The 123654-nt window shown below is 39.6% G+C and overlaps 2 protein-coding genes across 20 annotated transcripts; one reads left to right on the top strand and one right to left on the bottom strand.

Annotated features, from left to right (window-relative positions):
- Positions 1-13404: 13404 nt before the first annotated feature.
- Positions 13405-65289, top strand: OCIAD1 (OCIA domain containing 1). 12 transcript variants are annotated; one of them, XM_081590481.1, is made up of 12 exons: positions 13405-13540; positions 14559-14688; positions 28534-28771; positions 31141-31225; positions 43690-43752; positions 44173-44253; positions 49423-49476; positions 56040-56087; positions 56898-57033; positions 57796-57971; positions 61991-62143; positions 64762-65289. In XM_081590481.1, the coding sequence occupies exons 5-12, from the start codon at positions 43695-43697 to the stop codon at positions 64797-64799; spliced, it is 744 nt and encodes a 247-aa protein (XP_081446607.1). In that variant the 5' UTR covers positions 13405-13540; positions 14559-14688; positions 28534-28771; positions 31141-31225; positions 43690-43694; the 3' UTR covers positions 64800-65289. The 12 variants fall into 12 exon arrangements, 11 of the variants coding, with proteins under 11 accessions (XP_081446607.1, XP_081446605.1, XP_081446602.1 ...); XM_081590479.1 differs by lacking the exon at positions 14559-14688; XM_081590476.1 differs by lacking the exons at positions 13405-13540; positions 14559-14688; positions 28534-28771; positions 31141-31225 and adding an exon at positions 42018-42208.
- A 7522-nt stretch (positions 65290-72811) lies between these two features.
- OCIAD2 (OCIA domain containing 2) lies at positions 72812-84366 on the bottom strand. Of its 8 annotated transcripts, none has more exons than XM_081590437.1 (7): positions 84183-84366; positions 81749-81876; positions 78571-78667; positions 76873-76926; positions 76512-76559; positions 75221-75338; positions 72812-73983 (listed from the first exon to the last, which is right to left on the bottom strand). In XM_081590437.1, exons 2-7 carry the CDS (start codon positions 81812-81814, stop codon positions 73902-73904), a joined length of 465 nt encoding a protein of 154 aa, XP_081446563.1. In that variant the 5' UTR covers positions 81815-81876; positions 84183-84366; the 3' UTR covers positions 72812-73901. The 8 variants fall into 8 exon arrangements, with proteins under 8 accessions (XP_081446563.1, XP_081446572.1, XP_081446541.1 ...); XM_081590446.1 differs by having other exon boundaries at positions 81749-81872; XM_081590415.1 differs by having other exon boundaries at positions 84328-84366.
- Positions 84367-123654: the final 39288 nt, after the last annotated feature.

Below are 123654 nucleotides of genomic sequence, written 5' to 3'. Positions count from 1 at the left end.
AGCAACAGTTAGAACTGGACATGGAACAACAGACTGGTTCCAAATAGGAAAAGGAGTACGTCAAGGCTGTATATTGTCACCCTGCTTATTTAACATATATGCAGAGTACATCATGAGAAATGCTGGGCAGGAGGAAGCACAAGATGGAATCAAGATTGCCAGGAGAAATATCAATAACCTCAGATATGCAGATGACACCACCCTTATGGCAGAAAGTGAAGAAGAACTAAAGAGCCTCTTGAAAGTGAAAGAGAAGAGTGAAAAATTTGGCTTAAAGCCCAACATTCAGAAAACTAAGATCATGGCATCCGGTCCCATCACTTCATGGCAGATAGATGGGGAAACAGTGGAAACAATGGCTGACTTTATTTTTCTGGGCTCCAAAATCACTGCAGATGGTGACTGCAGCCATAAAATTAAAAGACGCTTACTCCTTGGAAAGAAAGATATGACCAACCTAGACAGCATATTAAAAAGCAGACACATTACTTTGCCAACAAAGGTCCGTCTAGTCAAGGCTATTGTTTTTCCAGTGGTCGTGTATGGATGTGAGAGTTGGACTATAAAGAAAGCTGAGTGCTGAAGAATTGATGCTTTTGAACTGTGGTGTTAGAGAAGACCATTGAGAGTCCCTTGGACTGCAAGGAGATCCAACCAGTCCATCCTAAAGGAGATCAGTCCTGGGTGTTCATTGGAAGGACTGATGTTGAAGCTGAAGCTCCAATACTTTGGCCACCTGATGCAAAGAGCTGACTCATTGGAAAAGACCCTGATGCTGGGAAAGATTGGGGGCAGGAGGAGAAGGGGATGACAGAGTATGAGATGGCTGGATGGCATCATCGACTCGATGGACATGGGTTTGGGTGGACTTAGGGAGTTGCTGATGAACAGGGAGGCCTGGCATGCTGTGGTTCATGGAGTCGCAAAGAGTCAGACACAACTGAGCGACTGAACTGAACTGATTCCCCCTTTGTTTATATATAAAGGTAAGCCATATCAAAGAACTACCAGTTAAGCCGGTAATTTAGTTTTCCTCAAAAAAATTATGTTACCGTGTATATTGCAAATTCTTTTCAGTTCACCATACATTCATATAGTAATTATTATGTGTTGAGTAAACAATAGGGGGAATTGATGAATGTATCTCATTCTCCAGAGAGTATAATGAATTTCCAAATTCTATCCGTAAGTGGCGCAATTTTATCCCTCACCCAGCATGTAGGTGGATACCATCTATTAATCAGTGATTTTCCATAGTAAAATTAAGAAAAAACCCAGTCACTAAAAGCTGTCCACCAAAATCTCTTTCCCCAGCCCTTTATTAGTAGTAACAAGAATAAGACAAATTAAAACAAAATCTGTTCATAGTAATTTGTTTTATAAAGAAACTTCAAAAAGTATTTCCTGGATCTCTATAGAGGAGGACATCCTATACATTCTATACTTCAATGTCTTCTTTTATAAAATGAGAACTAATATTCATTTAGAAGATCACTAAAAGATCTTCAGTTATCAGTAAAAGATTCAATTATGTTCAGTACTTACTGTTCAGTATGGTACTGAGGTAGGAAAAAAAAATGATACTAATATATTTTCTAAAAGACTTCCAGTACTCTCCTACTTAAAACCTTTTAAAGATTCTCCAAGCACATATTGAATACAGTCAAAGCATCTCAACAAAACAGGCAAGTCTCTTATAATCTGACTCCAGACTACCTCTCAGGTTTCTTCTCTGGCTACTCCTTCATTTGACACTTGAAATGGCTTCACTTTAGATATCAATGATCATGATTTTTCAAGCCTCAGTGCTTTGTGGCATGAGGTTTCCTTTGTGTAGAAGAGCCTTCCCTTCCATGCTTACCTGGTGGACTCTTCCATCTGTCCATCAAAACCTAAAAGAAGCTTTACTTGTTTTGTGAAGCCTTCTCTGATTGTACTTGCTCCCTGATTTAATTATTCTTATACCATATATACATATGTAATTTTTATTATAGGTATCACACTAAAGGGGCTTCCCTGGTAGCTCAGCTGGTAAAGAATCCACCTGTAATGAGGAAGACCCCAGTTCAATTCCTGAGTCAGGAAGATCCCCTGGAGAAGGGATAGGCTACCCACTCCAGTATTCTTGCCTGGAGAGTTCCAAGGACAGAGGAGCCTGGCAGGTTGCAGTCCATGGGGTCACAAAGAGTCAAGGCGGCTGAGTGACTAAGCACAGCACAGCACATCACACTAAAGACAGAATTTAAAATATTTCTATTTCTACCTCTTGCACTAATCTGGTTTGTTTCCAACAAGCAAAGGCCATACATACACATCTTTGCATCAGCATCATTTAGAATGCTGCCTGATATATCTGAAGGCTTTTAATAAATGCATGTCGAATTGAATGATCAAGGCTGAGACAAAAAGGTTAACCTACAATATGAAAATCTAATTAACCAGAACACTATTTTAGGAGTACTTTAATTATTTAATATTTTATTGTAAATCTATCTTATCATAGATTTACTTATATCTTATTTATTTTTGCACTTAGTCTAGATCACTGGTTCCCAGCCTTTTTTTTTCATGACCAATAAAATTTGCAAGGAATTTTTGAGAACTGATATAGGTTTAACAACTTTTTTATTTCATAAAGTAATGGTATAAAAATAAATATAAATAAATCATCTTTCTATTCTCCCCATTATTTCATAAAACAAGAATATTTTATAAACCAAAATTGGGAAGGTTACTTCATAAAACAAGAAAATCTGAAAACCAAAAGTTGGTTGGAGAGAGTTATAACTTCAGAATGAAAGCTCTTTGAATAAATTTGACATTATAAAGAACTTGTACAAACTTCCAACTGAGGCTAGAAAACTCATTGCATTTCACAGTACTTGATCCAATGCTCCTTTTCATCCATTTTAAAAGATGGCTTAGAAATTAAAATATTACTAAGATTTTCTTTTCCCTCCATAATTTTTATGAGAAAGAGGAAAAACTATTTGACTTTTTGTTAATTTTCACTCTGCCCATGAATAAATATTAGAGCATCATAACTAATAGACTTGCTAGCTTCCTGTCAGAATTTTTGTACAGAAACTCTTATTGTTTATGGGAGGCCCTTGCAAAATGCTTCCTGAATTCTTTTTTGCATCTATCAGATCTTACAGAGTTTCCCTCCTTTCATTTTGGAAACTTACCACTCTTTGAAAACCATTGTTCAGTCTTTAGAATGCTGCCCCTTTTTGTCAAAGAGTCAAACAATAAAAATTCAAGTGCTCTTTTATAAAAAATTTTACCCATATAATACACATATTTTCTGAGTTTCCAAAAATGTAGGTTAAGTGTCCAATAACCATCAATGAATATCATAGTATCTATCCTGTATCACAGTTATTGTAATGATGATACAAGCCATATTAAAGCACATGGAGAAATGTTTGTGTTAGAGTAATTCAAATATATATATTTAAATATATTTATTTATTTATATATAAAAGTGCTCTTTAAAATTGTGCAACCCAGTTGGATATAAATTATTTATGATAGGATAGCTCATAATGGCTAAAGCATCTTGTAGAATAAATCTGATGCCATGGTAAAGGTCTGGAAATACCACCTCCTAAACTGAGTCAAATAGTTGATTTCTTGTTTCATGGAATATGTGATTAATGTATCACCTTCCATTAATAAAACATTATATTCATTTTGCATTCAAATTCTATACCTATTTTAGATCACTTAGGAGCTTTATAATTGAGATATTTTATCAGTAAAATCTTAATTTTTTCCAAAATATTTTACCACTGGTATGTTAGTATTTTACCATTTTTCTTTCCCTTTATCATTACAAGGGGACTTCCATTCTAAACAGATTCCTTGTGTAAAAATGTGAATTTAAAGAAGAGATAAATTAAGGAATACTGACTTTATAAGTGAATTACTCAGAGAATTTTTAGAATATTATTCAAATGAGATCTATTTCTACTCAGAAACAACTTCTCAGAAGTAAAAGGCATAATGTAAAAAAGACACCAAGGAAATTCCCTGGATGTTCAGTGGTTAGGACTGTGCACTTTCACTGCCAAGATCCATTTTCAGTCCCTAACAGGAGAACTAAGGTCCCACAGGCCATGCAGTACAGACAAAAAAAAAAAAAAGACACCTATATTCTGTACAATCCTCTTTATCTACTCAGTCACTAAAAATATCTTTAAATTCAATAGCCAAGAGCATAAACAGTGGTTATTTTTCAGATTAGATTTTTATATTAAATTATGTAAAGGAATGAACAGTTCACCTGTCCCTGTTGGGATGGTCATCCAGTGAAATCACTTTGCAACCATCTTAAAACCTCATTAGATTTTAACATGTATTTTAAAGTTCTGCTCTGGTGAGTATGAATTTGTAACTGGAAGGGAATATGGTCACTTTATGAGAAAATAGAAAACATTTTTTAATCCATTCCCAGTTTATGAGTTGAAGGAAAATTGATGGGAAAATGTAGGCACTCTATTTAAATTCATTGCTACCACCTATCAACTTATTTTCTCATTTGGGAAAGAAATTAATAAATTATCTAGAAAATTGGGAAATTGTGGGTTGGAGGGAAACAGTTATGCCATCATACCACTGGCAAAGGAGTTTACCATATGACTAACTGCCTTGGGGGTTCTGTCTGTTGACAGAAAAGCAGAAAAAACAAAGGACAAAGGAAAGTCTCTTTAAATAATCCTTCCCACTAAACAAAATAAATAGATCACTTGTTTCAGCAACAGAAGCTAACTGTTAACAATTGAGAAAAGCCACCTGCAGGTGCTTATGAACACAAAATGCCCCAGAGCCCAAAATTACTATTGTTTAAAAGGGTTAGCAAACTTTTTCTGTAAAGGGCCAGACAGTAAATATTTTTGGCTTTGCAGGCTATATGGGCTCTGTCACAACCACTCAACTCTTCCTGTAGCACAAAAGTAGCCACAGAGAATACATAAATGAATATGCAGAGCTATGTTTCAATAAAACTTTATTTATGGACGCTGAAATGGAATTTTATTTAATTTTCATATATCAAGGTATGTCATTCTCCTTATTTTGTCCAAATCACTTGAAAATATAAAAACCATTCTTGGCTTGCAAGCCACGCAAAAAGAGGTATTGGGCCAGATCTGTCTATGGGCAGTGGTACTGATCTCTTGTCTAACATAACTCTAATTCATTTTTTAAAATTTTGAGGGGGGCTGAGTACCTAGTATGTGGATTTCCCAAGTGGCTCAGTGGTTAACAGTCTGCCTGTCAAAGGAGTTTACTGGGTGACTCAGGTTCAATCCCTGGGTCGGGAAGATGCCCGGGAGAAGGGAATGGCAACCCACTCCAGTATTCTTGCCTGGGAAATCCCATGGACAGAGGAACCTGGCAGGTTACAGTCCATGAGATCCAAAAGAGTTGGACAAGACTTATTGATGAAACAGCTGCAGCAGCAACAACCTGGTACGTGTTCGGTACTATGCTCGGCCTGCGGACTATAACAGCTAACAAGATAGGTGTAATCCCTGTCCTCATGGGGCTTATGATATAATAACCATACAAAGATATAGTTAGAAACTGTAATTAGTGGTTATGAAAGAAAAGTACAGGGTGCTCTAAACTGTGACTTGTAATCTAGACTAGGAGGTCAGAGAAGACTTCACTTTAGACTGGAAAATTAGTATGAACTGACATAGTGAAGTGCAGTGGGGTGGGGGTGGGGGAAGAAGGAAAATATTTCAGGCAGAAGGCACAGCATATAGGGAACCTTAATGGCACTGAAAAATCTGTCTGCCTGAAAAATGCGAAATGAAAGGAATTAACTTGGAGAAATAGAAGTTAAACAATGAGTTAATAAGGAGTTAAATTTGAGAAATAGGTAAAAGAGAAAGCATTCGGGACCTACTATGTCTTTCTTCAAAGTCCTAGAAAACTTTCAAAGCTTTAAGTCAAAGCCATAACATGGTCAGATTTTTATTTTTTCAAAGATCACTCATTACAGTGTGGAGAAAATTAATGAGAGGAAACCATAATGACTGCACTCGTCAAAGGTTTCTAGACCCTAGACTCCATGCCCTTGAGTCAGACGTAAGTATTTTACCTAGTAAAGTAGTAATAGCCAGTATATTCTTAATACTTTACATGTACATAGGTCCCCTACATACAAACCTTCAAGTTGCAAACTTTCAAAGATGCAAACATGTGTTTACATGTCCAATCATATAAGTTAGTTCAGGTTTCTGGCATACATTGTCACGTGTGAGCATCCTCTACAAGTGGTTGTGCTTTTGTGTACTTTACAGTACTATATAGAATACAGTACTACAGTATCTTTATTTCAAGCTAAATCTGTAAGAGGACGACTTCACTGAACTCCTTGCTGTGGAACACAGGGAGCTTATTTTTTTTTTCTGATGGTTTTCCTTTTTTTTTCTTATTAATGAAGATACGTAGGAATTGGAGGCCCAGAGAAAGGATGAAGAAAGACAAGAGGAAGAAGAAGTAACTGAAGAACAGAAGAGATTCATGATGTGGAAAATGGCAAGGGGAACTTCTTTATTTGAGGAGGAACTGTTAGTTTTTGAGGACCCTAACGTAGAACAATACACTAAGGTTGCAGTAGCTGTTCAGAATGAAGTCTAGTGCTACCATGTCATCTGTGATGAGAAAAAAAGAGCTACTACCGAGACGTCACTTGATCATCTTCATAAAATTGTAGATAGAATTGAATCCGGTAAGTAACCAGAGCCTGTGCCATCAATGTCATGCGTGAGTGAAATTGCGCTTGCCCACTGTCTCCTATTGCTGACAGTCTTTCAGCTCTACCATCTCCCACCTCTCTCCCTCCTCAGTAACTCTTCTTGCCTGTTCACTCAATGCCAGCACCTCAGCTGTTGTACTGCACTACTGTACTTTTCAAGGTACTGTACTATAAGATTTTAAATGTTTTCTTTATTTTTGTGCTTGTGTTTTATGTATTATTTGTGTGAAAAGTATTATAAACCTAAAAAAAAAAAAAAAGATCTTCACGACCCAGAGAATCATGATGGTGTGATCACTCACCTAGAGCCAGACATTCTGGAATATGAAGTCAAGTGGGCCTTAAGAAGCATCACTACGAACAAAGCTAGTGGAGGTGATGGAATTCCACTTGAGCTATTTCAAATCTTAAAAGATGATGCTATGAAAGTGCTGCACTCAATATACCAGCAAATTTGGAAAACTCAGCAGTGGCAACGGGACTGGGAAAGGTCAGTTTTCATTCCAATCCCAAAGAAAGGCAATGTCAAAGAATGCTCAAACTATCACACAATTGCACTCATCTCACATGCTAGCAAACTAATGCTCAAAATTCTCCAAGCCAGGCTTCAGCAATACGTGAACCGTGAACTTCAGGTGTTCAAGCCGGTTTTAGAAAAGGCAGAGGAACCAGAGATCAAATTGCCAACATCAAATGGATCATTGAAAAAGCAAGAGAGTTCCAGAAGAACATCTATGTTTGCTTTACTGACTATGCCAAAGCCTTTGACTGTGTGGATCACAATAAACTGTGGAAAATTCTGAAAGAGATGGGAATACCAGACCACCTGATCTGTCTCTTGAAAAACCTGTATGCAGGTGAAGAAGCAACAGTTAGAACTGGACATGGAACAACAGACTGGTTCCAAATAGGAAAAGGAGTACATCAAGGCTGTATATTGTCACCCTGCTTATTTAACTTACATGCAGAGTACATCATGAGAAACGCTGGGCTGGAGGAAGCACAAGCTGGAATCAAGATTGCCAGGAGAAATATCAATAACCTCATATATGGAGATGACACCACCTTTATGGCAGAAAGTGAGGAAGAACTAAAGAGCCTCTTGATGAAAGTGAAAGAGGAGAGTGAAAAAGTTGGCTTAAAGCTCAACATTCAGAAAACTAAGATCATGGCATCCAGTCCCAACAGTTCATGACAAATAGATGGAGAAACAGTGGAAACAGTGGCTGACTTTATTTTGGGGGGCTCCAAAATGACTGCAGATGGTGACTGCTGCCATGAAACTAAAAGACGCTTACTCCTTGGAAGGAAAATTATGACCAACCTAGATAGCATATTTAAAAACAGAGACATTACTTTGCCAGCAAAGGTCCGTCTAGTCAAGGCTATGGTTTTTCCAGTGGTCATGTATGGATGTGAGAGTTGGACTATAAAGAAAGCTGACTGCCGAAGAATTGATGCTTTTTAACTGTGGTGCTGGAAGAGACTCTTGAGAGTCCCTTGGACCGCAAGGAGATCCAACCGGTCCATCCTACAGGAGATCAGTCCTGGGTGTTCATTGGAAGGACTGATGTTGAAGCTGAAACTCCAATACTTTGGCCACATGATGTGAAGAGCTGACTCATTTGAAAAAACCATGATGCTGGGAAAGATTGAGGGCAGGAGTAGAAGGAGATGACAGAGGATGAGATGGTTGGATGGTATCACCGACTCTATGGACATGAGTTTGGGTAAACTCAGGGAGTTGGTAATGAACAAGGAGGCCTGGCGCACTGCAGTCCATGGGGTCGCAAAGAGTCAGACACGACTGAGTGACTGAACTGAACAGTACAGTACTATATAGCCAATTGTGTTAGTTGGGTACCAAGGCTAACCTCGCTGGACTTATACAAACAAGTAGCACTAACAAAGGCACTCTTGGAACAGAACTTTTTCATTTATAGGAGACTTACTGTATTAACAAAATTGAATTTCATAACTAATCTATAAGAAGGCATTATTATCATCCCTTTATGGAGGAGGAGACTTAACTATGTGCTACCTATCAATTTCTTCCCTTGGTGCAGCCCCAGCTGAGTTTAGAGAATCATGGGAAAGAATTGTAGGAGAAAGGTAAGAGTGAGGAGGAAAGAGAAGCAGAAAGAAATGAAGAAACGTGTTCCCTGGGATAGCCTTTGGTCAGACCCTAGTCTCTTCCCCAAGAGGTTGTACTGTTTACTGGGAATGAGCCCCAAATTCAGCGAGGTAACTGCCTTGGGCATCTGTGGAAACCCTTAAAAGAGTGCTCATTTGTACAAAAATATACCCAATACATCACCAACTCGATGTACATGAGTTGAGCAAGCTCCAGGAGTTGGCAATGGACAGGGAAGCCTGGCGTGCTGCAGTCCATGGGGTCACAAAAAGTTGGACACGACTGAACAACTGAACTAAACTGATACCCAATGCAATGTTTGGTACGTAGTTACATTCAAAAAGTCCTCTTTGTTTACCTAAAATTCAAATCTAACTAGGCATACTGTATTTTATCTCCCATACCTATATTAAGGAAACAAACACATTCCCTCCCATAAAACCAAGATATCAGCTGGAGAAACCTAGCTCCTTAAGATTTAAAAAATCAGCCTGCACACCTTTTACTCAGAGATATGGGATGGAGGACTATATTATTACCCTTGCCTCCAGGCTCATTCTTTCATTTGGAAGATTCACTTTTGAGCTCTTTCACTATTAAGAAGACCAACAAAGTTGGAAACATTGTGAGAGTGGCAGATATCACAGGAGAGCTGGGAGTTACAGGAAGGAGTCCCATCAAGCACAGCTTTGCAAACAGTTCAAAGTAGAATTTTATTATACTCACTTGTTGAAAGTCCTTTCAGCCAGCTACCACCTGTGGTTTTTCATGGCCCTCCACCATGATCCCTGGGTCATGCTCACTCTCTTAACATGGGTTTTTCCCTCCTCTGTCTTCTCAACAGCCTTTTAGTAGCCAAGAATTTCTTTCCTCCTATTGAGCAAATTCCCAAACAAAGCAGTTTTGACTCCTCTCTAAAGCTTTGTCACCAGCAGATGACCAAGACTTCAGGATCTCAATCACTTATTGAGGCATTCCTCCAAAACAAAGACAGTTTGACATTCTCCCTAAGAAGAATTCTGATGCCAGCATTCAAGACAATAATCACTTTTTCTTAAGTTGTTTCAATATCGTTTTTTGCCAGCATTCAGGATAAACAGGGATACCTCTGTTGGTTGCATACAGTTTGGCCCACTTTTACCAGTTACATCATCATTTTCTTGAGCAAGTTCAACTGCTTTTCACCCTTGTGACTTCATACATCAAAAATTCAGGAAAGGGGCTTCCCTGATCCAGTGATTAAGAATCAGCCTTGCAGTGCAGGGGACACTGGTTCGATCCCTGGTCTAGGAAGATCCCTCATGATGAGGGGCAAGTAAGCCCATGCACCACAACTACTGAGGCACACACGCTCTAGACCCCTTGCTCTGCAATAAGAGGAGCCACTATAATGAGAAGGCGCCATAATGAGAAGCCTGCAACTAGAGAGCAGATCCCACTCACTGCAGCTAGAGAAAGACTGTGCACAGTGATGAAGACCCAGCACAGCCAAAAATAAGTATACAAATAATTAAATAAATTACTAAAAAAAAAGTTCAGGAGAAACCCAGTGGGCAGCATCTTGGATTCTATTATAGATTCCAGAAAAACCCTTTTTTTTTCCTCCCTGTTTTGTGTTTAAATCTGATTCAAAATTAAAACTGATTACTTTTCCCAAGGTAAATAGAGAAGGCTTGATAAACATGCCACAATTTTCTGTAGCAGGAAGCATCATCTGATTAAAAACAAAAAAAGAATGAAATATACTATCCAGTAAGCTCTCAGGACAGAGTGAGAAGAATAGAGGAGACAGAAAGATATGAAAAAAAGTGGGTTCTGTAGAACCATAGCCTTTGGCTCAGGCCCTATTCCATTATCTTTTTCAAGGTTTATCTTCTAAATTTGGCTTTACTTGCCTATTTTCCAGGTGGTTCTGAGATACTGCAAAAACCACTTTAGATATACACATAACAGTAATCTTACTACCCAACTGAGATAATAATAAAAACCACAATGGTTTATAAATATATATTCCTATGAGGTCATCTATAGCAAAGTGAAATAGGGAATTGGGTCAATCAAATTGATACATTTAAAAACAGCCAGAAAGAAAAACAACAATACAGTATACTAATGCATATATATGGAATTTGAAAGATGGTAACGATAACCCTATATGCGAGTCAGAATAAGAGACACAGATGCATGGAACAATTTTATGGACTCTGAGGGAGAAGGTGAGGGTGGGACGTTCTGGGAGAATAGCATTGAAACATGTATATTATCGTATGTGAAACAGAACACCATTCCATGTTCGATGCATGAGACAAGGGCTCAGGGCCGGGGCAATGGGATGACCCAGAGGGATGGGATGGGGAGGGAGGTGGGTGGGGGGTCCAGGAAGGGGAACACATGTAAACCCATGGCTGATTCATGTCAATGTATGGCAAAAACTATTACAATATTGTAAAGTAATTAGCCCCCAACTAAAATAAATAAATTTATTTAAAAAAAAAAATAAAAAATAAAATAAAAAATAAAAACAGCTTTGCCACAATTATCTTGATATTTTGTCATCTATCTGTTAGTGTTTTTTTTGTTTGATGTATCCAAATAAAAGCATTAATGTTTTACTACTATTTTGCAAGTGTAAATTTAGCCTGAATGCTAGTGTATTAATAACTGACATAGAATATATTAATTATTAATTAAGTAGAAGACAAGTAGATAGTAATATAGTAGCCACACTGATAATATGATAACAGAGAAGCAGAGGCTCAGATTCAAGCAGCAAAACAATGTGATCGATTTTTCATTTTTTCAGGATGTTTACCACACCAGAAAATATTTATTTTCTACATATAATAAAAGTACCAATATAAGTAAATATTTTTACAAACCAACTGAAAAAAATAAAATCTTATTTCAATAAATTACTCATTTAACACAGAAAAAAAAGTCTATAATAACCAAACAATGTTGTAAATTGTCCTGCAAAGAGACATCTTACTTTTAAGAAATTATGATGTTTCCTTCAATCAATGAAGCAATGTAAATCTTACTTGTGTGGGTTTTTACCCTTCAAGAAAATTCTCAACTTACCATGTGCCAGTACTTTAGCAGGTCACATTTTCCATAAGACAAGCTTTACAAACCATATGTAGATATCTGATGGCTGTAGTGAAATCTCTTAAAAAAATTTAGTATTTTGGATCTGTTTATAGAAGTCCTGTTATGTGAACATTTTTAGTCTGTACGATGTCAGCCTGGTAATTTTCATGCAAGTAAGAACACAGTTTGTTCTGGCCTCCAAAATGGTACTGACATAAAAAGTGTCCTTCACGTTGGAGAACTTGTGACTGAAGAACCTTCAGCAAAAGCAGTAAAAATGGTGACAATAACAAGTTTGAAGTGGCAGTGCTAATGGGAGAGAGTTCTTCCTCACCAGCACAATGGAGTCAGCAGTGGTTGTCAAGTGATGGCGAGAGAAAAAGCACCTGACCTTCAAGTTCAACCTTTTCCTGACATGGAAATTCTGTCAATCTCAGAGAAGGCAATGGCAACCCACTCCAGTACTCTTGCCTGGAAAATCCCATGGACAGAAGAGCCTGGTAGGCTGCAGTCCATGGGGTCGCGAAGAGTCGGACATGACTGAGCAACTTCACTTTCACTTTTCACTTTCATGCATTGGAGAAGGAAATGGCAATCCACTCCAGTGTTCTTGCCTGGAGAATTCCAGGGACGGTGGAGCCTGGTGGGCTGCCGTCTATGGGGTCGCACAGAGCCGGACACGACTGAAGCCACTTAGCAGAGAATCCAGGTTATTGTTTTTAATAGCAATCCCATTATAGACCCCATCGTATTTTTCTAGCACCATCTCCCACTTTTCTCCAATGTTTGGATCAAATTGGTCTATACGCTATTCCCCAGATTCCATCATTACCCTTGCCTACATCACAGAGAAAGGTCTCAGAAGAGCAGGGTCCAAGAAGGTAAACAAAAAAATCAAGAGATTTAATATTTAATCCTGAAGGCATTGGGGCTTCCCTGGTAGCTCAGTCAGTAAAGAATCCATCTGCAATGCAGGAGACTGGGTTTGATTCCTGTATAAGGAGGATCCCCAGGAGAAGAAAGTGGCAACCCACTCTAGTATTCTTGCCTGGAAAATCCCATGGACAGAGGAAGCTGGCAGGCTACAGTCCATAGGATCACAAGAGTCAGACATGACTTAGCAACTAAACCACCATGAAGGAATTGAGAGCAGCTGAGCTAGAGAAGCCTGGCTGTAGCCCCAATAAATGACCCTACGAAACCTACAGTTGAATCTGAAGAGGGTGAAAATGAGACAGACAATAGAATGGTTAAGTCCTCTCAGGTTATTCAATACCCGTGAGCAGACAAGTCAAGTGGGCCACAGACTACTGTCAGTGTTTGGAGACCGCATTGAGATGTCTTTAAGGAATTTGGAAATGAGAGGATTCTAAAAGTCATTCTGGAGTTCTCTGGAAAACCAACACATAATGAATCAGAGAGGAGAAATCCAAAGTCACCATGAAAAGAATGGCTCCCACAAGACTTGTCTGAAGAGGATAAAATATGCCATCATACCTAAAAAAGACAAGAGTCCATCAGAATGGGGATGGTTATCCATGAAGGTAGGCAAATAGGAGAGTCAAAGAAAACTGAAAGCAGGCTTCATCCAAGCCCCTATAGAGAGAGGACACAAGAATTGACTCATTGGAAAAGACCCTGATTCTGGGAAAGATTGAAGGCAGGAGGAGAAGGGGACAACATAGGATGAGATGGTTGGATGGCATCACCGACTCTATGGACATGAGTTTGAGCAAGCTCCAGGAATTGGTGATGGACAGGGAGGCCTGGCATCCTGCAGTCCGTGGTGTCTCAAAGAGGCGGACACGACTGAGCGACTGAACTGAACTGAACCACGACTGAAGAAGTTGATTTGTCAATCCTAGTGGTAGGAACACTATTATTACAGGTGTTCTACATGTCTTAACTTACTGACATCTTACAAATACCATGTAGTGCTGTAATGGTCAAGGTTCTTTTGTTGCAAATGGCAGAAACAACCCTAATTAGCTTAAGCAAGAAGAGGAGCTTTATGAGAGAACACAGGGATGTCTCCAGAAAAGGTAAAGCCACTGAGCTTCGGAAGGACTTGGAAGAGGGAGCTAGCAGGCAGTGCCCCAGGCGCTGTCTCTGGGGCCTATGGCCCCTGGTTTCTTCTTTTCTTAGCAAAGTCTATTCATTCCCTTCTGCCTTTCTCTGCAGGCCAGCCTCAACTAGCTCTGGCAGCACACGGATAGGCAGTCCCTGACCCCAAGTTCACATTATTTCATTCAAGAAAATAGAGCAAGGACTTCCCTGGTGATCCAGTGGCTAAGACTCTGCACTCCCAGTGCGGGGGGCCCAGGTTCAATCCCTGGTCAGGGAACAGGATCCCCCCCCCCATAAGCTGCAACTAAAGATCCAACATGCTGCAGTGAAGATCCTACATGTCCCAACTAAGACTCAGTGCAGCCAAATTAAAAAAAGAGAGAGAGAGAGCAGACTGGATACAATCTCTGGGTCTAAATTACAAGTTTATGAGAGAAAGAATCTGATTAGCCATATCTCAATAAAGAGTCCTCTTATTCATTTCTCTATGCACAGTGGTACAAGATCATACCGTAAAACATGGATATGAGAGGCCCATGTATATGAAGGGATGGAGGGAGGGAAGATGGCTATTCTTAGAGGAAGTCAACCAGTGTGAAAATATCTCAAAATACATCTTCTGCAGGTAAGAACCATTATTATCTCCACCTTACAGATGAAGAAATTAAGGTGTTCACAGCTTTAGTAACTTGCCCAAGGTCACAGAGCTAGTCAATGGTAGACCCAGAATCTGAAGTCAAGTCTGAGTCCTAATCACTATATTGTAATGTGTCCCCAATTCCTGTTCACCAAGTAACCTTCTTATTTGATATAGCATCTTATGAGGTTCTACCTGCAGACATGTATGATTATACAGACTTCATATATTCCAATTCTTATGATGATTATAGTTCTCATTATAAACTAATAAATTGACATTCTAGTTGTTGTTGTTGTTCAGTCACTAAGTTGTGTCTGACTCTTTGCAACACCATGGACTGCAGCATGCCAGGCTTCCCTGTCCTTCACCATCTCCCAGAGTTTGCTCAAATTCATGTCCAGACTTTCCGGTTCTTACATCATTATTTTGAGTTTAGGTAATGTTAGGCCAGTCCTAAGAAATGAATGGATTCTTTGTATGTTGACAATATTGGTTTTTAGAGCCTGTAAGACTAAGGCTGAGTCCTCAACTATGATGGCTGTAAATCTCACCATTCAGGTAATTCATGTTCCTAGGAAAATTCTTATTGTTGCTGTTGCTTAGTCACTCAGTTGTGTCTGACCCTTTGCCACCCCGTGCACTATAGCCCGTTAGGCTCTAATTGGAGGATAATTGCTTTACAGCAATTGTGTTGGTTGGTTTCTGCCATACAACAACGTGAATCAGTCATAACTATGTAACTATAAAGAAAGTAAGAAAGTGAAGTTGCTCAGTCGTGTCCGACTCTTTGCAACCCCATGGACTATAGCCTACCAGGCTCCTCCGTCCATAGGATTTTCCATGCAAGAGTACTGGAGTGGGTTTCCATATATAACTCTCTCTCTCTCTATATATATATATATATATATCCCCTCTTTGAGCCTCCCTCCCACACCACCCCATGCCACCCCTCTGGGTTGTCACAGAGTTCCAGGCTGGGCTCCCTGTGTTATAGAGCAGCTTCCCAATAGTTATTTATTTTACACATGGTAGTTTATATATTGGAGAAGGAAATGGCAATCCACTCCAGTATTCTTGCCTGGGAAATTCCATGCACAGAGGACCCTGGAGGGCTGCAGTCCATGAGGTTGCAAAGAGTCAGACATGCCTTAGCAACTGAGCACTGTGTATATATGTCAATGCTACTTTCTCAATTCATTTCACCCTCTCCTTCCCCTGCTGTGTCCAAAGTCTGTTCTATATGTGTGCATCATCCATTACTTCCCTGCAGATAGGTTTATTGGTACCATTTTTCTAGATTCCATACGTATGTATCACAGGCTTCCTTGGTGGCTCAGCAGTAAAGAATCCACCTGCCAAACAGGAGATGCAGGTTTGATCCCTGGGTTGGGAAGATCCTCTGGAGCAGGAAATGGCAACCCACTCCAGCATTCTTGCCTGGGAAATCCCATGGACAGAGGAACCTGGCAGGCTACAGTCCATAGGGTCGCAAAGAGTTAGACATGACTGAGCTACTAAACCACCACCATGTGTTATTATACTATTGGAGTAGGAAACAGCAACCAACTTCAATATTCTTGCCTAGAAAATCCCATGGATAGCAGACCCTGGCGGACTATAGTCCATAGGGTTGCAAAGAATCAGACATGACTGAGCAACTAAGCACACATACAATATACAATAATTGTTTTTCTCTTTCTGACTTACTCACTCTGTAACAGGCTCTAGGTTCATCCATCTCACTACAACTGACTCAAATTCATTCCTTTTTATGGCTGAGTAACATTCCATTGTATATATGTACCATATCTTCTTTATCCATTCATCTGTCAATGGACATCTGTGTTGCTTCCAGGTCCTAGCTATTGTAAATAGTGCTGCAGTGAACACTGGGGTGTGGGTTTGTGTGTGTGTGTGCGTATGCTCAGTCACTCAGTCATGTCTGACCCTTTGTCACCCCATGGACTGTTTATTCCTAGTTTTCAAGGAATCTCCATAGCGGCTGTATCAATTTACATTCCCACCAACAGTGCAGGATGGTTCCCTTTTCTCCACATCCTCTCCAGCATTTACTGTTAAGAAAATTCTTAAGGGACCACTGCTGGCTTTTCTGTCATGACAACTCTTTTCTTACCACATGAAACATTTTGAATTCTACAAAGATCAGGTCTTTTCCCCTATTAGACCCTAATAACAACAAAATGCTTGGTTCCTGTTTGCAAACTGAGTAATTTTATTTTCCATTCATCCATGCGTTCTATAATTATTATTAATGCCAGTTATATGCCAAGCAATATGCCAGTGAAGAACATAAGCACTGACTTTGCCATTAAGTTGCTTGGAGTATAGACTAGCTTAGTATTTGAGACAAGTAAAACAGATTTTGAAAGGAGAATAAGAATGAAGGAAAAAGAGAAGAAAGCAGAAAAGAGATGTGTGGGCCTTTTCCCACAGGAGAGGTAAAGTAAGAGAAAGAAGGAAAGAAGAATCCTGAGTTGATTCAAATATAACCCAGAGATAGATGATTTCTTGAGTGCTTGTTAATCATGAAAGTAATGTCTTCCATCTCACATCCCAGTGGAAAAAAGAAGTACATTGTAACGTAAATAACCCAAATCAAGCAGTCTTGGCTAAAGAGCAACTTTTGCATCTGCAATTGCCAAAGTACTGAATGATTATAAGCTTTCTGACATGCCTGTGGGGTTCACTGCTCATCAACAACCAATCCACAAATATATACAAGATGTAATTTGATTCAACTGATAGATCCATCTGAATTTCAACATGTTTAATTAACCAGAACTCTGTTAAGTTGTTGTCTACCCTAAAAGCGAGATTCTCTATAGCTGTATTTTCCCCCATGATAGAAACGAGTTTGGCACATTCAAAGAAGAGGAGGGAGTCCAACTTGCTAAATCAAAGTGAAGGAAAGAGAGGTTGGCCAGGTCATGAGGGCCTTGTAAACATGGGTAAAGACTGGGTTTGTATTCCAAATGCAATGGGAAACCACTGTAGGGCTTTACTCTGATGAATGACAAGATCGAATTTACCAATTAAAGAAGATACTTCTGGATTACATATAAAGTATGTGTTTTGTGAGGACAAGAATTGAACCAGAGAGACTTGTTAGAAGAATATTGCAAAAGACTGGAGGAGAGATTTTAAATTGATGCTTTTGAACTGTGGTGTTGGAGAAGACTCTTGAGAGTACCTTGGAATGCAAGAGATCAAACCAGTCAATCCTAAAGGAAATCAGTCCTGAATATTCATTGGAAAGACAAATGCTAAAGCTGAAGCTCCAATATTTTGGCCACCTGATGTGAAGAACTGACCCATTGGAAAAGACCTTGATGCTGGGAAAGATGCCTCCTGAAGGCAGGAGGAGAAGGGCACAACAGAGGATGAGGTGGTTGGATGGCATCACCGACTTGATGGACATGAGTTTGAGCAAGCTCTGGGAGTTGGTGATGGGCAGGGAAGCCTGGCTTCTGGCCCAGTCCATGGGGTCACAAAGAGTTGGACACGACTGAGCAACTGAACTGAACTGAGACTTTAAAAGGAGAATAAGAATGAATGGAAAAGAGAAGAATGCAGAAAAGAGATGTGTGGGCCTTTTCCCACATGGGAGAGGAAGAAAGAGGAAGAAGAAAAGAAGAGTCTTGTTAGCCTGGACTTGAGCGGTAACAATGAAGGTGGTGAAATTTCACTGAATTCTGAATATATTATGATGATAGAGCTGACAGTACTTGCTGATGGATTAAATATGAGGGAATTTAGAAAGGAGTCTAGAATGACTTTCAGATCAATGGTGCCAAATACTCACTCAGAAGAGGAACACAGGGCAAAGGAGCAGTTTTGGGGAAGGAAGTTAGGAGTTGAAGTTGGAAATAGCAGGTAGTCATCCAAGTCACACAAAGGGAGTCATCAAGTAGGAGCTGGGCTCTGAGTCTGGAGCACATGGAAAGAGATAAATTGGAAGGCTTCAGTATATAGATGATATGTAAGGCTGTGGGACTAAAGCATCTAGAAAATGAGCATAAATAAGCATAAGTAAACAAAGGCAAACAACTCAGCCCTGATGTGCTCCAATATTTAATAGTCTTGCAAACAGGGGTCAATGAAGCAGGAGAAGCAGGAGAGAGATGGGATCTGGAAGCCAAGTGAAGAAATGTTTAAGTGGGGAATGATCACCAGTTCAAATGCTAGTAAGAGGCCAAGCAGGTAAGAACTGAGACATGAGTTCTGGATTTGGCAAGACAGAGGTTATTATTTGATCGTGACAAGTATAAATTCTGCAAATAGAGTTGAGTTGAAAATATGAGGTGACAAAATGGAGACATTAATAATAGACTTCTTGTAACAGGCTATTGCAGTAAAGGGGCTTCCCAGGTGGTACCAGTGGTAAAGAAGCTCCCTGCTAATGCAGGAGACATAGAAACACAGGTTTGATCTCTGGGTCAGGAAGATCCTCTGGAGAAGGGAATGGCAACCCATTCCAGTATTCTTGCCTGGAAAATTCCATGGACAGAGGAGTCTGGCGGGTTACAGTCCATAGGGTTGCAAAGAGTCAGACAAGACTGAAGCAACTTAGCACGCATGCAGGCGTTATAGTAAAAAGGAGTAGGAAAGTGTGATATTAATTTAGAGGAGCAAGGACACTAGAGAGAATTTATATCCTGCTTGTATATTAATGGGAGTGATCTATAGTAGAAGGAAAAATTGTGGATGCAAGAAAGGGAAGAAATGTTGCTGGACTGAAATTGTTGATGGGTCAAAAGCACAGGATCAGGTGTATACATGGAAATGTTGGCTTCAGATGGGAGCACTGATTGTTATTCAGGATAACAGAAGGGAAGGTGAAATATTTAGGTACAGATGCTGGCAGGCTGATAGATTTAGTGAAGAAAAAAATGAGATGGTTTTCTTCCAATTCCTTCTATTTTCTCAGTCAAATCAGAAGAGTAGTCATTATTTAAGACCGAGAAGTGAGCTGGGGGGATGTTTAAGGTTTGAAGGTAGAGGGAAAGCTGTGAAATACTTACCTAGGAGAGTTGAATTGACCAGGGAAATGTAGCAAGACTACTGAACAGAGAAAGGCTGACTTGAAATTTATGGTTAAAATTTTTCTTGATGTAAGAGCAGTCAACATGGCTGCATACTCTTCTCAAGCCATGTTCAATGGCTCGTTGATGACGTAAAGTAGATAAAGAATTCTCTATAATATGGGGTTGGGTTTTTCTAGTGAGTAAGATGGAAAATGAGAAGGGTGTGGTAGTTGTGGTATATGCAATGGAGTGATTGGTTCCAGTAAGCCACAAAAACAGAAAAGACAGCAACACAGAAGGAAAAATAGACAGTGAAGAAGTGGTAGGCTACTAGTTGGCTGCCCCAAAAAGGTTGATTGGGCATGGTAGTGATGGTAGAGATAGAAAGTTGAGAGATGATTGATCAGAAGAGTAAACAGAATACTGAAAATCAAGATTTCTAGAGGTGATATAGTAATATGGTAGGAAGTTCTTCAAGGCATATGACCATGATAGCATTTTGCTGAAATGCAGTGGAGGAACATAATATTGGAAGTGAGAAGACTGAGGAACTCAGAGGCTAGGGTGTTTACATGGATAATTTTTATAAATGCTGACATCACCCAACACAGGATTGTAGAGTAGTGCTGGAGAGGAAGACAGAAAACCAGAATCTGAAATCTTCATTGAAGAAGGAAAAGTTAGCAAGAGGATGGTAGACAATTCAATAAAGAGAGATGGTGGTCTGAGAGCACGTACTTCAAAGAAGTACAAAGCTGAGTTGGTTGTTGTCATTGTTGCTTAGGGAGGAAAAACAATAAGGATAACTAAAAGTAGCATTGAGAATCAAGGGCATCACCTTAGGGTCCTCTGCAAGTGGGGTATAGGAGGATACACGACTACCGCTTGAGACAACTGAGTAGATATGTCTTCAAAGCCAAGCTTCAGTTAAGGAAAGAGGTCCTATAAATTGCAAGACACACAGTGGAAGGGTATGGCTAATTGGAGAATGTGAGCGACTGATTCAGATCAGTGGATATACTAAACTCTATGAACGATAATGAATGACCCAGGAGCTTACACTTCTGTTTGTGCTGCTGAAATATAGCAGGCATTTGACAATAATGAGATTAATTCTGATGGTCACTTAAGAGAAGGTACTGATCTTCACTGTAGTCTGTGCTTTGGGCCTGATTTCTTGGCACTCTGTAGGAGAGAGACTGGTGGTATCATGATCGTTGTGAAGTGGCAGCCTTGTAAGATGTGTGGCCTTGCTTTCAATCCTGCTGAACATAGTGTGACAGTGGGGAGAGGACTGATTTTACAAAAGTCAAATGAATGCTCATGGTCTTGCTTGAATCCTCTGAGTCTTTCAAAAGATGTATTCCATTAAGTCACCAGGAACACATTTCCTTAGAAAATTCCTTCTTTCAGTGTCCAGAGGCATATGCTTTGACTCCCAGGCACCTTAATCAATGGCATAATGAGTTCTACTGTAGCCTGCTTATCCTACAAATCCTCCAGTATTGAGATGAAAAAGCATCCATCAAGGAATGGCATCGGCTTTTCCTAAATTACACCAGTGAAAATTGATGTGAAGATGGAATGACTCTGTCCCAAAAGACTTAAATCAAGTCATGAAAAAAAAGAGGCTCATAACTGATGTTCATAGAACTCCTTAAATTTCATGATAAAAAATTAGCATATATGAAAATAATAACTGTTTAAATTATATTCTTTTCAACCGTTGTGATCTTACTTCCCAGCATACTTCAAACACACATTAACAGTCACCTTTTGTCTGGATATAGTTTAAAACTACAAAAAGCTTAGTGCTACATAAATTAGAAACACTTTAAAAAACAAAAAAAGACAGAAAATCTACAGGTGTTTATTCAGCAATGAACTATGCTGGATGAATGGTAGGAGGACTTGAGTTCAAAGAGCTGAAACACATCTCAACAAGCAAAAAGCTATTAAAAGAGCCTGACTAATAACCTTTCACCCCTACCCAACACCTCTTAACATAAATTCATGACACAGAATTTCGTCTGAAACAATGGGCGTTTTGTTTTAAAATTTCAAGCCCAAGGTGTTACTGCTTACTACTGGAGTCTGGAATGCCCAGATGGTTGGGCTTGACAACTGATTCAACATGTCTGAGTCTTGTCAGGACACAACACAAGGTGCAGATGGTCAGAGCAGACAGTCACATTTAAAAGACACTGTTGTTACAATGATTTAGAATAGGTCTTCATGAAAGCTGCATTTAAAAGTATAGTGGGGAGGTAGATGAAAAACAAGATTTGATTAAAAGGACTTGAACTAGAAAGGTTCCATAAAAGTTTAAAACAGGTAACTCTTGCATGCTCAAGCATTTTCCTTTTTACAATTTCACCTATGCAATTACTCCCCTTAAAAAAAGCTTTTTCTCCAGAATTTTTTTCCTCCTCAAGTCCTTTCCCAAAGCTGCTGCCAAAATCAACTTCCTCTGTTGCCATTATGACAATGTCACTCCCATCCTAAAACTCCCTTTAATGGCCTTTGCTGGTCTCCCTGTGAGTGGCAGGCTTTTGGCCCTGCCCTGATGACAAACACACTATTTCTGCCCATATTTATTTAAGGCTCCTACCTATTTTTACAATACTTTGACCACCTTATGCGAAGAGTTGACTCATTGGAAAAGAACCTGATGCTGGGAAGGATTAGGAGCAGGAGGAGAAAGGGACGACAGAGGATGAGATGGCTGGATGGCATCACCGACTCAATGGACATGAGTTTGGGTAAACTCTGGGAGTTGGTGATGGACAGGGAGGCATGGCATTCTGCGATTCATGGGGTCGCAAAGAGTCGGACACGACTGAGCGACTGAACTAACTAACTAACCTATTTTTACAAATCCACATGTCATTTTCCTCTCCACATAGGTTGATTATCTTTCAGTTTCTGAACTTAATGTTCATTAGTATTTGGATTGTAAACATTTTACTCAGTTTTGCTCAATAAGAGTTCCTCATTTTACCTCAAGCTTCCCATTCACTCCACCCCAACAACACATACACACTGAAAATCTCTAAAGCTATTTGCCTTATTCAAATTTCTCCTGAAATTTGATCATTTTTGTAAAAACTACACAAGTAAGCATCCACACTGAAAATTTTGGCCCTATGTAAATCAAACAACACCAAAAACAAAGTACTCTTAAAAGATGAAAATTATGTGGAATTTCCCTAAGAGGCAAAAAGATTTTTCAGAATGAGTCACAGGAAAAATTATCTAATATTTTTATCATGGGTAACTTCTAGGAAAAAGTTCTCCAGATTCTGAAATAGCACCAATGCTATGTCCTTTTTAATCCTTCATCCTTTTCTTTTTTTTTTTTAAACCTAAAAGACCTGAATTCAAGTCCCCAGCTCGGTTATTTTTTGCAACTTTTGTTATTTTTGTCATTTAATCTCTCCAAGCCTCAGCTTCTTGTTTGTAAAGCGGAAATAACCATATCTATATGAGCTTTTCCGAGGATTCAGTAGCATTTGTAAAAATGCTTTGTGAAGTAAAAAGTGCTACACAAATACAAGGTATTACTATTACTTCCTTCAAATGTTCCCTTTTGACTGAGAACTTTCCCAGGATTTCCCCTTTCCCATGCATTTTTAATCGGGAGACAAACCTGGTAGTGTAATCATAAACTTATCTTCTAAATGGGAAACCGTGTTAAATCTTTCAGAGATATAGAATATTGTTGTCAATAATATCTTCTATAACTATTGGATTTTATAGGAAATCAGAGATACTGATGTCATTTTCATTATTATAACTTTTTAAATACAGAAAGTATATAAAAGAAAATGAAATTTATTAGTAACCTCACCACCCAGCAACACAACTATTAAAAGTTGTGGGGTTTTCTTTCTTATCTTTTCCTAATGCATATGTATAACCTTATGGAATATTTGTACATACCTGTGCTGTGCTAAGTCATTTCAGTCATGTCTGACTCTTTTGCGACCCCATGAACTGTAGCCTGCCAGGCTCCTCTGTCCACGGGATTTCCCAGGCAAGAATACTGGAGTGGGTTGCCATTTTCTTCTCCAGGGGATCTTCCCCACTCAGGGATTGAATCCACAGCTTTTGTCTCCTGCATTGGCAGATGGATTCTTTACCACTACAGCCACCTGGGAAGCCCCTTTGTACATGCCAGAAGCTTTATATGAATTATCTAATTTATTCTTCACAACTACCTTGTGAGGCAGATACTATGAGCCTCTGCTACCTTTCACAGAGGAAGAATCAGTTCAAAGAGATTAACTTGCTGAAAGTTACATACAGGGGGGCTGCCTAGGGATGCTGAAGTCCCTACCATGGAGCACTCCATTATTTCGTGTACAACACTGCAATCCTACTGTGCCTGCCACTTTCCTCACTTGTGAAATAGTGGCTATTTTACTATGTCATTATATATTAGTTAGAAGCATGGTTTTTAATAATCTTTGTAGTTTGGATGAGTCATGATTTATTTAATTAGCCCCTTATTGTGGGATACTTAAATTTATTTCCAATTTTTCACTAAGCATTCTCTTGTTTAATAATATTCAAATATATGCTCAATATCTAAAACTTTTTAAAAATTTTATTTATTTATTTGTGGGTTTTCTGTGCTGCACAGGTTTTTCTCTAGTTGCCGTGAGTGGGGGCTACTCTTCGTTGCAGTGCTTGGGCTTCTCATTGCGGTGGCTTCTTTTTCTATGGAGCACAGGCTCTGGGGCACATGGGCTTCAGTAGCTGTGGTCCCCTGGGATCCAGAGCACAGACTCAGTAGTTGTGATGCATGGGCTTAGTTGTTCCGTGGCATGTGGGATCTTCCCAGATCAGGGATCGAACCCGTGTCTCCTGTATTAGCAGGTGGATTCTTTACCACCGGAAGCCCTAAAACTTTTTTTTTAAATAAGGAAATAAATATATCATAAAGAAAGTAAAAATCTTCTGTGTATCCTTCTCCAAAGAGAAATTCTACCCCTACCTCTTTCTCTCTCTTTTTTTTTTTTGAGTTCATCATTTCCAACAGTTTTGTATATATTTTTGCAGGACTGTTTTTCCTATTTTAATTTCATTTAATTTTCTGACCAAAAAAAGAAATAGAATCATTCTATATATGATTTGCACTTTGCTTTTTTTGCTTTGCAGAATTTCATGGAAATCTTTTCATGTCAGTTCATGTGTTTATCAGGACTCTTTCTATGGCAAGAATTACACACCAGTTCAAACCAAATTAGATTAAAAGGGATTGCTTTTTTGCATACATAATTGGGAAGTCCAGAGGTAGATCTGTATCTCATGTGTAGCTGGGTCCAAGTCCTTTAAAGATAGCATCAAGAAACCCTCTCTCTCTCCCACTCCGGTCTCTGCCTTCCACTGCAATGGCTTCCTTCCCAGGCAGACACCAGCAGCTTATTAAGCCCCGTGAAAGGAGTGTGTGTCCTTCCCAACACTTACAGCCAAATTCCCAGGATGGACAGTCATCAGCGCAGCTTGTGTCCTGGGTCCACAGCTAGAATTGAGAGGCAGAATCAACCTCAGCCTCACACACTAACTGAAAATGGGTAACGCTTGGTTTCACAAAGGAAAATCAGGGCACTGCTACCAAAAGAAGGAAGGAAGGAGGCTGGGCAGATACAACAATAAATACTTGCTAGTGGCTTCCCAGGTAGTGCTTGTGGCAAAGAATCTGCCTGCCAGTGCAGGAGATGCAAGAGACATGGGTTTGATCCCTGGGTAGGGAAGATCCCGTGGAGAAGGAAATGGCTACCCACTCCAGTATTCTTGCCTGGAGAATTACGTGGACAGAGAAGCCTGGTCGGTTACAGCCCATCAGGTTGCAAAGAGTCAGACACAGCTGAGTGACCAAGAACACACACACACACGATATGTATAGATTTGTCTTACAATGGGTAATAGCTTATTTTTTAACTTGGTGTTTGGATCATAATTTGTTCCATAACTAATCTACAGATAAACAGTTCAGCTATTCTTACCAAACAGTCTAAATGGATATATTTTGTACTTACATTGTCTGATTTAAGTTTTAAGCATCTTTAGCACTCAACTGATTTCATATTTGTTACATAATATATTACAGCCATCTTATTAATTTGGCAATATTTCACATGGAAATAAACACACCCCATGTTATGGACTGATTTGTGTACTTGTGTACCCTCCAAAATATGTGGTGGAAGCCCTGACCCCCAGTGCCTCAGAATGTGACCTGATTTGGACATAGGGTCTTTACAGAGGTAATTGGGCTTCCCTGGTGGCTCAGACAGTAAAGAATCTGCCTGCAATGTGGGAGACCTGGGTTCAGTCCGTGGGTCAGGAAGATCCCCTGGAGAAGGAAACAGCTACCCACTCTAGTATTCTTGCCTGAAGAATTCCACAGACTGAGGAGTCTGAAGGGTGACATTCCATGGGCTTGCAAAGAGTTGGACATGACTGAGAGACTAACACACACAGAGGTAATCAAGTTAACATGACCCTAACCCAGCCGGTCTGGTGTCCTTATAGAAATGAGAAATGTGGACACAGAGACAGACACACAGAGGGAGAGACCATGTGGAGACCCAGGGAGAGGACAGCCATGAGACTGGAGTGACACAGGCACAAGCCAAGGAACACCAGGCATTGCCAGCAACACCAGAACGTTCAAGAGGCAAGAGAGAATTCTCTAGAGCCATCAGAGAAATCATGCACTGCCACTGACAGGCTTCTCAAGCTGAAACAGTAAATTTCTGATTTTAAACCACCCAATTCTTGTTTCTTTGATATGCTATCCTTAGGACACTAAGACATGGTACTTACCTTCCCTGAAGGACTCTAAAGTGTCAGTAAAATGCAATAAAAACAACAATGAGATCATTATTTCATGCCTAAAAGATAGTAAAAATTAGAAGGCTGGGCAATGCCAAGGGTTGGTTGGGATGTGGGGATGTGTATATAGGAAGTCTCATGCACTGCTACGGGAAGCACAGGTGAGGGATCTGTTCTGGAGAGCAAGCTAACAGGGCTTAGCCCAATAAAAAATATGCCTGGTCATTCTCCTCCTAGGTACTTAGGTTCTAGAGACTTCTCAAAAAGGTCCATGAAGGTATGTGTTTAAGGAGGTTTGTGTATTATGACTTGTGGTGGTCACAGGTTTGAAGCAGACTGTGTGGCCATACGTGGGTAGTAGGTGCAAAGGGGAAATGTGGCAAATACACACCCAGGACTACTTACTATGCCGTCATTAGAAATAACAGGCTACCAGCCATAAAAAGGAACGCATTTGAGTCAGTTCTGATGAGGTGGATGAGCCTAGAACCTATTATACAGAGTGAAGTAAGTCAGAAAGAGAAAGATAACTATCGTATTCTAACACATATATACGGAATCTAGAAGAATGGTACTGAAGAACTTATTTACAGGACAGCAATGGAGAAACAGACATAGAGAACAGACTTATGGACATGGGGAGAGGGGAGGAGAGGGTGAGATGTACGGAAAGAGTAACATGGAAACTTACATTACCATATAAAATAGATGGTCAAAGGGAATTTGCTGTATGCCTCAGGAAACTCAAACAGGGGCTCTGTATCAACCTAGAGGGGTGGGATGGGGAGGGAGATGGGAGGGAGGTTCAAAAGGGAGGGGATATATGCATACCTATGGCTGATTCACTTTTCAGTTTGACAGAAAATAAAATTCTTTAAAGCAATTATCCTTCAATAAAAAATAAATTTAAAAAAAAGAAGAAATAACAGGTTACATACATACAATCCCTAGCAGCATGGATGAACTTTAGACACATAGTCCTCAATACGAAAATAACAATAAAACAAATTATGTAAATGTGAAATACAAACCCATATGTGCACCCAAGGTTGAGACACCACTGCTTGAATACACCAAAGCAGAAAACCAGGAAACAGTACTGTATCAGAAGCCAAAAGAAAGATAACTTCAGGTAGGGAATGATTTACAACACCAAATGCTGCAGAGATTTTAAGATGTGAAAAGAATCCAAATAATTTAGCAACTAGAAGGCCATTATTAACTCTTGGGGAAGAGCTTCAGAGGAGAATTGGGGGTAAAAAACAGTAGTAGCTTGAGGAATGAATTGGAAGCAAGATGCTGGAGATGTGGAAGCTAGACAGCTTTTTCCAGGAAAACACATAATCATCCATTTGAAAGACAACCCTGACATCAAGCTGTAATTTTACATGATAGGGACGGTGGTGGATTTAAAACATGTCCATACTCCATGCTTCCACTACAGGCAGCATGGGTTCAACCCCTGGTTGGGGAACTAAGATCCTGCAAGCCATGTGGTGCAACCAAAAAATAAACTAAAATAATGCATTGATATGTCCTTAAAGCCTTTGATGTGCTGTGCTGTTCTGTGCTTAGCCGCTCAGTTGTGTCCGACTCTTTGCAACCCCATGGACTGTAGCCCCCCAGGCTCCTCTGTCCATGGGGATTCTCTAGGCAAGAATACTGGAGTGGGTAGCCTATCCCTTCTTCAGGGGATCTTCCCAACCCAGGAATTGAACTGGGGTCTTCTGCATTGCAGGTGGATTCTTAACCGGCTGAGCTATCAGGAAAGCCCAAAGCTTTCGATACTTCTCCCTGAAAAAGCTAGAGTTCAATTTCCCCTCCTCTTAGTGCTTTACTGGACTTACTTGCTTCTAACAACTACATACAGAGGAAGTAGTGGTGATGGCTTCAGATACTAGGTCATAAAAGGCATTGCCACTTCCTCCTCTTTCTCTCTTAGATAATCGCTCTGCAGAAGCAGCTGCCTGGTCACGAGGACACTCAAGCAGCACTATGGAGAAAAACTGAGGCCCTTGCCAGTAACCAGGAGAGTAAGCTGCCTTGGAAATGTTGAATTCCAGCTCCAGGCAAAGCCTTCAGATGACTACACCAGACTACACCTTGACCAAAGCCTTATGAAAGACCCTGAGCCAGAACCACAGCAAACCCACCCCCCAAACTCCTGAACCACAAAAATTGTGAGACAATAGATATCTATTGTTTTAAGTTGCTAAACTTAAAAATAATTTGTTACATAACAATGGATAGCTAATACATACACTATACAGATGGTGGACAATTTGAATTTTTGTATGGCTAATATGGGTTTCCCAGGTGGCTCTAGTGGTAAAGAACCCGCCTGCCAATGCAGGTGACGGAAGAGATGTGGGTTTGATCCCTGGGTCGGGAAGATTGCCTGGAGAAGGAAATGGCTACCCACTCCAGTATCCTTGCCTGGAAAATCCCATGGACAGAGGAACCTGGAAGGCTATAGTCCATGGGATCACAAAGAGTTGGACACGACTGAAGCAACTTAACACACACACGGCAAATACTCTGACTTACTTCAGATAGATCTGGAAAAATACATGTCACATAAGATTTATCAGAACTCTCCCTTTCTCTTTTTAAAGTTTGTCTATGTATCCATGTATGTTTAGTTTGCAGTTATTTAGGAGAAATTACATCATTTAAATTTTAGTAGTGAGCAATTTAATTTTTTTATTGCATGGGTATGTGGATTTATACATTTTATGCTGGTTTTATAAATTAATGATCTCTAGAAAAGATGATGTCCCTGTTTTTTAAAACTAGAACCATGTGCATTTTATTCATTCACAGTTTCATGTCTGGCTTTCACATTTGTCAGTTAAACTTGGGAAAACATAATCAATTTTTATTGCTTTCATTAGAACATTTTCTTCATCAGCTTTGGGAATGGATTTTATACTTTGTTGGTTTTCAACCTTTCTCTAAATTGCCTTTATAATTTTCTTTATCTTCACTCAGAAAGACTCTTTAGATTTAGAATATGTTTTAAAAAATCATTTCAAGTTGTGGCTTTTTTTAAAATTAGACCACAGATACTCAGGATTAGATTGATTTGACTGATCTCACTTTTTAGTAGACGGTCCAGTATCATCACTCCCTCCACCCCACCCCACCCCACCCCCATTCTTAAAATTAATTTCTGTAACTTTTAATGCCCCACCCCCAGTGTCTTTCATGTCCAGATCCCGCACCCGAAAATTCCACTTGAATTAGTTTGGGGCAGGACCTGGACTCATTCCTTTTATAAATCTGACTAAGTGATTCTAATAGGTAACCAACTTGAGACCCAGCGGTGTGGTAGACCCTTGCTATTCAAAGACGATCTTAAGATAAGCAGACCTGGCTTCACCTGAGAGTGGTTTGTTGCACAAACAGAATCTCAGTTTCCATCTCAGACTCGTTCAAGCAGAATCTGTTTTTTAATAAGTCTCCAGGTCATTTGTAAGGACTTTAAAATTAAGAGCACTGGCTAGATTCAAATCCTCCCTCTATGACTTACTAGCTATGTGACACTGAATAACTCAACTTCTCCGTGCCTCAAATCCCTCATTTACGAAGCAAGAATAGTAATAGTACCTATGACCTATAGGGTTGTTTTGAGAATTTCACACGATATTGCACTAAAATATTTAGAACAGTGCCTGCCTTATAATAGTGAGGGCACAACAAATGTTAGGTATTATTTATAGTGGTTACCTCTTCTTGCTTCTTCTTTCAAGTAATACTTCTTGGACTCTTAACCATCATTTAAACCACTGGCTCCTGGTTGCTTCTTTGCAAGCTGCAGGCTAGCTAGAGCAGCATCAACTGAGTGCTTTCAAAAATCTAGAAATCCCTCAGTCCCATCTCTGAAGATTCTGATTCAGTCAGTTTGCGGACTGAAAACAAATTCCAGAGAATCTGTGTTTTTAAATCCTCCTGGGGTGATCTGATGCTCAAAGTCCTCAGACTGGGAATCAGTGCTTGGCATGCTGGTATTGCCCAGCATTCACCTTACCCATTCACTACTGTAACATCAGCTCCACTGATGGCCTGACAGCTCTAGCTTAGGCCTTTTCCTTGGCTCCAGATCGACATACCTAATTGACCATGACAGCCCTCCACTTGGGTATCCTGTAGATACTGTAAAATCCTCACATTCAGAATTCATCCCAACAATCAAAATGCCCCCCTCCAATAGAAAGTCCTTTGACACATGAGGCCCCTGACTCTCTGTCAGCCAGTGGTTCCAGAATCCTGTCCTCTTTCCCTTTAACTGTCCTCCTCAGTAACAATGTCCTTTTGATTATACATCTTCATTATTCCTGAAATCTGTTCTCCTGTCTTTGTTAGCACTTCAACCATATTAGTTCAGGCTTTCATCTTTTCTTTTTTGGAATAAAATAGCCTTAATTGATGTAGCTGTTCTTCTTGTCTTTTTTTTTTTAAGATTTTTTTTGATGTGGACCATTTTTAAAGTCTTTATTGACTGTTACAATATTGCTTCTGTTTCATGTTTTGGTTTTTTCACCTTGAGGCATGTGGGATCTTAACTCCCCCACCAGGGATAGAACCTGCACCCCCTTCAAAGGAAGGCAAAATCTTAACCCCTGGACCACCAGGTAAGTCCCCTCCTTGCCTTTAATTTAATCTGTTAACTACACAGCTGATAGTGATTTTTCTGAAATTCAAATCTGATCCTGTGTTCATTCCCTTGTTTCAAATCCATCTATGCCTTCCCTATTGCCGTTAGGATAAAATAGGAAGTCCTTTCTATAACATATGAGGCCCCTCATGGTATGGTCTCTATGACTCTGAACACTTTCTCTCTACTACTTCTTCTCTGCTATGACTAATATGATTATTTTGGAGATGTTCAAAGCAACCCACACTCTCACCTGTAGGTGCATACGCTGCACTTTACTCTTTGAGCACCCTTTCTTTTGTTCTTTCTTTAGCTAACTCATTTGTCTCTCAAAATCACCTCTTGCAAAAACCTTGTTCCCTATGATGCTATAGGATCCCCTTAGCTACAATAGTAACTGCATTATGAACTGTACACATAAGTAGTTAAGCATTTGGATTCCAGAGTCAGAGTGTATAGATCTGAGTCCTGGTATCACTAGTTACAGCTCTATGACACTAACCTACTTAGTCTCTGTGCTTTGGTCACTTTGTTTGTAAAAGTATTATTTTAATAAGTCATCTCCTATTTTGTCTTGAGAATTAAATGATATGACACATAAAATTCTTAGAACACTGCCTGACACAAAGTAAGTGCTTAACAGCTATCAGTTATTATTATTATCTCCATTGATGAACTTAGCTTTTTAACAGCAGAGGCTGTGTTTATGTTTGACTTTGTTTATGTCTTGTTTTGTTTTTTTAACCTCTGTGCTCTTTATCCGGTCCCTCCCATATCATATATACTCATTAATGACTATAAATCTTTTATTCAATCTGTCTTTTAACAAATATTAGTTGAGCACTTATGTCAGGCACTATTCTAAGCACAAGGGACACATCAGTGAAAAAATTAAAATTCTGCCCACATAGTGCTTACCTGGAGACAGAAAGGCATAAGTAAAACATGTCAGGTGGCAGTAGACAGGGAATCAGAGAGGGAATGGGAAATGCTAGTGACAGACAAGTGATGCTGATGGGAGAGAAGGAAGAGAAGCATTTCATTTTTTAAATAGGATGATCAAGAAAGGTTCATTGAGAAGATGCAGGCTCAGCAAAGATCTTAAGTAGATGAGAGGTTGATATCCTAGGGCACTCAGATATCCCATTCAGAGGAGGAAACAATTACATAGTCCCCAAGATGAGTATCTGCTTTGCATATTTGAGAAAATGCAAAAGCAGTGTTGCTGTAGTGTAGTTAGAAGGGGAAGGGCAGCAGAATATGAGGTCAGGAGTTCTCTGATGGCCTAGAGGTTAGGATTCTAGGCTTTTACTGCCAAATTCAAGCTGTATTTGGGGAATTGAGATCCTGCAAGCCACAAGGTATGGCCCCCCTCAAAAAAAAAAAAAAGGTCAGAAGGGAAGCAAAGAAAGACTGCAAGGTCTTATTAGCCATCATAAGGACTTTGTCATTTATTGGAGAACATTGGGAAGCCATTGGAGGGTTCTGAGAAGAGGAGTGAGTATCTGACTTGGATTTTAACAAGATCAGTGTGGCTGCTATGTTAAGAGTAAACTGAGACAAGGCAGAGAGAGCAGTTAGGGGACTTGAGCAATAATTTAGGCAAGAGATGATGACATGGACCAGAGTAGTAGCAGTGGGTCTAGTGAAAAGGAATCAGATTATGGTGATATGACTGGAAGAGAGAGCCAAAAGGATTTACCATGTGAGTGTATGTAGGGTGTGAGACAAAAAAGGAGTCAAGGACAGGATGCCTCCAACGATGTTAGCCCAATTAGAAAGAGGAATTGCCTCCAAGTGAAATGGGGAAGATTGAAAATAAGAGGTTAATTTTTTTCTGTTGTGGAGTTGGAGATCATAAATTTGGTTTGGGATGTGCAAAGTCTGTGATGCCTATTAAGTATAGAGAGAGACAGGTATATGAGTCTGGAGTTCCAGAAGAAGGGTCTGTACTGGAAAACTAAATTTGGGAGTTATCAGGGCACAAATGTTATTTAAACCTCAAAATTGTATGAGATTAACAATAAAGTGTCCGCAGAGATGTCCAAACTCTAAATCCAAGGGCACCCCAAAATTTAGAAGACAGAGAGGAGGAGGAATCAGCAAAAAAACACTGGCCAGTAAGATTTTAAGAAGAATGGAAAAGTGGGAAATTTTAGAATCAAGTGAAGAAAATGTTTAAATAAGGAATGATCAATTGTGTCAAATGCTTTTCCTGGAATAGGTCAAGTAATACAAGAATTGAGAATTGAAAAATCAGAATAGTAACATGCAGGTCATGGGGACTTTTTACAAGGGCCTTTGTAAGTGGAAGAGTAAAGGAAAAAACATGCTTGAAACTGGGAGAAGAGGAGTTGAATTTAGGAAGTACAGAAATTCTTTCAAGTTTTTACATAAAAGAGCAAATAAATAGGATGTGGGTTCAAGGGAAGTTTGGGGGGGCAGTTATTGTTGTTAAAGGTATGAGAATTATAGCTTGTTTATAAGCTGGTGGGAATATTCCAACAGTAAAGGGAAGTCAATGATGTGGGAGAGAGTGAGAAGAACTGCTGAAAGGATGACTTGGAGTAGATTAGAGAAAATGAGATCCACCTTACAAGTGTAGGATGGGTCTTGGACAAAATCACAGGCAAAAGATGCACAGTAACAGGAGGAAAGACAGACTATATGGGCACAGATGCAGGTAGGCTGGCAGATGTGATAAGAGCCTGAGATTTCTCACTGCATCTCTTAAAGGTCCTTTAAAGAAATATCAGAACATATATTCTGTTACATATATAAATGACTTTTCATTTAACTATTTTAAAAGAGCCTAGTATGCATGATATTGTTGATAGAAACATAGAGGGACACAATCTTTTCTAGCATGAATTAGTACTGTGGGTGAAATAGGTAAACAAACAATGTGGTAGTGAAAGTATTATCAAAAAGGCATTTGAAAATACTACAGGAGCTAAGACTGAGAAAAGCATTGAACAAAATTTTCAGAATATATAAGCATGCAGCCAGGACTAATTTCCTAAGGTTTAATATTCTGGGTCAGTAAACTTGCAAAATTCTGTGTTTTAACATTATAAGAATGTGAAAGTTCTCATTTCCTGCATAGATGGAAAAGTAAATACTTGTATTTGCTTTTTGGCCAATTTGAGGTTGATACAGTGAAACTGGTCTGACACTGTTAATACTTTACATTTCTAGACCTCAAACTTGCTTCCGTATCAGAAACTCCTTGGCTCTTGAATCAAAGTTTTAAAAATATTTTTTTTTTCATGTAATATTTTTTCTTAAAAGAATTCATGAGTAATTATTTAAATATTTACAGTTGGCCTGAATCTTAAGCATTTTATGGGAGTTAATTACATATAAATATATATACATATATATATATATATTTCAACTTTAAAAGAAGTTTAAGGCCCACTCTCCTAGGAGTTACTACGATGAAGTGAATTATTCCCTTTATGGTTCTAATCTTACAAGAAAATAACTTCAAAGCTGAAATTTCTGAGTGGAACCCAGATTCAAAACTTCAAAATCAGCTACATGCAGCTGCATTCTGGCTCCCCTAATCCATCTAACAGCTTTTAGTGGGTTCTATAAGTGACATTAGAAAAGGCACAGCAGATGTGCAAGATGGCTTCTGAAATCTAAAGTAAGACAGATGGTTCTCTGGTTGATTGACAGCATGAGGAGCTCTACGGCAAGGGTCACTTCCTGTCAAGGTTTGCCCCTCCCAACCCCCCACTCCTGCTTCTGCCTGCAAAAGGAAGGGTCATACAAGAAAGAAAAGCAGGGATGGCTATTCAGAATGTCTTTGTTTAAAAATATTCATTGTAGTGAAAAGATTTTCTATAAAAGAAAAAATCACCTAGATATGGAAAAAATTCTCCTTTTTTAACCTTTGACAAAGAATTGACTCTCTGTAGAGTTACAACAAAGTAGATTCATGTTTGAACACAATACTCAGGAGACTGGAAGTAGAGATGAAAGAACAAAGAACTAATATAGTTGGAATTTATAAGCATTGGTTAGTACTACTGTTTAGTACTACCAAACACCATTGGTTAGTACTAGACTATTTCACCACTGGAAGTCCCATATTGCCCTTAAAAATAAACTTTTTTTAAATTTTAACTATTTATGATTGGTAACCAGGAATTAATAGTCTAGGCTACATCACCTGTATGCTTATCCCTCTCTTTTTTTTTTTTTCAAATTCCTTTCAAGTACTTCAAATTTTTAAGTAAAAACAAACTCATATTCATTGCATATAAACTAAATGCTGGGCCCTTTACTAGGCGCTTTCTGATAATTTAATATGATTTGGGATCTCAGTAATACTAACTGACCCTTTCCTCTTAGGTTCACATTAATACAGAAACTTGGGCCCCTGATTTTATTGATATTCTTCTTCATCTCTTCTGCTGTTAGAGGGAAGTATAGTGTTAGTGGCTCAGTTGTATCGGATTCTTTGTGACCCCATGGAGTGCAGCCCCCAGGCTACTCTGTCCATGAAATTCTCCAGGCAAGAATACTGGAGTGGGTTGTCATTCCCTTCACCAGGGGATCTTCCAGACCCAGGGATTGAACCTGGGTCTTCCACTCCGTAGGCAGATTATTTACCATCAGGGAAGCCCCTGGTGTCAGAGGGAAAACAAACACAAAATACACCCAGGAATATATGTCCATGCCTAAGTTCAGATGCATGCTAAGACTCCAAGATTTCTACCTTCCACCCAGCTCTTGAAGACATTTATACAGTGGCAGATGCAAGGTCTCTCCATAGAAGAGACTGAGGAACAGTGACCTGTTTGCAAGGAAGAGGTGGGGATAAATTGTCTTGAAACTTCCTTTGTCTAAAATTATGCTTCTTTAAAGCAAGCTGCCAAAGTACCAGTGAATTCACATCCCGCTGGGAAGCCTGCTTTTTGGAGGGTCTTCAAAAAGTGCTGCACATTGATGAAAGTCTGAAGACTATAGTGGATCCTATACACAGATACATTTAGACTTTACTCCCGAGGCTCATGAAGTAAACTGGGTTCTGACCATATGGACAGCAACCTCCCAGCTACCTCTTTCCATCCTCAAACAATTCTAGAAGCAACGAATAGCTGACTAAGTGACACAGAAGAATGAATAAGTGATCTGGAAGATAGAATAATGGAAACCACTGAGTCGGAAGAGCATACAGAAAGACAAATAAAAAAAAAAAAGAAAGCAACGTATGAGATCTATCAGATAATATAGGTGCTCAACACTGCTAACTATTAGAGAAATGCAAATCAAAACCACAGTGAGGTATCATATCACACCAGTCAGAATGGTCACCATCAAAAAATCTACAAATAACAAATGCTGAAGAGGGTGTAGAGAAAATAAAACCTCTCTTACACTATAGGTCAGTGTATTGGTCAGTCAGCAAAAACAAGACCAGGAGCTGACTATGGCTCAGATCATGAACTCCTTATTGCCAAATTCAGACTTAAATTGAAGAAAGCAGGGAAAACCACTAGATCTTTCAGGTATGACCTAAATCAAATCCCTAATGATTATACAGTGCAAGTGAGAAATAGATTTAAGGGACTAGATCTGATAGACAGGGTGTCTGATGAACTATGGACGGAAGTTCGTGACATTGTACAGGAGACAGGTATCAAGACCATCCCCAACAAAAAGAAATGCAAAAAAGCAAAATGGCTGTCTGAGGAGGCCTTACAAATAGCTGTGAAAAGAAGAGAAGTGAAAGGCAAAGAAGAAAAGGAAAGATATACCCAGTTGAATGCAGAGTTCCAAAGAATAGCAAGGAGAGATAAGAAAGCCTTTCTCAGTGATCAGTGCAAAGAAATAGAGGAGAACAGCAGAATGGAAAGAATCGAGATCTCTTCAAGAAAATTAGAGATACCAAGGGAACATTTCATGCAAAGATGGGCTTGATAAAGGACAGAAATGGTATGGACCTAACAGAAGCAGAAGATATTAAGAAGAGGTGGCAAGAATACACAGAACTGTACAAAAAGGATCCTCATGACCCAGATAATCACAATGGTGTGATCACTCACCTGGAGCCAGACATCCTGGAATGTGAAGTCAAGTGGACCTTAGGAAGCATCATTACAAACAAAGCTAGTGGAGGTGATGGAATTCCACTTGAGCTCTTTCAAATCCTGAAAGATGATGCTGTGAAAGTGCTGCACTCAATATACCAGCAAATTTGGAAAACTCAGCAGTGGCCACAGGACTGGAAAATGTCCGTTTTCATTCCAATCCCAAAGAAAGGCTATGCCAAAGAATGTTCAAACTACCGCACAATTGCACTCATCTGACACTCTAGCAAAGTAATGCTCAAAATTCTCCAAGCCAGGCTTCAACAGTACATGAACTGTCAACTTCCAGATGTTCAAGCTGGTTTTAGAAAAGGCAGAGGATCCAGAGATCAAATTGCCAACATCTGATGGATCACCAAAAAAGCAAGAGAGTTCCAGAAGAACATCTATGTTTGCTTTATTGACTATGCCAAAGCCTTTGACTGTGTGGATCACAATAAACTGTGGAAAATTCTGAAAGAGATGGGACTACCAGACCACCTGACCTGCCTCTTGAGAAATCTGTATGCAGGTCAGAAAGCAACAGTTAGAACTGGACATGAAACAACACACTGGTTCCAAATAGGAAAAGAAGTATGTCAAGGCTGTATATTGTCACCCTGCTTATTTAACTTATATGCAGAGTACATTGTGAGAAATGCTGGGCTGGATGAAGCACAAGCTGGAATCAAGATTGCCGGGAGAAATATCAATAACCTCAGATATGCAGATGACACCACCCTTATAGCAGAAAGTGAAAAAGAACTAAAGAGCCTCTTGATGAAAGTGAAAGAGGAGAGTGAAAAAGCTGGCTTAAAGCTCAACATTCAGAAAGCAAAGATGATGGCATCCAGTCCCATCACTTCATGGCATCCAGTCCCATCACTTCATGGCAAATAGATGGAGAAACAGTGGAAGACTTTATTTTGGGGGGCTCCAAAATCACTGCAGATGGTGACTGCAGCCATGAAATTAAAAGATGCTTGCTCCTTGGAAGGAAAGTTATGACCAACCTAGACAGCTTATTAAAAAGCAGAGACACTACTTTGCTGACAAAGGTCCATCTAGTCAAGGCTATGGTTTTTCCAGTAGTCATGTATAGATGTGAGACTTGGACTATAAAGAAAGCTGAGTGCCGAAGAATTGATGCTTTTGAACTGTGGTGTTGGAAGAGACTCTTCAGAGTCCCTTAGACTGCAAGGAGATCCAACCAGTCCATCCTAAAGGAAATCAGTCCTGAATGTTCATTGGAAGGACTGATGTTGAAGCTGAAACTCCAATACTTTGGCCACCTGATGCGAACAGCTGACTCATCGGAAAAGACCCTGATGCTGGGAAAGATTGAAGGCAGGAGATGGGGACAACAGAGGATGAGATGGCTGGATGGCATCACCGACTCAATGGACAGGAGTTTGAGTAGACTCCAGGAGTTGGTGATGGACAGGGAGGCCTGGCATGCTGCAGTCCGTGGGGTCGCAAAGAGTCGGATGTGACTGAGTGACTGAACTGAACACTGTTGGTGGGAATTTAAATTGGTGCAGCCTCCATAAAAAACAGTATGAAGATTCATTTAAAAAAAAAAAAATTAAGCATATGATCCAGGAATCCCACTCTTGCGTAAATATGAAGAAAAGACAAAAACTCTAATTCAAAAACACGTATACACTCTAATGTTCATGGCAGCACTAATTATAATAACCAAAACATGGAAACAACCCAAGTGCCCATCAACAAATTGACTTAAGAATATTGCATACATATACAATGGAATATTACCCAGTCATAAAAAAGAATGAAAATATTGCCATTTGCAGCAACATGGATGGACCTAGAGAATATCATATTTAGTGAGTAAGTCAGAGAAAGACTGACTGATACCAAATACTATACGGTATCACTTCCATGTGAATCTAAAAATATTACAAATAAGTCTATATACAAGACGAAAACAAACTCACAGATATAGAAAACTAGCTTAGGGTTACCAAAGGGGAAAGGGAGTACAAGGGATAAATTTGGAGTATGAGATAAACGGACACAAACTACTGTACATAAAATAGATAACGAGAATTTTCTGTACAGTACAGAGAACTATATTCAATATCTTGTAATAACCTATTGTGGATTAAAAAATGTTGCCTGTCATATTGAGAATAATGTGGCCATCAAGCCACCGGCTACTACCACAGCCCACAACCATAAGCCTAAGGGAACTGAAGATGGAGACAAAAGGGCTGCTGGATGCCAAGCCCTCAGCCACTGCAGCCATCCCCAGTGGTGTACAATGAGGGGACTCGGGATGAGAAAGGACAGGACATTGGCTCTAGATAGCTAAGGTGCATGTTAAGGAAATGATCTCAATGACTCTTGCATCTTTCTATACATAGAAAAATACTAAAATCATTAACTTGAGATGTCTGGTATTCTTTAACCAACAGTAATCTTCTGATGTTCCGACTACCTGGTTTTTGTTGCAAAACTCCTATATTGTATATCCTGGCTCCTCCCTGAACTTTTTGGAGCAGTCCCTTAGAGCTATCTGAGAGGCTGTCTCCTGGGCTTGATGTCCTCAGCAGGTCCACCGACTAAAATATAATTCTCAACTTTTACGCTGTACATTTTTTTTCAGTCGATATTATAATGGAAAATAATCTGAAAAAAATAGTATATATAACTATATAAGTCACTTTGCTGTACATTGAAACTGGCATAGTATTGTAAATCAACTATATTTCAATAATTTAAAAAAAGAGAGAGAAGTCAAAAGGTGAATCGACTTTCAGTAAGTCTTTGGCGTCTACCCAATCTATGTTTAAATTCTTAGATTGTTGCATTACCAATGGACTCATTAACCTCTAAATGACAGAAGAGAAAATGCCAATTTACCTTGAATGTTTAGAATTTTATCATCTTTTCCCACAGAAAGAGTACCATACCCTTTCTTCAATAGAAATCCAAGTTTTCAGTTAACTTGATTGCTGAGAAATATGTGGGCAACAGAAAATACACTCATCAATATCTATCATGTGCCAAGTGTTAGGCCTGGCTCAATAAATATAAAGAATATGGTAAAATTATGTTCTGTACTCTTACAATTTATTCAGAAAGCAAAGAGCAGATTGTGTTTTAACGTTAAGCTCACTCAGTGTGTCTTCTAATTTTCCTATTTTTGTTTCTTCTTTTATAAAAATGCACTCAAATTCACTTAAGAATTTCATACTATGTGCTAATCATTTTTGACACCAGACAGGCTCCTACCATTATGGATATTTCCTCTTAGTGAGGTGTTGGAGAGAGGCAAGGAGAGAGAGAGAGAGCAGAGAATAGACAAATAATTGTTTAGGTCATGATGAATGGTATGAAAATAATAAATAGAGTAACATGGAGAGTGACTGGGGAGCTATTTTAATTGTGTGATCATGGAAGGTTTCTTTGATATGATGACATCAGGTGCAATCACAAACAAGAAGTCATGTGATCATCTGGAGGAACAATGTTATTGAAAAAGTAACAGTAGTTGTAAAAGAAGGACCAATGATTGCAAAGGCCCCAAACCCAGAACCAGACTACCATGTTCTAGGAGCAAGATGAATATTGATTTTTAATACTGATGACCTTAAGGATAGATTTGGGAGTATAACGATTTATAAGCCAAGTTCTCAGTCTGAGAGAAGCTCTGCAATAGTGACAGAAATGAGCAAAAAGATCACAACAGTGGCAGAACAATATTATAGTGACAGAATTTTGCACAAAGAGGTACTAAGGAGTTATTAATCCTCAGGGTGTATTTCAGGGACGTCTTTGCAAAGGATAATGTAAAAGCAGGAGTTTGAACTATCAATAGTGTTGACAAGGCAGGAAGGATGACTGTGTCAGGGGCAAAGCATACAGGGAACTGTGAGTGCAAAGGAGTTTCTTACAGTGAACACTAGAATAGAAGAAAGTGAGGCTCAAGAGGACCGAGGCCAAGCCATGAAAGGGCCCGATATTCTGTGCATGGTATCAAAGGCTCTAAGGAATGAACCACAGGATTGAATTTTAGATGGATCACCACAGACTGTCTCCCAAATATGTCTGTGGGAGAATAAAATGGAGGCAGTGAAAAAAGATGGAATGCGGATAGTCACAGTTGGGCTCAGTAAGAAATAAAAGCGATCTGAGAGGCTTTCAGGAGTTAAACGGACAGGGCTGACTGTTCACTTCTTAATCACCAGTAACTTTCAGTAGCTGGCTCTCAATAAATATTTGTATAGTGAAATGAATGAACAGTGGTTGAAAAGTCATGAGCCCCGCCCTCAAACTTCCATTACTAGAGAACTTGGAAGGCTTAAGCCTCGTTTAAGTGCGTCGTTTCAAACCCAACAACCCTATGAAGTAGGTCGTATTTCCATTTTTCAGCAGAGAAGAGAGCTGGAATGTACCTTGCCTGAGGTTTCTAGAACTAGTCAGAAGTTAGGCTCAAAAGTATCAGCCAAGTGCACGTTTAATAATTATATTTGCTACTACTTAGCCTAGAGGCCCAAAGGAAGAAATGCACTATGTAAAGCCTAAAAGCAGAGAAAGCTAAGTAGCCAACTCTCAACAGAGGATAAAACGGGGTTCCAGAACGTTCCTGTTTGCTAGTCACTGGAAGATTACAGCGGTGCGTCACAGCAGCCTAAACCTTAGCCTCCTCCCGCGGGATGCAGGGAGGAGGTGGGCGGGGCTCGGGTCCGCAGCGGTGGAACGTGAGCTCGTGAGCGCCGCGGCCGGCGGTGGAGGGGAATGCTGCAGGAACAAGCCAAGGCGGACAACGCAGACAGACGCAGGAGTTCGCGTCCATTCTGAGGCTGCTCGCCTGCAGGCTCCGCAGGGAGGTCTTGACGTCATTTCCTTCCGTAGGTCACCACTGCTTCCGGGTCGCGGTCATTTTGAGTCCGTATCTGGGTGACTTCTTGGCGGTCGTGTTGTTGACCGCTCCCCACCCCCAACCCCACTGCAGTCCCGCTCGCCTCCCGCCTTCCCCTCCCCCCTCCACCATACTCGAGTCCCCTCCGGGCCTTCTGTCCCTGGTCGACCGGGCTCGCCGCGCCACCGCCCGCTGCCGTCGTCGTCGGGAGGTGGGTGAAATGACGCAGAAAGCCCCGTTCCGCCCCCCACCTACCCACTCACCATCTCTGTGCGGCCGGCCGCTCCCCTGCGCTTTCCGCCATTTTTCCCTCCTGCGAGGGTGGGCCGATCGCGCTTTGGGCCTCGGGCTCCTGGGTGCCGGTGACCAGGGCTGGTGAGGGAGCGTGTCTGGGGGTGTGCATGGGAGAAATTGGTACTGACGGATGTGTGTAGGTGTTGGAGGTGGGAGACGCAGTTGGTGGGGGATGGGGTGCAGGAATCGACGGTTGTTTTATTCTTTGGGAGCAGGAGATTAAAATGGTTTTGTTAAAAGGAGTTTTGTCAAACCTGACTCTTTCTAGGTAGGATGCTGTTGTGAGAAGAGGATTTCAGTGTTTTCTTTTACGGTTGTTTTAGAATACACGTAGTTTATTAAGGAACCTCCATCCATCCATGCGTTGATTTACTCTATTCTTTCCTTAGTCCAGAGTTTGACATGAATTAATAGAAGGCCCTCAGTGACAACTTACTGAATAAGATGAGAATAAAGACTATCCTATGTGAACATTGTGTAAAATAGGTAGTTGTCTAATCTGTTGATCTCTTAAATCCGGAGGCATGTGTTAAAAATAATAAAGTGCATGTTTTTGAAATGCTATGCATTTTGTGTATCTCGTTTATTTTTCTAGGTCTCCATTTGGGGAGGGAGGAAAGAGGATACAGAATGTGCTGTTAGCTTCCCACCACAGGGAGAACAAAATGACGTCCTTGTTATTTCAGTTTTTTTTTTTTGGAAGTACTGCTTTGTAGAAGAGATTGTATGTTTCCTGGTGATTATTTCATTTTTTAAAATTGTAAGCCCAGAAATGACTTGGGATTTCCTTCTCTATTTTGGTGAATTATCTTAATCGTTGGGCATATGTTTTGGAGAGGATCCTAACACAGGATAATGTGAAATAAACCAGCTTCAGAAGGAAAAATAAGTCTTTTTAAAAAATCGATAACCTTTTGTATCTTGATATAACCAGCTGATAAATAATTGTAAAGTATCTATTCTTCTTCAATTACAGGACCTAACGAATCGTTCTAAAATAGTAATAGGTTTGTGACTTTTTTAGGCAACTTTTCAAGTACTCTAGATGTAGTTGTGTTTTGTAAATGTTTGTTGACTGGTTGCAATGTAGACTAGTAATTTTGCTACATTATATCTTGATTTATTTTGGCCAGTTGCAGTCATTTCTAATGCTTTTCATAAATGTTTTTGGTGCAGGAAAGATGAATGGGAGGGCTGATTTTCGAGAGCCAAATGCGGAAGTTCCAAGACCAATTCCCCGTAACTATCAGTTAAATTATTTATAATTGAAAGCACTTTTTATGTAGAGAAATTTTCATTGCCTTGAATAACAGTAGCCCCTGGGCTGGCTTCATGGCTGTGTGACCTTTGCAGTTGCACATGGACACATTAATGGTCTACTCTTGGCATCGTTAAATTCTTAGTAATTTGAACAAAGGGTCCCAAATTTTAATTTTGCACTAGACCCAGCCCATTTTGTAGCCAATCTTGACTACATAGTTGGTAGAATACTGGCACTAACTTTATATTTGAAGTCAAAGTTTGTTAAAAGTTTACAATCCACTTATTCCATTACTTTATTTAAAAAAAATTATGTTTTGTTAATGTTTAAGGTAATTTTTTAGACTTAGTTTTTCTTCGTGGATGTTTAACATTTTACTGATTTTCCTTGGTAAAAAGACATAGGGGCTGATTACATTCCAACCGAGGAAGAAAGAAGAGTCTTTGCAGAGTGCAATGATGAAAGCTTCTGGTTCAGATGTAAGTTAAATTTTCTTAGGAACAAAATGTGATGTTTAATATCTGAAATTATAATGACTTCACATAGAAAGAATGGGCAGCTTTTTGACTTTGGCATGGTTATTGCTAAAAGAGGTTGGTTAAGGAAATAAAGTTGTGCACATTTTATTTAAGCATTTAAAATTGAAATATAATTTATGTATGATGTTAGTTTCAAGTGTCCTCCATAGTCATTTGACCTTTGTATACGTCATGAAATGATCAGAATTGTATGCATTTTAAAGTAATAATTTCTTTTTTCAAGATCGTGAAGTATTTTTGTTGACAATAGTAATAGCATTTACTGAGTGTACATGGGTTATATAAAAATAACACAATAAGGTTGATAACTATTACCCTCACTTTACGGATGAAGAAATTGAGGTTTAGAGATGTTAAAGATACTATCTGGTGTTCCGCAGCTGGTAAGCAGTGGTGTCTGGAGTTGAAGCCATGTCTCTCTGAAAGAGTTCATGATTCTACCCCTTAAACTTTTAACTGCTGTAGGATAAAAATTGGTTAGTTTCTGTTTTATTGATGTGAGGTGTTATTACACTACAGCTCTTGATTTCTGACTAGAGATCTTATACATAAAGATTTTATTTTTCAAGTACAGTGAATGGTGAAAACAACACAAAACATAATTTTCTTTTGAATAGAACCATGTTTCTTCAAGAAGTCACTGCAGTCCTTTCAGATAAGGTAATTCTAGCAAAAAAAAAAATAAGGTGGGATTTTAAAAAAGGAGGGGGTGACAAGTAATTTAAAAAGATGTACATTTTCATCAGTCAGCTTGGTATTTGTGCATATAGTGTGTAAGGTGCTATGCTTGGAATATGTTTTATGAGACAGTCTTTATCCTGAAGTAGTTTTATGATGTACTTGAGACAAAACTAACTCATGAGACACCTTGAGAAAGACTAAGTGCATAACAGCAATAGGATTAAAAAGATAAATTAGTTGGAATTGATTTAGCTATATAAAAGGCTTTATTAAACAAATGAAACTTAACCAGTAGAACTTCAGGTAAATGAAGTATGGTGGGGGAGCATTTAAATGAACAAAATAGTGTACAAAGGCAGACTCTCTAATAACTTGCTCTCTTCTGGAGCCTTGAGTCTGAAGGAATTGGAGCAGAGGTCTTTTGTTGGGGGTGGAAAATAAATATAATACCAAGGAGTTAAAGGTTTGATTTATTACCTATTAAGTGTTCTTGGGGGCTTTCCAGGAGGTGCTAGTGGTAAAGAACCTGCCTGCCAATGCAGGAGACATAAGAGCTTTTAAGTCACTTCAGTCGTGTCCAACTCTGTGCGACCCCACAGACGGCAGCCCACCAGGCACCCCGTCCCTGGGATTCTCCAGGCAAGAACACTGGAGTGGGTTGCCATTTCCTTCTCCAACGCATGAAAGGGAAAAGTGAAAGTGAAGTCGCTCAGTCGTGTCCGACCCTTAGCGAACCCGTGGACTGCAGCCTACCAGGCTCCTCTGTCCATAGGATTTTCCAGGCAAGAGTACTGGAGTGGGTTGCCATTTCCTTCTCCGGGAGACATAAGAGACGCAGGTTCAGTTTCCAGGTTGGCAAGATCCCTTGGAGGAGGACATGGTGACCCACTCCAGTATTCTTGCCTGGAGAATCCCATGGACAGAGGAGCCTGGCGGGCTACAGTCCATAGGATTGCAAAGAGTCAGACATGACTGAAGCAACTTAGTACATGCCTGTGAGTTCTTGGGCCAAGGGGATGATATGTTATTTTTTTAAAGGAACATTATTAGTTAGCAGTGTGCAGAATGGGTTAGAAGGATAAGAACGTGTACAACTAGTTACGTCTGCACAAACATACAGGTAATGTAACAAGCTACGTGCTAGGGTTAGTTTAATGTATATTATATGTTACAGCAGTTCTCAATCTCTGCAATTGCTGAGAAAGTGTATGAATTCATATTTGTTTCATGCATGTTTTCTAGGTTTTGTGAATGATGTTTCATACATCTGTATTGGTTTTCTAATAAAACAGTATATGATTTGTGTAAGAGAGAGCATAGACTCTGAGACCTGTCTGGATTCAAGTTACAGCTCCAACATATATTAGCTGTGAGATTTTGGAGAAGTTCCTGATCTCCGTATGCCTCAGTTTCCTTCTCTGTTAAGTGGGGATAATAATAACCTGTACATGGGATTGTTAAGGAGATTAATTCAGTTTAACTTATTATATGTTAAGCTGTTTTATGAATGGCTGTCAGTGCTGTTGTGATGAATGAAAAGTTTCAATTGAAAATGATTATGAGTTTAGAGAAGTATTTTGCTAGTGTAAGAAAAGAGTTAAAGGAATTTTAGGGGTTCTTGTGTTGAACATGATTGAGATCATGGTTGTAATACAAAATAGCATTTGGTCAGCAGTTTTACTGATTCGCCTGAAGCAACATTTAGTAGACTCGGGAGTGGAAGTCAAGGAGTGCGGTGGCAAAAGACCACTGACCTGGGAGTTAGAAGACTTGGGTTTTGATCCAAATTCCACAACAAACCATCTGGGTTGCTTTGAGCAAATGACTTGTTCTTTACTCTGACTAGAATGAAGACTAGATAATCTCTGAAGTCTCTTAAATTTTCCATTCTCTTTTTCTGTAACAATGCATGAGTTGCAAAGAGACCTTAGTTCTACTCGGTTACTCTCTATAGCACGAAAAGAAGTTAGAAGATTTATGGAAAGATACGGTGGTGAATGGCAGAACTAGTACTAGAATCTCATTAACCAGACTGTTGCTCTTTACATTATGCCATCTTGGCCTAAGAAGAAAGCAAAATGGGGAAATTGTCCTTTGTAGAGATGGCCAACTAACTCATTGCCTTTTATCCTTAATGATTCTTCAGTGCTTCAAGTTGCAATTCTTGAACCAAGCTGAAGGAGAAAAGTGATTGCAAATTGTACTGATGCTGTAATTTTAAAGGAGTATCCTTTGAAAAACCTTAAGTAATATATGAAGGCATTCTAACCAACCAACGTTAGATCATTTTTCCAGCAGAGGTAAAATCCATTAGTAAGTAATAGAGCAAGGATTTAAGCCTTAGAGTTTCTGCAGATTGTGTCTGATGGCAAAGCTAATGCCCTATTCCAGCATTATGGACTTTAATTACAAATATTTTAATAATTCAAATGCTTAATGACTTTGGTTCTTAAATTGCCCATATATAGTCTAGACCATAGTTGAGCAAGCTATAGCCTAAGGGCCAAATGTGTTTTTGTATGGCTGGGAGCTAAGGGTGACTTTCACATTTTTGAATAGTTGAAAAAAATCAAAAGAATTTTTCATTACACATGAAATTTAGCTGGAATTCCTATTTTTGCATCCATAAAGTTTTATTAGAACATAGGTGTGTTCATTTGTTTATATATTGTCTCAGTGCTTTTGCTTTAAAATTAGTTGGGGCAAAGACTGTGTGGCAGACAATACCTAAAGTATTTACCATGTTACTCTTTACAGACCATTACCCAACCCCTAGTCAGGAACTTCTGGAGAAGGCAATGGCACCCCACTCCAGTACTCTTGCTTGGAAAATCCCATGGACAGCAGAGCCTGGTGGGCTGCAGTCCATGGGGTCGCTGAGAGTCGGACATGACTGAGCGACTTCACTTTCATTTTTCACTTTCACGCATTGGTGAAGGAAATGGCAACCCACTCTAGTGTTCTTGCCTGGAGAATCCCAGGGACAACGGAGCCTGGTGGACTTCCATCTATAGGGTTGCACAGAGTCGGCCACGACTGAAGCGACTTAGCAGCAGCAGCAGCAGCAGTCAGGAACTCCAGTCTCCAGTGCAGCAGCCATGTGTAGCTATTTCAATGTAAAATAGTTTACAGCAGAAGGGATACAAAGGAAAATCAGCAAAGGTAAAGGAGTGGGTGAAATCCAGAGACAAAGCTTCTACGAGTCCTCTCCCAGTGGAGTCACACATGGAATGTACTAAATTTCTCCAGTTGCATGTTGTAGTAACACATTAGAGACTTAGCACCCACAGTTTTTGTTGGGATCTGGTCACATAGGCTCCCTCAGCCTAGCAGGTAATAAAATTCCAGACTCCCTGAAGGAAAGGAAGTGTTTGGTATGAACAGTATTTGTGCAAGTAGTTTGGGCATAGTGAGCCACTTATCATCCAGGTAAAGTTTTATATAAGTTTACCTGTCAACCTCCCAGATGTAAGGGAAGGACCAACCTTGAAAGCAGGCCTTTGTAAGGAAAGCAGTCTCAGGGCTGCCGTGTTAAATCTTTCCTGCACACTACCTAACTGGAAAAGAGATATAGACTTAACATCGAAATTTTTTTGGGCAGTTTGGGTATGGAAGACTGGTTACATAAATTATGAGCCCCTTTGAGATTATGAGAGTTTTGAATTTTTCACTCGGCATTAATATGCATATGTATGTCAGTCACATTTTCATTTAGTTTTACAGAATTCCCTGGTTTAAGAGAAAGCATTGGTGTTTAAAATACATGCTTTCTAATTGTACCAATTACCATATGATTTTGGGCAAGTAATGTATCTTGTGTATTGGTTCACTCTGTAATACAGAACTTAAAAACTTGATATCTGATATCAGAATTAATTGGAATCTGGAATCTGCCATTGTAGTGGCTGTATGATCTTGAACAATTTACTTAATGTCTCTAAGCTTCAGTTTCCTTATCTTTAAAAGGGTAATAGTAATATCTAGCTTATAAAGATGTGGTAAAATTAAATGAGATAATGTGCTGAAAGCACTTAGCATGGTACATGGAATTTTGCAGTTTGTAATATATGTCTTGCCTACCTCATCATTAATTTTTTTCCCCCTTCAACTTCAGAGGTAACTTTTGGTCACTATTACTTTGTTGTTTTAATTGATGATATTAGTGAATGGCTTTTTTAGAGCCTAAATCTGGGTGGTTCTGAAATTATGTTGTTTAATAATCTGTTGTGTTTTCTTAAATTTAAAATGCTTTTTATGTTTCCTGACTATATATAGCACAGCTTTTAAAAGTGGAGAAATCTCTTTTAAAGATCTTAATTGCAATGTACTTCTAGCTGGTTTTACTGATATACATCTATTTATCCTAATGAACTCAGACAAAATCTTTTCCTTTTATTGATGTTGACAAATTCTCTTTTCCCCCTATAGCTGTACCTTTGGCTGCAACAAGTATGTTGATTACTCAGGGATTGATTAGTAAAGGTAAATATTTTAAACTTTGAATTTGTTTAGTGCTTTGGATATTATGTTTTATGTTCTGTTTTTCTCATCTTTAGATAAGGGACATATGGTAACGTATCATATTAAAAATTATCATTAAAAAATTTCTACATCAGAAGAGTTATATCTCCATGAATCCGGATTCAAATATCAAATTTGTGAATTTGATGTCCTCCTGCACTGTAGTGTATTAACACTATAAGAACAAGAAAGTAATTAAAAGCCAGTGGTGGTTTACAGGAAGGTAGAGAAATAAACCTGGTTTAGGTAGACCATCCACATAACTCATCACCTAGGAGCTTGTTAGAAATGCATATTCACGGGCCCCATCCCAGGCCTACTGAATCAAGAGTCTGAGTTAAGTCTCCAGCTGAATCTTGTGTACTGCTTAAAAGACTGAATTCTCTACCTAGCTTCCTAAACCAGCTTTGTCTTATAATGGGGGAGTGGAGGTTCTTCCTTGTCCAAATTCTGTTGGTTTAAATAGTGAAGCTGGCAATCTCTCAGTGACCAGAGCAAAAACAAAATACATAGATATTCTGTTAGCTATTAGCAAAATAAATGAAAATTTTGAATTATAGTAAAATATGCTACTTGGAAAGAACAGTTGAGTTTAGGTTAGGTATTAAATGTATCAGTCTCTACATCTTTAAATTTATTTGTGTAAGCAGTAGAAATATTCATTACATTTATTTTGTGAACTGTCTTCTTGGAATTAGAAGGTGTTCCAGAAAAGGGTAGTCAACAAGCTCCTTCTAAAATGTTACTATGATAGGAACATACAGCCTTTTCATATTAGCAGTATGAAATACTTAGTAGTATTGACACAGCTAGTTGAGAAAAGTAGTTTTGGAGGGAAATGGGAGGAGTTTTTGAGGTAAAATTTTGCTTTTATTTCAAGAATTTCCAAAGAACCTCACTAGACAGGAACTTTTAAAAAGCAAATGAGTCAAGATACATATACTCTTACTTGCCTTTCAGAGTTGTTTTATAGACTAAGGTTGTTTCTATAACGTGAAACAGACATTTTAGTCTCATTAAGTTTAAGGAAAAACTGAGCAATAGAGAAATTATAGTGTCTATTATTATACTACCCATTTTATTTATCTGAGTTCTGTCAGTCATTTAACTAATGATTGGAGCTAGACGGGATGGGGTGAGTTATAGAAAAGAAGAATTAATAACTGCTGGTGGTTCATGTAAGGAAAACAGTGAATACAAAGTCGAAGCAAATAGAGAATATAATTAAATATTAAATAAGCTGTTAAGTTTTGTGGTAGAGACTCCAAGAGCTGTAGGTTTTTAAAGAAGAAAGATCTTTGTAGGGCTACTGTAATGAAGGTTTTGAAGATGGGTAGGATTTAAATTAAAGGAGATGTAAGAGTATCTCAGGAAGGAGGGACCTGGTTATCAGAATGATAACAATGACAGTTGAGGGGGACAGTCAGGAGACTGACATGGCTAGAGTGGCAAAATCATGCAGGGAAGAATGAAAATGTATAGCTAAAGTAGAACCAAGAGAAATAGTAATTTTGAAAAGATTACAAAGAAAGCAAAATTGTGGAACTTTTGGGCTTACTTAAAGTAGGAGACTGGACAGCTTGAAGGTAAGGCAGAAGTGGTAATGGTTGAGAGGATCAGATTGCACCTGCTCACTTAGACCTATGTCTTCAACAATAAAATGACACCATTGCTTGGTTTTTGCCTGTTTGGGAATGCCTTGTAGCTAATTATACATATAACCAAACCACAGACAGAAATTCCCTTTTTGTAGTTGAACACACATCTTCATAGGATGGTTCTTACATAGTTACAACTGAGAATCTTAGGACCTAGTGCTGAAATGACGGATTATTTTTGCAGCCAAAATCATCTTGGACTTCTGGTTACCATTTGGTGATTATTTGACTTGAAATTAATGGTGATTTATGCCTCTGGTTTTATTTGCAGAAGTCATACCATGAGCAACAACCATCTTCAACATCTTTCTCTGTAATTTTTCATAGTGACTGGGCTTGGAGCTTTTCAGTGAAATTTAGTAATCCATTTTTTAAAGAGGATGAATTGTTGAAAATGACTTAACCTAATTTGTAGAATAACATTTTCTATTGAGCACGTCACGTCACCTTTATACCTTTGTCAGAGTTTTGTTGTTGGGATTTTGATACTTTGAGTAAAAAATACAGAAAAGGATAGCGAGTGAAATGTCACCCATATACTTATCTCCCAGAATTCAGAACTTTTATTATTGTTGGAATTGTATTGGGGTCTTGTTTTTGGAGGATGAGGTATTCTAATGAAAAAGTTAATCTCAAAAGAAATATTGAGAGAGACTTTAGAAGAGGAATTCGAATCCAGCAAAACATTTTGCATTTAATCAAAATGCCTAACATTTTGTGTATGATTTTATCCATGTATAGGATTTTATCCACAGTGTGTCATACTCGATACAGTCTCAGCTGCTCCTGCTCTGTTCATTCTTTTAAATCAAAACATTTAAATACGCTCAGATCATTTCTAACTTCAGAACATAAAAAAGAAAAAATCTTCTTTTTTATCCTTTTACAGTTGCTCCTAGTTGTCTTAAATTTGAAGCCCGACTTCATGAATGAGCACTTCACTTTTTCTTTTGACCTACTGCAGTGTATGTCAGATATAATCTGACATGTACTAAAATGTACCGGTACAACCTTTTTGTTCCTTGAATTTGATAGACAGGTTTTCTTCATGACCATTATGCAAGTTTAACCAGTCCTTCTTAAAATATTCTCTTCTCTTGGCTTCAATTATAGCACATTCTTCTGTTTTTTTCTCCTATTGCAGGCAGCTTCTCCATTTTTTCATGTTTTTTGAATGTCTGATATGCACTATATATTGTTTTGGGTATGTAGCATTGAAGACAAAAACCCACAACCTCTTGGTGCTTACATTCTAGTGTGGGGTTTTTTCCGTCACTGTGTTCTTTAGAGTTTTACTTTGCCTTTGAAATTTTAGTCTATGTACTATCCGGCAATGATGGGAAGTTTAGTGACCATTTATTGCTCTAAATCCTCATAATTGTCTCGAGCCTAGGTAATCTGCTCCAGAACCATGTTCTGCATATCTCCACATGAATGGTCCTTCTACAGGCTCCTCAAATTGAACTCAAATTCAGTCCCAAACTGAATTCACTTTTCCATAAATTAATTCCTCCATTCCCCCCGAGTCTGAATGGCATCACCCTCTAGCCAGGATACAGACATTTTTCATTTCTATTCCTTACCTGCTTTGTCCAACAAATGTCCATTCTGTAGTCCAGCTCTTAAGTATTTCTGTAAGCTGTCTACTTTCATCTGCACTCCCATTGTAATTCATGTACCATTTGTTGGTAAGAATTTTACATTAGTCTCAGTAATTGTATTTGTCTCCATTCTTGCTACTTCCCTTTAGAATATGGACTTTTTTTTTGGCAACTGACAGGGGGCATAGTGCATGCAGTAGACACTAAAATACAAGAATAATTCGTTTTATTGTGCCTCACAGATATTTTTGTTTTTTTTACAAATTGAAATTTTGTGACAAGCTGCATAGAACAAGTCTTATCAATATATCATTTTTCTGAAAGTGTCTGTTCACTTCTGTGTCTCTGTGTCATATTTTGGTAATTCTTGCAATAATTCAAACTTTTTCATTTTATTTGGCATAGTGATCTGTAATTAATGCTCTTTGGTATTGCTGTTACAAAGATTACAGCTTGCTGAAGGCTATATGCCTTCAGCATACAGATGATGGTTAGCATTTTTAAGCGCAGAGTATTTTTTTAAATTAAGATATGTACATTGTTTTTTAGATATAATACTATTGCACATTCAATAGACTACAACATAGTGTAAACATGAATTTTAATATGCAGTGAGAAACCAGTAAATTTATGTGATTTGCTTTATTACAGTGGTCTGGAACTGAACCTGCAGTTATCTCCAATCTGTGTCCATATTTGAGTGGATGAATAGCAACCATTGCACTATATTCTGTTTGTTTTCATTTGCTCTGTAGACTAAAGCTCTGTGAGGTTAAAGAGAGTGTCTCTTTACTGTTATATTCCTACTTCCTAGAATGTAGTGCCTGTGTGTTATAAGTGGTCTATAGCTATTTGGTGACAGAATAAAGAAACAATGTTTTTGTGTAAATGTAGATACTGTTAGCTGCTGCTGCTAAGTCACTTCAGTCGTGTCTGACTCTGTGCAACCCCATAGATGGCAGCCCACCAGGCTCTGCCATCCCTGGGATTCTCCAGGCAAGAACACTGGAGTGGGTTGCCATTTTCTTCTCCAATGCATGAAAGTGAAAAGTGAAAGGGAAGTCGCTCAGTCATGTCTGACTCTTCGCGACCCAATGGACTGCAGCCTACCAGGCTCCTCCATCCATGGGATTTTCCAGGCAAGAGTACTGGAGTGGGTTGCCATTGCCTTCTCTGAGATATTGTTCGAGTCCTCCCTTTTCTCATCATCTCAGTTCATTTTATATAAAATTAAATGGCAAAATTACATACACATGATACAATCTTTTGTGTACCTTCTTTCAACATTGTGATTCATCCAATATAATGCCAAAACTGGCTTGTATGAGCTCCAGAGGGCTAATTGTTAAAAATTTTAGGAACTTGGCAAACCAGTTTTTAAAGCATTGGTAGCTTGAAATTGGTCATAGGGCAAGTATTTACACCACAGAAATCAACTAACATTACAAATCAGAGCCTTTTATTTGGAGAGCTTGTTTACCAGCATGTCATTGGATTCATTCACGTTGTTGCACGTAGTTGTAAGTTATATATTCTCATTGCATGTAGTTTTTTGCTGTGTGAATATATCAGCAGTCTGTCCATCCTTTTGTACATTGATGATTGTGTAGTTTCCAGTTTTGACATTACAAATGGTTCTGCCATGAACTCCACGTCTCTTGGTAGACGTTTTGCTTGGTCATAGATTATGTCCAGGTACAGTTTTAGTAGATACTTTCTAAACTTTCCAAGCTGTTTAGACCAATTTACACGCCTACTACCAGTTTGTTAATTTGTTTGTGTCATTATCACCAACACATGCTACTTTTGTATCTTTTGAATTTTAGCCGTTGTCAGTGAACATGATAGTGATTGCGTTGTAGTTTTAATTTGCATGTTCCTCATGATTAATGAAGTTGATCTCGTGTGTGTTTATCAGATCTCTTCTTATAAGAACGGCTTTCTGTGGTCTCTTCAGGATATTTATCTGTTATAAGGACATGAATAATCTCTTGTGCTTATTCTGTAAGCTTTGTTGTATTTATTTATCTTGCCACACTTCTTAGTTCACTGACCAGGGATTGAACTCAGGCCCTTGGCAGTGAAAGCCCAGAGTCTTAACCACTGGGATGCTAGGGAATTCCCTGTTTTGTCTTTCATACTTTTATTTTCAAGTCATCTCAAATTACTTTTGAACATTATATGCAGTAGGATCAAGGTACCTGTTTCCCCTGTACGGATTCGTGGTTGGCCCAGCACTATATTTTGGAGACTAGTCTTTGTTCACTACAATGCAGTGTTGTTGCCTCTGTTATAAATCAAGTGACTATATGTGTGGGTCTGTTTCTGGATTTTTCTGTATTTGATCAGTTTATGTGTTCTTGTACTTGTAAAACATTATCTTAATTAGTATGGCTTCATCATAGATCTTGATATCTGGTGATAGCTAGTTCTCCATGGTGGTGTTCTTCAATATTGCCTTGGTTTTTCTTGACCCTTTGTGTTCCCACATGAATATTAGAATAAGCTTTTCAGTTTGGGGAAAAAACTTTCTTTGCTTTTAATTGGGATTGCATTGAATTTATAGATGTTTATGAGGAATTACCATCTTCGCAATATTTAATCTTTGAATTCATGAACATGGTGTGTTTCTCCATTTACTTAGCTTTCATTTCCCTCAGTAAATTTTGTAGTTTTCAGAATCTTTCTTGTTTTTTATTAGATTTGTTTTTGGGTCTTTGATGGTTTTTGGTGCTGTAGTAGTATTCTTTTTAAATTATTGGGTTTTTTTGTTTGTTTGTTCCTGATACATAGAGATATGTATTTTTTGTGTATTTTTGTATATTGACCTTGTATCAAGTGATCTTGCTGAATTCATCCATTCTAATAGATTAGAATCTTTTGATTTCTTCATATTTCTCTTAATGTTGAATTCTCTTTTGAATAGCTTCAGGCTACTTTGGTATTCTGGAAAGAACTAATGCTGTCAGGTAGTATATAAAGGTAGTCTGTACTAATTTTTCCTTATGTTGCTCAGAGCCACTAAGAAATAGATGTATCTTGCTTTATACTGCACTGCTAAACTTACAACTACTTTTATCTCACATTATAAAAGACCAGCAGAAGTATATGACTCGCAGAATTTTCTTTGTATTTTTGACCATAATTTCTGTACCATTCTTATACTCTTAGCATAAACTTCTTTCCTCTCAATAAAAAATAAAAAACATCTTAATTATGTAAATGTAACAGTGTTGCTCAGAAATATTTACTGTTTTATCTTTAGGAATCCTTTCAAGTCATCCCAAATATGGTTCCATTCCTAAACTTATATGTAAGTATGAACAATACTAATTCTCGCAGCTTTTTTGCCTAAGTAAAATAAATAGCTTTTACAAATGTTTTATCTTACTAATAACAGTTATTTGGTTATTTGTTTTGATAAATCATTGTGTTTAAGTTTTAAATGAACTGCTTGGGCATTTTATTGTTAGCATTAAAAACCACCATGAGTTAGTTGAAAGAGGTATTTTTTGCTGTTTTTATAATGTCTAAAACCATTAGTTTTAAATTATTTTGTAAAGATATAATATTTGAAAATAAGTTATCTTGGTCTATGAGGAAAGAAAGTTCAGCTATTCTGATTAATCAAAGAGTATTTGAAAATTAAGTGTAATTTTTTTAAAAACCCTAATTTACAATTGGTAAATAAACATAACAGCATTTATAAGTATAGCTTCTTTACATTTTATGATATGGTTAATAAAAAAAATAGTAAATTGCCCTGAAAGAGAGTGTCTGAAGCTTTTTTATGAATCTTTCCAGGGTATTCTGTCTTCTGTATTGGAAAGACACAACAGTAGCCATGCTTAGGTAGTACTTCATAATTTATTATTTTAAGGGATTTGTTTCACATAATTTTTAACTTACTTGAGTTTGTGAAATTGAATTATATCCACCGAATCTTTCTGTGAACTCTGAATGCAACTCAGTGTCGTACTTTTACCAGTATTTCAGGAAATCTCAGTTTTTCCACACCAGAGACATATGTAGAACTACATTTTTTTGAAGTGTTCTTTTAGAAAAGATTTTTGTCTATAAAGAGGCACATTGAGTTACACTTCTTGTTTATTTTTACAAATAGTTGCTTGCATTATGGGATACTTTGCTGGAAAGCTTTCTTATGTGAAAACTTGCCAGGAGAAGTTCAAGAATCTTGAGAATTCCCCTCTTGGAGAAGCTTTACGATCAGGACAGGCACGACGATCTTCACCAACTGGGTAGGCCATTCAGATCTTTATAAAGACTTTCATTTAGCTAAAAAAAAAAACCTATAACTAGATACTGATGTAGTTGAGTGCATGAAACATTGCCTCACTGAAGGACCACTGGAAACTTTTGGCAAACTCGTTTGGTTACTATACTCTTATTTTTTTAATTGCCAAATATTATCAGTCTCATCTCTTGACAGATTTCAACTTTTTCATCTTTCTGTTGTTTAAAATTGTAGGAAAATTGTGTAAGTATAGATAAGTGAATCTGTCTGTCTTGAGAGGTAGATAAATAATAAGGTAATTAAGTAGATTCAGTAGATAAATTGTCCTGTCACAAATGGCAAGCAACAGAAACCCCATGAGAACTACTGTTATTTATATTTGCTTCAGCAAAATGGTGTTTATATGGTCTACTCCCTGTGAAAGTAACTTCCCAGTTAATGTGAGAAATGGACGTATTTTCTGATCTGAGGTACTTTTTCTTTAAGAACTTTAAACACATTAAAAGGATCTCTGAAGCAACAATAGAAAATTGGATATGTATTTTCTCTTCTCTGTATTAAGATTGACAATTTTTTAGTTGTATAAGTGGATCAGAACATGTTTTTGTGGCAGAAACAGACTTTATTTTACTGTTTTAAATAACTATACTAAAATTATATGATTCCTTTAGAAAATGACTTAAGTTTTTGTGTCTTAACACACTTCTTTAAATAAGGCATAGACAGTAACCTGTGTTTCTTTATACAATATGATTTTATTTTATAGGCACTATTCTCAGAGGTCAAAATATGACTCAAATGTGAGTGGTCATTCATCTTTTGCAACATCCCCAGCAGCAGACAACTTAGAAAAAGAGATGCTTCCTCATTATGAGCCAATTCCATTCAGTGCTTCTTTGAATGAATCTGCTCCAACTGGTATTTCTGATCATATTGCCCAAGGTAGAAACTTCTCTTGAAATGAATTTCAGCTTTCATGGTCCAACGTATGTATAAACTTTATTTGATGACCTTTTCTGCTGGATATCACCTCTGTGTTCTACCATAAGCCTAAACTCAGCACATTTGTTTGCTCATCTGTTCATTTGAATTCATTCTTCATTCATTCAACATTTTTTAAGGTCCAGTAGGTATCAGGTACTCTGCTAGGTATGGAAGTAAAGATGAATAAGAGCTGGCTGTTTGCCCTGAGAAATTCTCTCAGTCTGCTGGAAGATATAGAAAAATAAGAATAAATTATTAATATGCTCCATTAATTGAAAATACTAACAATGTTTAATGAAATAGCAAAGACGAAATGATAAATTGTGCTTGAAAGAGTCTTTAAAAGGTTTCATTTATTACTGTGGTCTTAAAGGCTCTCTTAGCTTCTTTGTAATGTGAGAAAAATTACCTGCTTTACAAAACTGTTGTCAAGTGAGAAAATCCTTGTGAAAGTGCTTTGTGAAGTTTGTGTGAATATTAGCTTTGAAGATGACGTGATGTGAGCGAAACAACATCAGCTTTGGATTAAGGCCTGCATATGAGTCGTGATTGACATTTGCTAGCTATGTGTCTTTAGATAAGTAATTTGTGGTGCATTCAGTTTCTTGATCTCTTGAATTGAGATGATAATACCTCTCTTAAAGAACTTTGGGAATGAAATGAACTAATGAGAGGTAATGATTGAAAAGTATTAATAATAGACTGTCAACAAATGTTAGCTAGCTTGCTTCCTTCCTTGCTTTCTTCAGTCTAATTTGCCATGAAAAATGAATTGGAAACAAAGTGTAAATTTATAATTCCTTACCTAAAATCCAAAACTTTTTAAACAGATTTTTAAATAATTAGTGATAAAAATGTGACCTGAACTCAAACTGATTTCAGCTGGATAGAACTATATTAATAATCTTTATTTATCTTAATATTTTTTCTAGATTTTGTTTTAGGAATGTTGTGTTTGCTTATTCATCACTACTTCAATGGACATTAAGTAATAAGGGATATATACGGTAATGTTTTTTCTAAAATCTAAAACTCTGAATTTTGAAGCATTTCTGACTCCCAAGGGTTTGGAGAAGGGATTGTGGACCTCATAGAGTACTTGAAAACACGTGCTTTGAAATAAATATAATAAGCCAGTACCTATGGGGAGCAAACAAAGTTAAAGGGACATTCAGGCCTTCGTTTCTTTTCAGACAGAAGAGATTTTATTCTCTATGTATGAATAGGTTAAAAGGAGGGAAGGTATAGAATGGAAAGAGAGGTGTTTAATTATAGATCAAGTAAGATTCCAGATGGTGCAGAAAGGGTTCTAGGTTGGTCAGGATATAAAATAGCCATTTGCTATATGTGGCTGTTAAATTCATTAAAATTAAGGCAGATTGAAAATTCAGTCCTCAGTTGCTTTGGTAGCATTTCAGTTGCTCAGTAGCCACATGTGCTACTGGCTACTGTGTTGGACTGTGTAGAGAACATTCTCAGCATTATAGAAAATTGTATTGGACAGTGCTGTCTTAGAGCAAGAGCCAGTGGCAGAGGGGTGGGGGTGAGTATTAACTTTGCAAAAGAGACAGGAGAAAGGGAAGTTAAAGAGTTAAGATAACTGAAGAGATTCTTAAGTCTTATTTTTTTACTGCAGTGTACAACATGTGGAATTTTAGTTCCCTGACCAGGGATCAAACCCATGTGCTGTACTGGACCATCAGGAAAGTTTTAAAGTCTTGTAATTCTCACCCCCTCCCCCTTAGTGGTTGGACATGGGACACCTGATTAGTGAGAAAGGAAAAGAGGTCAACAGCATAGGAGAGAATGGTTAAAGTCATTATTTTACCTCCAAAGTCAGCTGTCTCACAGTATCTCCCATTTCTGCAGTCTCCCAAATTCAAATCTATTCTACTTCTGTTCTAGCCATGCACCAAGTCTTCCCTTGCTATGTCTTGCATCCTTCCTTGCATTTGCATTAGAAAATTTCATTCCATGTTACATAATTTCTTTGCCAGTAAAAACAGACAAAACGCCCTTTGGTATCTGCCTACAGACTACAGCAAGGACCAAACTTTCATGTATTTTAAGTCCTCCACTGTAGCCATCCATCCATCCATGCTCTGCTGTCTTACCCTCTGCCCCTAAGTCAAGATTGCCACTTTAGTTCCCCACGTGAGCCCACAGTGGCCTCCTTTGCTTTCCTGCAGTCTTCCCTTACCAGGGCATCCTCCCCTTTTGTTTAAGTCCTATTTGTCCTCTGCTTTCTCTTACCAGAAATTGAAAGTTATTAATCTCTCAGAGTAGAAAGCATTCTTTGATAGCTGTTATGAGACTTATTGTAGTTTATTACAGTTGGATTTAAATCAGTGCTTTTTTACATTTTCCTGTTCCTTCCAGCTCTTCACTGTAAGTCTTGCTCCCTACACAATACAAGATATTTTCATTTGGCTTTTACAAGTGAAAAAAAGTATCCTTAATTTTATGTCTGATTCATGTTTTCATTATTCATCACAGAATTTCAGAACAATTGAAATGTTTTTCTTTTTGATAAGAAAATGTATTAGACCTGGAAGGAACTTTAGTGAACATCATTTAGTTCAAACTTCCATATTTCACAGTTGAGAAAACCAAGACTCAAAGAAGCTTAGTAATTTGCCCAAGGACATTAATTAAATGTTGTCAGAGTGGGAATGAGAACCTAAGGTTCCTAACTACTCATCTAGTATAAGCTGTCTCCTTCAGAATTTAAAAAATATCATTTATGGTGAAAGGAAATGAATTCAATAACTTACTACAAATGAAATGCAAGGTGCTTTTAAATGTACTATGGTTTTAATATTTTTCTTTAAGCAAGAAAAATTTGGTTTTTATCCATGGTGTATAATATTAGAACTAATTAGAAATTTAAATCCTCTGCTTTGTATCAGTGCAAGTATACTTTATGGTAAAAGATTGTAGTTGAATATATTCAATGAATAGTTATGTTGCTTTGAAAAATGTGAGTATTCGCTGGGGCCTTACTATTGACTTTCAAAATAGTACCATTTATAAAAACTTTTAAAACAATTATTTTAATTCATATGGTTATAGTATTAAAATGATACACCTAATTTCTATGTCTCATTAAAAACCTCTGAAAAATATTATTTTGCGAGTGGTTTGTTAGACTTTATAAGTTAAATAGTTCACTGAATGTTGTGTTAGCATTAATTTTTTAAAAATGTTATCTGGCTTTGCTTTCTGACTATATATTTTATAAACTATATTGAATATTTAGTCCTGTCACCTAACCATTTCCTTATTTTTATATCAGTATTTGACTCTTTGATAAAATGTTCTCATACTTTGACTTTCTTTGGGAGAGAGAGAGAATAAATGCTGGTTCCCCAGGTAAAAGTTAATACTTTTTTCTGCCTCAGTATTGCATCCATTAGACCTGAATCAAAATGATGCTTCCTGTGGTTAAAGACTATGTTTTATACCTTTCAGTAGCTATTTTCAAGTATTATTGAAATACAAGAAAAGATAAATTTTTTTTTAATTGCTGGAGTTGTTTGTATATATATAGACTCTGGATACAGTAACATTTAACTATGGAAATATTTACTAAATCTACACCATGTCTAGTTTTGTTCAATTGTCGCTAGTAGAATATATTTCTCTTTAATTATATAAACTGTATGAATAACCTCCCAGTTTAGAGCAACACTAGCATTTTAATGAGTGAATTGTGCTGATATATATCATATTCTTCTGGCCATGGGTAGTTCAAAAAAATGTATTTTTAACTTTAGAAATAAAAGCTTGAAAGTGTAAGAGGAAGTAAATTTTGGTTTTATAATTACCTTGGGGAAAATATAGAACCTTTGGAATGATGGTAATAATTTGATCCTTCACTTTAATTTTTTTGTAGGTAAGGAACATTTGTAAACTTTAGTTGCTTTGGATTTATTCAAATCCTTTTATCACCATTTATTAACTGTTTGTTGTTTTAGGACCTGATCCCAACATTGAAGAAAGTCCTAAAAGAAAAAATATTACATATGAGGAATTAAGGAATAAGAACAGAGAGTCATATGAAGTTACTTTAACACATAAGACTGACCCCTCAGTCAGGCCTATGCAGGAAAGAATGCCAAAAAAAGAAGGTATGATAGTCTAGTCTGAATCACTTTACTCTTTAGGATTGGAAACTGCAGCACTAGTTTAATTAAACTAACGTGTGATTTAATGCCTCAAGCAATTAACCAAAATAACATTTTTTTAAGATGGTAACTACTTAATAGTTATCAGTTCTTCCTTTTTTAAAGTGTTCCAAAAGCCATTTTGTGTTAGAAAATAATGGAGTCCAAATAGTATAACTTAAAACAGTAAGACTAAATTTTTAATGTAGAAATTATACAAACATTTGATTGTTTTCCCTTATGAGAAGCCACCTTGGGAATTGATACCATTTTTTTAAATGATGTATCTATTGCATAAAACCAGATTAGATTGATAATGCCACTTTTGGCAGAATCACAGAATCCTGATTGAGTAATAAAATGATGGTCTTGTATGTCTATGAAATTGAAAGTTACATGCTTACGAGCTAGCTTTTAGGGCATTTCCAAATAGGGAGTTTGGCTTATAACAGTACTTTGTGCGTAGTTGCTCAGTTGTGTCCGACTCTTTGTGACTCCATGTACTGTAGCTCACCAGGCTCCCAGGACGAATACTGGAGTGGGTTGCCATTTCCTCCTCCAGTGGATCTTCCTGACCCAGGGACTGAACCCATATCTCTTACATTAGCAGGTGAATTCTTTACCACTGAGCTGCCAGGGAAGCGCCTTAACGGTACTTCACTCTATAATTAATTATTACATACAGATTTTTAAAATCATGATTTAAGCCTTTTTGGAGCAGCTGCACATAACCCGGAGTAAATTTTCTGACACCAGAGATTTGTCAGTAACAAGAGGACATTTTGAATAGGGCTTTGTAGCTGTTTCAGTATAAAATTTTGCAATATCTTTCTTGAGAAATATTAGAGGATGTTTCGTGTTTCAAGGTTTTCTATGTACTACTTTAAAAATTGAAGGAACAAAAAGATCCTTTGTACCTTCTTGAGAGTATGCCACAGAGATGCAAAAATACATAAAATAATCCTTCGTATTTTTTATTATGATCATTTCTTTAGAGCTAGTTTTATTTCTAATTGGTAGTAATTGTTTCATTTAGAATTCTATTTTATAACAGTGATCCACCTCTGTCATATTATTGATATTCTTTACAGCTTTAAAATAGATTTGTAATCAGCAATACTTGTTAATGTTTGTCATAAAAAATTTTAACATAAGCCTTATATATTTAGTAGTTATTACTCTGTAATATGTGAAGATTCACTGGTACTCTGATCTGCTAATTAATTTGAGAATTTAGACTGTAAGCTCCATGAGGGCAGGCGGTAGTATTCTTCTCATTTTTGTAATCTGCTCTACTGTATGTCTGCATAGCATAGTGCCATCATCTGATATGTCAGAAATGTGTTTTGGTTGGGCCTTCTAGTACTAAAAACTAAGAAAAGATAACATGGTAGATGAGTGATATTTGCTGGATTTGGACATTTGTGCTTTTGGCTGTGAACAGTTTTGAAGTTCTGTTTTGTGATACGGTGATGTGAACTGTTTTTCTTTGTAAAAAGAAAGCTTTTTTTTTTTCTGCGCTTTATATAATTTAAAGAAAAAAGTTATGAAACAGTTTGTGATTTCTATTCTAGAACCTAGACAGAATTTTAACAGTACAATGTAGATTCACTAGGTCAGGAAGTGTCATTTAAAAATTCTCAGCTTTTGTTTATGTAGATTATATTCATTATTACTTTAGTTAGAAATTATGGCAGAAATTTTAAACATCTAAGCATATTTTCAGTTAGCTATCAGCAGTGATGTCCCCACACATCATGTAGCTCCGTGAAAACTGCCTTCTAACATAAGGGAAGAAGAGCAAGGGGAAAAGCAAAATAGCGTGTTAGTATAATAATGAAATAATTTTGACTTTAAAGACTTGACTGAAAAAGTCTTGGGGAAAGGGAATCCCCTTATACTTTAATAACTGCTTCTTTACATTGTTATGAATACTTAGGTCTTCTGAAGAGTTATAATTCACAGATGATGGCTGTATAGAAGAGAGGCTAAAAAGTAAGAGTAGAGAAGATAGAAGAACATGTTTCAAAATATAATTTCACATAAAATGCAAAAATACTGGAAAGCATTTCCTCCTTGTACTAGTATTAATCTCCTGAGAGAGATTAATCAAATCTGAGGTTTCTGTGAAAAACAGCATTCAAATATTCGTTATTGTTTTATTTTTCATTTACTGGTAAATATTGTACATCCTGTAATGTATACCATGCTTAGTTTAGATGGTAAAGTTGTAAAGGTACCCAGCTTTGGACCTAAATAGACCTGTGTTCATGTTTCAGTTCTGCCTATTTTATTAGGCTTGTACCTTGGGCAAGTTACTAATCTGTTTTCCTTAGAATGGGGATTATATCTACTTTATCAGGTTGTTTTAGAGATCAAATACTTATGTAAAGGTCTTGATACCATATTTATGTCCAATTTCCAGTTCACAAAAGTCTAGCCAGCCCCTTTTTATAATTTGACTCTCATGTGCATTTATTTAAATGAGAAACATAATTTAAGTCATACTAATAGCAAACATAAAATGGTGCCTTTCACTTATTACTATTTGGAATCATCAATTATTTGTGCTTTTTTCCTAGTCAAAGTAAACAAATATGGAGATACTTGGGATGAGTGAAAAATTGCATCATTGGACCTACTGAAGGAGTTTCAGTATCCAGCTTCATCTAGGTGGTCATGAACATCTGCATGCTTTGAGCTCAGCAGCAGTCTTCATAAACACATTTAAAACTAGAACCTGGGTTTTTGTGGTTTGGCTTATTAAGATGATGTTTTAAAAACTCAGACTTTAATATTAATATTGTGTGAACGTAGTCATTTGGGGAACTCTGAATGATGGTATTATACCATGATTATACATAGTTTGTGAAATTGTTTTATGTTACAGGGCAAGGATACCCTGTTACAAAACTTTCAAGAGAATGTAATGCTTTACAATCACTGCATCTGGAAATAAGTGATACCTGCATGTTGAATTGGGGGGGGCGGGGGGAGCAAGCATATTTTTAAGTGTTAAAACTTTACATCAAAATTATTAAAACTCCTTTCTCCAGTGTTTGCTGTATTCTCTTAGTGTTTATGGTAAATAAAATATAAAGGAACATGTATCTTTGATTTTATGGTCTTATTGTTTCTAGTCTGCATGTGTGCTAAATTGCTTCAATCGTGTCCGACTCTGCAATCCTACAGACTGTAGCCTGCCAGGCTCCTCTGTCCATGGGATTCTCCAGGCAAGAGTACTGGAGTCGATTGCCCTCTTCTTAAGTACAGTCATAAGTAAGAGTTTTGTAGGGATAGGAAATAAAGTCATCTATATGAATATTTAATTATGATACAAAAAATGTGACTCAAAGCAACATACAGTGAATAGCCTAATGACCTAAAAAAGCAGTGTTTGAGAAATTTGCAAATTCCCGGGGAATAAAAATTTGGTATACTGTATTTTATTCATTATTGACCTAATATTTGTTTCTGGTTCAGGTGAATGGAAAGTGAAATTGTGGTCTCCTCTAAATTATATTTAATTGTATTACATTTCCACCAGAAACAGTATTTCAGTTAGTTACTGCTGCAAATCATTGCCAAACTTTGTGGCCCAAAACAGCAACAATTCATTGTCTCAGTTTTTCTGTGTCAGAATTTAAGGAAGGATTCAGCTGAGTAATTGGCTCTGGGTCTCTGAGGTTTGCAGTCAGGTGCTGGCTGAAATGGAAACAGCAGGCAGCTAGGCTGGGGCCTGGCCAGGCTTCTCTTAGCTTCAGGACCTTGCTGTGCCTCTCTTTGGGTGAGGGTGGGCTCCTCACGGCATGTTGTGCTCAAGGCCGTTAGACTGTTTACCTGATCATTAGGGCTCTAGCGTGAGTGCAGCAAGCGTTTCAGAAACTTGCCTTTTTTTCTGACCTTACCTCAGAAGTCATGAAGCATTTTTTGTAAACCTGTCTCAAGGCAGGAGCATAAACTCCACACCTAGTCACATTTTTTAAAAAAAGAGACATGGGATGGAAGATGCTGAGCTCTCTTCAACCCCTCATTTGACCACAGTAATTCACACCATTCTCACATGCAAAATAAAATACTTCTTCCGGAACTCCATTGTGACAGCTCAGGGTCTAGAAGCTCATTGTCTAATCAAGTCCAGGTGTGGATGAGGTAAAGGTCCTTAAGTATCATTCCTCAGTCTGAATACCTATGAACTTAGAAGTAATCTTCCCTGTTTGTCCCAAATTCTTGCTGCTTTAGACTTGCCTTTTTAAAGGGGGAATGAGAATGAGAGGCATACAGCAGTCACTTAACTGGCACTTAAACCCAGCCAGTCTTGTGTTGCTTTGACTAGGATTTAGGCATAACCCCTGGGGCTCTTGGTCTTGCCCTCTGAGTCATCCTTTCCCACAGAGGTAGCACCTGATTGCCATGGAGTAGTGCTCTCAACCTGCCTCTTTCCCATAGGAGTTAGGGATTCCAAGGTCTCTCTGTTTATATTATACCTATCCAAGCTGACAGAATTTTTTAAACTTGTGGAGCTCTTAGGTCCACTCGATTACACAAAAGCCCCTGTAAGTCTATTAGAAATAGTCTCTTCTGTGTTGGGCTCCCTGTGAGGCTAATGAACAACCTCCCTGAAATTCTTGGAAGCCTTGAGCAGGGTCTTCAAAATTACCCCTTTAAGACTTGTAGAAGGCCATTTGTGTCTGAAATGTTCTGAGGCACTGTCCTCTTTCTCAGATCTGAAATGAAATCTTACTGCCCTTCTCTGAATTTGACCTTTGCCTGGAAGCTATTTCTGTATATGAGAACCCTTTCCTGGTTTAAAAGACTTCTGAGCCTTTATGTTTTCTCCAAATCACATTTGTTCTTCATGTAAGGTTTCTCTCTCATTTTACTTACACAGCTAGAAAAATCCAGGTGGCATCTTCAGCACTGACCTGAAATAACAAGATCAAGTTTATTAGGTATAGATATTTTTATTTTCCATTTTACCACAGGTAGCAGTTTTGCTAAACTCTACTACACAATCTTCCTTTGTGGCTCAGCCGGTAAAGAAGCCGCCTGCAATGCAGGAGCCTGGGTTTGATCCCTTCCCAGTTTGGGAAGATCCCCTGGAGAAGGGAAGGGCTACCCACTCCAGTATTCTGGCCTAGAGAATTCCATGGACTATATATAGTCCATGGGGTCACAAAGAGTTGGACACGACTGAGCGCCTTTCACTACACAGGGTCTCTTCCAGCTTCCAATAACATTTTCCTTTATTCCCTATAATTCCTCCTTTTCAGCCTCCTCTCTAGGCTTCTGTTAACGTCCTCATCCATGCCCTGTAGGTTTTCATGAAAACCTCCTCAAGGTCCTGCCGGTATCCATCCGCCACTTGTTTCCCAAACCAGTGCCACATGTTTTAGGTTTTTATGGCAGCTCCTTACTTCCAGCTACCCAGTTTCTGTATTAGAGTTTGATAAGAAAAGTAGAATTGTTCTAAATGATAGAGATTTACTATAGGAATTAGATCTTAGGAAATTGTGAAACTGATAAATCAGTCTATTTATTGTGTCTGCAACTAGTATTAGGCATGTTCTTACAGTCACAATAGAGACCTAAGTAGAAACAGGTCACTCTAGGCCTAAATTTGGAACTGTCATACCTTCATTTCTGCCTCATATTTTTCCTAAAGCAAGTCATATGGACAAGCCCAAGGTCAAGAGATAGGTAAGTACATCCCACTAACAGTGGGAGAGAAATACAAAATTATATGACAAAAAGCTTGCATGTAAAGAGAGAAGGAATTGGCTTACTCAAGGGTCTTCACTGTCACTCCCAATGCAGGGGACCCAGGTTCAATCCCTGGTCAGGGAACCAGAGCTCACATGCTGCAACTAAGAGTTTGCTTGCAGCAACTAAAGGATCCTGTGTGCCCCAAGTAAGACCCAGTGCACCCAAATAAATGAATCGTTAAAAGAACTGGGCCAGTAATACAATCACAAGGGGAGCAGAAGTGACCAGTCCTGCCCCTGGCATTCTAAAGGCATTTAGCTTGTATCTATCTCACACAGACATTACATCATATTGTATTATAGCTATGTATTTAAATATCTTACCTCCTGCACTAATTTCTTTGAAAGCAGGGATTATTTATATATGTATGTATCCCTGTTTCTTCAAACACATTGCTTTGTGTATTGAAGGTCCTGAAAAATATTTGTGGAGTTAGTTAATGGATGAAGCCATTTCTGGACTTCCAAATCATAAGCTCTGGTTTTCAAAACTTTGTTCAGGAAGCTTCCTTTTTTTTTCACCCCCCTATTTTTTTGGCCATATTGTGTGACACACAGAATTTTAGCTCTCTGACCAGGGATCGAACCCATGCCCCCTGCAGTGGAATCGTGACATCTTAACCACTGGACCACCAGGGAAGCCCCGGGGAGCTTCCTTCTTGATATTTCTTCCCTCACCATCATTAATTTCTACCTCCCAGGTTCCTTCTCTTGTCACCTCCCCATTTCCATCCTCATTCTTGCCCCAGCCACTTCTAGAGATGAGAGAATCTAATAAAGTATTTTATAATACAAATTTTTCAAGACAGTCCTCCAGTCAACAAAGATTTTTTAGACAATTACCAGGAATATTACACAATAATAAAGCAAAGGGCCAAATTGGTTTTCAGTGCAGGTGACACAAAACTTTAATCACAAATTTTGGATTGAAAAGGACAGATAGTTGAGTCTGAAAATAGCTCCATGAAATTGAAAAGAGAGAAGTATATAATGAGTTATACTGAAGTTCGGAATGACCAGCTGCGTAAGCATAAAATAGTCAGATGAGACTTGAAGGCAGATCATATGAAAAAGCCTAGCATGGGCCAAAGGCGTGACACAATCATACAGGTTTGGGCTACAGCAGTAGTTAGTTGTTATTGTCAGAGCTAACATCCATTTGTTACCGAATTAGGTCATAAGAATCCCACTTGGTCTCTAGCCCAGCAGAGGCCCTTGCCTCAGTGAGGCACGTTCTTTTTCCACTGGGGTTCATGCAGTCAAAAATGAGTTCAAAGCTGAGATTGAAGCTTTATTCAATGGCTAGAGAATGGAGACATGGGAACTTAGTTCATAAATCAACTTCTTACGTAGGGGATGATTGAGGCAAGATTTTAGGGAAAGTTTAATGAGGAGGAGGCATATGCATTGCTTTTCTGAAAAGAGGCAGAGTTCTTCCTGGTGCCACCTCTTTTTTTGCCCCTGTGTGGTCCTCTGGCATCTGGGTCAGAAGCAAGTTGAACCACCATGGTGCAGAAGGGCGGTGATCTTACCCTGATTGGTTGGTGGTGAGGTAATAAGGAGTTGACATCATCAATCTTCTGGTTCCAACAGTTTGAGGTCTATGTGTTTTGTGGGCAGCATACAGTTAACTTCTCCCACATGGTAGGAGTTTTAGTATCTGCAAAACAGCCCAAAGGACATGACTCAGAGTATTAGCTACAGACTTTGACGAGGAACTAAAAGTCCTTGACTTTAATGGCACAACTATTATTTCGTGTGTGCGCAAGTGAAGAATATGCTAGTGTATAATATGCCAATGGTCCAGCTTCACACAACTACACATTCTGGTGCCAGACTTTGAAGCCTCTGGATTAATCACTGAAATCTCTACAACTCTAAATGTCTATGAAATCAGATTTTATAGTTTGGATTTGAGTGCAGAATTCCAAAGTGAAAATGTTTTCTGTTGATTAGCAAATTGCATTGTTGAATAGTAAGAAAATTACCTACATGACATTTTCATTACTTAATTAAGTCATTCCAGATAAGTATCATTACTATCACAATGTTAAAAGAAAATAGGAAAATCATTCTGATAGCATAGGAAGAGAAAATCTTTGCTTAAATGAGAATTTAGAAAACACATTAGCATTGTATACAGTATATCATTATATATAGTTATAGGTAGATAACATACAATATATATTGAAAATTCTGGAAATTATCATCTACTTTGGTAAATGAATTAGACATAGATCTCCTTGCAGTCCAAGAGACTCTCAAGAGTCTTCTCCAACACCACAGTTCAAAACCATCAATTCTTTGGCACTCAGATTTCTGCATAGTCCAACTCTCACATCCATACATGACTACTGGAAAAACCATAGCTTTGACTAGACGGACCTTCGTCAGCAAAGTAATGTCTCTTCTTTTTAATAAGCTGTCTAGGTTGGTCATAACTTTCCTTTCAAGGAGAAAGTGTCTTTTAATTTCATGGCTGCAGTAACAATTTGCAGTGATTTTGGAGCCCCCTAAAATAAAGTCATCCACTGTTTCTCCATCTATTTGCCATGAAGTGATGGGACCAGATGCCATGATCTTAGTTTTCTGAACGTTGAGCTTTAAGCCAACTTTTTCACTCTCCTCTTTCACTTTCATCAAGAGGCTCTTTAGTTCTTCTTCACTTTCTGCCATAAGGGTGGTGTCATCTGCATATCTGAGGTTATTGATATTTCTCCCAGCAATCTTGATTCCAGCTTGTGCTTCATCCAGCCCAGCGTTTCTCATGATGTACTCTGCATATAAGTTAAATAAGCAGGGTGACAATATACAGCCTTGATGTACTCCTTTCCCGATTTGGAACCAGTATGTTGTTCCATGTCCAGTTCTAACTGTTGCTTCCTGACCTGCATAAGATTTCTCAGGAGACAGGTCAGGTGGTCTGGTATTTCCATCTCTTTAAGGATTTTCCACAGTTTGTTGTGATCCACACAGTCAAAGGCTTTGGCATAGTCAATAAAGCAGAAATAGATGTTTTTCTGGAACTCTTTTGCTTTTTTGATGATCCAGCAGATGTTGACAATTTGATCTCTGGTTCCTCTACCTTTTCTAAAACCAGCTTGAACACCTGGAATTTCATGGTTAATGTACTGTTGAAGCCTGGCTTGGAGAATTTTGAGCATTACTTTACTAGCGTATGAGATGAGTGCAATTGTGTGGTAGTTTGAGCATTCTTTGGCATTGCTTTTCTTTGGGATTGAAATGAAAACTGACCTTTTCCAGTCCTGTGGCCACTGCTGAGTTTTCCAAATTTGCTGGCATATTGAGTGCAGCACTTTCACAGCATCTCTTTTAGGATTTGAGATAGCTCAACTAGAATTCCATCACCTCCACTAGCTTTGTTTGTAGTGATGCTTCCTAAGGCCCACTTGACTTAGCATTCCAGAATGTCTGGCTCTAGGTGAGTGATCACACCATCATGATTATCTGTGTTGTGGAGATCTTTTTTGTACAGTTCTTCTGTGTATTCTTGCCACTGCTTCTTAATATCTCCTGCTTCTGTTATGTCCATACCATTTCTGTCCTTTATTGTGCCTATCTTTGCGTGAAATATTCCCCTGGTATCTCTAATTTTCTTGAAGAGATCTCTAGTCTTTCCCATTGTATTGTTTTCCTCTATTTCTTTGCAGTATCTAAACATTACATTTTAAATTCCAAAAACCAAATGTGAGAATTTTCTATTTTCTTCACTCTTGAACATCAGTCCAATAAGGAATAAGGAAAGTTTTGCCAAGGAATTTGGTTAGACATCCAATGTTTACCATGTAGTCTCTTCAGTTCTTTCTTTTATGCAAGTTTATGTACAATTTTATCTTGTTCTTTGCCAAGGTTTTTTTTCTTTTAATCACAAAACTGCTGCTTCTAAAAACTTATGACCACCTTGGTGGTGAGTGTTAATAACTGCTAAATGCTAACAGACAAATCCTGTTCCTTTAACATCTCTTCCTGCAAAAACAGAGCCACCCTGAGACACCTGTTTCCTAATAAACACAACAGGTAATGCAACAAAATATTCAAGATTTCTTGGCTGACCTTCGAGGTTTTTTTCCCTGATTTTCTTTCACACTAAGATCGCTGTGATAAACTGTTTCAATAAGAAACTTATCCACTTAGGAAAATCAGAGAGCCCAGACCATAAACCCAATTGGAATCAGAAAGACTATGAAGATGTCAGCAATAAGCATAATGTTCCCTTTCAACAATAATAGATTCATCCTTCCCCTCTACCCCAAGATGGGTTTTCACATTGACTTTGTTGCGCTTAACAATGTGAAAATACTCTGATCCCTGGGAATTCATTTTCTGGAACAGAAAATAAATGTGCCCAATTCTGAATTTCTGCCAACAGCTGAGATAACACAGAGTCACCAGTTGCTAGTTGTCAGAACCAGGAGTTAAACTGTACCCAAGAACCTAGGATACTGGCTCTACATTCTGATTTACACAAAAAAGAATTTTATCGACAGGAAAAAAACCCCAGGATATGTAATATAAAAGTGTGTGGGTGTTAGTTGCTCAGTTGTGTCTGACTCTTCATAACCCCGTGGACTGTAGCCCAACAGTCTCCTCTGCCCATGGGATTCTCCAGGCAAGAAAACTGGAGTGGGTTGCCATCTCCTTCTGCAGGGGATCTTCCCTACCCCAGGACCAAACCCAAGTCTCCTGCATTGCAGGCAGATTCTTTACTATATGAGCCATAAGAGAAGTCCACAATATAAAAAGAGACATGGTCAAAATCACTCCATTTCATACACTTGATATCCATGTAAAAATAAAAACTTCTAAATATTTTTGATGTAGAAAATAAATATATATCAAGCATGAATTTTTTTCTCTTTGAATTTTTTTACTTTTAAGCATTAACTTTCAATGAGGTTTTCCTTTTTACCTCCATGATACAGTTTTCAAGACGAATTAAGTAAAACATAAAGTGTACATATACACACCCTCATTAAATGAATGGTGACACATATATAAAGCACTTTCCTGAGAAAGTACAAAGATGCAGAAGTTTTCATGTAGGGCTCAGACAACCTAACAAAGACAAAAGGTCCCCAGTGGAAGAGTTTGTCTTCATGAAAAAAAACCTGGCATGAGAACAGGAATGCAACTCTTGGGGTTGGATTGGCTCCCTCTGAGCTCCCTTAAAACCCCGAAGTTTATCAGTCTTTGAATTAATTCTTCCAGTGATTCTTCCCAGAAATATGCAAACTGTTCCAGAGGGACATTTGGAGAAGTTGTGTTTATTCTTTTAAGCCACCAGCAGCATATAAAAGAGCCCCAGTTCTCGAGAACTGACCACGAGCTAAGCAAGTAACCTAAAACAACCAGCTTTTCCAAAACTTCACCATACCGGGCAGACATAAAATCACTAAGGTCACTAAAAGGACAGCTGATTTATATTGTGATGCTTTCAAATGAAATATTTTTCATTAAGTTAAAAAAGCTTGGCTCCTACATTTTAGAAACCACTTCCCACAGACACAGTCTTTCTTGTATTTCTGTATTTCTATCTCCATACACATTGGTTTTCTTTGGGCATGATTTCCCAAGTTTCTCAGAATTCATTCCTGTTCTCTATCAGAGATCTTAAAACCCCGAACAAAAGCAAGAGTGAAATAGGGGTGAATGGGGGTGAATCAGAGAAGACTTCAAATTCTTTCATTTAGCTGTAAGGAAATAAGAGTGCAATGCAATGTTATTTGGTGTATGAATGCTCCCAACGTGTTCTTCAACAGCAGAAAATATGGAATGCTCAATTCAATTGAGAATTAACAGGAAAGCATTTCAATAGAGCAAGAGAATCACAATGTTGCTGTTCCACAATAAGTAAGTTATTTTAAAGTACACTTGACATTTTAAAGGTGTACAAATTCAGATGCTTTTAGAAACTTCAGTGCCCACAGACACAGAGTTTAGGAAGTTGAAGGCTGTGAACTTCTCTCCTGACTTAATCCATGCTTTGTTTTGCATTCCTCACAGGTAAGCAGGCAGTGCCTAAAACAGAAGCAAAAATGTTGGTTTGTACTTTGACACTGGAAGCTCTAGTTGGAACACAACGTTATTTAGAGATTTAAAAAAAAATTTAATTGATATATAGCTCATTTACAATGTTGGGTTAGTTTCTACTGTATGCAAAGTGATTCAGTTCTCCATATACATATGTTTATATATATATTATTTTCTATTATGGTTTATTACAGGATATTGAATATAGTTCCCTGGGTTATACAGTAAGACCTTGTTGTTTATCTATTTTATATATAGTAGTTGTGCATCTGTTAATCCAAAACTCCCAATTTATTCTCACCCCCTTTCCCCTTTGGTAACTATAAGATTGTTTTCTATGTTTTGAGTCTGTTTCTGTTTTGTAAATAAATTCATTTACATCATATTTTAGATTATTTAGAAGTATTTTCTAAGCTAAAGTTTTCAAGCTTGTTTTTTCTCAGGAATAATCGGAGTTGTTTCTTGGTTTCAGACTCCTGGAATTTCATCCATTAGAAGGCCAATAATGATCTTCCTGTCCAATGTTGTTGTCAGTATGTTGTGCTGCCTTTCAACAAGTATGGGGTGTTCAGAGTAAGGTGTCCCCAACAGCAGTCCTATAGTACCATGGTAGAAATAGCTATCATTCACTGAGCACTCACTGAGTGTCATAAGCAATCATTTCTATTCCTTATAACATCCCCTAAAAAAATTCTGATCGCCATTTTATACAGATGAGAAAACTGAAGATTTGAGAGTTTAAGAAACATGTCCAAGGTCACACAACTTAGTAAGTAAACAGTTAGAACTGCTTTTGAACCCAGCGACTGTAACAGCAGAGGTAATGCGTCTAACTCCAGAGTCCTACTGCTTGTATCCCTCATGAGCATCACAACTTATATTAATAGTAAAGGCTCTGAGAAGTCCTGCAATTGAGAGTCCTGGTTAAACTTGTGTAATCTTGTGACGGTAGAAGCTGTGTCGGCTGATCAAGGCATTCGTTAGACACTTGTACAATGCCTTGAACATAGTAGGTACTTAATAAATGTTTGCTGAGCAAAGAAAATAGGTTACTCAGTTAAATCATAATTATTAATGAAGTTGAATAGCAACAACCCAAACTTTGAATTTTTTTCAACATATCAATGTTAAAAACTATTTTAATATTACAAATAGTTGAATGACCTTTCACTTACTTTTTAATAGTTACCTTTATTAAAATCCCTTAACCAAACAGAGTACAAACCTGTTATGCCCTGGACCGAAACCAGCTCCACGCAGCTGACCTTCAAAGGAATGGAATTTACTTTGGCACACTCCTATATACGATGCTTTTCCAAGGCCAAATCCTAAGATACCAGCAACTGTAAAAGCAGGTTAGGAAAGATAAACAATTGAAATATTTGAAATATTTGGAATCTCCTCCATTGTCTGCTAGAACTTTATTAACAGCAATAATTCTTATATCAAAAGTACCTTACTAAATCAATGAACAAAAACTCTGGGAATGAAGCTCTCTATTAAAGAGCAGGATTGGGAACTAGAGACTTTTTGATCTCCTCAGTTTTGAACTGGAGGTAGGAGGGCCAAGTTACAGCAAGCCAAGGGGATGCTCTGACATGGCAGCCAGAAGGTGGCCCAACTGGCAGACAAGTTTGTGAAGTCACCCAGGAAGGGAGAGGTGGGACTTGAGTTGTGGCTTTGGGTAGCCTCCAAATCACTAGGTAGGAGACCCCTTAATTCTCTGTATGGATGGAGTATGGGGAGCCACATTATCTTGCAGGCAGGGGAGGGAGATCATGAGGCAGGACCATGGAAGACATTTCTAACCTGCTATTCCTGCCGGGAATGAGGTTTTGGATGGTACACCAGAATGCACCTTCTGTGGACATAAAAGGTCTCTGCATAACCAATGCAAGAAGGTAAAAGCCTAAGTGTATGGTAAATGTATATTAGAAAATGGGCTTCCCTGGTGGTTCAGCGGTAAAGAATCTGCCTGCCGATGCAGGAGACTCAGGTTCAATCCCTGAGTTATGAAGATCCCCTGGAGGAGGAAATGGCAACCCACTCCAGTATTCTTGCCTGGAGAATCCCATGGACAGATGAGCCTGGTGGACTATAGTCCATGGAGTCGCAAAAAAGTCAGACATGATTTAGCAACTAAACAATGTTATCAGAAAGCCCTGATTTAAAAAAAACTATTCATTTATCATGTCTATTATAGAAACTATCTGGAAAAGATTGGCCAAAATAAAAAATGAAAATCCCTTGTGGAGCTATTGTTCAGAGGCTCTGCTTGCAATGTCCTCTTGTGTCTCCTGCCAGGCCCTCCTAGGCCACGCTTTAGAGGACTAAGGTGAAGTCCTTACTGCTCAGTTTTCTGTCAGAAATTGTCGAATGAACTAAAAAACTGCAATGTGGCAAAAAATGGAGACTAGTGTTTCAGAGAGGTTGACCTGGACATTCCTATCTCCAGTTACTATAAACATTTCCTTTTTATAAAAATGAACCTTTGTTTTTTAACTTCTATGACTTACGTGCAACTTTAGGCAATGAACCAAATCTTGGATTCGCTGCTAAATAACCTGGGAAGTAATGTATAAAGACATTATTATTTCATTTTATAACATTTAAATTCATTAAGGATAAAGAAGTCTTAATTTCACCTGCAAATTTAATTTCCCTTTGCCATGTAACCTAACACAGTCACTCATTCCAGGGACTAGGATATCTATGGGAAAGAAGTATGGGGACATAGACTAGAAACAGTCTAAAGCCTGCATAAATAAATCCTTCAACCAAAACAGAAATGCCAAGTATTGTACCAAAACCTGCCAGGAGGACCACAGAAAACCGGATTCTCTTAAGTTAAAACATTTACCAAATACCGACTCTTACCATGATGGACCAGCCCTTGGGTGACAAGCATGCTTACAAGAGAAAAAGGCAGAGCTGTAAAACAAAAAAGCCCTTCAGTATTGGTATTTTGAAATCTAGCACCTCCCCTAGAAGTCAGGGAGAATTACTCTGCTTTTTTCTTCTTACTTTGGCAGTGAGATCTTAGTCATTTGTTATCTTACTTATTTGACAAATATTAAGCACTACATGGAAAATTTTCTTGGGGTCTGCCCCAGGCACTCAACCTAATGCACAGCATTAACATAACAAAATCTAGACTCCCTGCGATTCCATCTCCAACACCCGTCATGCATCGACTCTCATCACTACATACAACACAGGCATCTTCGTGTGTGTGTGCACTGAGCTGGGGAATTCGGGAGTTGCTGTTAGCTGTATATTTGGAAAATTTCAATCCTGCATAAAAGTTAAAAAAAAAAAAGACAATAAACTGCACAACCTGTTTAGGATAGTGCCCTGCTGTTGTCTTTTAAAGCCATTTTGTTGCACGATTTGGATATATTTTCTGAAAATTACTACATTTGCAGTAAACGTGGGCAATGTTTAGAGATGATTTTTAAAAACAGGCATGTTAGTCTGGCAAAAGGAGTTTCTAGTCAAAATGTGTCAAATCACTTCCCAAAGCAGGGAGAAGTGAAATATATATATATATATATATTATATAATTGATAATATATATTAACGTATATATTAGGGTTATTATATAATATATATGTTGTTATATATATATACTATTTGATTTGGCTTAGTTGCTAGCTCTTCCTAGTAACCAAGACAAATCAAATAGCAACCAGCTTTTCCACTCAGATCTATCTACCTAATGGTAGGCAAATGGGTCATACTGTAATGTTAAACCACTAGGGGCTTAATTCAATTACTTACTCATGGGTTATCAGAAAATCATTTCTAGCAGCATAATCAATAATTAGTACTTGATAGCAAATATCAACTTCTAAGCAGTGTTATTTCCAAAATAACTGATACTGGATTTGAATGATTTAAGAAATCAAAATGAGTATTTTAAAGTAAAATTATCTCTATGCCAGCAATATTGGGACTATATCTACAGGCTCTAGTATGACATTTTCAAATGACAAGTCATTTTTAAAATTAGATGGGACTTTAATGTACTGCCTGAATTCACACCCTTGTCTTATATAAAGCAGGTCCAGAAAGAGAAAGAGACTTGGCAGAAAAGGTTATTTCAAGACACTGTAAGGGAAGTATTAACAGAATGCTCCCACTCTTCACTCATTCCACAAATATTTAACTGGTTCACATATTTTTATATGTGAAGCACTGCACTTGGCTCTGGGAGGGAGCAATGAACCTGAACTTGATGATGGTTAGAGTCCAGTGGAATTGTGGAAGGTCAACTCTTTCAAGAAACTCTAAGTTAACACTCTTGGTTCACTTTCTAGGTCACATGAAGGAAAGTGTTAGGGGTGAATCTCTTTTTGCTAAGGAGGGTAAACAGCTCCTAAATCAGATATTGCCCCTGCCCTTAAAAAGGTCTCAATATGGATTTAAATTCCAAACAGCCTCAGATACCAATGTTCTTCCTGGAATTATGCAAAGTTCCTGCTCAAAAAAAAAAAAATCGTTACCATAATTCTAATGTTATATTAGGCAGCAAATACAGTGTTAACAACGATTAAGAGGGGTGCGATTGATTACCTCTCTTCCAGAAACTTTCTTCTTGACATTCCCGGATAATCTTTGAAATCTCTGATCTGTGGATGTGCAGTTTTGATTTTGGACAAAACAGCAGACTCTGCAAGGGAAGTTACACGATGAGTTGACTGAAATCATCAGAAAAGCATCTGTTCTATTTTCCCTCGAGGAGGGCAAGGAGGTCTTTTCCTTCTGGTCTCACAGCGTGTGTGCCTTAGATCCCGGCTGCCAGCACTGAGCAATGGCTGGTTTCAGCCAGTGCTTTGCAGATGTAAGCACTGGGTGGACTTGAGCAAGAAAAGAATGTTTTTGAGAAGCAAACAGTGATTCACGGTCTAGCGAGCATGAAGCAGATATCTGGCCAGAATGCATTACCGCTGCGGCCACATTTTCTTTTTTAAATATTTATTTAACTAGGCTGTACCAGTTCTTACTTGTGGCATGTAGTCTCTAGTTCCCTGACCAGGGACTGAACCCTGGCCCTCTGCATTGGAAGCTCAGAGTCTTAGCCATTGGACCACCAGGGAAGTCCCCACATTTTTTTCTTACTTCTAGCCTCTGCATGCAGTCACTTCCCCTGCAATGCTCCTCACTCCCTGGGTTGTAATCTTTTGTTGTTCATGACTCATTAATTTTTTATTGTGGTAAAATACCCATAATGGTTACCATTTTAACCATTTTACTTAAAATTTTTTTCATCCTCTGGTATACTTTGTTTTTTAAAAACTTCTATATTGAAGTATAGTTGGTTTACAAAAATGTGTTTAACCATTTTAAAGTATACATTAAATGGCATTAAGTTATATCTATAATATTGTGCACCCATATCTATCTAGTTCCAGAACTTTTACATCACCCTCAAAGGAAATTCCACACCCATCCAGGAGTCTCTCCTCATTCCCTAATCACCTAGCAATCATTAACCTGCCTTTTGGATCTGCCTATTTTGGATATTTTGTACAAACAATATCATACAGCATGTGACCCTGTGTGGCTAGCTTCTTTTCCTTTGTGTAATGTTTCAAAGTTTCATCCACGTTGTAACATGTATCTGTATTTCATTTCTTTTTATGGTTCAGTAATGTTCCAGTGTATGCACATAACACATTCTGTTTATCCATTCATCCACTGATGGATATCTGGACTGTTTCCACTGTTGGGCTATTGTGAATAATGCTGCTGTGAACACTCTTGTACAAGTTTTTGTTTTCAGCTCTGCTGGGCCATGTTGTAACTCTGTATTTAATTTATTGGGGAACTGCCAAACTGTTTTCCACAGGAGCTGCACCATTTTCTAATCCCACCAACAATGTGTCAGGTTTTTGGCTTTTCTATATCCTTGTCAACACTTGTTATTTTCTGTTTTCTTTCTTTCCTTTCCTTTTTTTTGTTGACTGCACCATGCAATTTGTGGGATCTTAGTTCCCCTACCAGGGGTTGAACCTGAGTATTTCTTTTTTAAAATTAGCACATTAAATGCTTTAAATATAAATTATTTAGTTTATTTAAACTAAAAAACTAAATTGTTTCTGTTTTTGATTGTGGTCATTCTAGTGGTTGTGAAATGGTGGTTGTGATTTGCATTTTCCTAATGACTAATGACATTAAGCATTTTTTCATCTGATTTTTGGCCATGTGTGTATCTTCTTTGGAGAAATACCTATGCAAGCCCTTTGCTCATTTTTTAATTAGGTTGTCTTTCTGCTGTTGAGTTGTAAGAGCTCTTTATATATTATGGATACTAAACCCTTATCAGATATATAGTTCACAAATAATTTTTCCCATTCTGTGGGTGATTCATTTGTTTTTTAGAAACAAACCTTATTGAAATTTTTCCTTAAATCACACTTATATTTCCTTGTTTGTGAATTACTTATGTAGGTCCTTCGCCCTTTATCTCTTGGAATTTTAGTGATTTTCTTGTTGAGGTGCAGCTCTATGGCTTTTGAAGTTCACCTGTTGATTTTGCAAATGTTCTTTTTGGGCTTTCTGTAGTAGATGTCAGTGTGAATGGTGATTACCATTTCTCAAACACTTGCCCCTGGGCCAGGCACTGTGCCAAGCACTTTACATGCATGATGGTGAGGTAGAGGGACCCTGTGGTGCCGATGCCTTCAGAGCTCTACCTACCACCCAAGCAGGCAACTCCTCTCTTCTTCCTCTACAGGTCCTCACAGCGCAGCACGCAGAAGCAGTGGTCAGGGTGAGCCACAGCAACCAGAGAAGGAGCTGCTCTTATGCTCCACTTACGTTAGCTCAGCAAACACTCCTCCTTACCCCAGTGTAAATATTTCTTCTTTGTTCTAGCTGTGGCTGTAGCAGAAATAAGAATCTCTCTCCTTCCCCTGCCCTAAACACACACACATGCAGGGTCAGGGAACTCGACTATCACAGCTGCTCTGAGTCCTGCAGTCAAGATTGAAGTACCAGCAGAGAGTGTCCCCAGGGAGCGCTGGTGAGCCTTTCCTGTAGAGTCATAAATGTTTTATGGCTCTCCATTTCACAGAGGCAACTTGGGTGTCTAAATTCTTTTCCTTGTGACATGATATCATTTGTCTATTTGCCTCTCCTAAACTTTGCTCTTCAATATAATCTCCATAACCCATTTTTAGCTTGAAAAGTTGACCCCAGAACACATGAACGCTATTTACCCATCACAATACCTTCTCTTTTCTCGATTAATGTGTCCCCGAGACACACAATCTTCATTCTCAACAAAGCTGAAAAACTGTGCCCCAGTTAACACTTGGGTTCTCAATCTAATGACTAATTTAGTAGTTAAGGGCTCTGCCATCTCGAACAATAACAACTGTCAGCAGCATGTCCTTAGTATGATTAGCCTTGGTAACAGAAATGTAAAAAACATGTATCATGTAGCATTCTGTTAGATTCAATAGTTTTGCTCTGCTAAAGGAAATCTCTTCAGTAACCAACAACCTATAGAAGAGTTAGTTAAATTGAATTCTAAACAGGGAAGAGTAAAGAAAGGATTTTGTAAATAAAAGTCTCCTTTTCAAGACAGCCAGAAACACACTTTCTTTCTCCATTCTATTTTCCTTGAGCCTGTCCTACAATGTGCCAGGCAGAGAAAAGTAAGACAATTAATCAAGGATGAGGTTTAAGGGGAAGTCCTGTATGATATTCCTATTCAGATGGTAGACTTCAAATTATAAATACATACCTGCTTGCTTGGTGGTGGCAAATGGGGACCTTTTTCTTGGTTTTCATGTGTGGACACTGAAGCCATGATGACCTTGTCTTTGCTTCTCTTCCAGTTGAGTGGACTCAGCTTCCTTGTTGACCCGCTATCTAAGGAAAGGAGAAGAGAGTCACCGTGCAATGACTGAACATTTATGTCAACCATAAAAACACCCTTAGGATCAACTCCCCTATTTGGAAAACTTACTTTCATTTTGTCATTAATCTTAACTTCCAACCACCTGCAAACTCACTTTCTAATGCTCTTTCCCCAGCAATACACACACACACACACACACACACATTAACAGACTGATGGTGACAGATCAGAGGTGGAGTGGAGTGAGATGTCAAAGAAGGCACAGTGAGATGTTTTACAACCTACTGTGTTAGTCACTTGGTCGTGTCTGATTCTTTGTGACCCCATGGACTGTGTAGCCCGCCAGGCTCCTTTTCTGTCCAGGGAATTCTCCAAGCAAGAATACTGGAGTGGGTAGCCATTCCGTTCTTTAGAGGATCTTCCCAACCCAGGGATCCAACCCAGGTCTCCCATGTTGCAGGCAGATTCCTTACCATCTGAGCCACCAGGGAAGCCCTTAAGACTTACAAACTACCCTGAAAAAATTTAAATTCATTACAAGGTCATTAGCTTACACAAGTATTTACTGAGTGTCTATTATGTGGCAGACCAAAGGATACAAAAGAAGACAAATCAGTACTAAAGTAACTCACAGTCTACAGGGAAGACAGGCAGTTATACAACATGTAGAAGTCCTAGAGGTAGGCACAGGGTGCTGAGGAAGGAGAGGAAGGAAGGCCTGTTCTCTCTGGTCAGGTCTGAAGACACCAAAGACTAAGACTCTTGAGCTTTCAAGACGGCCTGTGGAGAGTGGATGGACTCCAGGGGCAAGGAGACCAGATTGGAAAGTGCTATCACAGTCTAGGGAATGAAGTGAAGAGGCCTGAACCAAGACCCTTGTGGGAAGGCTAGAGATGATAATTTTGCATCTGAAAATGTTGGATTTGGGTGCCTGGGGGGAGCATACATTGGAATTAGCCATTAGGGATTAGAATATTTGAGGATTTGGGTCTAGAGTTACAGATTAAGAGTAGGCTGGAAAGATCAGTTTAGAAGTTGCCATCTAGGAGATGACAGGCAAAGTAGGAGACAGGAATAAAATTGTGTAAGACTAGTACTGGAGAATGTGAATATCGACGCCAAGGGAATACCAACAGGAGGAAAAACAACAACAACAGGCCAAGGAGAAGACTGAGAAAGAAGAGCTGATACAAAGAGGAAAGTGAGGAAGAAATGAATCATCAGTATCACGTGGCTCAGAAAAGTGTTTGGCAACAATGGGCATAGTCCAGGTGGACCATGAACCCTACCCAACCTCCTGCCCCGTCAACGGGCCACTGTCCTCTGCAGGTCCGGACTCCATGACAACCACTGACTTCCATGCGAAATGAACATATTTTTATACACAATTCAGTTTCCTGCTAAGCTGCCAGGAATAAGGGGATCCGTACTTGACCAAGTTTCACTTTCGGTGCTTGATGTTATTGTAGAGGGAGTATGATGCCCTAGGGTGGAAAGTCTTGGAATCAGGAAGACCTGAGTTCAGATCCTGACTACTTGTTAGCCTGGCTTTGGGTTAAGTAACTTGAAGCGTCTGTGCTGCAGCTTCTCAACCGCCAAGTGCGGGTGATGGACCTTGAGGGGCTAGTACAAGGGTGAGGGGTGAGGTCCACAAGTCAGCAGCTCCACACCCAGCACACAGTGAGTGTGTGAGCAGTAAAGGGCAGCTGTCAGAACTCTGAGCACCCTATTTCTTGAGGACTTGCAGGAAGTCTTTGCTGACATAAGGCCAAATTAGATTATCTTTGCCTAGTTAGGCCATTGCCTCAAATCCGGAAGCAAAAACACTACAACTGGGCTTTGGTGGTCAAGTCCCCTCACACCCACTTAGTCTTCAGTCCACATCTAAGCTGGGTTTCTCAGGGTCTTGCCTTAAGGTGCAGCCCCCACCCTATGACCAGATCTAGTTTGGGGTCCCTCTGCTTCTTTAGTTGTTGGGGGTGGGGTGGCAGAAGTCCTGACAGGTGGGCAGTGGGAGGGAGGCGATCGGCAGGATAGGGGGATGAGGGAGTGTGATCGGACACAGCCAGGGCGGGTCCCTGCACTTTCAGGGCAGGGAGTTGCTGGGGGTGGGGGGGAGGACGGGATCAGCTTGCAGGAAATTGCTGCCATCCGGGGTCGCATCCGGAGCCGGGCCAGAGGGGTGGGGGTGTAAGGGGCGATTCTAGGCTAAGTACCACCGTCCTGAGGACCCCAGAAGTCATGTGGTCAAAGAAGGCTACCCTCTCTCGCTATCGCACCCGCTGTCACCTGCCCCCACCTCCCCAAGAGGACACACCCGCGGGGCTGAGGATCGCTCGCAGGCCGCGTCTCCCTCGCGCGCCCAGCCAAGCTCTTCACCCTGTGCGGCCGTGGCTGCAGCTCCGATGCTCCGGCTTCCCCGGTGCCCGCGCCCGCCCCTGGCAACCCCCCGGAGCTCTTACCGTGGTCCCCTGGCAGCGCTCGCTTCCAGGACCTCGCCTGTGCTCTGGGGCCTCCCTCCGCCTCTTTCTTCCTCTCGCTCCGCCCCCGCGGCGCCCCGCCCCTCGCTTCCTCGCGTGAGTCATTCAACAAGTGCACCCCATCCCCCGCCTCGCAGTCCCTTTCTCTGTTGGTGGCCTCACACCCACACACAACTGCCCCGGCTGAAACCCGGCTCCTGTTGGAATCTCCGACTCCGCCCCCAAGTCTTGTCCAGACACCCGGTAGATTCTACTGAATACTTCCTCGATTGCCTTTCAAATAACTCCTTTCCTCCCAACAAAAACCAGCGACAGCCATTTATTGAACACCCTCCTTGGACCGGGCGGCGACTTCCACTTACCTGCAGGCTTGTCTTGTCTTTTCTTTTTTTGCAGTGTAATTTACATAACATTATATTAATTTTAGGAGCACAACATAATAATTCAATATTTGTGTACGCTGCAAAATGATCAGGCAGTAAATCTAGTTAACATCCCTCACTATTTGTAGTTACCAAAAAAAGTTACCCCACCCCTCCACTTGGATGAGGATTTTTAAAATCTACTCTTTTAGCAACTTTCAAATGTGCAATATATACATACATATATATATATATATATAGTATTATTAACTATAGTTGCCATGCTGTGCATTACATCCCCATGACTTATTCTATAACTGGAATTTTCCACCTTTGACGCCCTTCATCCATTTTGCCTATCCCTATGCAATCTTTTCTACACCTCTTTAGGGTGAATACTGTTATCTGCATTTTTAGACCAGGCAACAGGTTTTGCAAGGCCACACTGGTTGTTTAGTCTCTCAGTGATGTCTGACTCTTTGCCACCCATGCACTGAAGCACACCAGGCTTCCTTGTCCTTCACCATCTCCCAGAGCTTGCTCAAACTCGTGTCCATTGAGTTGGTGATGCCATCCAACCATCTCATCCTCTGTTGTCCCCTTCTCCTCCTGCCTTCAATCTTTCCCAGCATCAGGGGCTTTTCCAATGAGTTGGCTCTTCGTATCAGGTGGCCAAAGTATTGGAGTTTCAGCTTCAGCATCAGTCCTTCCAATGAATATTCAGGACTGATTTCCTTTAGGATGGACTAGTTGGATCTCCTTGCAGTCTAAGGGACTCTGAAGAGTCTCTTCCAACACCACAGTTCAAAAGCATCAATTCTTCGGCACTCAGCTTTCTTTATGGTCCAACTCTCACATCCATACATGACTACTGGAAAAACCATAGCTTTGACCATACAAACCTTTGTCGGTAAAGTATTTAAGTAAAAAGTAAAAGATACCTTTTTACCACCTGTGTCACTCTCCCCAACCTCAGCTACGATTCCTCCCTGGAACATGCCACTGGGACTCAGGGAACGTCTCGAGTTGGAAGAGAGGCTGTGGATCACATGGAAGGGCCTTATCATTTCACATCTTTTCCGACTGTCCTAATCAGTCTCTATACCTCTGGCTTCTTGCGAGCCCCTCCGCCATCCACTGGCCTTCCTTCTGTTCCTCGAGTTCACCCAGCTCTTAGCACCTGAGTGAGGCCTGGCATGGAGCTTCCCCCTGCCTGGACTCCTCTCCCCATCAGACTTGTGCTGGCTTTTTCCTTCCCATTCTTCTCTAACTCTTCCTCAGGGGGACCTGCCTACCCCATGCAGCCTAAAGTGGGTCTCCCTTTTCCTTGTTCAAAGCACTTATTATGCGTTATCATGAACACTCCTGTTAGTGTGCTTACTCCTTTAAAACTTGTTTCCCCTGCCTCAGTGTCCTCTTCATGAGATATGGAACAAGATGGTATTATTTTGCCCACCACTGTATACTTAGCATCTCATATTTGGAAGGGCCCAGTGGAGAGCTGCTGAATGAATGAATGAACCAATGAGTCTGAGTTCAAAGGCTGACTGTTTGGGAGAATCTGTGTTCCTCCCAGTACACCCCCAGACCACTGTTCCTCCATGTGATTCACTCCTTTCTTTTCACTCCCACTTGCCCCCTCTAAATGAAAGGAGATACAATTCTGTTGCTAATTTTGCTTTGTGTTGCAGGAAGTCAGAAATAACTCTATTTCGTGGTCTAAAAGAAAGCTTTCTAATCAGTTTTGTGATAAAATTGAATAGCCCTATGTTACACTGAAGTTTATCTACCAACAAATATGCTACAGGCATTTGACCTTTTAACATCTTGCTACAATAGAGTCTATGTCCCTACCCTCATTTCTACTTTCCACCAGAATGTTCTACTTAATTGCCTGAAATAACTAGAAGTTATCCATCAGATAGTAAAGATTCCACCTGCAATGTGGGAGACCTGGGTTTGATCCCTGGGTTGGAAAGATCCCCTGGAGGAGGGCATGGCAGCCCACTCCAGTATTATTGCCTGGAGAATCCCCATGGACAGAGGAGCCTGGCAGGCTGCAGTTCATGGGGTCACAAATAGTTGGACACAAAGCGCAGCACCCATATGCCATGGGCATGGATTATATAAATTCATTACTTGGTACTGGTTGGACAAATGTGAGGTGCCTCTGTATTGCTCTAGGTACTTTCAGAGATAAAAGAGAAAAGACATGGGTCCTTTCCACAAAAGACAGATCACTTCCCAAAGAATTAGGATAAAATACAATATCCACGGCCCTGCTTCTGTTGCTGCTGCTAAGTCGCTTCAGTCATGTCCCACTCTTAGCGACCCCATGGACTGCATCCTACCTGGCTCCTCCGTCCATGGGATTTTCCAGGCAAGAGTACTGAAGTGGGTTGCCATTGCCTTCTCCAATTTTTTTTTAAAAATTTATTGTAATATAGTTAATTTGCAGTGTGTTAGTTTTGGGTTTTTTAAAAAAAATTCTATTGAAATATAGTTGATTTACAGTGTTGTGAACAGAGCCTTTCTTAGGTCATGCCTCAGTAGCCTCCGGGGCCTCAGGATCACGATGGCAAAGTTGATTATCGCTGGCTAATGCTATGGAGACTGTGGCTGATTTAGAAAGTGCAAAAACATTCATAGCAGGCTGCAGCTTGAACAATTTCCATAGCTATGTGCTGTCCCCAGGAAAGATCCCAATTCATTAGCAGGACCCTACAGGATTCAGCCCCTGCCTGTCTTTTCAGCACAGTGATCTTAGGCCCTTCAGGGGTCCTACAGAGAGGCTGAGGTTCTCCCTTCTCATGCTTCATGCTTTTGCATATGCTGGGACTTCAGCTTCTGCATTCTCCACCCCTCCTTCACCCTTTTTTTTTAGATTGAATTATAGCTGATGTGCAGTATTATACAGGTGTACAAAATAGTGAGTCAGAATTTTTAAAGGTTATACTCCACTTATGGTTATTATAAAATATTGGCTCTACTTCCTGTGTTGTACAATGTATCTTTGTAGCTTATTTAATGCATAGTAGTTTGTGCCTCTTAATTCCATCTCCCCTTCCCTCTCCCCACTGGTTAACCACTAGTTTGTTCTCTACAACTGAATCTATCTTTTTGTTACATTCACTAGTTCGTTGTATTTTTTTAGATTCACAAATAAATGATATCATACAATATCTGTCTTTCTGTGTCGGACTTATTTCACTTAGCACGATGTCCTCAAAGTCCACACGTGTTGCAAATGGCAGAATTTTGTTGTTTTTTTTTTTTTATGGCCGAGTAATATTCCATTGTATATATACCACATCTTCTTTATCCATTCATATTAATGAATGCTTAAGTTGCTTTCATATATTGGCAATTATAAATAATGCTGCTATGAACATTGGGTACATGTGTCTTTTGGAATTAGTGTTTTTTGGGGTTTTTTGGATATATACCCAGGAGTGGAATTGCTGGGTCATATGGTAGTTGTATTTTTAGTTTTTTGAGAAAACTCCATACTGTTTCTCACAGTGGCTGCACCAATTTACATTCCCACTGTGTATGAGGGTTCCGTTTTCTCTACCTCCTTGCCAACATTCATTATTTGTGTTCTTTTTTATGATAGCCATTCTGACGGGTGTGAGGTGATAGCTCATTGTGGTTTTTAACTTGAATTTCTTTGATCATGTAAAGCATCTTTTCAAGTGCCTATTCTCCATCTTCATGCCCTCTTTGGAAAAAAATCTCTGTTTGGGTCTTCTGCCCATTTTTTACTGTTCTTGATCACTTCTTCTTGACAGCTTGGCAAGACTCAAGCTTGCTTTCCCAATTCCTGGGTTCCCATTGCACTTTGCAGTGGATACCTATTATGTATATGTGTGTGCATATATATGTATATGTATTACGCACTTATGTGTATACAAGTTTAACATTTATAACTAACATGTATTAAACACTACGTGCCAGGTGCTCTTCTGATCTCTCTTCACCTTTTAACCATCCGCACAGCAGTCACCTGACAGAGATGCTAGTAACTTAGGAAGTGACAGGACCAGAATTGGAACCCAGGACTGAGAGTCATGCATTTCAGAACTGTTCCTCAGCTGTCATCACACTATGTTACAACCACTGATGTCGTTCATAGTCACTTCTCTTGACTTTATTCCTTGAGGGCAGGGACTGATCTTGCTCAGTAAATGGAATACAGTATGAACTCAAGAATGAGTAAATGAGTTTAATGAGGCATGGAATTAAAAAAATGAATAATACCTTGTCCTTTATTTCAAGGGACTCACAGTCTCTTTTTCTCCTTTTTTCCTTCCCCAAATGATTGCAGGGCCTTTTAAAAAACCTGAGAAATTGGTATTATTATTCCAGCCTTACATGTAAGAAAAATGAAGCCAAGAGATGTTAAGTAACATGGCCAAGGTCATAGCTGGGAATAGGCACAGCCAAGATTCAAACCATAGTGGCTTGGCTCCAGACTCATGCTCTGAACCTCTAGAATAAGTATGTGTCCACTAGCCTCAGTGGGCAGAAAAGACACAAAAACGGATGCAAATCTAGAGACAGGTATGGAAGCTTAGGCAGTGAGGGAGGGAGAAGGACCCTGATGAGCACTTTGGAGCAGCCTGCCATGAGACTGACTGAAGAGCAGGCCCTAGTTGGGAGGGCAGGGTAGGGGACGCATAGAAAACAAAATGCTGGTGGGCATCTCTATTAGTGTTCCAGGGAGCTCTGGGCTCACTCACAACTGTCTCTTCCCTGCTGGGTAAAAGGGGCTCTAACTGGGATCTGGTGGGGAAGTTTCCTCGTGTGTGTGTGTGTGTGTGTGTGTCTGTGTGTATGTGGAGGGGGTGGGGTGTGTGGTGGGGATGGGGGGGTTGGGCATCTTGAATGACCTTGGAGTGGCCAGAGCAGCCCTCACCCTCCGGCCTTCCTTTTTCTTGTCCCAGCTCCCCACTTGCCAGCTGCCGACTTCTGTGAATCACAAGATCTCGTTGAGTCACTCATTCCCTCTCTGAGGAATAAATAATGTCAAGTCTCACAAAAGCCGAGCAGTCAGGTTTACAGAAGGCATCATGCAAAGGTGGAGCACGGGTCGGGCACGGCTGTTAGGATAAGGCTTGTTGCCAGGCTCTCAGCTTGAGATTTTGGGCCATCAACCCAGAGCCCCGGCTGTTTTAGCTTTGTTTAGATTTGATGCTCAGGCTGCCAGACTCAGCAAGAAGCAAAGTCAGACCCAAGGATCATAATTTTGGTCCAAATGGGGAAAATCTGAAATATGAAGATGAGTGTACATCAATTTGGTTGTCTCTCCAGTCGTCCTGAGACAGGCCTATCCTTTATTTGGCTCATGAATGCCCATGATTGACATCCTGAAAGTTAATTTAGTACTTTAATATTCCAGAGCTGCTTCCCACAGCCTATAATGTGCAGAGCCCTTTGAATGCAAAACCCAGAATGCTCCTGCTGTAGCAGAGAGAATGTGCAGTCAGGCAGAGGACAATAATATCTTGTGGCAGATATTTTGACCTCTCTCCAAGGGGGCGCTGCCATCTTTGTGTCTTGGTGTCTGATATGAGCCTCTCTCTAGAAGGGCCTCCCAATCTGGCTGGAGTAGGGGTAGCAGTGTTGTGTGGGTGTGTGTTAGTCACTCAGTCATGTCCGATGCTTTGCGACTCCATGGACGGTAGCCCACCAGGCTCCTCTGTCCATGGAATTCTCTAGGCAAGAATACTGGAGTGGGTTGCCATTCCCTTCTCCAGGCGATCTTCCCAACCCAGGGATCAAACCCAGGTCTCCTACATTGCAGGCAGATTCAGAAAAGCAATTTGATTTTATGGTGAAAAATTCAACAGGGTATAAATATAAGAACGGATTTTGCTCCTTGCAGGGCATAATTCTACTTCAGAAGAGAGGCTAATTAATGAAAATCTAATTTATAGAAGTTTGGGAAAAGTTTCGAAAAAATAGACTTTCTTTTTTAGAGCAGTTTTAGATTCACAGCAAAATGGAAGGAAGGTACAAAGATCTCTCCCCACCTCCACTCCTGTACATCTTTCCCATTATCAACCTCCCCCAAAAGACTGGTGTGTTGGTTGTAATGGGTGAACCTATGTTGACACATTATTATCACCCAGAGTTCAGAGCCTAGGAATTTAGTACTTGGACTCGAGCTAGATTGCCTGGATTCAGCTATAGCCCCACTGTATGCCTATAGACTATAGTTATATTAATATAAATAATGGCTTGGCACGGTATCTGGCACACAGGTAGGGCAAGCAGTTTGTGTTCATGCCCATCTCCTTCAGAAAAACCCGCCCTAGCCTCTCATGCAGTGATCCTTCCTGTGTGCTATACTTGAATGACCTCTTTATTTGCCTCTAAGATGTGAGATCCCTGGAGGCAGGGACTGTCTTTCTCACCTTCATGTCTGTGGCTGTAAAACCACCTTAAGGTATTAATTTCTGTTTCATACTTGTTCAGCAGCTTGAGCAAATAGTGGGACTTCCCCATAGCAAGAAAATCCTCAAGGGTGGCCTTAACTCTGTGGCCCAAATTTTGGCTCCCTGTCCACCAATGCCAAATAGAAATACGGAGACAGAGTTTAGAGGAAATAGAAAAGAGGAGCTTTATTATTTTTGCCAGGCAAAAGAGAAACGCAGCAGGCTAGTGCCTCAAGAACTGTGTCCCTCCTTCTTGAGAATAGGGAGAGGTTTAATATCCTCTTGAAATAATATCCTCTTGCTCTTTTTTTTCTCTTGCAGAGTTTCAAAACGGCCACAGCTGGCATCAGACAACTCAGTAACTGGGTCTTGTGTTCTGAAGTTATCCGCCTGTGACCTTCTTTTTTGAGATGCAGAATGCTACAAGAGTGCAGGGGGAAAAGAAAGCCAGGTGCACGGTGTAATTTATGGGTCAGAGAGTAATATGCTTTGTGAAGGACAAGTCCAGCTACAAGTGTTTGTTAGTAGTTACAGCTAAAGAATAACCAAGATTGTGTAATTCTTGTGGGCCAAACTTGATGCCTGTTTGACCGGTATGTGCCAAAGGCTGTTCACTCCTTTTCTGTTTTTGCTGTGACTCCTCCAGTTTTGTTGATGTCTTTTGCATCAGAAGTATAAAGGGAGAGTTCATTTAAAAAAGCATGAACCAGGCATCTAGAACATCATTCCTTTGTAAAATTTTGTTGTAGGAAAAAAGAGCGCTAGCTGAGAGAGGAAGAAGTGGACTGATCCTAGAGGGAAGATTTTGAGTTTCTGGAGGGACTGGAGAGGAAACAAACGTGCGGAACCTGGAGGAGTGGAGGCCAACACTTCTCTCCCTCTTTCTAGATCTGGTCTGTCAAAGGACCTCATGGAAAAAGAGCTCCAGTGTGCCCCGAGAAGGGAGGCTCATTGAACATTAAGTTTCCCTGCCTTCATAAGTTGTGGTGCTGGGCTGGGGCCACCGATTTCAAGGGATCATGTGGATTTTGACATTGACCATCTCCACGGTGCCACAGGGGATCAGAGGACCGTCTAAAATGCTCTGGGTTGTGCCAGAGTCCCAGAGCCCTACTCTTGACCCTAGGAGAAGGGTACCTCCCCTCTCTGCCCCCATCAAATTCACAAGTTTGAATTTCCTGAGTGGCGGGGCGCACCTAACAATTGTAATTTTATCTAGAGACATAAGAACGTGGCTTTCTGAACCCTGGTGAAATGAACTAAAATTCACACATGCAAGGTGTGCATGATCCTTGCCAGAGCAGGCCTGAGTGTGTTTGGTAGGTGGATGATGCAGGAAGCATCTTGAAATGGATCCAGTCTGTTTGAATAATACTATAGAAACAGTAGTTTTTGTTTACCAGCTTTGAATAAAGATTTTCCAGGGCAATTTCCTGAGCTTTTAAAGCACATTCAAATAAGTTGTCTTCCAAGAAAGATTCAAAAGACTTTCGTGACTGCAAGTAAGCAACAAGTTGAGTTTATAACTCTCAGTCTTATATTTGTTGGTTGCCCAGGCAGCTAAGCCTGGCTGCTTAACACTTGGACCCTGGAAAGATTGGAGTCTCCAGTCAGAACTTGTATCACAAAGCCCCACCTAATATGGTAAAGTTTGTTAAGCAAAACACCCAAATCCTACTTTGTATACTGCCCTTCATTTCACAAAGCTGCCTTGTACCTACATTTCCTGGTCTTTGTTAGAATGAAAGTTGTTAAGGCTGTTCTACTCTCACTTACTTGCAGTCATTCACCCAAGAATTACACAAACGAATTAAATCTAAAGATAATCCAAAAAAAAAAAAGTTCCCTTAGTCTTAGTGTCTGCTCATTCCCCTCTTCAGTCTTCAGAAACTTCTTTCTAGGTTGCTCTAATAACCTGCAGACTTGATTTATTTTCTTGCCCTTCTAAGTATCAGAAGAGTATCTACAAGAAAGAAAATAAATGGAAAAGTAGGAACAGGCTAAACAGTATGACAAAGCATTCAGGCAAATGTTGAAAGGTGAGATATTCCAGTGGACAACTGCTTTGGATTCTCAGCAAGTCAGCACCATAGAAACCAAGGATGTTATAAAGGAAAAGAAATTGGGACCCAACCACAAGTGCAGCCTGTGGTCCTAGATTAGATTCTAGTTTGAACAGTTTTGAACATCTGTTGGGAGAATAATTGTGGAAATTGGAATAAGACTTGGGTCATAAATGATATTAAAGCTCATTAAGTTTTAATATTAGGATTAATATTGTGGCTTGTTGGGAGTAAAAAGAATTCATTTTGGTTTCATAGGATGTCCTTATATTGGTGACTTGCATACTGAAGTATTTAGGGGTGAAATGCCGTGATGTCCAGCATAAAAAAATAATGTGAATATAAAACAATAAAATCTGGAAGAACTGAGTTATAGCTCACATTAGATCTTCCTTACATGATCCAATTAACTTGAAAGTCTGCTTTACTGTACATGAGTACAGATATGGTACACAAATACCTAGGTAGGGAAAGTACATGGAATCTGGGGTATGTTTTGCATTTAGTAAGTGTGTGAATTTGGATGTTTCTATCTGTGCCTGCTTCCCAGCTATAATATAGATGTAGTATTAGTGAATCTATTGCAGAAGGTAATTATGAGGTTAAATGAGTTGGTATACATAAGCTCATTAAAATAGTTCCTGGCACAAAGTGAACTGCTACATAAGTGTTAGTTATTATTATTATTATTGTTTTTGTTATTAAGGAGTATGATCCTAGAAGATGCTGTGTTGGCAAAAACTGGTAGAATCAGCACAGCTTCTTGAAATTTTTGGTATGCTTTTAGTAGCTGTGGGAGGCCTATATTCCTAGGAACCCATCTCTGAGTTCTTCCTTACAGCATATTAAGAAATGTCCCAACCATTGTTTTAGGGATTGGTGAACAGTGGTGAGACCTAAAAACATTTTTTTTTTCCTCACTGGTTATAATAAGGCTTTGGAGTTAGTGTCCTATTAAAAAATCCCAAGTTTTAAGTGTAATTAAATAATAGGTAAGCAAAGATATTACTAGAAGTAGAATTTTCTGACAAGAATACTTCTTTATTAGAGATGCTAGAATTAAAATTCATCTTTTCTTTAAAAAAAAAATTGGTGAAAATAACATGTGATGATTATCTTTATGTGTCAACTTGACTAGCCGTGGATGCCCACACTAAAAGTGGACTTCCTTGGTGGTCCAGTGGTTGAGAATCTGCCTGCCAATGCAGGGGACCTGGGTTCAATCCCTCATCTGGAAATATTCCGTATGCCATGAGGCAACTAAGCCCGCGTGCCACAACTACTGAGCCGCCACTCTAGAGCCGGTGATCTGCAACCAGAGAAAGCCCTGAGCAGCGACGAAGACCCAGAGCAGCCAAAAATAAACAAATAAAAATGAAAAAGAAATTTCTGGTTGTGTCAATTATCTGATCCAGGATGTTTGTGGATGAGACTAGCATTTGAATCGGTGGACTCAGTAAATTGTCCTCCACAATGAGGAGGGGCATTATCCAATCGGTTGAAGGCCTGAACAGAACAAAAAGGTGGAGGAAGGTCTAACTCGCTCTGTTTTTTGCTGCCTCACTGATAGAGCTGGGACACCTCATCTCATTCTCTCTGAACCTTGGATTGAAATTTATAGCATCAGCCCCTCTGATTCTCAGGCCCTTGACCCAGCTTTCCTGTGTCTCCAGCTTGCAGATGCAGACCATGGGTCTTTTCAGCCTACATAATTCCTTAGGCCAATTCCTCATAACCTCTGTCTCTTTCTCCTAACCAGTAGGATATACATTTGTTTGTTGTTTAGTCACTAAGTCGTATCTGACTCTTTGCGACCCCATGGACTGTAGCCCTCCAGGCTCCTCTATCCTTGGGATGACCCAGGCAAGAATACTGGAGTGGGTTGCTGTTTCCTCCTCTAGGGGATCTTCTCAACCCAGGGATTGAACCCATGTTTCCTGCATTGGGAGGCAGATTCTTTACCACTGAGCCAACTAGGAAGCCAGGAGATGTTTATCTATACGTATGTATCTGTATCTAACACACAATATAGGATGCCTTTATAAATATATCCCTTCAAGCAAATCTGACACATGATGATTTAAGACTACAGTTGGTCTCTGTCATTAACAGAATAGAAAAACAATAAATATGATTTTGTAACTATATTTTCAGATTTTTAGTTTAGATAAATGCTGTCCCTCAATTAACACTCCAAATGGCTTTAGTTTTCAGTGTTTCATGTCAATTTTGGCCCTTTAGTACAGCTTAATAACTTTTTAGTATCTTTCATCTAATATAAACAGAGCTTTTGAACTTTAGGGACTGTGAGGGACTTTGCAAAGTGTTCCAACAGCACATTTATCTTAGGTTTCAGAGTAAGCTGATATCTCAAGATTAAATGGATGTGTATCAGAGAAAGTCCTAAAGGGCTAGGTTAAAGTTTACAATTATGAGACATTATGAAAATCATTTATTTGATAAGGTCTGCACTATCAAACTTACAGCCTCAGAAATGAGAACATTGTTATGATGTTACTATATCACAGTTTCGTAAAAGCAAAAAACTTTATTTGAAATATACACATGAATAATTTAACATCTCCTGACACTGAATGACAAATACCTTGCTAACATACTTCACATGAGATATCTCATAACTTATCACAACACTCAAGGACCTTTCATGCCTGTTTCCCTTGAGATAACTGCTTTGCTGACAGGTTAAAAACTGGATTGAAATTTAGAATCAATTATTTATTCTTCATCCAACCAATATTTATTGAGTGCTTACTAGGTGTCAGGCCCAGTTCTAGGTTCTGGATATACACAGGTGAATAAAGCATCAAAATTCCTGCTTTGAGAATTGGAAACACAATTCTCTGGAGTCTAGCAGTTAGAATTGAAAACTACTTCTTCCATGGTTAGGTGGCATTCTAGCCTGGCTTTTTATAAGTTTAACTCTACAAGATGAGTTATTTTTCCTGATGGATAAAGGTCCCCAAATGCATCCTAAGTCTACAAAGAGTGAAAATCTGGACTAAAGCTAACTCCTTGAGAAAAACAAATAAACAAAAACCAAAAATAAAAAAACGCTCTTTGACATAGCTACTTCCTTAAAAAATAAAAAACCAACACACACACTCATACAAGTTTCTCTGTATCTTTTCAAATCATCACCCATTGTAGACATACTTTGTGAACATAAGGCAATACCCTATACAATTCAGGATTGCCTAGCCAGTGGACTATTTTTCTCTGTTACAGATACCTGATTGCAATAATTTTCATGTAGTACAAAAAAAAAAAAAAGAAAAAAGAAACCTCAGTGTGTTTCTATAATACAGTGACCTGAATTTGCTGGGAGAGACTGTAGTTCATCAGGTAAGGTTTTTGCTCCCTTAGCAACCAAATTGCCCTCATGCTGCAAACTATAACAACCTCTGCAGTCGCCTGACTTACTTGGGGAACCCAAAGTGCACACCGAAGCACCTGAATCTCTGAACACCAAGGCCCATATGTACATCTAACGTATAATTCATGGCTCAAGGTTGCTGTCTGTTATGTTACATGGGCAAGGAGTCTCAATAAGACATTTTAAAATAGTGACATTTCCCTATAGACAGCTTCTGCACCTATCTAAACTTTCTATAATTTAAAATAGAGCACAAGCTTTTCATATTGAAAAGTACTGGGATAAGCAAATAATGGGATGCCTTCAGCAGTAATCATGAGCATATAAAATTTTAAAATCATCATCGTTATACTATACAGTTATAATGATGAACACATTCTTCACTTCTATTTTCAAATAGGATGATTTATGATCTTTATATCTGAGTCCTATTTTACAGCCTTAATACATAAATATTATATTAAAGGAAGTGAAAAAATCTTGAAATAAGATTTTCCTCTCCTCCAGGTTTCTGAAGATAGCACTCATTCCTTTTACCATTTGTTGAGAAAAAGCTCATATAATTCATAGTAATGTCGGATTTTTGAATAACAATGCCCAGGAGGTTTGAGCTGTGCATGAAAATTTAAAACAGACGACCTTAGGATACTGGAGTTTATATTCATATTAAACACCTACCTAGTTCTCCTGAATTTTATGAAAGTAAAAAGCAAAATCTTCCTGAACAGAGTCTCAGGTAACCACAGCGCCATGCACAGGAATAGATGGGAAATTTCAGTGCGAAGTATCACGTCATGAAAAGGACAGTGAGGGGTGAGGCCATCATTTTACATCATTTAGTGTAAATGATTGCTGTCTTCACCTTGAACACCTCATCTTACTGCTGTCTCATAATCTTGACTGTGAAATAGACCTGTATATTATGTTCTTGTTTCTTATTATTGGGAGGGGGGTTTCTCTTTCTTCTCCTTGGCACTAGGGACAATTTGATGATAAGTCATTGGATAAAGACTTTGGACTAAGAAAGAGAACAGAGAGTCTCACTCTGTCTCTAGGGGACCTGCATACATTTTTGTTATAGGACAAAACATCCCACCTTCTGGGCTTCAGTTTCATAATCTGTAAAAAGGAGAGTACTGGACTAGATGATCTCTGAAGTTTCACTTTTGGCTGCAAAATTCTATGATTTAATCTAGTTTCAGCTATGGGAACTAAGAAGCAAAATGTTAGCTGTAAGAGGCTAATGGTTACATACTCTGTTTCACCAAATTCATGAAGCAAAAACGTAATCCAAATTCCTCCAAGAGTCATCCAATTGCCCATGGGCGGTACTGTGGCAAGGTCAATATCGTTCCCCACTCAATGTTTCCTTTTATTGAAGGGAAATCCATCGTGAGGCACTCCTGGCATCTCTCTGCTCTATCCTCACTCTGCTCTTGGGGAGATACAGCAATTTGTCTAATAGGTGAATTTAGAAGGAGAATGAGGACAGAGTTGCTAGCCATTCCCTCTGGACTCCTCTTGGGAGCTGGTGTCCCTGCAGAGAATGCGTGTCCTGCTCTGTTCCTTCATGCTATCAGTTTAGAGGACCAAGGCCCTACCTGGGGGATTCTGTAGTCACTATGGTTAAGCTTGTCTAGTTCAGGGGTCTAGCATTACGAAAACACTTGGCTTTAGGTCAAAGCCACATTCTGCAGTATCAGCCTTCTTAGTAGCAAGCCTGATATTTTGGTTTCCTTGTGTCTTATTATTGAAATATATTTCTAAAATAGTTCAGAACTTGGATGAGTCAGACAGGACTGAGCGACTAACACTTTCACTTTAAGTCCCAATGAGAGTACGAGATGGTCATAACAGATGACTTTGGCCATGAGCTTTCCACTTAGACTCATGCAGGTCTTCTCCCAGCCTTGATTGTCTCTGTTATGGTCTTAATGGCATGATTGCAAATTCTGGCATTCGACATGCCGGAGATCATTATTTTAGCCAACAATTACACAGCTACATGGCACTCACAGTTCTCAAATGGAAGCCAAATACTTAAACAATCACCACATGACTTAAATACATTGCATTAAATTTATTACAGAACTGAATTGAGATGGGAAAGAAGAAGCATTTATTACATGATATGGATGTTGGCTGAAATTTGAATAATCAATCTACCCTTATTACAATTTGTTTCCCCCTTGAATCCAAAAAGAAGGGCTTGAAGTCTCAGAAACTATGTAGTTTAATAAATACTTGAGGGCCTAGTATGATGCCTGGACTTCTTTAGGTGCTAAGGGATACAGCAGTGGACTGAATACACAAAAGTGTGTGTCCTCAAGGAGCTTGTATTTTAGTAGGAGGAGACACACAATAACCAAAGTAAACAAGTAAACAAAGGAAATAATCAAATCATGCAAATAAATGCAATACAGAGGCACAGTGTCTGGAGTCAAACAACCTGGGGTCAGAACTCCATCACTTACAAGCCATATGACCTTCATCTCCATGTGCCTCAGTTTCCTCATCTGTAAAATGGCTTTAATAAAACTTTGGAAGGTTTTATCATGAACCAATGCCCAAGAACTGCAAGTGGGCCATGTGACTGAAGAGGAAAGTGCAGTAGAGAAGGGTCGTGGATTGGGACTCCTTTAAGTGAAATTCACTCAGTTGTGTCTGACTCTGACCCCATGGACTGTACAGTCCATGGAATTCTCCAGGCCAGAATACTGGAGTGGGTAACCATTCCCTTCTCCAGGGGATCTTCCCAACCCAGGGATCGAACCCAGGTCTCGCACACTGCAGGTGGATTCTTTACCAGCTGACCCACCAGGGAAGCCCCTGGGGTTCCTTTAAAGAAGAGCCTAAAATGGAAATTCAGGTGCCTATGATTTATTAAGGATGTGCGCTCAGGAAAAAGGTAGAGAGAAAAGCAGAAGAGAGCAGATGAAGGAGCTAAGCAAGGACGAGGCCTCAGCTGGTGTGGACTGGCCCTTGGGGAGCTCTGGAGCGTGATTGCAGTACAGAGTGATCCCCCCTCGAGACCAGTGGACTGGCCTTTTATACCCTCAAATCAGTGAGTCATTGGCAGTGGGCCACCAGGAGAGATAGTTTCTCAGTACCTTTGTGCTGCTATTACAAAAACCACAGACTGTGTAGTTTATAAACAACAGAAATTTATTTGTCACAGTGTGGAGGCTGGAAGTCTGATATCAAAATACCAGTATGATGGGGTGAGGGCTCTCCTCTGGGTTGCAGACTTGTCCTAGTATTGTCACTGGTAGAAGGGGCTAGGGAGCTCTTCAGGGTTTTCTTTTATAAGCGCACTCATCCCATTCATGTTGGCTCCACTGTGATAAACTAATCACCTCTCCAAGGACCCACCATTGCATTTCAGGTTAAGATCTCAACATAGGAAGTTTAGGTGGACACAAACACACAGACCATAGCACTCAGCTAAAATCAAGGTGTCAGCAGAGCTATATGCCTTTCTGGAGGCTCCAGGAAAAGGCTGAGAAGAAGAGCTGCAGGGGGCACCTTACTGCCTCACCTCCACATCCTCTGTGATCCAGGTCTGCTCCAAACCATAGTATCCCCCACATAAAGCAGCAGCCTTGCAGGGAGATGGCCCCACGTCCTCAGAGGCAGCACCAGGCAGCCCACGAGAGAAATGTGATCTTTAAGAGGCAGAAATGAAGCAGCAGCCATTTGAAGGTTGGTGGAGGGAGTTAGGGACAGTTGCCAAGGTGCTGGTGAGTTTTAGTCCAGCTCTTCTTCCCAAATGCTGGCCCTATTGACCAGCAGTTACCCTAGACCCGTCAGGAAATGTTTTGCTATGAGTTCATTGTGGTGGAAGCCAAAAGAGCCAACAAAGACCTCCTTCCTGACACCACTCCATTAGTCTTTCCCACCATTGATTTCACCTAGCATCAAATTTGTCCACCTGGACCAGGTACTTTTCTCTGGTGCTTCTGGACCTCTTCTCCCTCAACTCCCCCCAGAATTGTGCAACATCTAATTCCATAATAAACAATCTCTCCCGTAATACTCACAGTGGTATTGCTTCTCTGACTGGACTTTACTATTATAGAAGGGAAAGATAATTAACTTTTCCTTATCACATTTCTAGGGGCGTTTTATCATTTTATCACAGCTTTCTGGATGTCTGTCCTTGAACATAATGAATATATATCAGTATAATCAATGAGACATTGAATATAATGTCTTTGAATGTCTGATAGGGGAGGCACAGAAGAACTCTTTTCAGGAGAACCTTAATCTATAAAGAGATCTTTGTCGGTGAGACAAACAGAAACTGGTGGCTAGAAAGACAGCAGGAAGATAAATGATTCACTCTCCTATCTTGCAGAGAACTGAAAATCTCCCATCTCCAGAGCTGTTACCTCCCAGTTTCTTCTCCTTGTTCTTGGCTTGAGTCTTTCTATCTCATCACACAGCATGATGCTGAAGAGAGGCCAGCAGGACTTAATTCAGTCACGAAATTGCTAAATTTACTCATTCATAATCTCCTAGTGTAATGAGAAGTGTGTTGGCCTGAGGCTCAGAGGATCTGGTTTCTAGTCCTAGTTGCCAAGAACCCTCTAACTGGGGATCGGGGGAAGTCATCCAGACCCTCTGGGCTTCAGTGTTTTTGTAAGATGTTTTATAATAGACAAGTTAATTGAATGGATTATGGATCTTCTGCTACACACCTAAATTCATTGTTCTTGTAAAAGTCTTTGTAGAAACTTGCATTTTAGCTTTTTACGTTAGAGTCCTACAAAGTCCAGTGCATGCCTCCCAGAAGCGATATAATAATAAAAACATGGATTGACATAGCACCCTCACTGATCCCGAGGTTGGAAGGTGTTGTGTCATTGTGGGATCACACACAGGGAGCCATCCTGAGAAAAGAGTGGGCTTTCCAGAACTCAGAGGGATTGATGGAGCTTTCCTCACTCTTTTATTTGGTTTCAGCACAGTATGACATATTTATGTATTCCCAGATGCATTATCACTACTGTTTTTAGATAATATTTACCATTTCTAATGGCATTAACTCTCATAAAATAGATACATGACTTAAAAAGATTTCCTGCAAAGAAACCATGAAGTATAAACAAGAACATGAGTGCAAGCAAATAAACAACATAAATGGCGAAACGGGCACTTTTACTCCTAGAACAAAATCCTTGCTATTCACATGAAAAGGTAAAAATAATGAGGATCAAATCAGATCTGATGTGGATGAACCTAGAGTCTGTCATACAGAGTGAAATTAGTCAGAAAGAGAAAAAATATCAAATATTAATGCATATATAAGGATTCTAGAGACATGGTACTGATGAACTTATTTACAGGGCAGAATAGAGCCGCAGTTGTAGAGAACAGAACTTTGGACGCAGCGGAGAAAGGAGAGCGTGGGATGAATTGGGAGAGTAGGATTGACACATTACCTTGTGTAAAATAGATAGCTAGTAGGAACCTGCTGCATAGCACATGGAGCTCAACCTTGTGCTCTGTGATAACCTAGAGGGGTGGGATGGGGGAAACGGTGGGAAGGAGGCTATATATACATGGACATACAGCTGATTCATGCTATTGTACAGCAGAAACTAATGCAACATTGTAAAGCAATTATATTCCAATTAAAAAAATAAAATAATAAAAAATTAAAAAAAATCATATCTGAAAAAAACTCTGACAAAAATATTCAAAATTATTAAGAAACTGCTTTACAATTTTAATTTACAATCTATTGATTTATATTTACTATCATTAATGAGGATCCTCTACTTAAGGGCATATTGTGTCTTGAAATATTAACTAATGTAGTATAATGCCATGTGATTATCAAGGCATTTAAAAATAGTATTTATTTTATCTTGATATCATCTTTTCATTTTCTTTTTTGCAGCACTTGTTATAATGCTTGTAATAGCTGCGTAGATATACATACATATTGGAAGCATGTATGAAAACATATTACTGATTAGAGAGACATGACCCAAAAGCTGCAGATGACTGATTTGGGCTGAAGCTGACATGTCCATCTGTCTATCTGATTTATTAAGAAGAGATGTGTGTGTGGGGGGCGGGCAGCCAGGATTCTGCACTTCAAGATGGCAAGACACTTACCACTCTACTTTTTATGACTTATGACATAGTCATAAGGATTAAGGTAAGGATTATACTTTAGAAATTCACATAAATGTTTTCATTTCAATTGTCAGGACCCTACCCTCAACCTCAAACTTCTAGAAAAAAACAGGACTATGTTTAGTAATCTTTCAATGAGCTGTTTCTCTTTTACTTTCACCTGGATCAACATCTACGTAAACCAACATTGTTACCCTGTTAGTTTTGGGAAACAAAGGGAATCTGTGAAAATTTTTCAGATTCAGCAAAGAATTTTGTTAGGGATTTGAATGTGTATAATATACATTTTTAGGTTTACTTTACAGACCTAAAGTTACTTTTATTTAAGAACAAAAACAATACAGTATTTTAAAGTGTACCTTCTGCAGAAAATATCATATTTAATACTTTAAATTACTTTTAACAACTGACAAAAGATTGATCTCCAAAACATGCAAGAAGCTCATGCAGCTCAATACCAGAAAAACAAACAACCCAATCATAAAACAGGCAGATCTAAATAGACATTTCTCCAAAGAAGGCATACAGTTGGCTAATAAATACATGAAAAGATGCTCAACATCTCTCATTATTAAAGAAATGCAAATCAAAACTACAGTGAGGTGGCTCAGTGGTAAAGAATCCATCTACTGATTCAGGAGAGGCAGGTTTGATTCCTGATCCAGAAAAGATCCCACATACTGCAGAGAAGCTAACCCATGTGCCACAACTACTGAGCCTGTGCCCTGGAGCCTGTGCTCCACAGTAAAAGAAGCCACAACAATGGGAAACCTTCACACTGCAGCTAGAGAGTAGTCCCTGCTCACTACAACTGGAGAAAAACCCAAAGCAGCATTGAAGACCTGGCACAGCCAAAAACAAAAACACTATGATGAGGTATTACCTTATATTGGTCAGAATGACTATCATCAACAATTCTACACACAATAAATCTTAGAGAGGGTGTGGAGAAAGGGAAATCCTTTTGCACTGTTGGTGGGAATATAAATTGACACAGACACCATGGAGAACAGTATGGAGAGTCCTTAAAAAACTAAGAATAAAACTATCCTATGACCCAGCAGTCCCTCTACTGGGCATATACCCTGAGGAACCTATAATTGAAAAAGTCACATGTACCCCAGTGTTCATTGCAGCACTGTTTACAACAGCTAGGATATGTAAGCAACCTAGATGTCCATTGACAGACGAATGGATAAAGAAGTTGTGGTACATATATGTAATGGAATATTACTCACTCATAAAAAGGAATGCATTTGAGGAATGCATTCAGTTCTAATGACATAGGTGAACATAGAGCCTATTATACAGAGAGAGGTAAGTCGGAAAGAGAAAAACAAATATTGCATATTAACTCATATATATGGAATCTAGAAGGATGGTACTGGTGAGCCTATTTGCAGGGCACCAATGGAGATGCAGAGAACAGATTTGTGGACACAGTTGGGGAAGGAAAGGGTGGGATGAATTGGGAGTAGCATTGAAACATATACTTTACCATATGTAAAACAGATAGCCAGTGGGAATTTGCTGTAAGACACAGGGAGCTCAAACCTGGTGCTCTGTGACAACCTAGAGGGGTAGAATGGTGTGGGAGGTGATTCTTTGGCTGTTTCATGTTGATGCATGGCAGAATTCAAGATGAAAGAAGTAAAAGCGTTAGTCACTCAGTCATGTCTGACTCTTTGTGACCCCGTGGTCGCATGAGCCCCCCTGCCAGGCTCCTCTGTCCATGGGATTCTTCAGGCAAGAATACTGGAGTGGGTTGCCATTTCCTTCTCCAGGGGATCTTCCTAACCCAGGAATTGAACCTGGGTCTTCTGCATTGGAGACAGATTCTTTACCATCTGAGCCACCAGGAAGCCCCCAAAACCACGTAAAGCAATTACCCTCCAATTAAAAATAAAATAAACAACTCTAAGTTATTTTTCAGAATATAGCCTGAGACAGAAAAGAAACAGGGTATAAATGTGGACTACATTGTGCATCAGTAACAGTCCCCTATATCTTAGTGACTCAATGCCGTGAAAGTCTAGTTTTCACTCATATTACATGTCTAATGCGGTTTGGTAGGTGGGGCTCTGCTCACTGAAACCTCTCAGAACTGTAGTAGACAGAATTCAGTTCAGTTCAGTCGCTCAGTCGTGACCGACCCTTTGCGACCCCATGAATCGCAGCACACCAGGCCGTAGACAGAATAAGGGGTCCTAAAGATGGAGAAGACTCTTGAGAGTGCCTTGGACTGCAAGGAGATCCAACCAGTCCATCCTAAAGGAGATCAGTCCTGGGTGTTCATTGGAAGGACTGATGTTGAAGCTGAAACTCCAATACTCTGGCCACCTGATGCGAAGAGCTGACTCATTGGAAAAGACCCTGATGCTGGGAAAGATTGAGGGCAGGAGAAGAAGGGGACGACAGGGGATGAGATGGTTGGATGGCGTCACCGACTCAATGGACATGAGTTTGGGTGGACTCCGGGAGTTGGTGATGGACAGGGAGGCCTGGCGTGCTGCGGTTCATGAGGTCGCAAAGAATTGGACACGACTGAGTGACTGAACTGAACTGAACTGAAAGATGTCAATGTCCTAAAACCTAGAGTCTGTGAATATATTACCTTACATAGCAAAAGATGCATTGCTGATGCGTTTAAGGTAAGGAATTGAGATGGGAGGATGTTCTTGGACAATTATTATTATTAAAATGGTCCTTTTAAGAGGGAGGAGAGCAGGTCAAAGGCGGTAGTAGTGGGAGATGTGACCATGGAAGGAGGAGGTTGGAGTGATGTGAGGGAGGGTCACAAGCAGAGTGCAGGCAGCCTCCAGACACTTTAATAAAAAGCAAGGAAATGGATTCTTCCCTGAAGCCTCTAGAAGGAATCAGCTCTGTCGAGCCTGGTAAAATTGATTTTGGACTCTGAACTTCAAAATTATAAGACAATAAGTTTGTATTGTTTTAAGACACTTAATTTGTGGTAATTTGTTATAGAAGCAAGAAGAATGAATACAGAGACCTATGTTCAATTCTGACTAATGCATTTATGGTCCCTAAGGCAGAAAACGGAGAAGAGGTGAATGATGTGCCTGTTCCTAAAGCTTCAACCAGAAGCAGCACACACTGCTTCTACTTATGTTTCATTGGACAATGCAAGTCACATGGTCACACTTGCTCTCAAAGGAGGTGGGGCAAACAATGCCACTATTTGCCTGCAAGTGGGAGCCAGTGGGTTTGTGAACAGCTCTAGGGACTGACAAACAGGAAGAGCAGAACTAAAGAGAATAGGACTCAGAACAGTGAAAATATGACTTATCCCAGGAAAACTGATGCACACAATCAGGAATTTAAAATAAATAAATAAATCCACCAGTTCAAAATTTCTCACCCATAGACTTGGAGTAGGCACTGGCAAGTGGTAGCAGGGCTTCTCTGACAGCTCAGTCGGTAAAGAATCCGCCTGCAATGCAGGAGACCCTGGTTCCATCCCTGGGTTGGGAAGATCCCCTGGAGAAGGGATAGGTTACCCACTCTAGTATTCTGGCCTGGAGAATTCCATGGACTGTATAGTCCATGGGGTCACAAAGAGTCAGATACGACTGAGCGACTTTCGCTTTTTGTTCTGGTGAGTGAGGCAGTGACTACAAAGACTTCATCCAGAATCCCAGCAATGGGCATACTTGACTTCTCCTGGAATCCATGTAGCTAGAAGAGACGGCCCTGCCTTGACAAGAGGAGACAGGACCCTGAGCATCAGTGTCCGTAGACTCAAACTGCCTTAGACCAGCTGGAGATTCCAGGTCCCTTGGTAGCTGGTTTCCAACTGGGTTTGGCCAGTGGAAAACACTGGTAGGGAATTGGCTGGTGGGAGGAGCCAGGGTGTTTCTCCCTCTGCCTTTCACCTTGAGTGGATGCAGGGACTGTATCTCTTCTCATCTACTGCTTTTGCTGGTTCAGCTTGTTTTCAAGTTCCAGCTTCTGCCAAGTGACCCCAAGTCGTGAATTCTGGTAACTATCTCCTCCTTTTGTCCCTCTAGCCTGGGGATGGGAATAAACATACTTTTCCTGATCTGTGAGTTTCCTGACTGTTTCTTCAAGCCTCTTACATCATCTGTGTAAACAATTCCCTAAAATAAAATTCCACTTTATTTCTGGTTTCCTGGTTGGACCCTGATTGAAACACCGAGTAACCCAGAATCTGACAAGCCCCCTCCCCACTCAGGCAACTCTGGTTAAGGGAAGGTCCTTGTGGTCCTAAGCAGTAGGTGAGGAAGAACTAGTGAAAATGACACAGGTCCACAGGATTCAAGGCAGAGTGGCAATGCTGGGTTGTGCAGAAACAAATATGAGGGCAGGCAGGATCAGCTTTGGAAAAAAATTGGGCGTGGGAGTCAGGCCTTAATTGAAGTCTTTGTTATAGGCAACACTTACTATGACTGAGGCAATTATGAAATATGGATAGTCCAATGAGAGGAACCAGGAAAGTGAAAGCTCAGGAAGATGCCAGTGCATGTGTGTGTGGGCATGTGTGTAAATGAATTACAGAAACTTACCTGAAATAATGGCTCCAATTCAGTGGTTGCTAGTCAACTATTCTCAATTATTTGGGAGTCTAAAGATATATAGGTGATAAGCTTGCTTGTGTTTTTTGAGGACAATGAAGAAGAGAACAGAATCTTTTTAAAAATAATTTAACTTATTTATTTTTGACTGTGCTGAGTCCTTGTTGCTGCATGGGCTTTTCTCTAGTGGTGGTGAGCAGGGGCTACTCTTCAGCTTCATTGCACAGGCTTCCCATTGTGGTGGCTTCACTTACGGAGCATGGACTCTAGGACGTGCAGACTTCAGTAGTTGCAGCACACAGATTCAGGAGTTGTGGCTCCCAGGCTCCAGAGTACAGGCTCAGTAGTTGTGGCACACAGGCTTAGTTGCTCTGCAGCCTGTGGGGTCTTCCTGGATTAGGGATCAAACCTGAGTCTCCTGCTTTGGCAGGTGGATTCTTTACCACTGACCCACCGGGTAATCCCCCATAGTATCTTGCAAAGACCAAATGTCCAAAGCTGGTGAGCCGTCTAAACCAGTGGTTCTCAACTAGAAGCAATTTTGTCCTTTTTTGTCCCCCAGGAATGCTTGGCAATGCCTGAACAGTTTTGATTGCCACAAATGGAAATCAGTGCTGCTAACACCTAGTGGGGTGGAGGCCAGCTAACCACCCTGTGGTGCATAGAACAGCTCTTAAATTCCCAACCAGTTCCCAACAGCCCCCCAGAATCATCCAATCTAAAAAGTCAATAGAGCTGCTGTGGAGAAACCTGGTATAAACACATATGGAAAGTCAGTAGTCAGCACACATTCCATATAAAAAAGCGTATACAAAATGTGCTGTCCCAAGAGTGAAGCCTGATGATAATGCTGAAATTCCATGAGGACAGATTCCAAACTGAAATAGAAGCTGCTGGCACCACATAGACCCCTCATTTGTCATCCCATAGCTGGGATTTAGCCACCTCTGCAAAGAGACAATAAATCATCAGTGTGGGTGGTATGTGTACAACATTGCCAGCCTGTGGATATTTAATCAGTATCCCTAAATGTTTTAGCCAGAATACAGGCCATTGTTTCTTCAGGGTGATTCATTTCTGTATGATACAAGAGATGGATATATAAGCGTGACAATGTGGTTCAAGTATATGGAGTTCAATGGAAGATGTTGTGAACTAAACCAGGACAAGGAGACATAGCTGACATTTTGAAGGCAGGTTTTCTCCACAGGGTCCTGCTAGCCTAAATGTCACATCCTCCCAACTTGAAACTTTTCTTTCCTATCTTGTTATTTCTCAGGTGGTTCAGTGGTCAAGAATCTGCCTGCCAATACAGGAGATGTAAGGTCCATCCCCAGGTTGGGAAGTTCCCCTGGAGAAGGAAATGGCAACCCACTCCACTATTCCTGCCTGGGAAATCCCATGGACAGAGGACCTGGCAGGCTAAATTCATGGGGTGGCAAAGAGTCGGATATGACTTAGCGACTAAACAACAATGTTCCTGTTATCTATATGTTAGATTCAGAGAAGATTTCTGACTGGCCCTACTTGGATCACTGCCCACTCCTGGATCACTCGTTGTGTCCAGGGAAATAGATACCATGGTTGGCCAAGTCTGTGTCATGGATTCACCCCTATCATCAGGAGTGAGGTTACACTTCCAAGGAGTAGAGGTATTTGGCCCAGGGTACTGTCTCCAAGGTAACCTGCACAGCCAGGGAAGAAAACCCACACAGGTCGGCTCCTTCCAGCAGTCAGGTACCAGCTGATACAATCACGAAGGGTCAGGACTAGAGAAAGCATAGTCATGTGATCCAGGAAAGTGACTCTAATTTCCTTCTCCACTAACAAACATGGGTCTGTCTGCAAGGGTCAGACTCTGTTTTCACCCTGAGGTTTCAAAATATCTATAAATTTATCTCCTCTGGTGGCTGAACTACCAATGAGCTGTTCATGTCTTACCAAATGCTTACATGCAGGGCCGTCTGTCAGAGTACCATCCCAAGTTACGAAGAATAAAGAAAATGCAGCTTTTCTAGAGCAGTGCTGTTTGAGTAAAAATTCTGGGAAAAGCACTTTGAGAACTGACTGTATTTCTAAAGATTTCTCAGTAATGACCATTTCTCCCAGCATGAGCAAGAACAGAGATTTGTACTTCAGAATAAAAAGATTATGTGTCCCAGAAACATGGAATTTTAGACTTTTTATTAGTCTTCCTCTGCAGTTGGCACATGAAAGAGGAAAAACACAAACACCATTAAAGAGAGAGTTTATACATAAATTGTGAGGTATAAGAGCTTTCTCTTGCAGCTGAGTAAATTTTTGGAGTGTTGACTCGTTTACATGAAATGAAATGTACAATTAAATTATAGCTTGATAAGTTTATTTACCCAAGGAGGATCTTAACTTTCAGGTTTTTGTTTTTTCACTGTTAACTTACTAATAAGGTTGATATACCGTATTTGTGTAGTTATGTTGAATATACAAAATTTATTTCTCCTTTTATCATTCTACTTCAAAAGAAGAAAGCAAATATACAAAGAAATGCATACAATGATCTTAATTAACTGGGAAAGAGTCAAGAGGGGATATTAATTTATAGGAATTATCTAGAACTTTTCATTGCATTACTTGCAACTGGGATTGATTTCTCCTCCTAAGGAAACATTTCCCTTTTTTCTTCTCAACCAAAGACTTAAGATGATTAAATGAGATGACATATGTTCAGTATTGGCGTAGAGCAAGTTTTCAATAAATGTGGCTTCTCTTTTCAGCTCCTTCCAATAACTAATCATCAAGCCTGATGATTTAGCAGAACAAGTAGTTCTCAAATTTCACAGTATATTGGGATCATCCCAGAAACTTGTGAAATATTCCACCCCCTGGTGCCCACTTTGGAATCACAGGATCTGAATTTCCAGCCCCATATCTAACAAGCTCTGATGGACACCAAGTATCATAAACTTTAAGTCGGAGCCTACAGCAACTTCTGGGTTTGTTTCTTTGGCTCCCGAAAATTGAATGAATTTCGTATTCATTTTAAACAGAAATCTGGAGCTAGAAAGGAACCTAGTATTTATTCCAGCTCCTTCTATTACAGTTGGAACTGAATCCCAGAGACACTAAATGATTTGCCCCATGGGGACACCCAGTCAATTGTTAGGTGTGGTGTGTTTGTCCCTGGGCCCCACCCCACACCAGGGCTGACTTTGAGCATTAAGTCCTTTTTGGCTTCATGTGCTGACTTTGGGATCAGATTTACCCACTTCTGCTGCTAATACATAGACAGCTCCATCCTGAATGCGTCATACAGATTCTGTGCTTTGTACTTTGTACAAAAATAGCTTCCCAATTCTAATGGCTGGCTATTTCTCACTTTTATTACCTGATATAATTACCTCTTGCCCAGTCTTCTACGTGGTGATGTGATTCATGACTGTTATTAGCAGCAGGCCTGAATGCACTTTGAAAGGAACATTATGACCAAATATCATCGATCAAATACCATATAATCCCATTTGATTATTTTAGTGTCTCAGGAGGGTGAGAGATTTAGGGAGATAAATTTGGAAAGGACTGTTGCTTTTTTACAGCTTTAAGTCAAGTTGGCTTTGGAGAGTATAACATTGTTCCATGTTTCAAATTTAAGGGCAGAATTTTTAAGTGCCCACCCACCTACTTTAGAATTGCATGATATGACATTGAATGAAAGATCATCATAATGATTTATGGTGATGTTTTTGAAGTTCTAGTTCTAAAATTGAGTGAATAACTCAAGATTAGGTATATTTAGTATCTCTCTCTCTCTCTCTCAGATATCTGAATCGATCTGTTCTAACTGTAACTCAAGGGCTTCCCTGGTGGCTCAGACAGTAAAGAAGCCACCTGCAATGCAGGAGACTCAGGTTTGATCCCTGGCTTGGGAAGATCCCCTGGAGAAGGGAATGGCAATCCATTCCAGTATTCTTGCCTGGAGAATCTCATGGACAGAGGAGCCTGGTGGGCTACAGTCCATGGGGTTGCAACGAGTCGGATACGACTGAAATGACTTAGCATGCATGCACCTGTAACTCAAATTATTGTTACTAGAAATTAGTCCTCAGGCTGTGCCTTAGTGATTTTTGAACCATTCCCAAGATGTACTTCATGTTTTCCCATTTGTTCTTCCAGCTGTGGCCTTGTCTGTGGCTGACCCCCATGGGATTCTTCCCTGTTGGCCAGAGTCTTCCACTGCTAATTGATTCTATTTCCACCATTGTGCATGGGTGAAGGGGCACTGCCTACACTTCTGTCTCTTCATTCCCTATACCTCTGTTTTATGGATAGTTTCCTGAAGGTTTGATAATAATGAAAAGGAGTAACAGGGACTTCCCTTGTGGTCCAGTGGCTAAGACTCCATGTTCCCAAAGCAGGGGGCCCAGGTTTGATCCCTGCTTGGGAAACTAGATCCCACAGGCCTCAACTAAGGGTCTGTATATCACAGCTAAGACCCTGTGCAGCCAAATAGATAAATTTTTTTTTTTTTTCCTTTATTTTTTTTTTTTTTAATAAATTTATTTATTTTAGTTGGGGGCTAATTACTTTACAATATTGTAATAGTTTTTGCCATACATTGACATGAATCAGCCATGGGTTTACATGTGTTCCCCTTCCCGGACCCCCCACCCACCTCCCTCCCCATCCCATCCTTCTGGATCATCCCATTGCCCCGACCCTGAGCCCTTGTCACATGCATCGAACATGGAATGGTGCTCTGTTTCACATACGACAATACACATGTCTCAATGCCATTCTCCCAGAACGTCCCACCCTCACCTTCTCCCTCAGAGTCCATAAAAATTGTTCCATGCATCTGTGTCTCTTATTCTGTCTCGCATATAGGGTTATCGTTACCATCTTTCAAATTCCATATATATGCATTAGTATACTGTATTGTTGTTTTTCTTTCTGGCTTACTTCACTCTGTATAATGGGCTCCAGTTTCATCCATCTCAGTAGAACCGATTCAAATGTATTTTTTTTAATGGCTGAGTAATATTCCATTGTGTATATGTACCACAGCTTCCTTATCCATTCGTCTGCTGATGGACATCTAGGTTGCTTCCATGTCCTGGCTATTGTAAACAGTGCTGCGATGAACATTGGGGTACACGCGTCTCTTTCAATTCTGGTTTCCTCGGTGTATATGCCCAGCAGTGGGATTGCTGGGTCATATGGCAGTTCTATTCCCAGTTTTTTAAGGAATCTCCACACTGTTCTCCATAGTGGCTGTACTAGTTTGCATTCCCACCAACAGTGTAAGAGGGTTCCCTTTTCTCCACACCCTCTCCAGCATTTATTGCTTGTAGACTTTTGGATAGCAGCCATTCTGACTGGTGTGAAATGATACCTCATTGTGGTTTTGATTTGCATTTCTCTAATAATGAGTGATGTTGAGCATCTTTTCATGTGTTTGTTAGCCATCTGTATGTCTTCTTTGGAGAAATGTCTGTTTAGTTCTTTGGCCCATTTTTTGATTGGGTCGTTTATTTTTCGGGAATTCAGCTGCAGAAGTTGCTTGTATATTTTTGAGATTAATTGTTTGTCTGTTGCTTCATTTGCTATTATTTTCTCCCATTCTGAAGGCTGTCTTTTCACCTTGTTTATAGTTTCCTTTGTTGTGCAAAAGCTTTTAATTTTAATTAGGTCCCATTTGTTTATTTTTGCTTTTATTTCCAATATTCTGGGAGGTGGGTCATGGAGGATCCTGCTGTGATTTATGTCGGAGAGTGTTTTGCCTATGTTTTCCTCTAGGAGTTTTATTGTTTCTGGTCTTACGTTTAGATCTTTAATCCATTTTGAGTTTATTTTTGTGTACGGTGTTAGGAAGTGTTCTAGTTTCATTCTTTTACAAGTGGTTGACCAGTTTTCCCAGCACCACTTGTTAAAGAGATTGTCTTTTCTCCATTGTATATTCTTGCCTCCTTTGTCGAAGATAAGGTGTCCATATGTGCGTGGGTTTATCTCTGGGCTTTCTACTTTGTTCCATTGATCTATATTTCTATCTTTGTGCCAATACCATACTGTCTTGATGACTGTGGCTTTGTAGTAGAGCCTGAAGTCAGGCAGGTTGATTCCTCCAGTTCCATTCTTCTTCCTCAAGATTGCTTTGGCTATTCGAGGTTTCTTATATTTCCATACAAATTGTGAGATGATTTGTTCTAGTTCTGTGAAAAATACCATTGGTAGCTTGATAGGGATTGCATTGAATCTGTAGATTGCTTTGGGTAGAATACTCATTTTCACTATATTAATTCTTCCAATCCATGAACACGGTATATTTCTCCATCTGTTTGTGTCCTCTTTGATTTCTTTCATCAGTGTTTTATAGTTTTCTATATATAAGTCTTTTGTTTCTTTAGGTAGATATATTCCTAAGTATTTTATTCTTTTTGATGCAATGGTGAATGGTATTGTTTCCTTAATTTCTCTTTCTGTTTTCTCATTATTGGAGTATAGGAATGCAAGGGATTTCTGTGTGTTAATTTTATATCCTGCAACTTTACTATATTCATTGATCAACTCTAGTAATTTTCTAGTAGTGTCTTTAGGGTTTTCTATGTAGAAGATCATGTCATCTGCAAACAGTGAGAGTTTTACTTCTTCTTTTCCTATCTGTATTCCTTTTATTTCTTTTTCAGCTCTGATTGCTGTGGCCAAAACTTCCAAAACTATGTTGAATAGTAGTGGTGAAAGTGGGCATCCTTGCCTTGTTCCTGACTTTAGGGGAAATGCTTTCAATTTTTCACCATTGAGGATAATGTTTGCTGTGGGTTTGTCATATATAGCTTTTATTATGTTGAGATATGTTCCTTCTATTCCTGCTTTCTGGAGGGTTTTAATCATAAATGGATGCTGAATTTTGTCAAAGGCTTTTTCTGCATCTATTGAGATAACCATATGGTTTTTTTCTTTCAATTTGTTAATGTGGTGTATTACATTGATTGATTTGCGGATGTTAAAAAAACCTTGCATTCCTGGGATAAAGCCCACTTGGTCATGATGTATGATCTTTTTAATATGATGTTGGATTCTGTTTGCTAGAATTTTATTAAGGATTTTTGCATCTATGTTCATCAGTGATATTGGCCTGTAGTTTTCCTTTTTTGTGACATCTTTGTCTGGTTTTGGAATTAGGGTGATGGTGGCCTCATAGAATGAGTTTGGAAGTTTACCATCTTCTGCAATTTTCTGGAAGAGTTTGAGTAGGATAGGTGTTAGCTCTTCTCTAAATTTTTGGTAGAATTCCGCTGTGAAGCCGTCTGGTCCTGGGCTTTTGTTTGCTGGAAGATTTCTGATTACAGTTTCGATTTCCGTGCTTGTGATGGGTCTGTTAAGATCTTCTATTTCTTCCTGGTTCAGTTTTGGAAAGTTATACTTTTCTAAGAATTTGTCCATTTCTTCCAAGTTGTCCATTTTATTGGCATATAGCTGTTGGTAGTAGTCTCTTATGATCCTTTGTATTTCTGTGGAGTCTGTTGTGATCTCTCCATTTTCATTTCTAATTTTGTTGATCTGATTCTTCTCCCTTTGTTTCTTGATGAGTCTGGCTAATGGCTTATCAATTTTGTTTATCTTCTCGAAAAACCAGCTTTTAGTTTTGTTGATTTTTGCTATGGTCTCTTTTGTTTCTTTTGCATTTATTTCTGCCCTAATTTTTAAGATTTCTTTCCTTCTACTGACCCTGGGGTTTTTCATTTCTTCCTTCTCTAGTTGCTTTAGGTGTAGAGTTAGTTGATTTATTTGATTTTTTTCTTGTTTCTTGAGGTACGCCTGTATTGCTATGAACCTTCCCCTTAGTATTGCTTTTACAGTGTCCCATAGGTTTTGGGTTGTTGTGTTTTCATTTTCATTCGTTTCTATGCATAATTTTATTTCTTTCTTGATTTCTTCTGTGATTTGTTGGTTATTCAGAAGCGTGTTGTTTAGCCTCCATATGTTGGAACTTTTAATAGTTTTTTTCCTGTAATTGAGGTCTAATCTTACTGCATTGTGGTCAGAGAAGATGGCTGGGATGATTTCAATTTTTTTGAATTTACCAAGGCTAGATTTATGGCCCAGGATGTGATCTATCCTGGAGAAAGTTCCATGTGCACTTGAGAAAAAGGTAAAATTGATTGTTTTGGGGTGGAAACTCCTGTAAATATCAATTAAATCTAATTTGTCTATTGTTTCATTTAAAGTTTGTGTTTCCTTGTTAATTTTCTGTTTAGTTGATCTATCCATATGCGTGAGTGGAGTATTAAAGTCTCCCACTATTATTGTGTTATTGTTAATTTCCCCTTTCATACTTGTTAGTATTTGCCTTATATATTGTGGTGCTCCTATGTTGGGTGCATATATATTTATGATTGTTACGTCTTCTTCTTGAATTGATCCTTTGATCTTTATGTAGTGTCCTTCTTTGTCCCTTTTCACATCCTTTATTTTAAAGTCTATTTTATCTGAAATGAGTATTGCGACTCCTGCTTTCTTTTGGTCTCCGTTTGCATGGAATATGTTTTTCCATCCTTTCACTTTCAGCCTGTGTGTGTCCCTAGTTTTGAGGTGGGTCTCTTGTAGACAGCATATATAGGGGTCTTGTTTTTGTATCCCAAATAGATAAATTTTAAAAATAATTACTAAAAAAAGAGGACTTCCCTGATGGTCCAGTGGTTGAGAATCCACCTGCCAATGCAGGATACCTGGATTAAATCCCTGGTCAGGGAAGATTCCACATGTTGCAGGGCAACTAAGCCCAGTGCACCACAACTAGTGAAGCCCAAACTGTAGAGCTCGTGCCACCACAATGAAGGGAAGCCTGAGCATTGCAACTAGAGAATGTCTCCCACTTGCTGCAGCTAGAGAAAGCCCGCATGCAGCAATAAAGACCTAGGACAGCCAAAAATTAATTAATTAATTAATTAAAAAAGAGAGAGAGAGGGGTACAATACCTCCAGAGAAAAGCCAAATCAGCACTCCAGTTCTCTAAAAAGTCTAAACCCCTACTAACCCCAGATCTCGCTTTACCAGGCTGTGACCACTCACTTCCTGTTGGAAAGTTCTAAATGTTTCAGGGTTTGTGTCATTTGTCCCCCATGCCTAGAAAGAAAAACGAAAGAGGTCCTGGGAATCTGAATGACTGTGATTTGGAGTATGCAAGGCCAGCTTTCACATGGCACACTAGGACACTAGGATCATCCTTCTTGGAAGAGCCATCAGGCCAGGACTGCCCCTCATATTTGAGGGCCCCAGGGCAAACACAAGCCTGCATACCCGCAGGTCCAAATCTTCGAAGTCCTTGTGCCCAACATGACCACAGCACTCCCCAAAGACTGTCCTTACAACCTGGAGGCTGAAGGAGCCACACCCTCCCCCTGCCAACCAGCAGCAGCCCAGCTCTGACCAAGAGGCCAGCATAGACGGGCCAGGGCAGATTGGGGGTCTGGGGTCAGACTCCAGTGAACCCACCTGCCTGACCCAGGGACAGGGACTGACCTGGGCCCAGCTGCCGGGGGAGTTCTCAGCTCTCAGTGCCTCTACCAATAAAGCAGAAGGATTCTCTTGTGGAATTGCTTTGGAAAATCCTACAGACCAGCTGCGCTGCCCACCCCCTTGTAGACTCACACTTTACATTGTAGTACATAGTAAAGGTTCGGAAGGATCATGTGAAAAGAAACTCTGCTTAATTTCATTTAACCCAATGATTCCCAAATGGAGCTCTTCTGGGGGACCCTTAAGCCTTATTCATATCCCAGAGTTCTCCAGCACACCCAGGGCTGCTTTTTTGGGAAGGATTTTTGGACCTCAGATGCAGAGGACCAAGTGAATCTCGCTCTTCAGTCTGAAGCCCAGGATTGCTCCTGGGTCATGACAGACCCTGCTCTTGTTCACTCCTTCATTTATCCAGAGCTCATTATCATCAGTAAGCATGGTGCTTTAGGGCTCACAATACTTTTTAGGGGCCCATGAAAATGTTTTAATTTCTTTTAAATCAGAAATAAAAATGTGCTTTCAGGTCAAAGACGATGTTTCCGTATGTAATATTAATACATCCACCTTTATTCCAACAGTTGTAAAATGTGACTTTTTAATATAGTTTAGATTGATAAAATGATTCAGGAATGCAAAAGGGCTGAGGACCTCCGGAAATCAGAATGTAGCCCTGCATTTCTGCGTTCTTTTTGTCTTATATCCTAATCCTAGTGTCCCCAACAAGCAATGCTTTTAATGTGCATATTTCTATTTGAATGTTTTTGAAAACATGTATTGTTGCTTTGTGCAATGTATTTTTCATTTACACCATATTGTATTCTTCTGTGTCCTGCAGTTTTCACTGAGCACCATGTTTTTATGATTAACCCATGCTGCTCTAAGGATGTCTAAGTCTATATCATTGCTTCTACCTGCTGTGTAATACTCTGTAGTACATCTGCATGTCTCACCAGTTCACTCTCCCAGTGAGGTAGGCCCAGGACTCCAACTCCACCTCCACACTGCAGCGACCACCATGTCCATATACATTCCCCTCATGGTCCTGGGTGGGAATGTCCCCAGTATGCTGAGCAGTTACTTTCGGAGTCAGAGGGCACATGCATACTTAATTTGGCAAAGTTATACCAAAACGCTCTCAGGAAAAAATGTTGCTTTCATATTTTTCCTTTTTTGTGAGCTGGTTATGACAAGGTTTGTTATCCATTACGTTAGCTTCATGAAATAAATTGAGTAGTTCTTTTCTTATTTTCTGGAGCAATTGCATTGGAATTCATCGTTCGTTGGCAGTGTTAAAACATGGGCAGTATGACTGCTTGATGTTAAAGCCCACTTATAAAGGCAATTGTCTGAAAAAGTTTTCAATTTCTTCCTTGGCTATGGGTTCTAATAAATTTAAGGGCTCTCGGTCTGATGTTGGCACCTAGGCAGGATAACTAGGTCCATGTGACACCACGATGGGTTTTTCTGTTATTGATGACTTTGTAACTTGGTGTAACACCTGATTTGTGCACAGTGGATGCTTAGTAACACTATTGATGGGTTTGCAGTCCTTTACTTCCCACTGCTGAGCAGGATTTCATTCTCTGTATGTCGCATAAGTCTGCCCTGATCATGGAATTGGCTTTTTTTTTTTCATGATCTCAAAGTTTTACATTTAAGTTGACAGTGACGTCATGTAGCTTTTGGTGTAAGGTTTTCCCTCTTGAGGAAAAAGCCAAGGCTGGCAATCGATGACTTATAAATCATATGAATTGTTCTGTTACCCAGAGAATATTTTTTTCCTTAACATTAAACATTCCAAAATTGCACTTGTATCACAAAACAGGCCTTTCCTGAATCCTCAGAAACAACTGGCCTGGTGAGTGTGTCCCCCCTTCCTCTCTAATTACTGCTGTTCAGATTCGTATGTTTTAAAAAGGGAAGCTACCAGTAAAAATGATTTGAGTGCATTTCATTTCTCTAGTTCACTCAGCAAGTTACATTATACAGATATCCTCCATTTTAAATAAACCTGCTACTCTTCCGACATTAAAATTTATAGAATTATACCAAAGGAGGCTCACGTGTTTCCTAAAGAGCTTTCTCTTGGATCTATCAAGAAATGACCCCCCACCCACTCAGGAAATACACCACTAATTTTGTTAGTCATCGAGAGAATAAGATTTACTCTTCTGATATTAATATAACTTATTTTGCTGGAATACAACTATTATATAAAAGATATTACGATTAGATTCTAGGATCCAAAGTGAATCAGGGGCCACATTTTCTTCCTTTTTCTGACATTTTCCCAAAAGTAACCTAAAATCTCATAGGCTTAAAAAATTTTTTCCAGAAGAAAAATCTCTGAAAGCAAAAAGTCTACACTGAAAGCAACAGTGTAGACTTCATATCATTAATTCTGGAAAGAAAAGCACAAAGTCCATTTTCTAATCTTAATTTATTGCACTTGAGTATCTTGTGCTGACTTCTGGGATCAGTGGGAGTTCAGTGGTTTAGTCCATTAATTGATTTTACAAGCATTTACTTTATGTCAAGTATACAGTGGTGAACCCTGGTGGTTCAGATGGTAAAGAATCTGCCTGCAATGCAGGATACATGAGTTTGATCTCTGGGTCAGGAAGATCCCCTAGAGAAAGAAATGGCTACCCACTCTAGTATTCTTGTCTGGAGAATCCCATGGACAGAGGAACCTGGTGGGCTACAGTCCAGTTCAGTTCAGTCGCTCAGTCGTGTCCGACTCTCTGCGACCCCAAAATTAGTGGTGTATTTCCTGAGTGGGTGGCTACAGTCCATTGGGTCACAAAGAGTCAGACATGACTGAAGCGACTTAGCATGGATACACACAGCAGTGAACAGCTACAACCAAAAAAAACAGGCCCTGCCTTCCTCAAACTTACATTCTAATGGAAGAAATAGAGAGCAAAGTAACAAAGTTGGCTATAATTCTCTGGGGTTGCTGTGTAGAGTGGAATGTATTAGAGGGGCGTGGGGGTGAGGCGTGGCAGTGACAGCAGTGGTGGCTTGGTTGATAGCAGTAGCAGTGGAGATGCAAACAAAAGGACAGATTGGGGATAAGATCTGAAATAGAGCTACAGATCTCCAGCATACCCTATGTAAGGCGACCTTGGTCTGACTTCCTGGAAGCAGACCGAGATGGAGATTTGGGAGTAGGAGTAGCTTGAGGAGTGTTCTCAGAATGCCTGTGATGGAGTGAGGGAAGCAGGAGGGACCAATCAGAGAAGTTGAACTGTGCCTCCAACAGAGGCCTCCTCAGCTGATCTCAGAGGGAGGGCTGAAGCTGGGCTGGCCCTTCTGATACATCCCAAATTGAAGTGAGGACGGGGTGGGTATTTGTTCTTCTCAAGGACCAGTCACTGGAAATGGGCTGCTCAAGAAGCGTGCACCTGGGCCAGGCAGCCCACTTCTGAACTTCCTGGAGAGGGACTCAACTGGGAGCTGTCAAGAACCAGCTTTCGGCAGTTAGGCACCTAGGTCCTAATTGGGGAATCTGGCGGCGCATCACACCATCCACTAGAGAATATGTGTCTCTGGCTCCGTAAGACGTAGGTAAGATGCTGTGTTCTAACTCAGGCTGATGATGAAATGCTAATATCTAATTTTTAAATTCTCAAATTCAAATGAGCATCAGAATCATCTGAGAAGTAAAGTACTGATTCCTGAACCCAATCCCCCCAATCAGAGGTTTGTTGTGTGACCAGAGATTCTTCAGTTTTAATGAGTATTTTAAGTTATTCTGATGTAAGAGTTCACTCTTCACACTGTGGGGAAAAGATATCTTGCATTAGGTACAATTCTAAGACGCTGCTGAGATATCCTGTCACTGGTGGAAACACCCTGCATAATTTCAGGATTGTGAATTGGTACATTTTGCTCTTGTGATTGGGCTTCCCAGATCCCTGGGAGGAGGGCATGGCAACCCACTCCAGTATTCTTGCCTGGAGAATCCCATGGACAGAGGAGCTGACAAGTTAAAGTCCATCGGGTCACAAAGAGTTGGACACAACTGAAACCACTTAGCACGCACACCCTCTTGTGATTAGATTGTATCATGTGGCACAGTGGATCTTAAGGAAGGGAGATTATCCAGGTGGGCCTGACCTAATTACTTGAACTTTTTGAAATCAGGGAGTCTAGCCACGTCACCTACAGAACGGTGAGATAATTAAGAGGTATTGTTTTAAGCCTCTGAATTTGTGGTATTTGTTATGCAGTAAAAGAAAATGAATTCACAAATGATTGTATTAAGCATATCCTGGAGACACTACAGAGAAGAAATAGACTTGATCTGCTAGTAGTCGGTCTAAGTGAGAGCATGGCAAGAAAGGAAGTGCCTTCTTAGATTCTTCCTAGTTAAATGGAGACGGTATGCCCACCCTGCCTTTCTCAGGGGATTGCCTGGAGTGGGGGAGTCCAAATCAAGTATAAACATAACAGAGAAGAACTGAACCATAACTACAATATGAGCTCTAGGGCTTTTATAAGATTCTTTATAGGGATTCTTCCTAATCGAATATACGGATTTTTGAATGAAAAATTTCTTGTGTACCCTAAAGATACATAGAAAGTACTTCCTCTGAGTTTGAAACAAATGATAGACCGCCAACTGCCTGCTGGCTTGCCTGCCAAGTGCCAACGAACGATGGAACCCAGGTGAGCAGAGATTTGGGGTGCATTCCTCTTCCTTGCACATTGCAGGGCTGGGTCAAGACTCTGTTAATGGGCGAATAGGGGTGGGCAACAGAGAGTGGCATTAATCAGGATCTAGCCAGGAAAACAGAAGCCACGTTGGCTATTATAACAGAGGGAGTATAACATACAGGATAGGTATTGGAGGGCTGAAGGGGCAAAAAGGAACACTGGTGAAGGAACACTGGTGCAAACAGATAATAACTACAGGAAGTACTGACCACCACTTGGAACTGTGGGGAGGAAAGGAAGAGGCTAGGATTAGCAAAACCTAGAAATTTAGAGGAGGGGCCTCTTGGAGTGGCAGGCAGATCTTTGAGAAAAAAGCTCAGCAGGTGCTGGCACCACTGAAAGGGTTAAGTGAGGCTGGTTCTGAGCATGTTGAAAAAGCTGGAGTCTGGGACAGCTACTGCTGCTGGGGCAAATGCCCACTGCTGGGCTCACAGTCTCTCTAGGACCCTCTGTGGACAGAACCCAGGAGGGGAGCAAGCAGGTAAAAGGAAAGGCTTGTGTGAAGAGTCCAGCCATAGCATCACAAAGCAGATTATGAAACGATGGGTTTAGAGCTGAGAAACAATACCTTAATCACCAGCATAGGTGGTTTCCAGTGGGGCCAGAGAAGTCTGATCTCATTTGAAGGACTCAAGACAGTGATTGGGGATGGGAGTAGTGGGAGAGAGCTGACTTGTTATCAACTTCTCCTTTGCCCTAATAAAAGATCCCAAATCCATGATGCCTGAAAGGGACAGCTTTCTCACAATAGAAACCCTGGGATGGAGAGAGGGATGAGATGGGTGGGCAGCAGGCTAGAGGGTACCTGTCAGGGATGTTCGTATGAATGATATTCTCCATTAGAGCTGGACTGGTAATGTAATCTCCTGATTCTCCAACAGGGTACTTGTCCCTGGAGGGACGTAGAAGAACATCAGGAAGTGTATGAAACTATTGGGTGAGCATGGTGCATCTTCTTGGAATGTTAACTTTTCTGGAAGGTTTCCAGGGAAAATATTTTCACATTAAAAATTGTACTGTGGAATTGCAACTAGAAGTGGGATCCAGCTGCTCACTGCTCAAAAGCCAGTAAAGAGGCAAAGTTAGTGGAAAGGAAAGTTTGCTTTATTTTGGATGTGGCAATGAGGTGGGGAGGGCAGACATCTGTCCAAAGGCTGCCTCCCCTCACCCTGACAATCAGGGGGCAATAACTTTTATAGGTTGAAGGAGGGGGCTGCATGCAGAAACAGCACAGTCAGCTCTGATAGTTCTCTTGAAATTGGTCATCAATGGTCTGACCAGTGTCACCTTGATTGTTTTAAGTACAGTTAGTCTTTAGTTTCAGAGCCGGTTAGTTCCCATTTCCTTGAGGCTGATTCTTGGTTGTGGCATCTTATGTCACGGCTACAGTCCAGTCACCATGTAGTTAGCTTCTGCCACCGGGTGGGGCTGTCATTATCTGTGAGACAGCCCACAGGATATGGCTCAAAATATTATCTATAGCCCTTGAGAAGGAACTAAAGGCCTTTAATTATGCCTAATAACTAATCTATTATTATTTAAGAGCTTCCCTGGTGGCTCAGTGGTAAAGAATCCGCCTGCAATATAGGAGCCCTGGGTTGATCCCTGGGTGGGGAAGATCCCCTGGAGAAGGAAATGGCAACCCACTCCAGTATCCTTGCCTGGAGAATCCCATGGACAGAAGACCCAGTGGGCTATAACCCATAGGGTGGTAAAGAGTCAGATACAACTAAGCACGATGATACAGATATATTATTATTGAGTCTTGTTAGACTGTTTTCCTTTGTTTCTGTATCTTCTCACTTCTCTGATTAAGCTTATTCTTTGGCTAAAGTTTTTCCACAGACAAAAGGCAGGTGAAGGACATGGAGGGCAAGGACCATAGATAGGACCCTGCTGTGTTTCAGAATGGTGCAAATTTTACTTTTGGCACTAATATATGAGATGTCAAAGCAAATATATGTTTGCAGTAGACAACATCAACTGCCACCTATCCTTCCAGAGTCCTTGAAAAAGTTTGGAAAACACTCCAAGTCTTTACAACTTGTCACTTGAGTTTTTTAAAGCTCAAGGAAGGATTTTTTTTTTTTGTCTAGAAAAGACTTCTTCTTTTCTATTTGAAATTACAAACATTTA

This window comes from Giraffa tippelskirchi, chromosome 1 (genome assembly GCF_054371585.1).
Source record: "Giraffa tippelskirchi isolate mGirTip1 chromosome 1, T2T-mGirTip1v1.2.pri, whole genome shotgun sequence".
Taxonomy (NCBI): Eukaryota; Metazoa; Chordata; class Mammalia; order Artiodactyla; family Giraffidae; genus Giraffa; species Giraffa tippelskirchi.
Note: the sequence above shows the minus strand (reverse complement) of the source record. Positions and strands in the feature narration are given on the sequence as shown.

What these genes read in the sequence shown, in the direction of transcription:
- OCIAD1 (XM_081590479.1), top strand. Translation starts at nt 43,695, where the DNA reads ATGAATGGGAGGGCTGATTTTCGAGAGCCAAATGCGGAAGTTCCAAGA. An exon ending in TGAAAGCTTCTGGTTCAGAT is followed by an intron (nt 44,254 to 49,422) that starts GTAAGTTAAATT and finishes TTCCCCCTATAG; the next exon opens with CTGTACCTTTGGCTGCAACA. An exon ending in TTCTGATCATATTGCCCAAG is followed by an intron (nt 57,972 to 61,990) that starts GTAGAAACTTCT and finishes TTGTTGTTTTAG; the next exon opens with GACCTGATCCCAACATTGAA.
- OCIAD2 (XM_081590437.1), bottom strand. Translation starts at nt 81,814, where the DNA reads ATGGCTTCAGTGTCCACACATGAAAACCAAGAAAAAGGTCCCCATTTG. An exon ending in CCAAGGGCTGGTCCATCATG is followed by an intron (nt 76,560 to 76,872) that starts GTAAGAGTCGGT and finishes ATTACTTCCCAG; the next exon opens with GTTATTTAGCAGCGAATCCA. An exon ending in TTCGGTCCAGGGCATAACAG is followed by an intron (nt 73,984 to 75,220) that starts GTTTGTACTCTG and finishes CTTCTGTTTTAG; the next exon opens with GCACTGCCTGCTTACCTGTG.